At 42.2% G+C, this 133,500-nt stretch overlaps 4 protein-coding genes across 5 annotated transcripts; 3 read left to right on the forward strand and 1 right to left on the reverse strand.

The window, feature by feature from the left end:
* Positions 1–9,498: 9,498 nt before the first annotated feature.
* LOC139369708 (cytochrome c oxidase subunit 6C-1-like) lies at positions 9,499–11,917 on the forward strand. The gene is made up of 4 exons (XM_071108968.1): positions 9,499–9,710; positions 10,624–10,738; positions 10,969–11,100; positions 11,527–11,917. The coding sequence occupies exons 2-3, from the start codon at positions 10,634–10,636 to the stop codon at positions 11,092–11,094; spliced, it is 231 nt and encodes a 76-aa protein (XP_070965069.1). The 5' UTR covers positions 9,499–9,710; positions 10,624–10,633; the 3' UTR covers positions 11,095–11,100; positions 11,527–11,917.
* A 24,588-nt stretch (positions 11,918–36,505) lies between these two features.
* Positions 36,506–62,452, reverse strand: LOC139369385 (recombination signal binding protein for immunoglobulin kappa J region-like). The gene is made up of 12 exons (XM_071108665.1): positions 62,404–62,452; positions 60,713–60,830; positions 56,584–56,718; positions 56,171–56,241; positions 55,947–56,062; positions 49,330–49,504; positions 48,720–48,857; positions 48,233–48,345; positions 47,283–47,423; positions 46,725–46,880; positions 46,260–46,363; positions 36,506–37,242 (listed from the first exon to the last, which is right to left on the reverse strand). The coding sequence occupies exons 1-12, from the start codon at positions 62,450–62,452 to the stop codon at positions 36,969–36,971; spliced, it is 1,590 nt and encodes a 529-aa protein (XP_070964766.1). The 3' UTR covers positions 36,506–36,968.
* LOC139370700 (matrilin-4-like) lies at positions 60,535–109,211 on the forward strand. 2 transcript variants are annotated; one of them, XM_071110338.1, is made up of 13 exons: positions 60,535–60,762; positions 69,921–70,052; positions 70,298–70,473; positions 70,719–71,109; positions 74,460–74,582; positions 75,329–75,451; positions 93,903–94,025; positions 94,128–94,250; positions 95,179–95,295; positions 105,740–106,144; positions 106,480–106,632; positions 106,794–106,898; positions 108,693–109,211. In XM_071110338.1, the coding sequence occupies exons 2-13, from the start codon at positions 69,980–69,982 to the stop codon at positions 108,749–108,751; spliced, it is 1,971 nt and encodes a 656-aa protein (XP_070966439.1). In that variant the 5' UTR covers positions 60,535–60,762; positions 69,921–69,979; the 3' UTR covers positions 108,752–109,211. The 2 variants fall into 2 exon arrangements, with proteins under 2 accessions (XP_070966439.1, XP_070966440.1); XM_071110339.1 differs by lacking the exon at positions 74,460–74,582.
* A 3,559-nt stretch (positions 109,212–112,770) lies between these two features.
* Positions 112,771–113,766, forward strand: LOC139369709 (odorant receptor 131-2-like). The gene has a single exon (XM_071108969.1). It carries the CDS (start codon positions 112,771–112,773, stop codon positions 113,764–113,766), a length of 996 nt encoding a protein of 331 aa, XP_070965070.1.
* Positions 113,767–133,500: the final 19,734 nt, after the last annotated feature.

Below are 133,500 nucleotides of genomic sequence, written 5' to 3' on the forward strand. Positions count from 1 at the left end.
GTCTGTTAGAATAAACTAAAATGAACTGCGTGAACTGCGAACTGAGTTTAAAAAAACATGGCATGCTAGATCCATCCTGGTGGCGCAGTGGACAACATTTAATGGATAGAGAACAGAAGATCAGGTCGAATCTCACTGATGCTGTGCCACAATAAAAAAATAAATGTGTTTTCTTGATTAATGCCTCAGCGAATGAATTTCCATGTGTCCTATCTGTGCTTCGAGTTTAAAACAGTTAACCCAAACAGTGTTATGTGGTAAACTGTGGGGTGTTGGGTTGAGCGTGCACAGATGAACACAGAGAGGTTCTAGTCAGAAAACACAACTTTACTAGGGAACAAAAGAAACATAACAAAATAACTTAAGTTTGGCTCAGCCCTTCACAGATTCGGCTCTGTGAGCTTTGTTCCCTTCCGTAGGCTCACTCCTTGCCTCTCTCTCTGGCCTCCTTGTGGGTGCCATGGTGCTCCCTTTATGTGGCATGCACGGCTGGTTGACCCTCTCCCCTCTACTTGGGGCCATCAGCGTCGGGGTGCCCAGCCCGTGTACTCCCAGCAGAGGGAGCCAACGTCGCTGCACCGCTATCGCCAACCCCAGGGGTAGACCTCCCGGGCGGGATACTATGGAACCCCGTTTGGGTCTTTGTGTGTCAAAAAGATACACGTCAAATAACACAATTTGTCACGTCAAATAAGCTTATTTACCAATCAGGACCTGAATATGACTCCACGTCACATAATTTAACACGTTAATTCATTTTGTCCGTAGTTATTACACATTGATTACACTCTCACTCGTATTTCATATGTCACAACGATGCAACGATATGTATGCTATGAGTCATAGATTTTGTCTCTGATGATAACATTTGCATAAAGGTCGTTTGGACTCCACCCAATTCTCAGGTACTGATGAAAGACGTTCACTCAACTTCTGTTCTTCCGAGATAAAATTAGCTAGCAATGGCTGCCCAATTTCTTACAAATTGTAAATCTACCACCTCTGATTGCACCAGATTGCTGCTCACGGACAGAAGAGATGGACTTCAACCACCAATAGCCAGGTAACATTAACTTAATGTTAGCTAGCTATCTAACGTAGGTGTTGAGAGTGAGTGGTGTAACAGCTGCAAAAAAAAGCTAGATTGTAGCTAAAGTATGTTAGTTAAACCTACATCGCCTGTCAATGCACGGTTGTCTTCATAGGTTGGAGGCTCAGTTGGCACAGTTTAGACAAGAGAACACTTTAGGGGTTGTTAACTACATACAGATAAAATGTCACTGGACCCATTGGGTCTGCGGTCTATTTTTCAGGCTAGAGACCATGTTGCGGAGCCTTCGGTGGGCAAGCGGTCATTTGATTGATGAAGAGATGGCCAGCAATCTAATTGCTGTTGCAGGGGAGTTCCTACAAGAGGCAAATGACATCCAACAACGGGAACCTTAACAAGATGGCAAGTTGTTACATTTGTATAATTTTGTACAGCATTTTTGTACGGCATGAGTGGCAAAGGCTGAGATTGTATAATTTTACTTGTCCTGTGTTGTCTCCTGTGTCAAGTCAATCAATGAAAAAACATTAATTACAGCAGACTTGTTGTGTTTCGGGTGGTGAAAACAACCGTATCTGTGCCTTCATGGAGCAGTTCAGGGGTGGTGAGAGGGGAAGTGCCCTCAGAGGAAGGAGCACTCACAACCAGAGGATGGAGCGGCTGTGGGGGGACGTCTGGCATGGAGTCTCCAACGTTTACCATGACCTGTTCACCTTCTTGGAGACAGAGCAGATCATCGACATCAACAATGAGGTGCACCTGTGGGCACTGCACTTTGTGTTCCTGCCACGGGTGAACAGAGATCTTGCTGTGTTTGCCAGTCAGTGGAACCACCATGGGCTGAGGACTGAACAACGACAGTCACCTCTGCAGTTGTTCGTCTCGGGTTCCCTGGCAATGCAGAGGGCCAATCTGACCGCCGTAAGGGATTTGTTCACCCCAAATTCAACCACAATCAGCTCTCAAGCCACCACCTCAGCTCCTCCAACCACCACCTCAGCTCCTCCAACCACCACCTCAGCTCCCCCAACCACCACCTCAGCTCCCCCAACCACCACCTCAGCTCCCCCAACCACCACCTCAGCTCCCCCAACCACCACCTCAGCTCCTCCAACCACCACCTCAGCTCCCCCAACCACCACCTCAGCTCCTCCAACCACCACCTCAGCTCCTCCAACCACCACCTCAGCTCCTCCAACCACCACCTCAGCTCCTCCAACCACCACCTCAGCTCCTCCAACCACCACCTCAGCTCCCCCAACCACTACCTCAGCTCCCCCAACCACCACCTCAGCTCCTCCAACCACCACCTCAGCTCCCCCAACCACTGGCGCCGCAGCTCTTTATTGGTCGGAATGGGGGATTGTGCCACAAATCCAGTTCACCATCAGCAACACACAGATGTAAATGTTGTGGACAATCATTCCATTAGAAGGACCCAGAGGCAGCCTGGGAGTTGACAGTCTACAGAGGCAGTTATATCTTCAGCGCCACTCGTTCCTACTCCAACCTGACTTACTACATACACCCCTGATACTCCCCTACTGGGATGAGGGATTGGACGCTATTTCTTCAGTGCCACTCGTTCATTTGAATCAGTTCATTTTTATATTATACATTTTATAATACTAACATTCCCCCTCTTTCACACACTGTATGATTTGGTCTCTAGAAAGGTAAGATAGACATCTTCAACTCTAAACGGGTGGGGACCAGAGTTTAGACACAGGTGGCCTTAACAAAAGTTAAGTACTTCCCCATTCCAGTATGATTCTGTCTGGTCATATTTGGAGAGAGTCAGGTACTGTTAAGATATACGGCCATATAATATATAATATGGTTATTGTATTTTGCTCCATGGTGCTTTAGCACAGCTTTCCATCTGCTGACACAATATTTGTCTTCCACTCAGTACAACACGACCCAGAAGAGGCCTACTGCAAGCACTGGATTGGAGCCTTCAGAACGTGCCTGCTGTGGGAAGACAACAGAACATTCTGAATGGACGTTACTAAAACAGAACTTTTTTTTTTTTTTTTTTGTAATGCCCAATCTGGATTTTTATAAATTGTTAAAATAAATAATTGTGTGGAACGCCCTATGGTTAAAAAAATAAACTATGAAGATAGTGGTTAGCCCCCGTTACATTTGATATAATTGTGATTAACAGAAACTTATTACAGTTAGTAACATAATATTGTTGACACAATGTGACAGCTCAAATGACGTGGTTGAAGATGGACTAGTGCAGGGCTCCTAACCTTGTTCCTGGAGAGCTACTGTCTTGTAGGTTCACTTCGACCCTAATCTAGTGCACCTTATTACCTGCTTAATAAGTTAGAGGTTAGTTACAACTGAGGTTGGATTGAAAACCTACAGGAGGGTACCTCTCCAGGAACAGGGTTGAGGTGAAAACCTACAGGAGGTTAGCTCTCCAGGAACAGGGTTGGATTTAAAACCTACAGGAGGGTAGCTCTCCAGGAACAGGGTTGGATTGAAAACCTACAGGAGGGTAGCTCTCCAGGAAAAGGGTTGGATAGAAAACCTGCAGGAGGGTAGCTCTCCTTGGACTAATGGATCTAGTTCTTAGATCAATGCATTTGAAAGTCACTACGGAGGTGCAGTTCCCAGAAGTGGAGCTGTCACTTAATGCAGTGGATGGGAAGCCTTATTTCATGTATTTCTAATTAAATGATAATGGCTTAAGTTAATTTGTTCTTAATGTAGGACATCAAATGATCAGATTTGGATGAGTTGGCTGCTGTAATGGTTTTCTTCATCTGAACGAGAGGCGGACCAAAGCGCCTGGTTATTCATGTTTTAATAAATCACTTCACATGAACAAACTAACAAAAACAAGAAATGTGAAAACGCAAAACAGTCCTATCTGGTGCAAACACAGAGACAGGAACAATCACCCACAAACACACAGTGACACCCAGGCTACCTAAGTATGATTCTCAATCAGAGACAACTAATGACACCTGCCTCTGATTGAGAACCATACTAGGCCGAAACATAGAAATACCCAAATCATAGAAAAACAAACAGACTGCCCACCCAACTCACGCCCTGACCATACTAACTACATACAAAACAAAGGAAATAGAGGTCAGAATGTGACAGCTGCAGTTTGGCAGCAGAACTTCAGTCAATATCAGCAACAGATATTGGTTATTATCACGTTCGTCATAATGATGAGACCAAGGCGCAGCGTGTGTAGAGTTCCACATATTTTAATAAACTGAAACTCACTAAACAAAGCACAACCGAAACGTGCCGCTATACAAAATAGTGCTGACAGGCAACTACACATAGATCCCACACCAGAAAGTGGGGAAAAAAGGCTACCTAAATATGATCCCCAATCAGAGACAACGATAAACAGCTGTCTCTGATTGGGAACCATATCAGGCCAACATACAAAAAAAGCTAGACATACAAAAACCTAGAGTACCCACCCTAGTGTATATAAACAGAGATATCTAAGGTCAGGGCGTGACAGTTATTAGTGAAGTGTCAGTAAAGTGTTTCTAAAAAAACTAAACCTTAACACCAAGACAAGCAATATAGATTGTATAATTTAATTTTAATGATCATTAAGTGAACAATAACAGCCAATATGGAAATACAGTGAATTTGGAAAGTATTCAGACTCCTTGACTTTTTCCACATTTTGTTACATTAGAGCCTTATTCTAAAATGTATTAAATAAATAAAAATGTAGCGTCATTACCCAAAAAGGCTCTATGGTGTAATCGCTGCCAAAGGTGCTTCAGCAAAGTACTGAGTAAAGGGTCATAAATGTAATATTTCATTTTTCTTTATACATTTGCAAAAATGTCAACCTGTTTTTGCTTTGTCATTATGGGGTATTGTGTGTAGATTGATGAGGGGAAAAAATTATTGTGTCCATTTTTCAATAAGGCTGTAACGTAATAAAATGTGGAAAAAGTCAAGGGGACTGAATACGTTCCGAATGCACTGTACAAACAATACAGATGTAAGTAGATATTGCTTAAATGTTAATGTGCAGTTACATTTTCAAACACTCAATTGCTACATTGCTAAATGTGGGGAATTCACAATACCGAATTCCCTAAAGGCATTGTAGGTGCTATGAAGAGGGAGCCTTAGTGTGACAGTACACGTGTTTGCCTCTGGGTACTTTTTCTTCTGCTGCCCAGCGAGATGCCCTCGAGCCGTGTGAAGGAATTCGATGGTCGTGGTGTCCTCAAACCCAAAGGGTGTCACCACCGTTGCCCCAGTAGCAAACTCCAACACCATCGCCACTGTTAGAGGAGGACATTCTCCATCTGAGGAGTACACAGCAAAACATTTCAAATACACATTTAAATCACAAAATGGAATAATATGGAGTTACCGATAAACTTGAACAATTTACTATTTGACCTTGCACCTCAGCCAGCCAGTCGAACCAGTGGCAGATGGTGTCGTTCTCCAAACACCGCCAGTTGCTGCCAGGTATGGAATGGGTTACTTTAAACAGGTCCCGCAGGTCCCTGGCAGTGGGAGGCTCTATGGAGTCCACAAAAAGCGCTCGGAAGCTGTCCGGGTGGTTCCCCAATGCTTCGATATTTGAACCTGTTATGGTTTAGAGACAGTATGTATATTTAAAATAAGTGTTAAGGACAAATATAGTGATGTGTATTGATTTAAGGGGGTGGACTGATTAAAAATACTTATGTTAGAGGAGGTAATGACTTCACAGATTTATGACAGAGTTGATTTACTGCTCCAAGGCCACCTGCATGCTCCCTTGGACAAATTGTTGAGCCACCAATTCAACCACACCATCTCTGTCCTCCATTGTCTTGACAACAATCTTTTTTTTGTAGGGGAACAAGCCTCCTGTCTGTCTTAAAGGCCTCTACCTTTGGATTTATCTGGGGGAATGTTTCCCCCAAAACCTTCAAGAAGCTGCTCTCCTCCTGACCATAGGACACTTTGATCTGCCTCACAGGATACTCTAAAGATACTGAGATATGGAAACATTATTTTAATCTTATAAAAAGTATTCTAATATAAAACAGGGAAATAGTCCATGATCTTTAAATCAGTAAAATAACCTACAATAAGTCTATGTTTAATCACAAGATACAGTCACACCTAGCTTACTTACAAAGCAAGCACTGTGCATCGCACTCTGCCTCATGTACTACATGGATATAGGGAAAATGTACCTATCCTGCTCAGCTGCCGGATGGTAGGGTTAGCGATCAGGCAAACCCTCATAGTTATCAACCTGCTTCTCCCGGTTTTCCGCCTTTGGACTCCAGCATTATTCCGTCTCCTGAACGATTGAAATCTGACTATGCAAACGTTATAAAAATGACAATAATGACACTCAGCATAATCGACGCCGCCCATACTCGCAAGCTAACGTTACTAGGTAGTTGTGCCAGTTAATGTTGATTTTTTGCCAGGTATTACCTAACCTACCAGAATTAATCCTACCTTTGAACCACATGATCCTCCTGGGGTGGTTGTAAAGGTGGTTGCACTTAGCTGGCAAAACTTAAAAAGCAGTCTCTCATGTTTTCAAGATTCGACATGACTTAGTCGTTTGTTGTTGATGATGAATGAGAAGTTTTTCATATAGTGATTGGCCACCATTTGCATATAGTTTACATATTATTTGACACGTCAAATAGTGTTATTTGATGCGTCAAATAGTGTTATTTGATGCGTCAAATAGTGTTATTTGACACACAAAGACCCAAACGGCGTTCCATAGGATACCACAGTTATTAAAAGTCTAATTGAAACATTCAGTGAAAGTTATTAAAAAACCTCCAAAATAGCCTTTAAATGTCATTGAAAACACTCATAACATTTGTAGGATGTCCTCTGAACATTATTTAATTACCTTCAAATAACCTATAATTTTAATTCTCAGAACGTTAATAAAACCTTCATGGACAACTTTCAGGGAACCATAGTGAAATGTTATCAGAACCTCTCTGCAATCTAAAAATGTATGTTCCCAGAACAGGCTAAATTTTCACTTCTGTTCTCAGAATATTTTAAAAATGTTCAGTTTTACCGGTCAGGAAACATATGGCTTTGTTCCCAGAACCAATTGAAAACCAAAAACATAAATTCCCATAATCTCAAAGGAACCAAATGCGCTAGCTAATTGGCCTACAAATGCATAGGCCTACATCATATGCATTGTGACAGCACTGTTAAGCCAATTGGGATTTTGTGTCCGAGAATTTCGATGGAGCCAATACTTTGTCAATAGGAGTCATGCATGCTGGATGAATGACAACAGATGATGTCCGACAAAAAACTGACAACACTTGAAGATTCTAAAGTCGGATGACTTTTCAGCAAGGTAGCATGCCCAGTAAAGTCATGACAGGGGTCCAGCTGCAGTCAGAACAGCAGCATGGGATCAGCAGCATGACCAGGTGGACTGGGGACAGGAACAGCCAGGAATTATCAGGCCAGTTCGTTCTCAGGTTGGGTTGATTGAAATGCGGGGTAGAACTCGCACAAAAAGCCAGGCCGTATAGAGTACCACAGTATGAGTCTTAATACCCATAAAACCTAGCGGTCTAGCAGGGAAATGGTTCCAATCGTTTTTCCACCATTTATTTTTCCACAAGGGATTTTAGAAACACTTTAAAAAAAAGGGCTGTGTTTCGTGTAGGTTTACCCTGGCATGACCTTTTGATACAAGTCTCTAGGACAAGGTGAGTTTTATCAATATATTTGCCTGTATTTACCCTCCCAAAAAATGAAATGCTAATTAGCTGCTAATGTGGCTATCATAAAGAACTATAAATGTCATAATGATCTAGACAAGACTGATGAATCAAGGCAAAGGTTAGAATCTCTGGATTAACTATCTAATCTTAGCTAAAGGTAGTAATTAATAAATTGGCAACATTTATTTAAATGGACAATTTTGTAAACTGTCCTGTGCAAGTTTTAAATTGACACAATCCCTGTTAACAAAGAGATTATGTGCAGGAGCTTGCAGGGTTTTGTTGTTTTGTTATACTGAAGTACTGAAATTCCCACAAAAGAACATTGTTTCTTAACATTCTCTGAACAATGAGAACATTACTTTAAATAGAACCACGAAGAAACCTGTAGGAAACTTGATGCTGAAGTACATATGGTTCTCAGTATGTGCTAGCTGGGTATCCTGCACCATTCCCAGAACATTGTGGGAAGGTTATATGCAAAATAACTATAGGATAACCACGCTCTCACCAAGCTCAGAATGTTATGTGCTAGCTGGGTACCTTCGCTGCCACCAGTGTAGTGTCTGAATTAATCTATGAAATGTAATTTAAGGATGGAACTTCACGTTGAAGATTTACAGTACTTGACTCAGTCTACAAAAATAATCACCACTCATTGTTCAACTAGTCTCCACTATCTATACCATAGGCATCAGTGGAGGCTACTGAGGGGAGGACGGCTCATAATAATTGCTGGAATGGAGTTAATGAAATGGTATCTGACATATCAAACATGTGATTTCCATGTGGTTGATGCCATTCCATTTACTCCATCTCAGCCATAATTATATGCTGTCCTCACCTCAACAGCCTCCTCTGATAGACATTAAAACCAGTAGTTAAAACCATAGCACTGATGGCGCATGATGCTGGAAGTATTTGAATTTGAAACGTGCCATATTGCTGAATGGGGTTGAATGGCACCAAAAACATCGCTAAGGATCATGGTGAAAGTGGCCGTAACTAGCAAAGGATCATGGTCGATGTAGTTATTTCCACCCTGCCTGAGCGACACATGCAAAAAGCGTGCATGAGGGCGCAAGCCCGTGGTCCTGTGTGACATTTATTTTTATTTTTTCCCGTGTGGATCAGAATGGATCACTATTTTAAAAAATATCTCTATTTGTAGCGAACTTTTAAATTATTCACTGTGTGGATCGAACTTGATCATATTTTTTTTTTATTGCCCAAAATGCGTGTAATTTTGGGGGGGTTGGCCATTCTGACGATAGTAATTTACATATATTTTCTAGGGCAGAACGGGGCTTTTAGCACCGCTAGCAGCAAGAGCTCATGATTTCACTCTCCAGACCAGACACTGGGGGCCTGGTCTATACCAAGGGGCCAGGTTTCCAGTCTAGAAGCACGGTTTAGACTGCACTAGACCAATTCCTTCCATCACCCGTACCTTTTCCCTTTCCCTTTTGTGCCACAACGTCAAAGATTTTCATAACTAAACCAAGATAGCCTGTCGTTTCCAATGGGAACAGATTAGTCATAGTGGGCAGAACAAGCAAGGAGGTGGGCAGAGCCAAGCACGAGTTAGCCTATTGGCCCGTTCTAGCATACATCTGCATATGTCTGTTTTGGGAACAGATCAAACGTTTCATCAATGAGAACATTTGCAGAATGTAGGCCAAAATCCATCTTCCGGTTCTATCTTCTCCCACTGCCCGTGGGCTTCCTCTCACTACCATGAATATGAATAGGGAAACCGACCGACCTCCAGTACAGTAAGTGGCGGTGTATGCGCCTTTCAGTTGGTTGCGATCCGGCAATACAAATTTAAAGAAGAATAAATATTCCATCCGCATAAATCCGAAAGATCAACGCATCAGAGGTGCACTAACACATTTTGGTGAAGGTCGTGAGTGCTTCTTGTAAGTATTTAGTAAATGTGAAACCAAATGCTTTCTATGAAACATGTACAGACAATATATACTTAGTTGTTTAAATGTTATGATTCTCTCCATTACATGGTCAATTTGTAATTGACGACATTACCCGTTAGCAACAAACTAAGTTTGCTAACCTATCTGTTCAATGTTGTGGGTGTAGTAGTTTTACTGTCAGAATACACGTGTGTATATATACCTAGCCAATTGCAGCTAATTAGTTAATTATGTTGACTTTCTTTTCTTTACAAAGATTAGCGGCCGACAGCGCTCCATCTACCCAATGGCCAGGGTAGAAGGACCTACGTTAGCTAGCTAAGCTAAGGAGTTTGTTAGCATTACATTTTACTTTTGAGTCATGACATTGATAGTTTTAATGGTTCTCTGAAATTGTGACACTAAGTTAGGTAGGTAGGTCAACTATTGACATAACTAGCTGCCAGTAGTTAACGAAGGTAGCACTTGATTCTGTACCAGCACACACATTGGCTAGACTGATATAGCCCATTAGAAAAAGTATGGCTAGCTATTTCTAAATAGAGGCATTTTACATGCAATATATATATGGATCACATTGGCCAATGTCAATAGCATCACCAGCTTCAGATGGAGATATTCAACCATGTTTTTCTGAATTGCCAATCCGATTGGTGTCCTTTCTTTTGAAGGGGAATCTGCTAGCTACCACTTGGGATTGATCCAAATGTGACTTGGATGTTGGTCACGCAGCTAAATGCCTGATTTTAATTTTCACCTCACAGCAAATTCATTACAGTCAACTTAAGTGTGACCTGAAGTACAACCAATATATTTCTTGATATAAGGACATTTCTGAAAGCAGCATTGTTGTACTTGAACCCAAGTAAATTATGTGCCATTTCTCTTCTGAACATTCCAGGAGTTCCACAATGTCTCTGGCTAAGCCTGCAATGCGAGGACTCCTTGGGAAGCGTCTGCGGTTCCATTTGCCCATTGCCTTCGCTCTGTCATTGGTGGCTGCAGCAGCTTTCAAGGTCAGCTGACAATCATGTTTTTGTTTAAGGTGGCCCGGGATTTCAGCAAGGTGGCCACCTTAACATTTTCTATGTAGGAAAAGCCCTGGGGAGAGACGTTTGAAATGGAATGGTTAAAGTCCATCATGGAATTTGTCACATTGAATGGATATCGTCAACAACAGGCATGTTTTTGTATTCATAAGTAAATACTTCCTTCTGATGAGGTAATATTGTCTTTGTCTTCTCAGTATGGTGTAACAGAGCCCAGGAAACAGGCCTATGCTGATTTCTACAAACAATATGACACCACAAAGGAGTTCAACAACATGAGGGACGCTGGCATTTTTGAAAGTGTCAGGACAACTGGCGAATAAACCCCTGTGAGTATTTTGCAAACAATGAGGCATCCTTTCATATATCTATTAGGCCAGTGTTCTTCACTCCTTGTCCTGGAGGGCTGCAGTGGGTGCAGGCTTTTGTCCCAGCCAGCCCCACATTGGCACACCTTGGTTGTGTTCTGTAGGCACAAATCAGAACATTTGTCAAAATGTTCAACTTGTCCTGTAAGTGTGCAAATGTTTCTAAAATGTTTCAGAACATTGTTGCCTACTGAATAAGCCCTTGAATTTGATAAACAAGGTCTCAACGATTTGTTGAGCCAAGTGTTTTTGGTGCTAACCTTAACAAGGAGGATAAAAGAGTGCTGCAGTGCTCTTGGACCATGAGTGGATGGTTTTATAATAATGTGTCAATGTTATAGCTGCAATACTGCGTTGTGTTATGATCTGTCCCTTTCTGTATTACAGCCGGTGTCCCATTGTGCATTCCTTGTCTGATGTTCCAGCTCTGTGATTTACTCATCGAACACTGCGGTTATGTTCTCGTGAATAAATTATTCTCTATTGGTGCCAGTGCCTCATTATGATTCATCTGTGTTATTGTGATAAACTGTTTTGAAACATTTTTGATTAATAAGAATGCAACAATGCTTTCATTCCCAAAGAATACCGGGAGTGTGTTCATTACGTCTTGCAACGGAAACCATTTACGAACCAAACCGAAGCAATCAGAAAGATTTAGCAAAAAAAAATGTTTAGCAACAGAATCGGCATTAAAAAAATTACATTTCAGTTGAAGTCATGCGAGTAAAGTTGTACCATAATAAAACAATCATGACAGCTGTGATGGAAACTAGAACTTTAAATGGTAACAGAATTTGATTGTTTGACATGGTGGGATGTTTTTGTGTTGGGTAAAAACAATTATGTGAGAAATGCTGGTGGAAACGCCTTTATGCACAAACATTGAGAACCATGATATCGAAGTTAAACTTGTAGTCATGCGATAATGTGTGTGTGTGGTCCTCACACTAAGACTCAGGGAAACCATGCTGTTTATTATTAAGCTACAGATTAAATATGAATACCTTCCCAGGGTGGTGAGCCTGATGCACCTTTTCAATAAATATCGAGGGTCTTATTGTGGAGACATTATCGATTCTTGACTGCAGTTTTCAAAAGTAGTCTGCTCTTATCTATGATAATCTCATGTAGGCTAGCCTACCCACAATGTGCTCTAGCCAACCGTTTACAGATACAAGTGCCAAGATCAGAGTAGGCCTATTTGCTATTTAATGCAACAGTTTTTGTGACGACAACCAGAGGTAGAGTTGAAAATGCGATGGGAACACATTGAACATTTAAAAATTTCGTACATGAAAACGTAAGTGAAAGTACATGTGTGCAATTCGTCATCACGCACTGCTTTTTATCCACAAGTCTGTTTGGTGGGAAAATGCACATTTTCTTTACATTGGTTTTATAATATTCACATGAAAGTCTGTCGCCAATTGGATGGAAACCAGTTGTGTGATAGGGGATTTCTATAGGTCGTTATCATTAAAATGTCACAAGGTGCTGAGCGTTAGATTTGCCTGGTGTGTGTGAGGGGACACCCAGCTCCAATATTGACATTGACTGCATGCCATTTAAAGGGGAAAACACGTCCTTTAATTTACAGTGTCAAATAACCCGTGAGAATCTTTTTTTTGTGAACAAATGTTTAATTTTGGCTGTAAGGTTGGTAGCAACATGGAAAATCGTTGTGGAAATCAGTTGCAACTCAAATCGACAATGCAAAGCTCTCTCCGTGGGCTGGCTTGCTAGCTAGCAAGCAAGCGTTGCCACACACAACACCAAAGACAATATCAGCATGTAACGTAGATAGTTGGCTCTAAAATAGCTTAAACAAACTGCACTATCAATGTAGGGGTCTACAATCTCACCATGTTCAACCTGCAGATCAATGTCACTCGAGTTGCACTCTAACATTCGCAACTGCAGATATACTTTTGAGGAGATCGGAAACGTTTCCCATTCTACGTTAATGAAACGTGCTCTCCAAGTTCCGAATGGGAGTCTTTTGGGCGCTAGATCAAAAAACCAACATTAGCCCGAATTTCGTCAAGAAGTACAACATTATAAATATTTTCCGGGATGTGGGATAATTAACTTGTTATCTGTAGTACTGTATAGCTCTGGAATCGTGACATTTACATACGTTCGAGGAAAAATGGGGACGTTTCGCGACATATACACTGACTTTGAGATGGGATTGCGTGACGATTAATTTAGCAACTGCATGACAACGTGAACGCGATTAGGTTGACAGTCTGTATTCCTTTCTATAATATCGCTGGCAACGGCACTGTAGTGTCTTAACACTTAGTACTTATTTATGTAATAAGAAAGACTCTGAATACAAGCAATTGAACTGGAGCTTCACATTTACTCATACTAGTTAGTACCAGAATAACATAGAACAACACTGCGCATGACCAAGGGTGCTCCCGCCTTAAAGGGGACATCAGTAATTAACAGAACATAACATTCCTTCTCTTATACAATCAGAGTTACTTTTACCAAACCACAACTGAAACATTTCCCAGAACTTGTTGTAGTTATTTTGCATCTTTTAATTTGAACTTGAACAGTTAGTTTTTGTTTGTTTGTTTATAAGTCTAGTCTGTCTGGTGGACGGTGCCTTCGTTCTGGGTAGCGCCTCGGATTGTCTGGAGGCTCCTGAACATCCTCAGTGTGTGCTTGTTCCATTATAGCTTCTGCTATAGCAGAACCTTCATCAACACGTTCCCTTCTTTCAGCCTGGGGTCTCTTTACTGCCCCACTGTCCTCTACAGTTCCCTGTGTGTCACTCTCAGGATCTCTCTGTGCCTGTTCTCTCTCGATTGTTGTGCTGTTTTCCGAGGAATGCATTTGGTTAATGTGACGCTGCCACATTATGTCTGGGCTCACTTGAACCTGGTAAGTTCTGGGTCCCGTTTGTGTGTGTACGGTCCCTCTTGTCCATTTCCCTCCTCTTCTGTAGTCTCGCACCATCACTTCCTGTCCTGTTTGGAGATGGCGCTCCCGGCCACCGGAGAGCATCTTGCTTGTTTGTTCAACACTTCATTACGCCTGTTTGGCTTCATGATGTCCAGCTGTGTGCGGAGAGGCCTCCCGAACATCAGTGCGGCTGGGCTTTCATTTGTCGTGGCATGTGGGGTGTTTCGGTAGGAGGCCAGGAACTTGGCCAGTTTTGTTTGCAAAGTCCCTTCGTCTCGTTTTGCTGCCCGGATTCCTTGCTTTAGGGTTTGCCCAAAGCGTTCTGCCAACCCATTGGTGGCAGGGTGGTACGGAGCTGAGGTTGAGTGTTTGATTCCATTTACTGACATGAATCTTGTAAACTCGTCACTTACAAAAGCTTGCACGTTGTCACTTACCAGCTGCAGTGGCAAACCGAAGCGTGCAAACGTTGTTCTGAGACACTCTATCGTCTCAGCCGAGGTGGAGGAGTCAGTGCAAAACACCTCTGGCCATTTGGAATGGGCATCAACTATAACCAGAAACATGTGCTTTTCAAAGGGACCAGCGTAGTCCACATGAATTCTCTGCCATGGCTCTGCGGGCCATTCCCATGGGTGGACTGGGACAGGGGCAGGCATGTGAAGGGTTTCCAAACATCCGCTACAGTTCTTCGCCATGTTTTCTATCTGTTGATCCAGACCTGGCCACCAGAAGTGGCTCCTTGCGAGCAGCTTCATTTTGACAATTCCAACATGACCTTCATGTAATTGCTGCAAAACTAGATGTTGGCATTTCTGAGGTATCATGACTCTCATTCCCCACATCAAACATCCTTGGTACGTGGGAATTTCGTTTCTCCGCTGGAAATACGGAGTCAGCTCCTTTCTGCCAGTAGCTGGCCATCCTGACATGGTGTAGGTGTACACTTTTGACAAGGTCACATCTTTCCTTGTCTCCTGTTTGATAACTGTGCTTGTGACTGGTAGGGCCTCGAGCTGAGCGGTATGGAACATGTCCACTGCATCCACCCTCCATTGTCTTTCTCTTGTACACGGCAGTCTGGATAATCCATCTGCATTTGTGTGGAGGGATGACGGCTTAAACTCAATGTCATACATATGACTGGCAAGGAACAGGGCATATCGCTGTAACCTGGCTGCTGTCATTGCCGGAATGCCTTTCTTTGGACTGAAAATGGAAAGCAACGGCTGGTGATCTGTAACCAGTGTGAAACGCTTGCCATATAGGTATGGGTGGAATTTCTTGACGCCCCACACTAGTGCCAGTGCTTCTTTGTCGATTTGTGAGTAGTTTTTCTCTGCATCATTCAATGTTCGTGACGCGAATGCAACTGGCCTCTCTGACCCATCTTTCAGTGTGTGTGAAAGGACGGCACCTAAGCCATAAGGGGACGCATCACAAGCCAACTTCACTGGCATTTCAGGGTCGTAATGCATCAGGACCTGTTCAGATGTTATGAGCCGTTTTGCCTCCAAAAATGCATTTTCACACTGTCCTGTCCACCGCCATGTCCTATTCTTTTCCAGGAGCTGACTTAGAGGCTGGAGTACTGCTGAAAGGTTTGGGAGGAATCTTCTGTAGAAATTGATCAGTCCCGTGAAAGATCTCACTTCTGTGATATTTTGTGGTCGTGGTGCCTCAATTTTGTCCTGTGTTTTGTGCAATCCATTGCAGTCAATCTCATGTCCACAGAAGACAATCTTGTCTTTGAAGAACTCACACTTCTTTAAGTTTTCCTGTAGACCATACTCTTTCAGTCTTTTCAGGACCTCTTCCAGGTTAGCCAGGTGCTCTTTGTCGGTGCGTCCTGTTATGATAATGTCATCCAGGATACACTGGGTTCCTGGGATTCCTTGCAAAATCTGGTCAATAGTTCGTTGCCAAATGGCTGGGGCTGATGCAATGCCAAAAACCAGGCGGTTATACCTGTATAGACCTTTGTGTGTGTTTATTGTCAGGTACTGTTTGGAACTCTCTTCAACCGGTAGCTGCAGGTAAGCCTGTTTCAGATCGATTTTACTGAAGTGTTTCCCCCCAGCTAGTGCAGCAAAGATGTCATCCAGGCGTGGTAGGGGGTATTGGTCCACATGCAGCATTGAATTCACAGTTACCTTGAAGTCCCCACACATTCTAACAGATCTGTCTTTCTTCACAATAGGAACTATGGGTGTGGCCCCTTCGCTTCTGTCCACTTTCGTCAGGATCACTGAATCCTGCAAGCGATCGATTTCCGCTTCCACCTTTGGTCTCAGGGAGTATGGAACAGATCTGGCTTTACAGAATTTGGGGGTTGCATCATCTCTTAGTACAAGTTTTGCTGTGAAGCCTTTTACTGTTCCCATCTGATCACTGAAAACTGTGTTGTTTTTCTTCCGCAAGTGTTCCAGTGTTTGGTCTGTGCCTTTCTCTTTGGACTGGAACGTGTGGAGCATTTTCAAGTCACACCAATTCAGCTTTATTTTTGAAAGCCATTCCCTGCCAAATAATGGGGGGGCAGTTCCAGGTACCACATACAGCTGTAACTGCTGTGTTTGCCCCCCATAATGCACTCTGACCTGCAACGCCCCCATTGGGCTCAATCTCTCTCCTGAGTATGTCTTCAGCAACACATTTGTGTTCTTCAGCTTGATAGCCTTAAAGTGCTCATTGTAGACGGTAGTGGAAATTATAGACACTGCAGATCCTGTGTCCAGCTCCATTTTGAGGGGTTTGCCTTCGATATCTGGTGTCACCCATATTATGCTACTGCTGGGAGAAGTCACTGTGTTTAACTCCATTGTACCAATTAATCGTTCATCTGAATCACTGCCACTGTTCTCTGCTAGTGCATTCACAGACCCTTTAATTGTATCAGTTTTCCTGTTGTGACTGAATTTTGCTTTGCATGCTCTTTGAATGTGCCCCCTTCTACTGCATTTGTAACAAATTTCGTCTTTGAAACGGCAGTCCTCTGCTCTGTGACCATCTCTGTCACACCTGTTGCATTTTTCGGCCACACGGGGGCGCTGTCCACTGCGTGAAAACTTGTGCAGGGAACTTTGTGACAGGTCAGTACTTCTTTTACTTTGCAACTCAAATGCATCTTTAGTCGCGATTTCCATAGCCACAGCAATTTCAACAGCCTTTGCAAACGTGAGCTCTGATTTTGTGAGCAAACGTTTTTGAATGTGTTCATGTTTCAGTCCACAAACAAATCTATCCCTTTAATGTTGTAACAGTTTCTTCAACACTGCTACATATGTACTAACACCCTCCCCCTCATTCTGATCTCTTTTGTAGAAACGAAAACGTTCCGCGATGAGGAGTGGTTTAGGTGATAGGTGATTTTGCAATTTCTCCACAATCTCGACATATACACTGACTTTGAGATGGGATTGCGTGACGATTAATTTAGCAACTGCATGACAACGTGAACGCGATTAGGTTGACAGTCTGGATCCCTTTCTATAATATCGCTGGCAACGGCACCATGCAATGCACCTTGGCCTAAAGAGGCAGGCAAATAGGAAACGTGCTAGACACACTGTTAAATTAGAAATTCCTCGAGGTAGGAATGTCGCAAAAATATGATCAACGATTTATGACATGGCTATTATTGAATTCTGACATGTATGATAATGCGTTTTAGGATCTAAAAGCCGCATTCCTATGAACTTCCAGGGTAGTGAGAGCGACTTTATCACGCCGCTGCTTCATAACGGCCGGATGTCTGCCTGCTTGAAAGCCAATACTTCAGATATACATGAAAACATGCAATGACCCAGCGATTCGATAGAACATCACTCGGAGATGCACAACAACAGTATAACATTCAAAACGGATGAACCATTCCTTTAAGGGATTGTTAAAGCTGCAATATGTAACCTTTTGGGGGACACCACCATATTCACATATTTATAAATAAGTTATAGATCTGTCACTTATTGAAAGCAAGTCTAAGGAGAGGTAGTTCTGATCTATATGCGATATTTCTATTCTTTCCGTTGTTAAATTTCGTTTTTGGCTCTTTTGCTTTCTGTTTTGTGCACCAGTTTAAAACAGCTGAAAAAAACTATATTTTTGGTTATGGAAAGTATATTTCACAGCGTTTAGGTGGTATGATTATCTGCTGATTTGGTCACAAACTGAAAGTAGGCGAACTATTAGAATTTTAGCAACCAGGAAATTGAGCGATTTCTATATAGTGCATCTTTAAATAAATGTGAATTATTTGGTTGTAATATCATCACATCTAGAAGAGCATTGTCAGAACTACACATTTCCGATTATTCCATGGAAAACAATAACACACATTTAGCTCAGTTAGAGTTATACAGCAAGTAACTGCATGCTTTTCATGATCAGTAAACATCAATTGATCATGTAATTTCAGATATGTGAGGGTTGCCTCACAATATCTCTCAATATTGGCCACCGTTAATTTGATACTTCAGTGATATAAACACAACATGCAACAATTTCATTGTTTTTACTGAGTTGCAGTTCATATGAGTCATTTGAAATAAATATATTAGGCCCTAATCTATGGATTTCACATGACTGGGTATACAGTTAATTAAAAAAATGGACCTCACAATGGGCCCCAGGATCTCACCACAGTATTTTTGTGCATTCAACCTGCCATCGATAAAATGAAATTGTGTTTGTTGTCTGTAGCTTATGCCTGCTAATACTATATCCCCACTACCATCATGGGGCACATCAGCAAACTGCTCGCCCACACGACACCATACATGTGGTTTGTGGTTGTGAGGCTGGTTGAACCTACAAAAAAATTCTCTAAAATGACATTGAAGGTGGCTTATGGTAGAGAAATTAACATTTAATTCTCTGGCAACAGACATTCCTGCAGTCAGCATGCCAATTGCACGCTCCCTCAAAACTTGAGACATCTGTGGCATTGTATTGAGTGACAACTACACATAGAGTGGCCCTTTATTGTCCCCAGCACAAGGTGCACCTGTGTAATTACCATGCTGTTTCGTCAGCTTCTTGATATTCCACACCTGTTAAATGGATGGAATATCTTGGCATAGGAGAAATGCTCACTAATAGGGATGTAAAACAATATGTGCCCAGAATTTCAGAGAAATTATGTTTTTGTGCGTATGGAACATTTCTGGGATCTTTTATTTCAGCTCATAAAAGATGGGACCAACACTTTATATTTTTGTTCAGTGTACAGTGCCTTGCGAAAGTATTCGGCCCCCTTGAACTTTGCGACCTTTTGCCACATTTCAGGCTTCAAACATAAAGATATAAAACTGTCTTTTTTTGTGAAGAATCAACAACAAGTGGGACACAATCATGAAGTGGAACGACAATTTATTGGATATTTCAAACTTTTTTAACAAATCAAAAACTGAAAATTTGGGCGTGCTAAATTATTCAGCCCCTTTACTTTCAGTGCAGCAAACTCTCTCCAGAAGTTCAGTGAGGATCTCTGAATGATCCAATGTTGACCTAAATGACTAATGATAATAAATACAATCCACCTGTGTGTAATCAAGTCTCCGTATGAATGCACCTGCACTGTGATAGTCTCAGAGGTCCGTTAAAAGCGCAGAGAGCATCATGAAGAACAAGGAACACACCAGGCAGGTCCGAGATACTGTTGTGAAGAAGTTTAAAGCCGGATTTGGATACAAAAAGATTTCCCAAGCTTTAAACATCCCAAGAAGCACTGTGCAAGCGATAATATTGAAATGGAAGGAGTATCAGACCACTGCAAATCTACCAAGACCTGGCCGTCCCTCTAAACTTTCAGCTCATACAAGGAGAAGACTGATCAGAGATGCAGCCAAGAGGCCCATGATCACTCTGGATGAACTGCAGAGATCTACAGCTGAGGTGGGAGACTCTGTCCATAGGACAACAATCAGTCGTATATTGCACAAATCTGGCCTTTATGGAAGAGTGGCAAGAAGAAAGCAATTTCTTAAAGATATCCATAAAAAGTGTTGTTTAAAGTTTGCCACAAGCCACCTGAGAGACACACCAAACATGTGGAAGAAGGTGCTCTGGTCAGATGAAACCAAAATAGAACTTTTTGGCAACAATGCAAAACGTTATGTTTGGAGTAAAAGCAACACAGCTCATCACCCTGAACACACCATCCCCACTGTCAAACATGGTGGTGGCAGCATCATGGTTTGGGCCTGCTTTTCTTCAGGAGGGACAGGGAAGATGGTTAAAATTGATGGGAAGATGGATGGAGCCAAATACAGGACCATTCTGGAAGAAAACCTGATGGAGTCTGCAAAAGACCTGAGACTGGGACGGAGATTTGTCTTCCAACAAGACAATGATCCAAAACATAAAGCAAAATCTACAATGGAATGGTTCAAAAATAAACATATCCAGGTGTTAGAATGGCCAAGTCAAAGTCCAGACCTGAATCCAATCGAGAATCTGTGGAAAGAACTGAAAACTGCTGTTCACAAATGCTCTCCGTCCAACCTCACTGAGCTCAAGCTGTTTTGCAAGGAGGAATGGGAAAAAATGTCAGTCTCTCGATGTGCAAAACTGATAGAGACATACCCCAAGTGACTTACAGCTGTAATCGCAGCAAAAGGTGGCGCTACAAAGTATTAACTTAAGGGGGCTGAATAATTTTGCACGCCCAATTTTTCAGTTTTTGATTTGTTAAAAAAGTTTGAAATATCCAATAAATGTCGTTCCACTTCATGATTGTGTCCCACTTGTTGTTGATTCTTCACAAAAAAATACAGTTTTATATCTTTATGTTTGAAGCCTGAAATGTGGCAAAAGGTCGCAAAGTTCAAGGGGGCCGAATACTTTCGCAAGGCACTGTATATGTGCCTGACAGGTTTGAGCGGTTTAGGTTAATTTCACGTTCTTTGTGGGCTCTGCCTGTCAAGCAGAAGGGCGCATTTGCCGATGTACTGTCAGCTGATGTTAACTTTGCAAGCTACCGGTAGAAACTTTGTACAGTTGTCCAAACATAGTGGTAAGAAGACCGAATATTCAACCAACATAAGCCTACCTAGTGACGTTAGCTAACCTTATCCCCTTTTTAACATTGTTTTTAAGATTGTTTAATTACGATGGCTGCTGACAGACATGATAAACTACATTGATTGATGAATAACAGATTTGCTAGCTAATAACAGCTAATAACAGATTTGGTATTTTATTAGGATCCCCGTTAGGTGTTGCAAAAGCAGCAGCTACTCTTCCTGAGGTCCACACAAAATATGAAACATGACATAATACAGAACATTAGTAGACAAGAACAGCTCAAGGTCAGAACTATATACATTTCTTTAAAGGCACACGTAGCCGATATATCAATGCATACACACAAACCATCTAGGTCAAATAGGGGAGAAGCGTTGAGTCGAGGTGTTGCTTTATTTGTTTTTTTGAAACCAGGTTTGCTGTTTATTTGAGCAATGTGAGGATGGAAGGAAGTTTCATGCAATAAGGGCTCTATATAATACTGTATGCTTTCTTGAATTTGTTTTGGATTTGGGCACTGTGAAAAGACACCTGGTGGCATGTCTGGTGGGGTAAGTGTGTGTGTCAGAGCTGTGTGTAAGTTGACTATGCAAACAATGTGGGATTTCCAACACATTAATGTTTCTTATAAAAAGAAGAAGGGATGCAGTCAGTCTCTCCTCAACTCTTAGCCAAGAGAGACTGGCATGCATAGTATTTGTATCAACCCTCTGATTTACAATGAAGAGCAAAACGTGCCACTCTGTTCTGGGCCAGCTGCAGCTGAACTAGGTCTTTCTTGCAGCATGGACCACAAGACTGGACAACAATCAAGATTAGACAAAACTAGAGCCTGCAGATCTTGGTTTTTGGAGTGTGGTGTCAAAAAAGCAGAGCATCTCTTTATTACGGACAGACCTCTCCCCATCTTTACAACCATTGAATCTACAGTTGAAGTTGGAAGTTTACATACATCTTAGCCAAATAAGAAAAAGGGAGAGAAAAAAGAAGCCATATCTCAGACTGGCCAATAAAAATAAAATATTAAGATGGGCAAAATAACACAGACACTGGACAGAGATATAGCTTTTTCTTTTCAACTTTGCAAGCTTAAAAGGGTGTGAACAATGCTGAATGGGTATAGACAAAGAAAAGCTCTCCAGTAGACGCTGCACACGTCCTCAACTGACAGCTTCATTAAATGGTACCTGCAAAACACCAGTCTCAACATCAACAGTGAAGAGGCGACTCTGGGATGCTGGCCTTCTAGGCAGAGTTCCTCTCTCCAGTATCTGGACAACTTAATATTTTCTTTTATTGGTGAGATATAGCCATATCTCAGACTCACCAATAAAATAAAATGCAAAAGGGTTTTCTAATGATCAATTAGCCTTTTAAAATGATTAACTTGGATTATCTAACACAACGTGCCATTGGAACACAGGAGTGATGGTTGCTGATAACGGGCCGCTGTACTCCTATGTAGATATTCCATAAAAAAATCAGCCGTTTCTAGCTACAATAGTCATTTACAACATTAGCAATGTCTACACTGTCTGATCAATTTGATGTTATTTTAATGGACAAAAATGTTGCTTTTCTTTCAAAAACAAGGACATTTTCCAAGTGACCCCATACTTTTGAACGGTAGTGTAAGTTTTTTCATCAGCAAACTATGATCGATAATGTCAAAAGCCGCACAAACGTCTAACAAAACAGTCAATCATAAGTAATTTGTGTAAGTGCCGTGCTTGTTGAATGTCTTTCCCTATGTAACAGTATAACTTTAGTCCGTCCCCTCGCCCATACCCGGGCTCGAACCAGGGACCCTCTGCACACATCAACAACATTCACCCACGAAGCATCGCTACCCATCGCTCCACAAAAGCCACGGCCCTTGCAGAGCAAGGGGAACCACTACTTCAAGGTCTCAGAGCAAGTGACGTCACCGATTGAAACACTATTTAGCGAGCACCACCGCTAACTAGCTAGCCGTTTCACATCCGTTACACTTTAAGCATGCTAAAAGCCTGTTGTTAATTTGTTTACAGTAAAATAACATTGTATCTGGTCAAACAAAAAAATTTTTAAAAAGTTTACTAAGGGTTGGTGACAGGCTGATTGGTGTCTGAGAAATTCTATAGGAAGAGAGAGACTGCAGATTATTTCAAACAACTATTTTATAAGATTAGCAAAAATGAAGCAATCAACCATAACCAAGAAGGGCTTAACAGCTTAACAAACATAGCCTCTGCTTTAATAGTGAAAATACAACCCCTTTCTGTGTACATGGCAGTCAGCAGATAGTGTGTAAAAGGTATTAGTTGTCTGTGCAGACTTTAAGATAGCACAAGGTTGATAGCCCGAGGGCTCAACCGTCTAACTGCATCCACAACATCAAACACTATATTGTACCCCTTTCTGCAAGGTTCCATACTTGTGACTTTCTGTAGATAGTAATCCCACGGGATGTCACATGCTACGGTTTCACCCAAACGGCTTTTAGCTGTAAGCCCAGTCTTATGACTAAGTCACACCAAGACAAGTTTGATTCAGGTTAGAAAAAACACTAGCGTATAACGCAAAATAGTATTCTTTAAGCAGTACAACACAGGAGAGCATGACTAATTCTGTAATTTTCCATTGCATAACCTCCCTTTTGATACTAAGTCTCAACCTAATAGAAAATGACTTAGTTTCAAAACTTTTACATAATGCAATTCATTCTCAGAAGGGGGAAAGGAACATATGAATTTAAACGTCAGTGCATACTTTATCACCACACACAAGGCAATTGTTTCATTGAGACTGTTCATATTGTCTGTTGTCCATTTGTGTACAGTAAAATAGCATTGTATCTGGTCAAACATTTTTTTCTCTAAAAGTTTACTAAGGGTTGGTGACAGGCTGATTAGTCGGCTACGTGAGCCAGTAAATGTGGCTTTACTATTCTTAGGTAGCGGAATGACTTTTGATTCCCTCCAGGCCTGAGGGCACACACTTTCTAGTAGGCTTAGATTGAAGATATGGCAAATAGGAGTGGCAATATCATCCGCTATTATCCTCAGTAATCTTTCATCCAAGTTGTCAGACTCCGGTGGCTTGTCATTGTAGATAGACCAATAAAAATTCACCTCTTCCAAACTCACTTTACGGAATTCAAAATTACACTTATCTTTCATAATTTGATCAGTTATACATTGATTTGTTGTGCCAGCATTTTCTGCTGGCATGTCATGCCTTAGTTTGCTAATCTAAAATTATTAAAGTAATATGCGATTTCAGTGAGTTTTGGGATGAATGAGCCACCTAATTCAATTAATTTTGGATCTGAGTTTTCCTTTTTGCCCAACATTTTAAGGTGCTCCAAAGCTTTTTTACTATCAATCTTTATAAAATGTCTCTTTGTTTCATAGTATAGTTTATTATTTCTATTCCGTTTAGTCACATAATTTCTCAATTTGCAGTATGCTTGCCAATCTGTTGTGCAGTCAGACTTATTTACCATTCCTTTTGCCGCTCAACCATACAATTTTTAAATTCCTCATCCATTCACAGGGATTAAACCGTTTTTACAGTAATTTTCTTAATGGGTGCATGCTTATTAGTAACTGGAATAAGCAATGTCTTAAATATGTCAAGTGCAGCATCTGGTTGCTCATCAATACACACCACAGAACAACAAATATTCTTTACATCAACAACATAGAAGTCACTACAAAACTTTGTATTACCTCTTGTACACTACATTAGGCCCAGCCTTTGGAACTTCGGTTTTCCTAGATATGCCTGCTATATTGTGATCACTACGTCCTATGGATTTGGATACTGTTTTAAAGCAAATTTCTGCAGCATTAGTAAAGATGTGATCAATACATGTCGATGATTTCATTCCTGTGCTGTTTGTAACTACCCTGGTAGTTACTACGCAGACACTAGTTGCCGTTTGCAGCTCACACAATTTGTGGAACCTTTCACGGGCCCACAAGAAGCAGGATAGCGTACGCCCGCAGCTCCCAGCGATAGGTCCAGTCCTCCCACAGCAGGCAGAGCCCCGTCAGACCCAGAGAGAGGGAAAGGAGCCAAACTCAAAGACAAAGTCGCTGTTAGAGTCAGCACAGCTGTCGCAGACACAGGCAGTCCAAGTAAAGAAGGCACTGGTAGATTAGGCACCAGGGCAGCAAAGTTATTCTTCATGTCGATTTGCTCCAGACCTCTCTGACACTCTACTCCATTTAGCAGGATGCCACTGCCTTCCGTTTCCACGACTTGTGACATGGGACCAGCACTGATTGGAACAATCCTCTTACTGTTCTCCGTCTACTCCACTAGAAGATGGAGGAGGAGAAGCAGATGGAGCCGACTTCCTTGGCAGACAAGTTCCAGGTAGCACAGGCCACCCGGATAGGGACAGATGACAAGAAGGGGATACATCCATCAAGCTCAAGCAACGTCCAGCCACAGGAGTTGAGAACGTTCCAGTTTGCGTTTTCCCCATAAGTTCACGCAGAATTGACTTTTGCTTGCTAAGGATAGCATCCTCACTCCTGTAATCCTCCGCAAGCAAACAATTGGCGCATTGGAACACAATATTGTCCCGGACAAGAGTGTAAATTTAGATTTTGTATTTAACCCAGTAAATTGACTGAGAACACATTCTTAATTACAGTAACAACCTCATAGTTAAAGGGGAACTGAGCCAATTGTAAGCTGGGGATGATTACAATTGGCTCATTCATTCAGGTGATGGTATGAGGGCCAGATTGAGAATTTAGCCAGGACACCGGGGTTAACACCCCTACTCTTACAATAAGTGTCATGGGATCTTTAGTGACCACAGAGAGTGATGACACCCATTTAACGTCCCATCCGAATGCCGGCACCATACACAGGGCAATGTCCCCGATCACTGCCCTGGGGAATTGGGATATATATTTAGACCAGAGGAAGGGTGTCTCCTACTGGCCCTCCAACACCACTTCCAGCAGCATCTAGTCTCCCGTCCATGGACTGACCGGGACCAACCTTGCTAAGGTTCAGAAGCAAGCCAGCAGTGGGATGCAGGGTGGTATGCTGCTGGCAATAAACATAGCTTCCACAGCACTGTGTAGTTCATTAGTTGTGGTCAGTAGTTTTGTGTTCGTGGTCAGTAGTTGTGTTCAGTGGCGGTCAGTAGTTGTGGTCAATAGATTTGTGGTTGTGGTAAGTAGTCGTGGTTTAGTAATTGTATTAATTTGTTGTTTGGTTTAGTTCATTAGCTGTGGTCGGTAGTTGTGGTCAGCAGTTGTATGGTTGTGGTCATTAGTTGTGTGGTTCAATAGTTGTGTGGTCAGTAGTTTTGTGGTCCGTAGTTGTGTGGTTGTGGTCAGTAGTTGTGGTCAGTAATTGTGTGTTTGTGATCGGAGTTGTGGTCAGTAGTTGTAGTAAGTATTTGTGGTTTAGTAGTTGTGTTCAGTAACTGTGGTTATGGTCAGTAGCTGTAGTCAGTAGTTGTGGTTAGTAGTTGTTGGCAGTAGTTTTGTGGTTGTGGTCAGTAGTTGTGGGGTTGTGGTCATCAGTTCTGTGGTTGCGGTCATTAGTTGTGTGCATCAGTAGTTGTGTGGTCAGTAGTTGTGTGGTTGTGGTTAGTAGTTCTGGTGAGTAGTAGTTGACGTAAATAGTTGTGGTTGTGGTCATTAGTTGTGTAGTTCAGCTGTTGTGTGATCAGTAGTTGTGTAGTTGTGGTCAGTACTCATCAGTAGTGTTGGTAAGTAGGTGTGTGGTCAGTAGGTAAGGTCAATAGTTGTGAATATATGCAGATTAACCTGTAACTCCACCGATACAAAAACATATGAAAACATGAGCATATTACCTTGATGCTTTCACTGCTAAATCTAACAAGCCCCTACAACAGATGATCAACCGCAATTCACTATGGATATTAGATCCAACGTGGATCCAGGCACAACTGTCCTCTCTGGTGTAACGAATGAGACACCAAAATATTCTGGACATTCGTCACAACACCTTTGTTCCAGCACCATGGGCTGTTGATGCATTACATGCGGTATCACAACAGCTGTTTGTCACTTGACTGTCATTCGGAAAATTCCTTCCTGGATCAGATGAGGATGTGTGGAAATCACGGAGTAACTAATCAGCTGGACACCAAATGCGCATCCATTAGTATTATACATAATTATTGAAGAACCACGTTTAATGGCTGTAACGGGTTTCGTCTTCATACGAAGGAGAGTCGGACCAAAATGCAGCGTGTGGTTTACGATCCATGTTTATTAATAATACGAAACACGAATCTCCAATACAATACTACAAAACAAAAACGTAACGAAAACCTAAACAGCCTATCTGGTGAAAACACATAGACAGGAACAATCACCCACAAACACACAGTGAAACCCAGGCTACCTAAATATGGTTCCCAATCAGAGACCATGACGAACACCTGCCTCTGACTGAGAACCATATCAGGCTGAACATAGAAATAGACAAACAAGACATGAAACATAGAATGCCCACTCAGATCACACCCTGACCAATCAAAACATAGAAAATACAAAGTAAACTATGGTCAGGGCGTGACAGTACCCCCCCCCCAAGGTGCGGACTCCGGCCGCAAAACCTGAACCTATAGGGGAGGGTCTGGGTGGGCATCTGTCCGCGGTGGCGGCTCTGGCGCTGGACGTGGACCCCACTCCATGACAGTTTTAATCCCCCTCCTAAACGTCCCTAAATAGGTTACCCACCACAATGATAACATGGGACAGAGGGACAGCTCGGGACAGAGGTAACTCGGGACAGATGGGTAGCTCAGCACTGAGAGGAAGCTCAGCACTGAGAAGAAGCTCAGCACTGAGAGGAAGCCCAGGCAGGTAGTAGAAACTACCAGAACCTGGCTGGCTGGCGGTTTCAGCAGATCCTGGTCGACTAGCAGATCTGGAAGAATCTGGTCGACTGGCGGATCTGGGAGAATCTGGTCGACTGGCGGATCTGGGAGAGTCTGGTCGACTGGCAGATCTGGAAGAGTCTGGTCGACTGGCAGATCTGGAAGAGTCTGGTCGACTGGCAGATCTGGAAGAGTCTGGTCGACTGGCAGATCTGGAAGAGTCTGGTCGACTGGCAGATCTGGAAGAGTCTGGTCGACTGGCAGATCTGGAAGAGTCTGGACGACTGGCAGATCTGGAAGAGTCTGGACGACTGGCAGATCTGGAAGAGTCTGGTCGACTGGCAGATCTGGAAGAGTCTGGTCGACTGGCAGATCTGGAAGAGTCTGGTTGACTGACAGCTCTGGCTGCTCCGTGCTGACTGGCTGCTCCATGCTGACTGGCTGCTCCATGCTGACTGGCAGCTCTGGCTGCTCCATGCTGACTGGCTGCTCCATGCTGACTGGCTGCTCCATGCTGACTGGCTGCTCCATGCTGACTGGCGGCCCTGGCTGCTCCATGCTGACTGGCGGCCCTGGCTGCTCCATGCTGACTGGCGGCCCTGGCTGCTCCATGCTGACTGGCGGCCCTGGCTGCTCCATGCTAACTGGCAGCTCTGGCGGCTCCTTGCAGACTGGCAGCTCTGGCGGCTCCTTGCAGACTGGCAGCTTTGGCGGCATCCTGCAGACAGGCAGCTCTGGCGGCTCCTTGCAGACTGGCAGCTCCATGCAGACTGGCAGCTCTATGCAGACTGGCAGCTCCATGCAGACTGGCAGCTCCTTGCTAACTGGCAGCTCTAAGCTAACTGGCAGCTCTATGCTAACTGGCAGCTCTATGCTAACTGGCAGCTCTATGCTAACTGGCAGTTCTGAACAGGCGGGAGACTCCGGCAGCGCTGTAGAGGCGGAAAGCTCTGACAGCGCTAAACAGGCGGGAGACTCCGACAGCGCTGGAGAGGAGGAGGGCTCCGACAGCGCTGGACAGGCGAGGCGCACTGTAGGCCTGATGCGTGGTACTGGCACTGGTGGTACTGGGCCGAGGACACGCACAGGAAGCCTGGTGCGGGGAGCTGCTACCGGAGGGCTGGGGTGTGGAGGTGGTACTGGAAAAACCGGACCGTGCAGGCGCACTGGAGCTCTTGAGCACCGAGCCTGCCCAACCTTACCTGGTTGAATGCTCACGGTCGCCCTGCCAGTGCGGCGAGGTGGAATAGCCCGCACTGGGCTATGCAGGCGAACCGGAGACACCGAGCGCAAGGCTGGTGCCATGTAAGCCGGCCCAAGGAGACGCACTGGGGACCAGCTGCGTAGAGCCGGCTTCATGGCATTAGGCTCGACGCTCAATCTAGCCCGGCAGACACGCGGAGCTGGAATATACCGCACCGGGCTATGCACCCGCACTGGAGACACCGTGCGCACCACTGCATAACACGGTGCCTGTCCGGTCTCTCTAGCCCCCCGGTAAGCACAGGGAGTCTGCCCAGGTCTCCTACCTGGCGTAGCCATACTCCCTGTTAGCCCCCCCCCAAGAAATTTTTGGGGCTGCCTCTCGGGCTTCCTTGCCAGCCGTGTTCCCTCATATCGCCGGCTCCTCTCTCCGGCTGCCTCAGCTCTCCTAAGTGCCTCCACCTGTTCCCATGGGAGGCGATCTCTTCCAGCCAGTATCTCCTCCCAAGTGTAACAGCCCTTGCCATCCAAAACGTCCTCCCATGTCCATTCCTCCTTACGCTGCTGTTGCTGCCTGTTGACACGCTGCTTGGTCCGTTGGTGGTAGGTGATTCTGTAACGGGTTTCGTCTTCATATGAAGGAGAGTCGGACCAAAATGCAGCGTGTGGTTTACGATCCATGTTTATTAATAATACGAAACACGAATCTCCAATACAATACTACAAAACAAAAACGTAACGAAAACCTAAACAGCCTATCTGGTGAAAACACATAGACAGGAACAATCACCCACAAACACACAGTGAAACCCAGGCTACCTAAATATGGTTCCCAATCAGAGACCATGACGAACACCTGCCTCTGACTGAGAACCATATCAGGCTGAACATAGAAATAGACAAACAAGACATGAAACATAGAATGCCCACTCAGATCACACCCTGACCAATCAAAACATAGAAAATACAAAGTAAACTATGGTCAGGGCGTGACAATGGCAGTATTGATTTAGGTTTTAACCATCAAGGTAAGGTGACTCTTTTGGTTAGAAGCAATCCATTTTGCCATCACATTTATTATTTTGGATTTATGTGCCCATGAAAACTGTTTTCACCGCATAACATAAGGAGACATGAATATTATAGTTACACTATATTATACACTGCTCAAAAAAAAATAGAGGGAACACTTAAACAACACAATGTAACTCCAAGTCAATCACACTTCTGTGAAATCAAACTGTCCACTTAGGAAGCAACAGTGATTGACAATACATTTCACATGCTGTTGTGCAAATGGAATAGACAACAGGTGGAAATTATAGGCAATTAGCAAGACACCCCCAATAAAGGAGTGGTTCTGCAGGTAGTGACCACAGACCACTTCTCAGTTCCTATGCTTCCTGGCTGATGTTTTGGTCACTTTTGAATGCTGGCGGTGCTTTCACTCTAGTGGTAGCATGAGACGGAGTCTACAACCCACACAAGTGGCTCAGGTAGTGCAGCTCATCCAGGATGGCATATCAATGCGAGCTGTGGCAAGAAGGTTAGCTGTGTCTGTCAGCGTAGTGTCCAGAGCACGGAGGCGCAACCAGGAGACAGGCCAGTACATCAGGAGATGTGGAGGAGGCCCTAGGAGGGCAACAACCCAGCAGCAGGACCGCTACCTCCGCCTTTGTGCAAGGAGGAGCAGGAGGAGCACTGCCAGAGCCCTGCAAAATTACCTCCAGCAGGCCACAAATCTGCATGTGTCTCCATGAGGATGGTATGAGGGCCCGACGTCCACAGGTGGGGGCTGTGCTTACAGCCCAACACCGTGCAGGACGTTTGGCATTTGCCAGAGAACACCAAGATTGGCAAATTCGCCACTGGCGCCCTGTGCTCTTCACAGATGAAAGCAGGTTCACACTGAGCACATGTGACAGACGTGACGTTCTGCTGCCTGCAACATCCTCCAGTATGACCGGTTTGGCGGTGGGTCAGTCATGGTGTGGGGTGGCATTTCAGCCCTCCATGTGCTCGCCAGAGGTAGCCTGACTGCCATTAGGTACCGAGATGAGATCCTCAGACCCCTTGTGAGACCATATGCTGGTGCGGTTGGCCCTGGGTTCCTTCTAATGCAAGACAATGCTAGACCTCATGTGGCTGGAGTGTGTCAGCAGGTCCTGCAAGAGGAAGGCATTGATGCTATGGACTGGCCCGCCCGTTCCCCAGACCTGAATCCAATTGAGCACATCTGGGACATCATGTCTCGCTCCATCCACCAACGTTGCACCACAGTTGCACCACAGACTGTCCAGGAGTTGGCGGATGCTTTAATCCAGGTCTGGGAGGAGATCCCTCAGGAGACCGTTTTAGGGAGGTCATACAGGCACATGGAGGCCACACACACTACTGAGCCTCATTTTGACTTGTTTTAAGGACATTACAAGTTGGATCAGCCTGTAGTGTGGTTTTCCACATTAATTTTGAGTGTGAAATCCAGACCTCAATGGGTTGATAAATTTGATTTCCATTGACAATTTTGATTGATTTTGTTGTCAGCACATTAAACTATGTAAAGAAAAAAGTATTTAATAAGAATATTTCATTCATTCAGATCTAGGATGTGTTTTTTTAGTGTTCCCTTTATTTTTTTGAGCAGTGTAGTTATATTTTCTGAGATCGCAATAGAAAAAACTTTCAGACAGCTAGATCCAGGATTCTTACAGGGTTCAAGTTCAATGTCTAATTTAACTGATTAATGCTTAATATATGATATAACAACAACTTACACTGCCATAAATGCAAGGACAGAAAAGTACTGTTTTATGTCACACAATTTAAAGGGTTAAACATAGGTTTTAAATACATTTTTATTGAAAATAGCTATGATTCCCCCTTACATCCTAATGGAACGACATGAAAAAAATGGTCTGATTCTTATTAATGACTTATCAACAGTTGTAACAAGTTGTCCAGTGTAGGAAATCCTCACGTGTACCCTAGTTTATAGAAAGACCCAAGTGCAAGAAGGGCCTTTTCATGTTGCGGGTTTGAGGAGTTCTTAATTCTTCAACACATGAAACAGTTTAGGGGGACCACAGCCAGTTGGCCTCCTCTCACGCATGTTTGTCTTGCTAATGACAAAAGGAAGAAAGGCACGTCTCTATTCCCTCCAGACAATCAGTTCCTCCAGACAATCTAGTTCCTAGAGAGCCTACACCGGTAGCACTTTCTAATAACTCCACGTAATAAACCATTCATAATGGATTTGTACATTGTTTTTTTTTTAGCATTTGTTAATCATTACTCCATTCATACAATGTTTAATATTGGTCCTTATAAACAATTTATTAAATAATTAGTTAAGTCTTTGTCACAACTTATGCCGAAGTCGGTCCCTCTCCTTTCGGCGTTCGGGGGTCGACATCACCGGTCTTCTAGCCATCGCAGCTCCACTTTTCATTTTCCATTATTTTGTCTTGTTTTTCTGCGCACCTGGTTTACATCTCATCATCATTACTATGCGTATTTAGCCCTCTGTTCCCTCCATGTCTGTGTGGGGTATTGTTTATTGTCGAGGTTGGCACGCTTCCGGCTGGTTAGCGCCAGGCTTTATGTGTACCTGTGTGTTGTGGCAGCCTGTACTTTGTACTTTGTTTGTGGTACTTTGTGCTACCTTACTTGTTTTGGGCATTTGGTTTTGGTGACTCTGTTGCGTTCTGGTCTTACTATTTGCCTCAGTAAAGTGCTTCGTGTTCACTCAACTCTGCTCTCCTGCGACCTGACTTCCATGCACCAGCTACACCCACCATTGACAGTCTTGCGTGGCCTAATCGAGTGTGGGCTATTTATACTTTACAAATACTTTAGAAAATGTTTTGCATTTTGTAATTTCTCACAAAAAGATGGGCATGCCATTGGTAGACATTGTCTCCTAGAACACATCAATAAGCATGCAATACAAAGGATGTTTAAATATATTAAACATTTTATTCCAAAACAGTCAAACTGTTGGAATAGTGTGATGTGTAACTTCAGACAAACTCTAGGCTGAGTAAAATACCGTTTTTCACCCAAACATTAGTGTTTCTTGGCAGTGACATCTCTGTCAAAACCAAAGTGTGGATTGCAGTCACTAATTAGACAAATTTACAGACTGCTTATGAGGTAAGGAAACAAATATCTGAGCACATCATTTCGCTGAACTATCCCATTACATTTAAAGAGTTACTACCTTTAAAGGTTCAGTAAAAGTGCAGCTTAATAAAGCCACGTGTGAAAAATGTCTGAAGCACTGGAATCATTTAAAGGTTATAATTTACATCTAATATTTCTACCTCAATCACTTATCAGTAGTAATGAAGGAATAAAAATCCACTAGAGGAAAACTTTCCGGCCCAGCCAGCTATTGTGTGTAGGCTACATTTCCCTGTTTTATAATTTGTTTGCATTCACAAGGTTAGCAAAACCTTCACATTTAAACTCTTCCGCAGGTCCTTGCAACAGTGGTTTTACAGTTTTTGTGAATACAAACTACCAAAAAAGTTCTGGTAGTATCAATATCACTGAACACATCACATTATAGATGATTTGCACAGAGTGACACACACTGCCTGGTTAGTGTGTGACACAAGGCTGTATTGTTCTCGTTCTCAGGCCTCCCTGGTTTTCCTAGGTTAAGTGATACAAATCAGCCTTTAGCTCTCAGGGCAGCTGCACTACAGCAGCAAAAAGACAACTAGCCAATGAGGACCTATAATGTAGTCTGAAATCTCAGAGCCTCGTAATTGGCCCACTGACTGAGTGTTGTCGCTGCCATCCACTACTTTGAATAAATGGAGCGATAAATGATTCATGTTGAGATTAACAAATATGCTAGGCATCCTCTGGATTATAGATTAACACACCATGGCCTCATCATGGCATGTTATTAAAAAACACTTTGGGAATCATACTTGCCAAAAAAGGAATGTTGCCAAAAAATTTGTTTCTCTCCGAGCTTAACTGAGACATGCATGCTTATGTACAAATTCATTATCTACAGTTGAAGTCAGAGGTTTACATACACTTAGGTTGGAGTCATTAAAACTAGTTTTTCAACAACTCCACAAATGTCTTGTTAACAAACTATAGTTTTGGCAAGTCGGTTAGGACATCTACTTTGTGCATGACACAAGTCATTTTTCCAACAATTGTTTGCAGGCAGATTATTACACTTATAATTCACTGTATCACAATTCCAGTGGGTCAAAAGTTTACATACACTAAGTTGACTGTGCCTTTAAATAGCTTGGAAAATTCCAGAAAATGATGTCATGGCTTTAGAAGCTTCTGATAGGATAATTGACATAATTTGAGTCAATTAGAGATGTACCTGTGGATGTATTTCAAGGCCTACCTTCAAACTCAGTACCTCAGAAAAAAAAATTGTAGACCTCCACAAGTCTGGTTCATCCTTGGGAGCAATTTCCAAACGCCTGAAGGTACCACATTCATCTGTACAAACAATAGTACGCAAGTATAAACACCATGGGACCACGCAGCCGTCATACCGCTCAGGAAGGACACGCGTTCCGTCTTATAGAGGTGAATGGACTTTGGTGTGAAAAGTGAAAATCAAACAGGTACAAAAGTATCTATATCCACAGTAGAACGAGTCCTATATCAACATAATCTGAAAGGCCGCTCAGGAAGGAAGAAGCCACTGCTCCAAAACGGCCATAAAAAAGCCAGACTACGGTTTGCAACTGCACATGGGGACAAAGATTGTACTTTTTGGAGAAATGTCCTCTGGACTGATGAAACAAAAATAGAACTGTTCGCCATAATGACCATCGTTATGTTTGGAGGAAAAAGGGGGAGGCTTGCAAGCTGAAGAACACCGTCCCAACCGTGAAGCACAGGGGTGGCAGCATCATGTTGTGGGGGTGCTTTGATGCAAAAGGGACATGTGCACTTCACAAAATAGATGACATCATGAGGCAGGAAAATTGTGTGGATATATTGAAGCAACATCTCAAGACATCAGTCAGGAAGTTAAAGCTTGGTCGCAAATGGGTCTTCCAAATGGACAATGATCCCAAGCATACTTCCAAAGTTGTGGCAAAATGGCTTAAGGACAACAAAGTTAATGTATTGGAGTGGCCCTGACCTAAATCCTTTAGAACATTTGTGGGCAGAACCGAAAAAGTGTGTGCGAGCAAGGAGGCCTACAAACCTGACTCAGTTACACCAGCTCTGTCAGGAGGAATGGGCCAATATTCACCCAACTTATTGTGGGAAGCTTGTGGAAGGCTACCTGAAACGTTTGACCCAAGTGAATCAATTTAAAGGCAATGCTACCAAATACTAATTGAGTGTATGTAAACTTCTGACCCACTGGGAATGTGATGAAAGAAATAAAAGCTTAAATAAATAATTCTCTCTACTATTATTCTGACATTTCACATTTCACATTTAAAATAAAGTTGTGATCCCAACTGACCTAAGACAGGGAATACATTTTTACTAGGATTAATTATCAGGAATTGTGAAAAACTGAGTTTAAATGTATTTGGCTAGGTTGTCTGTAAACTTCCAACCTCAACTGTACATATTGTAGGCAACATGTCACAGTTGTTTGAACACAGGCCTCTCCTATCCTTACCGAAGATGTGAAGAGAATACCATTGTAATGAAGATGCAGTAAGTACTGCTGTGTCATTTCACAAATAGAGTGCCTTTTGGGTAGTGTAATTTGTCAAAAATAACTATTTATTTCACCTAATTTTAACACTGTCGTAAAGAGCACTGTCATGCACAAAGTAGATGTTCTATTATGTCATAATAAACATGCTTTCCTTGTCAAAAGATTACATTTAAAGAAAGATTGCTATAAAATGTCTATTACAGCTACAGGGTTGACCGTAAAAGGGTTGTGGATTTAATCTTAAATCAGCAATATCTCCCCTTGTGACAGGGGGAATGGGAGCTTTTTGTGTGCAGGGGGGTGCAATTTTTTGCAACCTTAACAAAAAACATTACTTTTTAATACATTTCTATCTATGGGTAACAGAGTTGACGTGTACCAGAAAATGTCCAAAAAGAGTAGAACCATCTCACCTGAGGGGCACATGTATATTAATTACTAACCACATTATACAAGTAAAAAATCTTTTGAAATTTCTTTCCCAAAGCAACAAAATAACTAGGGCTTCAAAATGATAGAGAAAACTTGGTGAAATCTTGGGGTTAAGTGGGTTAAATTCTTCCTAGAAGTTGGACGTACATGACTTGGGACATGCCAAAATGGGGGTTTACAGAGAAAACAAATAACTTTAGTAACTTTACTGCATAGATGTATTTATTTATCCTTAACTAGGCAAGTCAGTTAAGAACAAATTCTTATTTACAATGACAGCCTACCCCAGCTAAACCCTAACCCAGATGACGCTGGGCACATTGTGCACCGCCCTATGGGACTCCCAATCACAGCCGGTTGTGATACAGCCTGGAATTGAACAAGGGTCTGTAGTGACACCTCTAACACTGAGATGCAGTGCCTTAGACAGCCGCGCCACTCGGGAGCCTCGGGAGCACTATGTATGTATGTATGTGATCCAACTGTTCAATTGAGTGTTTAGCAACATGTACATACATCATTCCTGAGGGACATAAAAAGCACTCTAAAAAAAGAAGAAGAAAAAGGAATGAGCTGCTGTCAGGAATATGGTGGAAACTTGCCCCAGCCATGTTTGCTCTGATCCAATGCTTTTAAATGCAGGAGGGGGAGTGAATGAGTGCACACCTCAGGAGAAGGGTAAATAATCCTAATGCAGCCCAGCCCTACTAGCTAGTTCTGCATGAACAAGTGGAAGTTGGTGCGTGTGAACTCTTGGTGGATGAAGTCTATGAGAGTGTCAGACTCTGGGGCATTTTGCAGTGCCCCTCTGGCCTGCGGGGGGGTGTTGTGTTCAGGGGTGTAGGTGAAGCTGAAGGTGCTCCTGTAGATCAAACCATCCAGACGGATGAGGGACAGAGGTACGGTGATGGGGTGCCGCAGCCATCTCCACTCCCCACTGAACACGGACACGTCTGGAACCACACACAGCATGGACTTTGGTGACCTGCAGTGACACAATAGAGAGGTGAGTCGGGCAGCTCTTGCTGTAGATTCCAGGCCTGATCGCTTATTGCTAAATAAGTTGTGGTTTAAGTTAGAATTAAAGCAGAGTTGTTTAGAAGAAAATCTGAATGTTTTTTGGATTCAACTTGTTAATCAAAACGTGCTTCTTTTGAAGGATTAGACTGCTTATGGTCTCACCAATACTAGATTAGACAGGGTTTTAGGCCAGGATTCAAAGACAGAGAAACAATGGACTGCAGCGATTTCAGCTCGAGCTGACATCCACAGGACCCACAGGGAACGCGCACATTGTTGCAATTGAAATTGTCTTTAAAAGTTTAGCGCTGTATTCAAGTCGTTAATTGGATTGAATCCCGGCCTTAATCGCCATGGGTTCTCCAGGAAGCTTGGGCAAACATTTTCAGTTTTGAGACAAATAATAGCAGAGATCTCCTTCGGATCTCGAGTCAAGTCCCAAGTAACAATGGGCAAGTCTCAAGTCAAGTCCCAAGTAACAATGGGCAAGTCTCAAGTCAAGTTCCAAGTCCCAGAGCTCAAGTCAAGCCACATCCCCAATTTTGGGTTTTGAGTCCTCAAGTCAATGGTTAAGTGTTTTATACCAATATCCATACAATTTTTAAATTCATATTATATTTTCTGTTTCCCTTGCACTCGGCCAACTAGTACACTACATAATAAACTTCATAGATCATGAGATAAATGGTTGTTGAATCAACATTACCAATAGAAAGGCCATTACCAATAGAAAGGCCATCCAAATTATGATTTACAGATAGTGTTGATACTACAGCTACAGTTTGACTGATATTGTGACATTTCCAATTAGAATCAAGTGTTGTTGCTTTCCCCACGCCCACTATATGCGCGTTGGCTGAGAATAAACATTCACAGAAACTCTTGCTCAAGAGTGCATATTTTCAAGTGACAAGCGTTGAAAATATAGGACAGCAGCGGTGCTAGGCAGATCAGAACAGAATTTAACAGTCATTCCCCATATAACCCATTAAGATTCTCCGCTTTGCGTAACGTCATTGCCACAAATGTATGTTCACGGTGTAATAACATAATTTAACAGGAGAGGAAGGTGGTGCTGCTCTTTTTAGAGGGGGAAATCCAAGTCTCTCGAGTCTCTTGAGTCATACAGCTCAAGTCCAAGTTAAGTCCCGAGTCATACAGCTCAAGTCCAAGTTAAGTCCCGAGTCATAGATGCTCAAATCCAAGTTAAGTGTTTTTTCCAAGTCATGTTTCAAGTCGCAAAATCTCTCACTAATAGTGTTTGATTTTAAGCTCTTCATTTAAAAATGATGAATCCAGCTTCATTTACATGGCAGTGGAAGATTATGTTTCTCTCACACATTTCCTGCAGCCTTGGTACGAAGAGCATACTGTGGATTACAATGTTATACAAACACTGATCTTGTGGTGGTGAGGATACTTGCAGAACCTTTTGGCAAGACCCTAGCAAATGATATATCAGTGTTTTGGGTGAGGTTTAAGGGTGGTGATTACATCAGAACAAATGCTTGGATTTGGTTAAATTACCTAAAACCTCAGAGACACCTGATGCTGCAGTGGAACATTCCGCACACCATTACAACAGGCTGAAGAGTTGGACAGCTGAGCCAAGCAATTCCAATGGTATTCAAGCCACTTGAACTCCATTGTGCAACCATGGGCCTATCCATTGGATTAATTAAAGAACATATTTTGTGGAGGACAAAAATGAATCTTCATCTGAAATACTGTACCTCCTTTTTACATGAGAATGTTTGCCATGTTTTTATTTTCACTTTAGGTCTAATAAATTACTGTGTGTGTTACATTTTTGAATATAAATCCCAAATATATTTTTTGAATTTGTTTCCCTGAACCTTCTTGGGCCACTGAAGTGCTCAGTCCAACTGTGTGGACGTGGGGCTACAAATGTTAATACATTTACATACAGCCCTGATTGGCTGATAGAATCATCTAGAGCGCACCCCCTTACCCCTTCAAAAAACAACAACAAAGGCACATGGTATTCAACCTGTCAGTTGGAGCTGGACCCTGAAAGCAATGAACTTCCACAGGTGTGTAGGCTACTTTGCCATGTCATCCAAACAAAAGGCATACCTAGTACAACAATGATATAACAAATGAAGATGCATTGTCTTCAATAGGTCACCGGAAGATGCAGTAGGTCACCAGAAGATGCAGGCCCAGAACAGCCTATTTGCATGGGGGACCATCCTGGCCTACAGTATACCCTGTCTGCTGCCTACTCATTGCAGAATGCCATGATTATCTACGGGGCAAAGTTTATTTCATGGAAACAGGAGACAAAGGACTGTGAGACAGGTTTAATCCTAGACACATGAAAAGTGTGATTAATATGGAGGGTACGGGGCAACAGAAGATGAAAAGCAGAGGGGCTAATGATCTTGGAGACGGGAAAAGGCTGATAAAGCAAGGGGAAAGTTTGCGGGACTGCGGAGGGGCAGGTCATGGGTGGACAGCCATACCCTCTGCCCGAGATGATACCAGGGACCCGGGGTCCGGTGGCGGTCCGCTTGTCATCGATACAGCGGCGGACAAACATCTGGGCCGAGGGTATGCCGACCTCTTCCTCAGAGAAGAGCAGGAGCTGATACCCCAGGGAACACTCGAAAAGCAAGATCCTAGTAGCAGAGCAGGGGAGGGCGTAGCGGGGGTATTCAACCCACACAAGTTTCTGGCTCCAGGTGGTGGGGTTGGTGGAGACAAGGCAGCGAAGAGTCGTTTCCAGGTCTTGATTGGCTCGTTCCAACTGCCCGTTGGACTGCGGGTGGAACCCGGAGGACAGGCTGGCCGACGACCCAATGAGCGTGCAGAATGCCTTCCAGAACCGGATGAGAACTGAGGGCCCCGGTTGAAGACCATGTCCACCAGGAGTCCATGGATCTGGAAGACGTGCTGCAACATGAGCTGGGCCGTCTCTTTGGCAGAGGGTAGCTTTGGGAGAGGAATGAAGTGGGCAGCTTTGGGAAACCGGTCCACTACAGTCAGGATGGCGGGGGAAGACCCATGACAAAGTCCAGGGATATGTGAAACCAGGGACAGTGTGGGACATGCAGTGGTTGAAGAAGACCAGCCAGAGCTTGCCGAGGAGTATTGTTCTGAGCACAGACCGTGTAGGCAGCGACGAACGCAGAGATATCCAGGACCATGGTAGGCCACCAAAAGCGTTGTCGCACAATAACCAGGGTCCGACGGTAACCCAGGTGGCAGGCAAGCCTGGAGGAGTGGGTCCACTCCAGGACAGAGGAGCGGACAGCATTAGGCACCCCCCCCCCCCCCGAAGTTCGGCTGGGAACGCTGCACCTCACAGACCTGCATCCCTATTCCCCAGAAGAGTGACGTCGCCAGACACGAGGTGGAAAGGATGGGCTCGAGGTCCAAAAAGCGCTGTGACAGCGCATCTGGCTTGATGTTCTTGGATCCTGGTCGGTAGAAGGTGAAGTTAAACCGGGTGAAAATCAGGGCCCACCTAGCTTGATATTCCAGGTTCTTGTGGTCCGTCCACACAATAACAGATGTTCCGCCCCCTCCAACGCCATCTTCACAGCGAGAAGCTCACGATTCCCCACATTGTAGTTCCTCTCCGTTGCGTTAAGGTGATGGGAGTAGAAGGCGCAGGGATGTAACTTGAGGTCAAGGGCAGAATGCTGGGACAGGACAGCCCCCACTCCAACATCCGAAGCATCGGCCTCCACCACGCACTGACAGGACGGGTCAGGATGAACCAATATGGGAGCAGTGGTGAAGCAGTGCTTGAGGACCCAGAATTCTCGGTCAGCAGCTGGGGACCATGTGAACGGTACCTTGGGAGAGGTGAGTGCAGACAGGAGAAGCCAGGGTGCTGTGACCCCGGATAAAGCTGCGATAGAAGTTGACAAATCCCAGGAAACACTCTGGACGTAGGCTAGGGCCAATCTATCATGCTCTCGCCTTCCCTGGATCCATCTGTACATTCCATGCAGCAATGATGTAACCAAGGGAAAAAAATCCACAAATGTACTTTTAACAAGGCACACCTGTTAATTGAAATGTATTCCAAGTGACTACCTCATGAAGCTGGATGAGAAAATGCCAAGAGTGTGCAAAGCTACTTTGAAGAATGTCAAATAAAAAAATTATTTTGATTTTTTAAAACTGTTTTTTTAGTTACTACATGATTTCACATGTGTTATTTCATAATTTTGAAGTCTTCACTATTATTCTACAATGTAGATAATAATAAAAATAAAGAAAAACCCTTGAATGAATAGGTGTCCAAACATTTGACTGGTACTGTATATAACTTTTGTCCGCATAGCAGAACAATCACGGGGCTATATATGACTATTTTTAGTACATGCAGTGGCTAAACCATGCCCTTCGACAGACTTAGTAGAAATTGTCAATGGAAAGGGGCTACTCATCTATCTGTGATGGGCTGTATGACCAATAGAAGACATTGGTAGATATTACAGGTATGTGGCATATAGGAGCTTTGTCAGTTGGTGCTGGGGCTGGGGGTATCTGGGCCATAGGAAAGGAGTGGTGCTGCAGCCTGTGTAGTCCTTTGTATCCACCAGGAGTTCCAAGATTCTAAGGGAACCCATCCTGGATGGGTTTGGGAGCTTGTCTGCAGAACTAAATGGACATTTACATTTGAGTCAATTAGCAGACACTCTTATCCAGAGCAATTTACAGTAGTGTGGGCATACATTGTCATACTTTTTCATACTGGTCCCCTGTAGGAATCATACCCACAAGTCTAGCGTTGTAAGCACCTTGCTCTACAAGCTGAGCCACACAGGACCAGGGGGACAGACAAACAAACTATGAGCTGCAATACATCTGACCCACTTTCATATCCATACCATCATTTTGCTCAATTGAAACTGAATATTCACTGCCTTCTTACACCTTACCTTTGATTATACAATGAACAAAAATATAAATGCAACATACAATAATATCCTCGGCATATACATCACTGACAATCTGAAATGGTCCCCCACACAGACAGTGTGGTGAAGAATATGCAACAGTGCCTCTTCAACCTCAGGAGGCTGAATTCATTTGGCTTGACCCCTAAGACTAAGGTGGTTGAGGTGATTGCGGCGCATGAATGGCACGACAATTGGCCTCAAGATCTCATCACGGTATCTCTGTGCATTCAAATTGCCATCGACAAAATACAATTGTGTTCATTGTCCGTAGCTTATGCCTGCCCATACCATAACCCAACCACCACCATGGGGCACTCTGTTCGCAACGTTGACATCAGCAAACTGCTCGACCACATGACGCCAAACACACTGTCTGCCATCTGCCCGGTACAGTTGAAACCGGGATTCATCCGTGAAGAGCACACTTCTCCAGCGTGCCAGTAGCCATCGAAGGTCAGCATTTGCCCACTGATGTCAGTTATGATGCAGAACTGCAATCAGGTCAAGACCCTGGTGAGGACTGGCATGTAGACGAGCTTCCCTGAAATGGTTTCTGACAGTTTGTGCAGAAATTATTTGGTTGTGCAAAGCCAGTTTCATCAGCTGTCCAGGTGGCTCTCAGATGATCCTGCAGGTGAAGAAGCCGGATGTGGAGGTCCTGGGCTGGCGTGTTTACACTTGGTCTGCGGTTGTGAGGCTGGTTGGACGTACTGCCAAATTCTCTAAAACAAAGTTGGAGGTGGCTTATGGTAGAGTAATTAACATTCAATTCTCTGGCAACAGCTCTGGTGGACATTCCTGCAGTCAGCAAATGCATGCTCCCTCAACTTGAGACATCTGCAGCAATGTGCTGTGACAAAACTGCACATTTTAGAGTTGCCTTGTGTTTTCCCCAGCACAAGGTACACCTGTGTAATTATCATGCTGTTTAATTAATCATCTTCTTGATATGCCACACCAGTCAGGTGGATGGACTATCTTGGCAACGGAGAAATGCTCACTAACAAGGATGTAAACACATTTGTGCACAACATTTGAGAGAAATAAGCTTTTGTGGGATATTTTGTTTCAGCTCATGAACCAATGGACCAACACTTTACATGTTGCGTTGATATTTTTTGTCAGTATAGAATGTGGTGACATAAAAATAGTTATTGCTAAGTAGTTACCCCATCAATTGCCAAAGTTAAAAAAGTTATTTAGCTCTATGATGGCCTGTTATTACAAATCAGTCTGAAAGTACTTTGACAGTATTTCAATCTAAAGGAAGTATGGTTTGAAGTGACTGAAATTATTCAGAAAGATATTGGAAAATGATAAGAAAATCACCTGGCAATAATTGTGTATGATGTTCTGTGTAGAAAATTATTGCGGTGCTTTTTTCCCCCAGTCTGATTATGCCTGGTCCTGTCCACTCTCTTCTCTAACAATTCCTACACAGCTTGTGTTCCTAAGAATCTTAGGTTTCACAGGAATGGGGTCATAATAAGCTTATAGCTCCAACCATTAATAAATTAGAGCCACATTTGCAGGACAAAAACAGAAAGGCCTCTGCTTATCACAACCACATTCTATTAACGGTTGTATTAAATTAGGGACACATTTTTATTTTATAAATGTTCAAATCTGGCGAAGCGTTTGGGAATGGCGGCAATGACAGTCAGGTTGCCACCCACAATGTAAACTGTAACATTTCCAGCCTACACTTTCTATAGGGATCCAGTTAGCAAGGTAGGATGGACGTAGCTTCGACCATAGGATATTGACATGACGTTCATTTACTTAGGTACCTGTTCATAATGAAGCAATGTCAGAATCGCTAATATAGCTAAATGTCTCGTCAGTATCCTAGTATTATAGTATAACAATAGCTAACACACTTTTGTACATCGTGCTGTTCCGTACATTTGACCTTATTTTAGCGCCCAAAAACAATACTTCCAGGTCAGCTTTAATATGAATACCATTGTAAAGCACAATTTCCCCCCTTGCCAGCAAAATCAATGACGACACCTTCATGCTGCCCATCTCTGCATGATTGAAGGCAATGGAGCTCCGCCGGGTCTTTTTAAAATGGTGGGTGGGGAAGCGAAAGCTACTGCGTAATAGTGAAAGGGGGAGATATGTCGTGTGGGAAAACTGCTTTTTTCACCCGATTTGTCCAACTTATCACCTCTAAAATGTATATAAAACACTATATAATGTCTCATTACATACCTATTTGAAGGTTTGTGTCGAATTTGAATAGGGTTTTTAGGGCAGCGCTAAATTTATCTTCACAATTAAACTGCTGCTGACAGGGTTTAGAGTCATGACGGCTCGCAATGATTACACAAAAAATAACAATTGATTGATTGATGAACTCACAAGTCATTAACTTTACAATCACCATTACACTCACCATTGATAATTTCTTGTTTTTAGTTTGCGAAAAGGGCTACACCTGGTGGAAAGAGGCTGTATGGCACAGAATGAGTTTTGTGACAATTTATTACATTGTGACACATCACAATTTAACATACAGCGTCAGAGGGGTCAGTTTTTTCAACTTTACTCTAATATTATTGGTCCATTACCATGTCAATCAACGCTTGAATAGAAACATAATTCACACCGCATTTTGATGCCAATGCAGTCGCTACATTAGTTTTCATTGCAGCCTCGTTTAAATGCAGCGGTTGCGCAAATGTGTACGAATCGGTGTTAATCACGTTACCTAACTGACTATCTTCCTACAAGCTAACGTTAGCTAGCTGAGTCCCAGAAATAGGGGAAAAGTGTAGCTGGCTATGTGGGAACATTGTTTACATTGTGGGAGGCAATGTTTCCCCTTTACGATTCTGACATTACTTTTTATGTAGCTAGCTACAGGTACCTATGTCAGTAGCTACTTAGCTATCCTAGTTGCGGTCAAGGCTAGTAGCTAGAACCACAATATCATGTTCTTTACTTTTAATAGTAATAATAATAAGTAGGTAGAAGAATAACTATTTAGAAACTTACTTCTTGCAAGGTTACTCCCGGATGCTAGATGTATGGGACAGAACCTTGATGGACGATGACAGCTGCAAAGTCACTGGCTGGTGTAAGTGTAGTTAGCTAGCTAACTTGTTGAAGTTTGCTGTGCATATGCCAAACCAGACAAAGTGATTGTTCTGATGGAAGACAAACAAGTGGAAGTGCAAACAAACAATTGCTGCCTTGTAGCCAACAACTACCGTACAATCTCTAAATGCTTTTGGCCATGCATAACTACCTACCTCTCTCCTGTGCATGTCAACATGAGGAGTACCAATTTGATCGTGCGGGACCGGAAGTGGGAGAAATGCAAATCAAAGATGAACTAAAGTTCCTGGCCTTTTTTCCCCAAACAGCTCTAAAGCAAAAAAAGGCACGTTCACAATTTCAGAGTGTAATTTTAACCTCATAGTGTGGAAATGGGGAAAAAATGTTTTAACCGCACTGCCCCTTTAAATACCCTTCTGTTCACCTGAATACCTATGTACATCACAAAATGGCTACTTTCATATTTGGGTCAAGCTTCTGGGGCTGCATTGTAATCCTACGGCCAAGCCCGATGGGAAAATGTCCTCCAAATGTACATTTCAGAAATGTTTTATTACAAACCAAGTTCTAACGGCCTTGTTTAAATGTAACTCAAAGTCCTGTATACCTGTGCTGTTCCATGTACCACCTGGAGTTCATGTGGTAAAATGAATGAGAGCGGAAGTTTTAAATATGACTGGGGCCTCTCCAAGTGTTCTTTGGCGTGCTTGTAATCCTCAGGAACAGTCTACGTTCACCTGGAAGTGGCCATAAAAAGCAACTAAGCAAGACAAACTAAAGTAGGCCAGAGGGCCATTAAGCCTATAACCCTGATAACTACAACAAGTACATAGATATTAGTAAATTGAAACAACAAGTTTGCACTGTGCATTTTATATGTGTCCTCCTTTGTAAGGACACCACACTGGTCTGGTTGAGGCATTGCATTTACTTGATTATAGAACAAGAACAGTTACTTGTGAGATTTAAAATGTACCTGAACATAGTTTCTGCCTCCACATTTCCAAACCAAACTTTTAGATGGGGGCCAAAGTTTTCTCCATTTACTTCTAGCATGGCTACGTGTCCTCCACCATTCACCTAAAAGGACACATTCAACATTAATTCAATCAAACCATCATATCAACATTAAACTGATTTTACTACCCTCACACACACACTTCTTATTCTGTAAACTGGAATGATATACCTACAAGGGGAGTCTACCAATAGTAGTAGTTTTAGTACTGTATTATTTAGGTACTGTATTGTACAGTACTCTTACAGTACAAATTTTCCCCCATCCACATCTCTTAAATGTTACTGTGTGCAATTTACATTAAAAAAAACAACACAATTTGTCGTACTGACAGGAACAGAAAACAAGGCTGATTTGAATCACTGCAGTTCCTTGTTCCTCAATGGATTTTTTTTGTCAGCTTCAGTAGTGTTAAGACCGCACCTCCAGTCCTGTGATGACAGGTATTGGGCTGATGGCGCCCTGAACGCAGGCCAGGCCCTCACAGAACGTATACTCCACTGCCTCTGTACCGATGATGGTCCAACATGATCCATCGTTCAGCACCTCTCTGCTCTGCTCCCTCAGACTGGATGAGACCTAGGAAGACCCAAGTTAAAAAAGTTAACTCCTCCATGCCCATTGACCCCCCCCCCCCCCCATTCCACAACTGTCTCACTGCTCGTGAACCCAGGGCCAGAGGAATAGGTTCAGTGACACTATCCCTTAGCTACTAATTTAGGTATGTGACCTAATTCTGGGCTAAATAATGATTGCGAGTGCTAGCGAGTGTTATAGCATGGACATGTATCATCATGTCCCACAAGTGACATTTTACCTCTCATGAGGGCTTCTTACACTACTGAGTCAAACCGAGCAAAGCCAATACCCAATACCACCCACTATTGCAGGGACCGTGTTAAAAAGCATAATGAGAAGAGAAAATATCAGAGCAAGCGCAGGTTTGGGTCGGCACAATCGTGTGAATAGGGTCATATTAACCTGGTACTGTATGATTCTCTCATTAGACAGACAGAGGTACATCTGGCTGTTGTCCTTGAACTGAAAGGCACACTTGTGAAGCTGGGAGACGGGCTCGTCCACATCTAGGATGGCGTGCTGCTTGTTCACCTTGCGGATCACCTGGAGGGAATCCAAAAACAACAAGGATCTAACTGAATCCATCATCCTTTTGACACATCGTTGGCCTCCTCTCTATAAAAAAAAATAAACATCGACAATAAGAAATACATGTACTAGTATGATAGGAATATAATGGAATCTATATTCCAATATGACACATCATTGGCTTAATCTCTTTTTAAAATCAACTGGACCACTATTAAATCTATGTGCGACATGATAGCTTTGTTAATAACATGGCTTAGATGATGTTATGTCTGGAGGAGGCCCCTGAATAAGATTGTGTCTTCCTGTCAGGGAAAGCCAATGTATCATCTTCCCATTATAGATAACTCCTGGCTGGTCCTGAGCTACACGCTTAGACAAAAAATAACCTAAATAGGTTCTTCGGCTGTCCACATCAGAAAATATACAAGCCTCTGCAACAAAAAAAAAAATGTCAGCAAATTGCCTCAACTTAAATAACATGTATATGTGTACAATGTAGGTGAATGTTACTCTAAACCATCAGCTGTATTATTCAAAAGCCAATTTGGGGGTACGTGAAAGGGGTCTGATCAGCGAATTGCCATGAAGGGTTGAAAATAATCCCATCCTATGAATATGAGTAAGACAACAATAACAATAGAATTATGCTGTACAGCAAACCATATAACATCTGGAAAAACTATAACACGTTATTATATACCCCAATTATGGAATACAGTGGAATTAAGGTGGTCAGACTTCAGCCTACTGCAGCTATCAAGGTCTCCAGCATAATGGTACTATTGAGGTGATATCCGATTATATTGCATGTGTGTGTTTACCATGGGGGGCAGGGCCACCCCGGAGTCAGTGCAGACCAGCTGAACCACACAGCCGTAGCAGATGAATCCCTCACACACCGTGAACTCCTCCGAGTCAGCATGCTGGTCCTCCACTGCGCACACAGACACACAGACACACAGACAGACACACAGACAAGTTAAAACAATGTAAGTGAATGAATAGCAGTAGGATAAAACATGAAAAACAGATGAGCCTATGGAGTCTACTTCTGGGGTGAGCTTGATCTTAGTTTTTGGGATCTGATTCCAATCAGAGAAAGGTTGAAAATCCATCTTGGAATGTATTAGCAGATGTTTTTTTATTTCATGATGGAAAACAAATATTGTCCCAGCATTACAACCAGCTAGAAGATTTACTTCTTCCTTTCATAAGGGCTCTGACAAGTCATTCTGCCCACAGCAGTAAAGAGAGAGAGAGTGTGTAGATGGAGGACTGAGAGACAGTGGTTCAGACAACCGTTCATACCTAGAGTGACTGTAAATGCAGTCCACTGTCTGGCACTGGCTACAAAGGCCCCTCGTTCTACGGCCAGGTAACGTGTGCTGACCGTTTGGGACCGCAAGCGGTTGAATAGAGCCACCCTCGACCCCGTGGAAATACACACTGCAAATGTACACACACGAATGCGCACACAAACACACACATACGCACGCACACACACACATAGCCGTGGTATGCAGCATGACAAATATATTTCATTTTCACATGTTGTGCACATGACATATTTCCCTACCTTATATACATAAATACACACCACAAATAAGCCCATAAATAAGCATATACCATTCTCATTAATGACTGATGCAGCATGACAATTGCAGGTATTTCCTTTCGTACACAGTGCACACTATGTCACCCCACTTTTGATCTCAGCTGTCAAACCTCTCTAGCGCCTTTCCTTTGGATCTCGCAAGGGGTAGGAGACCACTATGTCAACACAACTGGACTCGTAGTGTGTGCTCCTGGATCATAAGCACACATGTCTGGCCTAATTAGGGAGTGGCAACCTGCACCTCCACTCTAGTCCCACCGTGACCCAGGGGATTGTGGCACCTTAGGATCATCTTTCACTCACAGTCAGCGTTCTTCATAGACTGCCTCTTCTGGGACGGTTTGGAGATAACTTTGATCAGCTTACTGAGGAAGGAGCCAATCTCCTGCCCGTTACCAAGGAAGAGCTTGAGGACCAGGCGAAAGTGCTTCCTTTTGTCTGTGTCAGAGATGTACAGGGACTTGGCGCAGGCAAACATCTGTTATAAAAAAGAAAGCAAAAATTCAGAAGTGCCTCATACTTTTGTTTGTTCTGTCAATAGTCTCTTGTAATAAAGTGTTAATGAAACCTTGTCTGGGTCAATATAGCGGCAGGGTAGGTTACTTACTTCAACTGTTGTAGCCCATCAGAACCCAAAATAGAACACAAGCTTATTTTACTCCAATGTTTGTAAACAAAATAAATGTAATGAAACACTATATAACCAAAACATGGTTAAAACTATAATTACTATATTATGGATAGTCAGTCCTTGTATCCATAGCTCTGTCTGTGATTTTGAGAGTGGTTAAAGCTGCATTATGTAACTTTTTGGGCGACCCAATCAAATTCAAATAGAAATGTGTCTTATAGATCTGTCATGGAAACCAAGTCTAAGAAGCTGACTTTGAAAAGGCTTTTGATAAAGTACGACTGGAATGTATATATAAATGCCTTGAATACAATGGGTTAAAGTTATATAAGTAACCCTAGGTGAAAAATAGGAAATAATGGCTACTTCTCGGAAAGTATTGTCAAGAGGAGTAAAACAAGGTTGTCCACTATCGGCATATGATATTATGGCCATTGAAATGTTAGCTATTAAAATCAGATCCAAAAATAATATCAAGGGGCTAGAAATCCAGGGCTTAAATAGAAAAGGTGTCATTGTACGCTGATGATTCATGTTTTCTTTTAAATCCACAATGTGGATCCCTCCACAGCCTCATAGAGGATCTAGATAATTGTTCTAACCTCTCTGGATTACAATAAAATTATAATAAGTGTACTATATTACGCATTGGATCACAAAAAAATAGAGCTTTCACATTATCGTGTAGTTTACCAATTAAATGGTCTGATGGTGAAGTGGACATACTCTGTATTCATATCCCAGAAGAAAGAAATATAAAGTTAGCAAAAATAAATTATTTCTTACATGATCTTTCTACCATGTAAGGGAAATAGCTCTCTATTTGTAGAAAAAAAATCACCCTGATTAACTCATATCCTAGTTTAGCTCTTTGTTTATGGCCCTCCCTACACCTAAAAACATTTTTTAATTTTTTATTATATGAGCAAAAAATATTCAATTTTATTTGGAACGGCAAGCTAGACAAAATTAAACAGAGCTATTTATATAATGAATATGAATTCAGAGGGCAGAAATGATTAAATATTAAAGCATTAGACCTCTCACTAAAGGCTTCAGTAATACAAAATCTATACTTAAATGCAAAATGGTTCTCTAGTAGATTAGTAAGAATGGCTCCCCCTGTGCTCATGAATTGACTTTTTCCCTTTATTCAGATTTCAATCTCTCACTTTGAAATAATTTCCAAAATATCGCTATATTTAAAACAAGCCACAGAAAGTTGGTTGCAATTTTAGTTGAATCAACCAGAAAAGATGGAACAAATATTGAAAAAAATATTATGGTTAAACTCAAATATAATAATTGATAAAACATATTTTTGGAATAAATGTTTAAAAACGGTATAATATTTGTAAATTATATCATAAATAGGACTGGTGGAGTTATGTCACACAAAGCTAACAAAAATCTATGGAAATGTCTGCTCTATCCAAAACTAATTGCAGCATTACTGCAAAAATGGAAGAGGAAAGTGGAAGGGGAAGAAGTAAGGAACTTGTCTGTCATCCCTGCATTAAAGACCAAAATTGGTTAAAGAAAATTGTGATAAATAAAAAAGTATAACAGTTTCATTTAAGGACCAAAAAATAACATTGCAAAATAGTTGGGAAGATATTTACATGGCACATAGTTTATAAACTGATACACAAAACGACGCCAGATTCAAAACTTAGAGTTTTACAATTTAAATGATTATACAACATTCCTGCAACCAATAGAATGTTATATATATATATGGGAGATACAACCATCCTAGCTCTGCTGATTTTTCTGTGAAGAGACAGAGTCATTTGTTTTGGTACTGTCCATATGTGACTAGTTTCAGTAAACTAGGCATATACCGTGTGTCACTACTTCACAGGAGTGCCATTTGAATGTAAACTTTAAAAAAAAATCAAAATGCCGAAATGCCTTCTGGAACATGTGAACTTTCATGTGCCTTAATAACAAATGTGTATGCCATCTGTAAATATGAATATATTTAATAAATTATGAGCCTAATTAGTTTAGTCATGGAAAAAGACAGCAACCTCCCACTAGCCATGATTGACTGAGGTAATGAGTGGGCTGGACATGCCGAGAGATGAGTTCGGATTGGTCTGCCATGTAGCCTGCTTCTGTCTATAATATGAGCTGGTCAGTATGTGTAGGTAATTATTTCTAACGCATCTTTTTTGAAAGATATCACATAGTAGAACTGCATAAGAGATGCTCTCCACTTTCTGGAGGACCAAGTTGAAATCAGTGGAATGCCTGGTGGAATTAGAGTATGATACCTAAGGATATGGAGAAAATTCTGGTGTTTGATTGCAAATATGCAGATTGTTTCGAAAAGAGAACACACAGACGGATGTTGTATAAAACACCTATCTCTAGATTACATCTTCTAACTAAGGGCACCCATGGCATCCATGACAGAGAAGGAGAAGCGTCCATCTATGTAGGGTAAGAGAGTCTAGCTATTACACGTTTTTAATTTAGTCAGAAAGTACTTTTCTTTTGAAGTTAAAGTGTACTGTTAGCTAGCTACCTAACATTAGCTGGCTGGCGTGTATGGTCTGTGTCCGTAATTTGTGTATGGTCTGTGTCAGTGTATAGTCTGTGTCATTAATAGTATTTGTATCACAGAGCCATTTGCATTGCAAGATATAGCCTAATGGTAGCTAGCTAACATTGAACCTGGTTGGTTAGCTACCTGCAGATTCATGCAGGATAGTAACGTTATGAGTTGGGATTATGGTTCATTGTTTAGCTAGCTAGCTACATGTCTAAACAAGACTCCACTATGCAAGTACCTATTTCAATATAATGTTTATGATGTCACTGTGACAACTGTCGATAGACGTAGCTGGTAAATTCGCTCTGGCTATCTATTCTGATTTCAAAGCACTCTTGTCTGAGTGTGCAAAAGCACAGAATAACTGACGAATTTACGAACGCTCAATACCCATTAAATATGGCCAGTGTCAGTAAACATTGGCAAAAAAAGTGTAATTAAATTGTTGCCAGCAGCACAGTTGCAGTCTCTAACGCTCTGGATAACATAAAAACAGCCTAACCAGCTTTGCTAAGGCAAATAAAATGGTCAGAGTGAGCTGTTCTCTCATTTGTGTCTGGAACTAGCGAGCCAACATCAGCCAGTTAGCTTGGGTGCTTGACTGCTATTGTTGGGTCAGAACGCTTGGATCAACCCTACATTTCAGCCTGTGTCCAGTATGCGCTCTGAATTTACGAACAGCCAATCTGACAACGCTCTGAATTTACGAATGCCCAGGGCACACTCTGGCACTCCAGATTAAAATTCACGAACACCCCTAGAATAAACCAGCCTTTAGTCTTGACATTTTTGGTTGCATGTGAATCATTAAAGAGATGGGTGTAAGCAAAAGCTGAAAAGGGTGTGAACGATGCTGAAGGGGTGTAGACAAAGAAAAGCTCTCCAGTAGACGGCGCACAAGTCCTCAACTGGCAGCTTCATTAAATGGTACCCACAAAACACCAGTCTCAACGTCAACAGTGAATAGGCGACTCCGGGATGCTGGCCTTGTAGGCAGAGTTACAAAGAAAAAGCCATATCTCAGACTCGCAATAAAATAAAATATTAAGATGTCCAGACACTGGACAGAGGAACTCTGCATCCTGGAGTCGCCTCTTCACTGTTGACGTTGAGATTGGTGTTCTGCGGGTACTATTTAATGAAGCTGCCAGTTGAGGACTTGTGAGGTGTCTGTTTCTCAAACTAGACACTCTAATGTACTTGTCCTTTTGCTCTGATGTGCACCAGGGCCTCCCTCTCCTCTTTCTATTCTGGTTAGAGACAGTTTGCGCTGTTCTGTGAAGGGAGTAGTACACAGCGTTGTACGAGATCTTCAGTTTCTTGACAATTTCTCGCATGGAATAGCCATCATTTCTCAGAACAAGAATAGACTGACGAGTTTCAGAAGAAAGTTATTTGTTTCTGGCCATTTTGAGCCTGTAATCGAACCCACAAATGCTGATGCTCCAGATACTCAAGTTGTATTGCTTCTTTAAATCAACAGTTTCAGTTGTGTTAACATAATTGCAAAAGGGGTTTCTAATGATTAGCCTAATTATCCTTTTAAAATGATGAACTTGGATTAGCTAACACAACGTGCCATTGGAACACAGGAGTGATGGTTGCTGAAAACGGGCCTCTGTACGCCAATGTAGATATTCCATAAAAACCAGCCGTTTCCAGCTACAATAGTCTTTTACACCATTAACAACGTCTACACCCTATTTCTGATCAATTTTATGTTATATAAATATATATATATATATATATACATATATATATACACACACAGTTGAAGTCGGAAGTTTACATAAACTGAGTTTAAATGCATTTGGTTGAGGTGTTTCACAATTCCTGACATTTAATCCTAGTAAAAAATCCCTGTTTTAGGTCAGTTAGGATCACCACTTTATTTTAAGAATGTGAAATGTCAGAATAATAGTAGTGATTTATTTCAGCTTTTATTTCTTTAATCTCATTCCCAGTGGGTCAGAAGTTTACATACACTCAATTAGTATTTGTCAGCATTACCTTTAAATGGTTTAACTTGGGTCAAAGGTTTCAAGTAGCCTTCCACAAACTTCCAACAATAAGTTGGGTGAATTTTGGCCCATTCCTCCTGACAGAGCTGGTGCAACTGAGTCAGGTTTGTAGGCCTCCGTGCTCGCACACGCTTTTTCAGTTCTGCCCACAAATGTTCTATAGGATTTAGGTCAGGGCCACTCCAATACCTTGCCTTTGTTGTCCTTAAACCATTTTGCCACAACTTTGGAAGTATTCTTGGGGTCATGGTCCATTTGGAAGACCCATTTGCAACCAAGCTTTAACTTCCTGACTGATGTCTTGAGATGTTGCTTCAATATATCCATATAATTTTCCATCCTCATGATCCCATCTATTTTGTGAAATGCACCAGTCCCTCCTGCAGCAAATCACCCCCACAACATGATGCTGCCACCCCCGTGCTTCACAGTTGTGTTGTTGTTCTTCGGGTTGCAAGCCTCCCCCTTTTCCCTCCAAACATAACGATGGTCATTATGGACAAACAGTTCTATTTTTATTTCATCAGACCAGAGGACATTTCTCCAAAAAGTAGATCTTTGTCCCCATGTGCAGTTGCAAACGGTAGTCTGGCTTTTTTATGGCGGTTTTGGAGCAGTGACTTCTTCCTTCCTGAGTTTTCTAGGGAGTTTTTCCTAGCCAGCGTGCTTCTACACCTGCATTGCTTGCTGTTTGGGGTTTTAGACTGGGTTTCTGTACAGCACTTTGAGATATCAGCTGATGTATGAAGGGCTATATAAATAAATTTTATTTGATTTGGCCTTTCAGTTTGTGTTGATATAGGACTCATTTTACTGTGGAAAAATATACTTTTGTACCTGTTTCCTCCAGCATCTTCACAAGGTCCTTTGCTGTTGTTCTGGGATTGATTTGCACTTTTCGCACCAAAGTACGTTCATCTCTAGGAGACAGAACGCGTCTCCTTCCTGAGCGGTATGACGGCTGCGTGGTCCCATGGTGTTTATACTTGTGCACTATTGTTTGTACAGATTAATGTGGTACCTTCAGGCGTTTGGAAATTGCTCCCAAGGATGAACCAGACTTGTGGAGATCTACACATTTTTTTCTGAGGTCTTGGCTGATTTTTGATTTTCCCATTATCGTTTTCAGGAATTTTCCAAGCTGTTTAAAGTGCACAGTCAACTTAGTGTATGTAAACTTCTGACCCACTGGGATTGTGATACAGTGAATTATAAGTGAAATAATCTGTCTGTAAACAATTGCTGGAAAAACGTGTGTTACTTGTGTCATTCACAAAGTAGATGTCCTAACCAACTTGCCAAAAGTATAGTTTGAAATTTGTGGAGTGGTTGAAGTGTATGTAAACTTCAGACTTCAACTGTATATACACACCAGTACCAGTCAAAAGTTTGGACACACCTACTCCTTTAGGTTTTTTATTTATTTATACTATTTTCTACATTGTAGAATAATAGTGAAGACTTCAAAACGATGAAATAACACATATGGAATCATGTAGTAACCAAACATTTTTTAAACAAATCAAATTATATACCGATTGCAGTTACAGGTTTTTTGTAATCAGATTACATGTAATCAGTTACTCCCCAAGCCCTGTATAGCGGTCAGTCTTGAGGTTGGGCTGGAAACACAGGAGGCCATGTGTTTGTCATAAAACGGGAGACCCCTTTCACCTTGATATATTTTGATTTCGATTCCCCCTCTCACCCTGGCATCAGGCTGGTCCTCGAAGGCTAGTTTGTAGGTGTCTGCCTGGGTCACACAGGAGCTATCCAGGCCCATATAACCATAGAGTCTGTAGCAGGAGTCCCCTGCACCAGTGGCTGGGTAGGATTACAGAGCTTAAATCAGATCATGTAGTACAGTACTTTAATTGCTTACTGGATAAATAAATGCCAAATGTGTGGGGGAACATGTATCCTCGGGCTCACCATTCAAAATGTCTTGTTTCAGTTTCCATCCTGAGCCACTGATGTAAACACAAGGAGGAGGGCAGAAGAACCTATTGTATGTAGACACACAATGTTCCTTCATACCATACAAAAACCAACTGCAATCTGGCTAAGGCTAGTTTGCCGACAATCTAACCCAATAAACTCCCTGCATGTATCACCGACATCAGTGTGCTAGCTTAGCATATAGCGCTCCCTGAACATTCCTCTGACTGAGCTTGAACAAGGGTCCTCTACCTCGTAGAGGTAGAGGTGACCACCCGCTTTTCAACGTGCGAATTGGTGACATTTCAAGCTAGCTGAGGAGTGAGGTTACGTTACGTTCTTAACTCCATTACACATGTGTCATGATGACATGACCATGTTAAGTCTATTGGGCCTTGTCGACTTACCGTTTCTCGTTGCCGTATGATTTCTGGGCGACCTTTGCATGGAGTATTCGCACAGATTGGTCAGGGGGAAACTGCAGATACTGTCTCACTGACTCCCTGGTCACTCTGGGCAGTGGAGAGAAACTTTGGTCCAATCTGTAGAATGAATAGAAAATCAATTAAAAAGAGACAAACTCTCCATTGTTGTTCCTCTTTTAGAAGAGTGACATTACGAAAATTTCTTAAAATGTAGAGTACTACTCAGAATTCAAGATTTTGCCATAATTTCACGATCATTTCAACAGCTATACAATCCCATAATTGATTTAGGTGAACATATTAAAGTAAAAGAACAAATTAGCCTACCATTATAAAAAACTATTATTGCTTTCTTGATTGCCATTGACGGGAAGTGTGGGTTTAAAGGAATAGTGCGACATTTTGGCAATTATTCCCCGTTTCTACTCACCCAGCATCAGATGAACTCATGGGTACCATTTTTATGTACCTGTATGCAGTTTGAAGGAAGTTGAAGGTAGTTTCGCAAGTCATTGCTAACTAGCATTAGTGCAATGACTGGAAGTCTACCAGAACAGATAGCATGCTGACTCTGGGTAATAGAAAAAATACTTAATAGGCGAAATGTTGCACTATCCCTTTAATTGACATGCCTTCACTCCGATATATTCTGAACCCACTATGATATTAAACATATTCCCAAAGGAGTAATACAGGTACCTGGCAAAGGAAGAAGGTTACAATGTATACAACAAAATGCTGAAGATAGTTTCCACTATGATGTTAGGTGTGCATACGGGTAGAAGAGAGAAAGTGGAAGTTTTAATTCCTGAACAATGCAGTGGCACGAAACCTCTTCTCTACTAGACTACGGGATACAGTAAAAGCTCTCACTTTCTCTTACTCTCTCTCTTACACGCGCATACACACACACACACACACACACACACACGCACACGCACACGCACACGCACACGCACACACACACACACACACACACACACACACACACACACACACACATTTGATCCTCTTGCTAACAGACATAATTGCATTCCTTTCACTACACAGTCCATGGAGTGATCAAATCAAATAACATTTTATTTGTCACATGCGCCGAATACAACAGTGAAATGCTTACTTTACAAGCCCTTAACCAAAAATGCAGTTAAGAAAAAATACAAAATAACAGTAACAAATAATTAAAGTGCAGCAGTAAAATTACAATAGCAAGGATATATACAGGGGGTACCGGTACAGAGTCAATGTGCGGGTGGCATCGGTTAGTCGAGGTAATTGAGGTAATATGTACAGTACCGTTCAAAAGTTTGGGATCACTTAGAAATGTCCTTGTTTTTGAAAGAAAAGCCTTTTTTTTGTCCATTAAAATAACATCAAGTTGATCAGAAATACAGTGTAGACATTGTTAATGTCGTAAATAACTATTGTAGCTGGAAACGGCTGATTTTTACTGGAATATCTACATAGGCGTACAGAGGTCTATTATCAGCAACCATCACTCCTGTGTTCCAATGGCACGTTGTGTTAGCTAATAGATTTTGTCATTTTAAAAGGCTAATTGATCATTAGAAAACCCTTTTGCAATTATGTTAGCACAACTGAAAACTGTTGTCCTGCTTAAAGAAGCAATAAAACTGTCCTTCTTTAGACTAGTTGAGTGTCTGGAGCGTCAGCATTTGTGGGTTTGATTACAGGCTCAAAATGTCCAGAAACAAAGTATTTTTTGTGAAACTCATCAGTCTATTCTTGTTCTGAGAAATGAAGGCTATTCCATGCGAGAAATTGCCAAGAAACTGAAGAGCTCGTGCAACGCTGTGTACTACTCCATTCACAGAACAGAGCAAACTGTCTCTAACCAGAATATAAATCATCTGCAATATATTCTGTTCTTATGAAAGACACATTAAATCTTCCTTCACCCACAAGGTGACGAGATAGAAAACACTTGTTTTTACAAAATTTCCAAAATGTTGCCATGCTGCCATCAGAACAAAGACTAACTAAATAGCACTGCACAGCTCTCTGAACAAAGATTTGAGAATTCTCTTTCCAATAATCATCGCCAGCTTCCAATTGGCTCATTTATTCCCCCTCCTCTCTTCTGTAACTATTCCCCAGGTCGTTGCTGTGAATATGTGTTCTCAGTTAATTTACCTGGTAAAATAAGGGTTAAATAAACAATAAAATAAATATAAATATTCTGAGAGAGAGAGAGAGAGAGAGAGAGAGAGAGGGAGAGAGAGGGTTAGAGATGTTCTTATTAACCACAGGGCTAGGGCCATAGAGTGTGCCCTTATAATTTGGTGTGTTGAAAAGGTTATGTGATACGAGTGGTAGGGTGGACATAGAGACGGATAAGAGGGAAAATAAACCAAGGATACCGGTTGTGAAGATGGAGGACCCAAAATTGGTACTGACACACTCTTGCTGAGGCTATTGTGCAGACGACCTAAGTGAAAGAGTTCCTCGTAAATTCCCAGAGGTCAAACTAGACATTCAAAGACACTGTGAGAAAATCCAAGATGAGTGCTTAGATAGCAGATCAGTATAATACAATTGGGACATGAACACACTGGATAACAACTGTCAATCACTGGCAAACCCATAAGCCAAACACATCACAACAATACAATTAAAAACACCCAAGTCTTCCCACTGACTTTATGTACCAGTGGAATATGTTCAGTTTAATATGCTCGCCTCAGTTTCTATAGACATAGCTATTGATGTTAAAATGTCTCATAGAATTGACACACTATAACTTCACTGTCATTTCCCCCTTCGTATAGACTTTAAAACGGCCAATCTGCTGTTGCGATATCCATTTTTGGACATTCATTAATCATTTGTACCCATTGATTCTATAAATATAACCTATAAAACCTATACATAACTGTCATTCGGTAATCAAAATCCAAAATAAAAGTAAATGTAAACACTGTATAGCCTCAAAACATGGTGAAAATGATACTTTTGATATCATGGATGGTCAGTTTTGGCATCCATATATGAATTTGAGTGGTTACTTTTCTCCAGCCTCATCCCTCAGCTTTTTACCGAAACAATGTTTTTTTATTGTTTCAACAGCAGATAACCCCTATAAGAGGTGACTGGGGCTCTTATTTGACCCTGGTTTCACTGTGTCAGGGGTTTAAAATGACACATTCTCCACAGTGTCAGGAGCACAGACGTACTGGTATTTCCCAACATGCTCACATAAGGACTTAATACACCCCAGCAGTTACACAAACTAAGCCAAATCTATGCAAAAGTACTTTTATTGTTGTTATTGTTAAGTTGTTGATTTGAAAAACCACAGTGGGTAGCCGATTATTACAACTTTCGAAATGCCATAAATGCTACACATTTTATTAATGCTAAATGCAGTGGTGTAAAGTACTTAAGTAAAAATACTTTCAAGTACTACTTAAGAAGTTTTGTTTGGTATCTGTACTTTACTTTACACATTTTTTTTTGACTACTTTTACTTCACTACATTCATAAATAAAATAATGTACTTTTTACTCCATACTTTTTCCCTGACACCTAAAAGTACTTATTTATACTTTTACTTTTGTTACTTCAGTACATTTTATCAATTACATTTACTTTTGATACTTAAGTATATTTTAAATCAAATAAAATCAAAAGTAGTATTTTACTGGGTTAAATTCACTTTTACTTGGGTAATTTTCTATTAACGTATCTTTATGTCAATTTGGTACTTTTTCCAACACTGGCTAAATGTACCCGAATTTTATTTACTAACGTAATAAGCTCGAATTTATTGTAGCCTATTCTACACTGTACAAAATACACAAGAGCATCCCAGTCCTGGCATGCGTCCCCAGCTGTTCCTATTTCAAAGGTGGGTGGGGTCTACACTTCAACTCTCATTCCCTGGTTTTTAATACCTGCACGAGCCTCCGCTCCTTCATTCCATGACAAAATAATTGTTGAGACCAGGCTTAACAACTGCACAACATAAAAGGATCTCATTGTTCCCTGCTTGGTGACTTTGGAGAGGCTTGGATACCACTGCTTTTGCACAGACATTTTGTGAGTCACAGCGGGAGTTTTGTGTGTGTGGAAGTCGCATTTACCGCAGTACCTGTTCCATTCCGACGGCCGAGGTTCGGTCCTACCCAGCACCGTCGCCAGGTGAGTTAGTGAATCCCAGGGTTGGTACGTGTGGGCGGTGTCCAAGGAATCTGTTATCTGCAATGATGCTGAAAATGTAATGGAGAGAGTGCGTTTGTGTCATTTGTCAGTATTCACTGAGTCTGACTCCGTCTCTATAGGTCAGTGTATATTTAAAATAAGAAAACAAACATGTGTTTTGTTTTGCTACTCGTCTATGGCTAATAAATAGTTTGGTTAACCAGGCAACATGACCCAGTGAGGAAATGCCTGTCTGATCCTTCATTAGTGCCGCTGTGTGATTTTTTTTTTAGGTGTTCTAATGTCGTTTCTGATTTTGCCACCATAGGGTAGTAAGAAGAGTTGCCAAAATGCAGTCTAGACCTGAGGTGTAGCTCATTTATACAGAGCCATACACTCTTAGAAAAAAAGGTGCTATATAGAACCTAAGGTGGTTCTTTGGCTGTCCCCCACACCTTTGTTCCAGGTAGAACCCTTTCCACAGAGGGTTCTACTTGGAACCCAAAAGGGTTCTCCTATGGAGACAGCCGAAGAACCCCTTTGGAACCCTTTTTTCTAAGAGTGTATTATGAAAGTCAAACTTAATTGATATGACATGTTTTATAGTAGTAGAAATAGTAGCAGTAGTTGCTGGTAGACTATATCTGTTTATGCTGGACTAGATGGTTGTCTTTTGGAGAGTTCCTGGGGATGTTGAGGAATTAGAAAAATCTGTATTTGCCAATCTGATTTGATGAAATGCTATTATTAAATTGAAACATATACCTTAAACAACACTTGGCTTACACTATATTATTTAGTAGGAATGCAATATTTCAAAACGACCATCAAACAGGATAATATACAACAACCCAACATCTCAAAATGCCTTCTTTACCATCTGGTAACCAACTCAACATTGTGTACTGTAGAGTGAGACTATGTGGAGGGTGCTGACTGGCTGTATTTGCTTGGTGCACAGTGGCTGCCTGGAGGTGAGGAGGTTAGGAGGCAGGAGAAACTGCTAACAGTAGCAAAGTCCACATCTGTTTCCAATTGAGAAAGAACAAGAAGCTGCTGTGTCTTAATCTGAATATGGGCTCAAGCTGTCACTCAACTCCCTATCAGCCACATAACTGCTCTCTTCACTCATTCCCGAAGGTGTCGCTCACTTTCCCGGTCTCTCCCTCCCTCTCTCCCCATTCCTCTCCCACCTCTCTCTCCCCTCTACCTTGTCACTTCCTCCTTTGCTTTCTATCAGCCTCCCCCTTGTGCCTGAGCTCCCTGTCAAACTCAAACTGTGAAGAATGTTTTAACTGTCAGGACTTAATCTCTTGGACATCCTTCGGTTAAGCAGATTTTTCTATGTAGAGCATAAACAGATATCCCATAGAGAAATGTGGGCCTACAGCTAACTCGCAGCATGCCCACTCTTTCCCTCCATATCCCCCTCCTTATTTCCCCCCTCTCATCTCCCCTAGCCCCAGGTAGACGTTGCTCTTAGGCACAGATCTAGGGATAGCTCAGTCCTCACAAATCCTGATCTTGATGATTACAGGGAAAACGTAAACAATGACCTTCATTTGTTTTATTTTTTGGGCAACCCATCTGGCTTATCCATTCCTCCTTCTATGTGGCTTATTCTGGAGCTGGTTCACTTACCATCTCGCCTCTCTTCCCCAGTTTCTGCCTCCCCGACGAGGCTCTGCATGGTCTGGTAGCAGTGCTAAACCTGAAAAGAGGAAGTCCTTTCGTAGCTACACCATGCATGTCCCAACAACAGGGGTTCTGCTGCTACTGTGCTTTACTTCCTCGGAGAAGCCACTCCGCTCCATTCAATACAGCTCTGCCTGTGAATTCACTGTGACTCACTAATATGGATACTGTGTGTTAGCGCTAATGGTAGTGTATTACTGTTACCCCCACCCCTTTCTCCGTTCCGGATCTCTTATTCAGTGTGTCTGTGTCTCCGTTTGTTTGTATTGCGAGATAGTCACCTGTTTCTCAGGTACAGGGTTCTCACACCCCTCTTGCTTCCGCAAACACTGCAGGAGATAGCAAGAGGTTGCCCAAAGACAAGAGTGACGTCCAACCAGACATCGAGTGCTTGTCTAACAGCTATGCAGTAGCTTTTAAAATTGCATTAAGAGTTGAGTGGTGTGTCTCTGAAAATAAATGGCAGAGAATAAGACACCTGTGTTTTCTATCAAGTAGGAAACCAGAATAAAAGTAATGTGCACTTCCAGGGAGCCTCAACCCACACAGTAGAACTGATAGTTCACTGTGAACTCAGGGCATATGGGGGCCGGTGTAAGGGAAGTATGGAAGTTGCATTAGTGGCATTGCTCCCCAAGGGTGAGCACTGACATCTAAGCCTGTTATTTTGGGCTCGTTATTTTGAAAGGTTTCACAGAAGAGCTATAGAAAGCTGCAGAAAGAATGTACAGTTGATGTCAGAAGTTTACCTACACTTAGATTGGAGTCATTCAAACTCGCTTTACAATCACTGCACATGTCTTGTTAACAAACTGTAGTTTTGGCAAGTCGGTTAGGACATCTACTTTGTGCATGACACAAGCCATTTTCCCAACAATTGTTTACAGACAGATTATTTAACTTATAATTCACTGTATCACAATCCCAGTGGGTCAGAAGTTTACATACACTAAGTTGACTGTGCCTTTAAACAGCTTGGAAAAGACCAGAAAATGATGTCATGGCCTTCAGAAGCTTCTGATAGGTTAATAGACATAATTTGAGTCAATTGGAGGTGTACCTGTGGATGTATTTCAAGGCTTACCTTCAAACTCGGTGCCTCTTTGCTTGGCATCATGGAAAAATCAAAAGAAATCAGCCAAGACCTCAGAAAAAATCTGGTTCATCCTTGGAAACAATTTCCAAACGCCAGAAGGTTTTTGGAGAAATGTCCTCTGGTTTGATGAAACAAAAATAGAACTGTTTGGCCAAAATGACCATCGTTATGTTAGGAGGAAATCCTGTAGAAAATTTGTGGGCAGAACTGAAAAAGTGCCTGCGAGCAAGGAGGCCTACAAAACCTGACTCAGTTACATCAGCTCTGTCAGGAGGAATGTGTCAATATTCACCCAACTTACAGTGGGAAGCTTGTGGAAGACTACCTGAAACATTTGACCCAAGTTTCATTTCACATTTCACATTCTTAAAATAAAGTGGTGATCCTAACTGACCTAAGACAGGGAATTTTTACTAGAATTAAATGTGAGGAATTATGAAAAACTGAGTTTAAATGTATTTGGCTGAGGTGTATGTAAACTTCCAACTTCAATTGTACATATCTTCTTCCATGCTACTTTAGCTACTCCCATGTGATGAAGAATCGTATGCAAAGTTCAATCTGTTCATTTTCATACCTACACTGAACAAAAATACAAACACAACATTTTCTATACGCACAAGTGTATTTCTCTCAAATGTTGTGCACAAATATGTTTACATACCTGTTAGTAAAAGGACAATCTCAAATCTGCAGTTTTGTCACATAACACAATGCCACGAATGTCTCAAATTGAGGGAGCTTGCAATTTGCATGCTGACTGCAGGAATGTCCACCAGAGCTGTTGCCAGATAATTTAATGTTCATTTCTCTGCCATAAACCGCCTCCAACGTCATTGTAGAGAGTTTGGCAGTACATCCAACCGGCCTCACACCTGCAGACCATGTGCATGGCGTCGTGTCGGCGAGTGGTTTTCTGATGTCAACGTTGTGAACCAGAGTGCCCAATAGTGGTGGTGGGGTTATGGTACAGATAGGCATAAGCTACAGACAACACACACAATTGCATTTTTTCGATAGCAATTTGAACGTACAAAAATACCGTAATGAAAGCCCATTATGAGGTACATTTTTTTTAAACAGATGCATATCTGTATTCCCAGTCATATGAAATCCATAGATCCGGGCCTAATTAATTCATTTCAATTGATTGATTTCTTCATATGAACTGTAACTCAGTAAAATCTTTGAAATTGTTGCATGTTGTGTTTATATTTTCATTCAGTATAGTAGGCTAGGTCTTCCTTTTCTTTTGTCAATTGTGCTATAATTGCTTGATTACTGCTCCAGTATTTAGCATCCACAACTTATACCATTATATAATATAGAATTATCAGTCCATTCAGTGCAGTGGATTAACAGGGGAATAGTAAAGTGCACTGAATGTTTTTCTTAATGCATAATTAAGAAAGAGACTGCTGTATTTGTTGTGGTGTGACCTGTGAGAATAGGGGGCCTGGTAGTATGGGCACTGCTGTGTTAGTTAGGCAGTAGTGGGGCACACTTCGGCATCTTTGTACCTGCACACATGTACTTACAGAAGGAGGCTACTGAAACACACTTCTAGAGTTCTGCACTGGATCAAGATCACAATGCATGAGGGTCTCTCTCAGCTGGATGTGGGCTCTTAGCGAGGTCCTGATCTCTCCATCTTCGTGTCTGTCTTAATAAACCTCTGTCTGTCTACCCCTTAATTTGCTCAAACTAAATCAAATCAAATTTTATTTGTCACATGCGCCGAATACAGGTGTAGACCATACAGTGAAATGCTTACTAAACCAATAATGCAGTCAAGTAAAAATTTGAAAAATAACAAATAATTAAAGAGCATCAGAAATAACAGAAGAGAGGCTATTTACAGGGGGTTAGTCAAGATAATATGTACACTACTGTTCAAAAGTTTGGGGTCACTTAGAAATATCCTTGTTTTTGAAAGAAAAACAAATGTTTTGATTTGATTAGCTGTTCAGGAGTCTTATGGCTTGGGGGTAGAAGCTGTTAAGAAGCCTTTTGGACCTAGACTTGGCGCTCCGGTACCGCTTGCACATTTATTCACATTTATTTATATAGCCTTTCGTACATCAGCTGATATCTCAAAATGCTGTACAGAAACCCAGCCTAAAACCCCAAACAGAAAGCAATGCAGGTGTAGAAGCACGGTGGCTAGGAAAAACTCCCTAGAAAGGCCAAAACCTAGGAAGAAACCTAGAGAGGAACCAGGCTATGTGGGGTGGCCAGTCCTCGTCTGGCTGTGCCGGGTGGAGATTATAACAGAACAGGGACAAGATGTTCAAATGTTCACAAATGACCAGCATGGTCAAATAATAATAATCACAGGCAGAACAGTTGAAACTGGAGCAGCAGCACGGCCAGGTGGACTTGGGACAGCAAGGAGTCATCATGTCAGGTAGTCCTGAGGCATGGTCCTAGGGCTCAGGTCCTCCGAGAGAGAGAAAGAAAGAAAGAGAGAAAGAAAGAATTAGAGAGAGCATACTTAAATTTACACAGGACACTGGATAGGACAGGAGAAGTACTCCAGATATAACAAACTGACCCTAGCACCCCGACACAAACTACTGCAGCATAAATACTGGAGGCTGAGACAGGAGGGGTCAGGAGACACTGTGGCCCCATCCGATGACACCCCTGGACAGGGCCAAACAGGAAGGATATAACCCTACCCACTTTGCCAAAGCACAGCCCACACACCACTAGAGGGTATCTTCAACCACCAACTTACCATCCTGAGAAAAGGCTGAGTACAGCCCACAAATATCTCCGCCACGGCACAACCCAAGGGGGGGGCGCCAACCCAGACAGGAAGATCACATCAGTGACTCAACCCACTCAAGTGACGCACCCCTCCTAGGGACGGTATAAAAGAGCCATAGTAAGCCAGTGACTCAGCCCCTGTAATAGGGTTAGAGGCAGAGAATCCCAGTGGAAATAGGGGAACCGGCCAGGCAGAGACAGCAAGGGCGGTTCGTTGCTCCAGAGCCTTTCCGTTCACCTTCACACTCCTGGGCCAGACTACACTCAATCATATGACCCACTGAAGAGATGAGTCTTCAGTAAAGACTTAAAGGTTGAGACCGAGTTTGCGTCTCTCACATGGGTAGGCAGACCATTCCATAAAAATGGAGCTCTATAAGAGAAAGCCCTGCCTCCAGCTGTTTGCTTAGAAATTCTAGGTACAATTAGGAGGCCTGCGTCTTGTGACCGTAGCGTACGTGTAGGTATGTACAGCAGGACCAAATCAGAGAGATAGGTAGGAGCAAGCCCATGTAATGCTTTGTAGGTTAGCAATAAAACCTTGAAATCAGCCCTTGCCTTGACAGGAAGCCAGTGTAGGGAGGCTAGCACTGGAGTAATATGATCACATTTTTTGGTTCTAGTCAGGATTCTAAGCAGCCGTATTTAGCACTAACTGAAGTTTATTTAGTGCTTTATCCGGGTAGCCGGAAAGTAGAGCATTGCAGTAGTCTAACCTAGAAGTGACAAAAGCATGGATACATTTTTCTGCATAATTTTTGGACAGAAAGTTTCTGATTTTTGCAATGTTACGTAGATGGAAAAAAGCTGTCCTTGAAACAGTCTTGATATGTTCTTCAAAAGAGAGCTCAGGGTCCAGAGTAACGCAGAGTAACTTCACAGTTTTATTTGAGACGACTGTAAAACCATTAAGATTGATTGTCAGATTCAACAGAAGATCTCTTTGTTTCTTGGGACCTAGAACAAGCATCTCTGTTTTGTCCGAGTTTAAAAGTAGAAAGTTTGCAGCCATCCACTTCCTTATATCTGAAACACATGCTTCTAGCGAGGGCAATTTTGGGGCTTCACCATGTTTCATTGAAATGTACTGCTGTGTACATCCGCATAGCAGTGAAAGTTAACATTATGTTTTCGAATGACATCCCCAAGAGGTAAAATATATAGTGAAAACAATAGTGGTCCTAAAACAGAACTTTGAGGAACACCGAAATTTACAGTTGATTTGTCAGAGGACAAACCATTCACAGAGACAAACTGATATCTTTCCGACAGATAAGATCTAAACCAGGCCAGATCTTGTCCGTGTAGACCAATTTGGGTTTCCAATCTCTCCAAAAGAATGTGGTGATCGATGGTATCAAAAGCAGCACTAAGGTCTAGGAGCATGAGGACAGATGCAGAGCCTCGGTCTGATGTGATTAAAAGGTAATTTACCACCTTCACAAGTGCAGTCTCAGTGCTATGATGGGATCTAAAACCAGACTGAAGCATTTTGTATACATTGTTTGTCTTCAGGCTGTGCAACTGCCTTTTCAATTTTTTTTTGAGAGGAATGGAAGATTCGATATAGGCCGATAGTTTAAAAAAATATTTTCTGGGTCAAGGTTTGGCTTTTTCAAGAGAGGCTTTATTACTGCCACTTTTAGTGAGTTTGGTACACATCCAGTGGATAGAGAGCCGTTTATTATGTTCAACATAGGAGGGCCAAGCACAGGAAGCAGCTCTTTCAGTGGTTTAGTTGGAATAGGGTCCAATATGCAGCTTGAAGGTTTAGAGGCCATGATTATTTTCATCATTCTGTCAAGAGATATAGTACTAAAACACTTGAGTGTCTCTCTTGATCCTAGGTCCTGGCAGAGTTGTGCAGACTCAGGACAACTGAGCTTTGAAGGAATACGCAGATTTAAAGAGGAGTCCGTAATTTGCTTTCTAATAATCATGATCTTTTCCTCAAAGAAGTTCATGAATTTATTACTGCTGAAGTGAAAGCCATCCTCTCTTGGGGAATGCTGCTTTTTAGTTAGCTTTCAACAGTATCAAAAGGGAATTTAGGATTGTTCTTATTTTCCTCAATTAAGTTGGAAAAATAGGATGATCGAGCAGCAGTAAGGGCTCTTCGATACTGCACGGTACTGTCTTTCCAAGCTAGTCGGAAGACTTCCAGTTTGGTGTGGCGCCATTTCCTTTCCAATTTTCTGGAAGCTTGCTTCAGAGCTCGGGTATTTTCTGTATACCAGGGAGCTAGTTTCTTATGAGAAATGTTTTTAGTTTTTAGGGGTGCAACTACATCTATGGTATTGCGCAAGGTTAAATTGAGTTCCTCAGTTAGGTGGTTAACTGATTTTTGTCCTCTGGCGTCCTTGGGTAGACAGAGGGAGTCTGGAAGGACATCAAGGAAGCTTTGTGTTGTCTGTGAATTTATAGGACGACTTTTGGTTGGGGATTATTTGTTGCAATTGCAAACGTAATAAAATGGTGGTCCGATAGTCCAGGATTATGAAGAAAAACATTAAGATCCACAACATTTATTCCATGGGACAAAACTAGGTCCAGAGTATGACTGTGACAGTGAGTAGGTCCAGAGACATGTTGGACAAAACCCACTGAGTCGATGATGGCTCCGAAAGCCTTTTGGAGTGGGCCTGTGGACTACCCTCTGTAGAGCCTTGTGGTCGGAGGCCGAGCAGTTGCCATACCAGGCAGTGATGCAACCATGCTCTCGATTGTGCAGCTGTAGAACTTTTTGAGGATCTGAGGTCCCATGACAAATCATTTCAGTCTCCTGTGGGGGAATAGGCTTTGTCGTACTCTGTCGGGTCCTCTTCACGACTGTCAATTGGTGACAGATTTTCGTGGAAACATTCTACATTTCGTGCAAATATTCAGCACCTCATCTGTAGCCAAATAAACTGCATGCTTTCTCGACAAGTCGTAGTGGGAGGACCACACAACATATCATCAAGTTTAATCGATATGATGGTTAAATCAATATTTGTGCATAAAAGCATTTCCACCAACATTTCTCGCATAATTAATTTTACCGACACAAAAAGTGTCACAAAAAACCTATTTTCTTTATATCAATCTCTTGCTATCTATGAACTTAGTATGTTGGCTTTGACATCCATTTTCATATCAGAGAGCTTGCCGGCTCATGTCAATTGGCATTGGTTTAATGTTTCCTTCACTCAAACTTCACTGCCAAGTAGGAAAAGCACATGGCACAGTTGTCTTTGATGTGATGTCTGTCTACGCTCTCTGAGGAAGTTGTTCCCATTAGGCATTCACAAATTGACCAAAATGAGGCCAATGAATGACTACTATTCAAGGTACAATTATCTGAGCGATAACAATAAATTTCACCTGGACACCTCTCTCAGGACTGAAGAAGAGAAGTTTATTTTATAATGCTTGTTTTGAATTGACAGCATGCCTTTCGCACATTAGTCCTGTGTGCAGCCGTCTATTAGGATAGGAATTACTCCTCTGTACCTCCGCCATCTGATTGGTGTCAAGGTTTTTGTCGCAGGAATGTGCTGGTGGTAAAGTACTCTCGATGACCTGTTTTGTTCTGTGTTCTCTCGTTGCGGTGCAGTGTGAAGCCTGCCTAAACTCAGCCCCGAGAGGTCCGGCTCCCAGACCAGCACCCTGAACATGAGACAGCTGTGTGTCTGTGTGTCTGTCCTGCTAGCCTTGGCCACCATGGCTGTGGCTAGGCCTAAAGAAGGTTAGCCGAGTCCAACTGTGAAGTAATAAAAAGGCCATGAATGGATTGCAGTTCAGCCCACATTCAATTGCTTCTTGCATTTTTATATTTTATTCCAAGAATACATCGAAATGAGAACTGGCGTTGCAAGGAAGTTAATGAAATTAATACAAAACTACTGTTTAATTGTCTGCTTATGCCGTAGCTAATGTGATATTCATGATTTCCCACTCTGGCTTCACACATTCTCACTTCGCCTAAACCAGGACCGGAGCAGAAGTGCAAGTCTGGCCCAGTGGACCTCATGTTCATTATTGACAGCTCTCGAAGTGTGCGGCCCCACGAGTTTGAGTCCATGCGCAAGTTCATGATTGACATCATCCACACGCTGGACATGGAGGCGAATGCCACCCGAGTGGGCGTGGTGCAGTACTCCAGCCAGGTCCACAACCTCTTATCAACTTCACAATTTATCCTTTTGTTTATCCACATTAGTGAAGAACTATGCTTGGAAAGGGAAGATCATTCTTGATGAATTCTTAGCTTGGCTTCCCTTTCCAGTTGTAGTTCTTGTAAAGGCTAAATACCACTGGTGAAGACTCAGTTGCACCTAAATAGAGATAGCTTGACATGCAAACCCTGCATATGAAGAGGTGACTGATGCTTTGCATATTTCTATGACTCTAGGTCCAGAACGAATTCTCTCTCAAGACCCATGGCAAGCTGCAGGGCATGGTGAAAGGCATCAATGAGATTGTCCCCCTGGCGCAGGGCACCATGACGGGCCTGGCCATCAAGTACGTCATGAACCATGCCTTCACGGCAGCCGAGGGCGACCGACCCAAGGTGCCCAATGTGGCCGTCATCGTAACGGACGGGCGGCCCCAGGACCGCGTGGCGGAGGTAGCAGCCGAGGCTCGAGACAAGGGAATCGAGATCTATGCGGTGGGCGTTGCTCGGGCGGATATGACCTCGCTGCGTGCTATGGCGTCGCCGCCCATCGAGGACCATGTCTTCCTGGTGGAGTCTTTTGACCTGATCTACCAGTTTGGCCTGCAGTTCCAGGACAAGCTCTGCGGTGGGTTGGGTCGATAAGTGATATTATCAAATTATTGTCAAAAGTTTGGACACACCTACTCATTCAAGGGTTTTTCTTTATTTTTTACTATTTTCTACATTGTAGAAAAATTGCGAAAAAATCAAAACCATGAAATAAATCAAAATATATTTTTGATTTTAGATTCTTCAAAGCAGCCACCCTTTAGCTTGATGACAGCTTTGCACACTCTTGGCATTCTCTCAACCAGCTTCATGAGGAATGCTTTTCCAACAGTCTTGAAGGCTCTCCCACATGCTGGGCATTTGTTGGCTGCGTTTCCTTCACTCAACAGTCAAACTCATCCCAAACCATCTAAATTGGGTTGAGCTCGGGTGATTGTGGAGGCCAGGTCATCTGATGCAGCACTCCATCACTCTCCTTCTTGGTCAAATAGCACTTACACAGCCTGGAGGGGTGTTGGATCATTGTCCTGTTGAAAAACAAATGATAGTGGGACTAAGTCCAAACCAGACGGAATGGCGTATCGCTGCAGAATGCTGTAATAGCCATGCTGGTTAAGTGTGCCTTGCATTCTAAATAAATCACAGACAGTGTCACCAGCAAAGCACCCCCACGCCATCACACCTTCTCCGCCATGCTTCACGGTGGGAACCACATATGCGGAGATCATCCGTTCATCTACTCTGCATCTCACAAAGACACGGTGGTTGGAATCAAAAATCTCAAATTTGGACTCATTAGATCAAAGGACAAATTTTCCATTGCTCGTGTTTCTTGGCCCAAACAAGTATCTTCTTCTTCTTGGTGTTCCTTAGTATTGGTTTTATTGCAGCAATTCGACCATGAAGGCCTGATTCACGCGATCTCCTCTGATCAGTTGATGTTGAGATGTGTCTGTTACTTGAACTCTGAAGAATTAATTTGGGCTGCAATATGAGGTGAGCTGTTCTTGCAATAATATAGACTTAGCCCTATTTGGTAAAAGACCATCTTCTGTATACCACCCCTACCTTGTCACAACACATCTGATTGGCTCAAACACATTAAGATGGAAAGAAATTCCACAAGGCACACCTGTTAATTTAAATGCATTCCAGGTGACTACCTCCTGAAGCTGGTTGAGAAAATGCCAATAGTGTGCAATGCTGTCGCAAAGGGTGGCTACTTTGAAGAATCTGAAATATAAAATATATTTTGATTAGTTTAAAAAAAATTATATTACGGCATGATTCCATGTGTTGTTTTGATGTCTTCACTATTATTCTATAATGTAGAAAATAGTAAAAAATAAAATAAACCTTGAATGAGTAGGTGTGACCAAACTTTTGACTGGTACTGTGTATGTTCAGCGATAAGTGCAATATAAGAAATTATCAACATTACTCAGTTTCCATGATAAATCAAAGTTATTGTTCCAACCATAGTATCCAACTTTACAAATCCCACTTTATGGTTGCTGAAGTGTGTCAAGATCGCCAGTGTCCACAAAGGTTTGTATTCGTACTTGAGTCTTTCAAAGCTTGTAAAATGTTCCCGAGTGGCGCAGCAGTCTAAGGCATTGCATCTCAGTGCTAGAGGCGTCACTACAGACCCTGGTTTGAATCCAGGCTGTATCACAACTGGCCGTGATTGGGAGTCTCATAGGGCGGTGCACAATTGACCCGGGTTTGTATGGGGTAGGCCATCATTGTAAATAAGATGTTGTTCTTTATTTAACTAGGTAAGTCAGTTATGGTTAAATAAAAAATATACTCAAGTCAGAATAAAGCTCTGTGGGATTTTTAGCTCTTGCTATTAGTTGCATCCTTGGCAGCACAATATCAAGCATCTAATTCTCACAAGAGCATCACTAGCTTTTGGGAACTTTCCTTATACAGTGGGGCAAAAAAGTATTTAATCAGCCACCAATTGTGCAAGTTCTCCCACTTAAAAAGATGAGAGTCCTGTAATTTTCATCACATTGGATTTTTAATGAATTCATTTGCAAATTATGGTGGAAAATAAGTATTTGGTCAATAACAAAGGTTTATCTCAATACTTTGTCATTGCCAACAAAGGGTATATAACAGAGGTTAAATGTTTTCTGTAAGTCTTCACAAGGTTTTCACACACTGTTGCTGGTATTTTGGCCCATTCCTCTATGCAGATCTCCTCTAGAGCAGTGATGTTTTGGGGCTGTTGCTGGGCAACACGGACTTTCAACTCCAAACTCCAAAGATTTTCTATGGGGTTGAGATCTGGAGACTGGCTAGGCCAGGACCTTCATTCACTAAATCTCACGATACATGGCCCCATTCATTCTTTCCTTTACACTGATCAGTGGTCCTGGCCCCTTTGTAGAAAAACAGCCCCAAAGCATGATGTTTCCACCCCCATGTTTCACAGTAGGTATGGTGTTCTTTGGATGCAACTCAGCATTCTTTGTCCTCCAAACACGACGAGTTGAGTTTTTACCAAAAAGTTATATTTTGGTTTCATCTGACCATATGACATTCTCCCAATCTTCTTTTGGATCATCCAAATGCTCTCTAGCAAACTTCAGACGGGCCTGGACATATACTGGCTTAAGCAAGGGGACACGTCTGGCACTGCAGGATTTGAGTCCCTGGCGGCGTAGTGTGTTACTGATGGTAGGCGTTGTTGCTTTGGTCCCAGCTCTCTGCAGGTCATTCACTAGGTCCCCCCGTGTGGTTCTGGGATTTTTGCTCACCGTTCTTGTGATCATTTTGACCCCAAGGGGTGAGATCTTGCGTGGAGCCCCAGATTGAGGGAGATTATCAGTGGTCTTGTATGTCTTCCATTTCCTAATAATTCTTCCCACAGTTGATTTCTTCAAACCAAGCTGCTTACCTATTGCAGATTCAGTCTTCCCAGCCTGGTGCAGGTCTACAATTTTGTTTCTGGTGTCCTTTGGCAGCTCTTTGGTCTTGGCCATAGTGGAGTTTGGAGTGTGACTGTTTGAGGTTGTGGACAGGTGTCTTTTATAATGATAACAAGTTCGAACAGGTGCCATTAATACAGGTAACGAGTGGAGGACAGAGGAGCCTCTTAAATAAGAAGTTACAGGTCTGTGAGAGCCAGAGATCTTGCTTGTTTGTAGGTGACCAAATACTTATTTTCCACCATAATTTGCAAATAAATTCATTAAAAATCCTACAATGTGATTTTCTGGAATTTTTTTCTCTCATTTTGTCTGTCATAGTTGAGGTGTACCTATGATGAAAATTACAGGACTCTCATCTTTTTAAGAGCGAGAACTTGCACAATTGGTGGCTGACTAAATACTTTTTTGCCCCACTGTATTTCCTAATGCCAATATGATGAGAGTGATTAAATGTTGAATTGTTGCTTGTCTGCTGGGGTTCCAGGGATGGATCTGTGCCTGGAGTCTGACCATGGCTGTGAGCACCTCTGTGAGAGCTCCCCTCGTTCTTTCCACTGCCTGTGTCTGCCAGGGTACACTCTCAACGAGGATGGCAAGACCTGTAAAGGTATAGGCTGCCAATGGGGCTAGAAATGAGCCAACTTAATCATTTTGTATTATTATTAATTAACTATACACTGAATATACCTAATATTGAGTTGCACTCCTCCCACAAACACACACTTTTGCCCTCAGAACAGCCTACATTTTGGGAGGCATAGACTCTACAAGGTGTCAAGTGTTCCACAGGGATTCTGGCCTATGTTGACTCCAATGCTTCTCACAGTTGAGTCAAGTTGGCTGGATATCCTTTGGGTGGTGGACCATTCTTCATACACGCAGGAAACTGTTGAGCAACCCAGCAGCATTGCAGTTCTTGACACAAACCAGTGCGCCTGGCACCTCCCTGTTCAATTGCACTTAAATATTTTGTCTTGCCCATTCACCCTTTGAATGGCACACATACTCAATCCATGTCTCAATTGTCTCAAGACTTAAAAATCCTTCTTTAACCTGTCTCCTCCCCTTCAGCTTCAATGTTTGAAGTGGATTTAACAAGTGACATCAATAAGGTATCAGACTGACCAGGTGAAAGCTATGTCATGGAAAGAGCAGGTGTTCTTAATATTTTGTATACTCAGTATATATGTCAGTCAAGTGCATGTAACTGGGTAAGCTGTAACTGGGTCTGGTTCTTGTATATATCAATGGGAAATGAATCAGAAATTGTGAGCATGTAGGATAGGTCAAGTTAAGTTTCAGCAGTTACTAACTTAACAGCAACCGTGATTTTTGTCTCTTTGTATGATACAGCCATAGACCCGTGTGCTGGGGGGAAGCATGACTGTGAGCAGATCTGTATCCCCTCCCCTGGAGCTTTCACCTGCGGCTGCAACACCGGCTACACCCTCAACGACGACAAGAAGACCTGCACAAGTTAGCGACGCCATCGGCAGGCCAAACAATACAATGCACTAAAAGCAACATCCTGATGGAGACATATAGACCAAAATATACATACATGCATTCACACTCAGGCTGGCCCCCGCCCACACACACACACCCATGCACACACTCTCTCTCTCTCTCTCTCTCTCACTCTCTCACTCTCACTCTCACTCTCACTCACACACACACACACACACACACACACACACACACACACACACACACACACACACACACACTTAAAACACTCAGAGAAGATATTACAGACATTTCATCAGCTTTCACTAGGTACTGTAGGATGCAAGTTATGTGTTTACAACCGAGTGAGGACTGAAAGTTAGGAGGTGTCTTGTTTCAGCTCAGGCTCTAGAGAACCATAAGTCAATGTTCCTGGCTACAGCTTTTCTGTGTTGCAATGCAAAAGATGCACCTTGCTGAGAAAGAAAGCTGTGAGCTTAGATTTAATAGGATGTTATAGACCTCCATCTGCAAAAGAAGAATCTCTGGATTCTCTGGCTAAACTACAGCGTGGTTGTGGGGGGGGAAATGAAATGGTTCTCATGGGCGATTTTAAACTGGGACTGGTTATCTCCAAACTCCGAGACCACAAGAGGACTGTGCAAAACATTGCATTTTACTTAATTGATAAATGCAGTCACAAGACCCAATCCAAAATACATCTCCAAGTCAATACTTATTGATGTTATTCTAAATAACAATCCACATAAGTACTTGGCCGTTGGTATTTTCCCTAATGATTTAAGAGATTATTGTGCAGTTGCTTGCATTAGAGACCCTAAAATCCCTAAAGTGCCCCCTCGGTACATGGTCAAACAACATTTTAAGGAGTTCTGTAAGCAGGCATTCCTGCATGAACTTTACGCATGCAACTGGGATAGGATTGCTGTTTTTGCCAGACAGAGGAGGCATTCTCCTATTTTCATTCCATGTTTTCTAGTATCTGTGATAAACATGCCCCTCTCAAAAAGTACTGGGTAAGAGGTAGAGACAATCCCTTGTTTACAGAGGAATTATCTGATTTGATCCAAAAACAAAATACACAAATGGGCTAAAGCCAAAAAGGCTGAATGGCAGTTATTCAGGGCACTGAGAAACAAGTGCACCTTGTTAATACGGAAATGCAAATCTAACTTCTATTACGAATCTACCAAGGCAAACCTCAATAACCCGACAAACATTATGGAAAACCATTAAGTGACAGACAAGAATCAACTGCTTGATATTTTTTATGAGCATGTTGCTAAGCCTGGGCATTCATTTGATAATGAACTCCATCCTAACATCTCAAATGAGGCTGTGAATGAAACTGCCGCCTGCCGGCCTACGGTTCATCCATTTCATTATACCGAGATTGAGTTTTCAAAAGTTGTAAAGGCACTCAAATCTATTGATAGCTGGAATTTGATCGTTATTTAAAAAACATTTGCTGCCCCTCTCACTCATTAACATCTTTCATTGGTGAATAATACGATTCCAAAAGTCTGGAACGCACTTTTACATAAGGTTGGAGATCCGTCCCAGTTGGATAACTATCGTCCCATATCAAAGCTGTCTGCACTGGAAAAGGTTTTTGACAACCTGGTGAACTGACAGTTGAAAGACTTTCTTTATAAGTTCTCAATATCAGTCGGTTTTAGAGCCAAGCATAGTACCATTACTGCGGTAAATGTGATATTCTAGATGCTCAGGACAAGAAACATCACTGTTTCACTTTTTATTGAATTATCAAAGGCTTTCGACACTGTTGACCTCGCCCTGCTGTTTAGACAAAAAATTGGTTTAAGTGTTGAAGAATTGGATTGGTTCTAACACTACTTTTGTGGCAGAAAAGGGTTTAGCACAGCAGGGAATGAAATCGACATTTCGAAGGTTTACGAAAGGAGTTCCCCAGGGCTCAATTTTAGGTCTGATCTTTTTTAACACTGTATATAACTTATATATGGAAGACTGTTGACTTTGTGGCGAAATCTGCACGGAGCCTTCACCGTGCACTGCCACTTTAAGAGCGCATGAGCAGTAAGGAAGGAGAAAATAAAGAGAGCTCGTTCAGCTCTTTGGGGAGGGGCTCTTTGGTGGCGCGACAGTTTGATTGTGTGTGCTGTGCTGCAGAAGTTTTGTTTGTTTCAGCGTGTGTAGTTTATAGAGTGTTTAACTCAATCATCGGTGTAATCGCTCTAGGTCGTGGTTGTTTTCGTTTGGGACCGCGCCCGTTATGGATCGCAAGGATTAGTAGCAACATTGTTGCGAAGCTTTAACATACAAACCATCGGACAGTCAGACAGTACACCTGCACGCCTGAAGACCACAGCTAAGATCTCTCTTTTTCTCTTTTTCTCTTCCCTCTATCGTTCCAGTGCTTTACCCTGCAACAGACTCTCTATTTTTCCAATGCACTTCCTATTGAAGTTCATTAGAGCTGGACTATTATTGCCCTGCCAGAAGTATTTGGACATTTTAGTTAAAAAGGAGGTTGCTTGCAAGTTGTGTATTATGTGAACTGTATTGAGGTGTACTAATGACATGTGGCCGAGAAGACTGTGGACATTTTTAAGGCCTTTGTTGTGTCGATGAACACCCCCCACATTCATACCCTCTGCACTCATCCACTAGAAAATAATACAGATTATTGCAAATCCTATGTTGATGACTGGGTTCATTCTTGCATGCAGTTGCTGTTGAATTACTCTGCCATTATTAGTATTATTGTATGAGGTATTCTTGTTGGGGTTTCCCCTGTGCTGTGATGTGGGTTTTATATGGTGTGTATTCTTTTTTCTCTCCACTGGCTATCTGGTAAACAGGCTACACTCTAGGCAGTCTCTTCTGCTGATGTGTGTGGGTCTGGTAGTGGTTCTCTCTATTCTACTCTTTTCCTTTCGGCATGGTTAATACCTGCCTGGCGCCCGAACAAAATCTTTCTTTACCCCTCTCTAATAAATATCGCTACAGAATTGGCGCCCGAACAGGGACTTGAAGAGAAACACCCATGACACCATCCACACAAGGTTGAATCATGTCTTTTGTTGGAACCCCATACTGTGTCAATGTGGACACACCTGATGGTAATCATGTTCGGGATTCTTTCATTCAGGAAGGACTCGATGAACTAATGGAGTTGGATAGCACTGCCCCTAATCCCCAGGCTTCTGGCTCACCTATAACATCTCCACCATTACCCTCCCCTCAAACCCTTCCGGTTACCCTGTCCAGAGAGACTGGGAGAGGTGTCTCTGTGATCCCTGGACAACTGGAACATCAATGGACACACACCAATCATAGTTTGACAATGCAGGAGAATGCCATTCGCAAACTCAGTGAATGTGTGGAGGCTCATCAGACAGATGTGCAGAGGAGGTTGGATTACCTTCCCTGTCAAATGGAGGAAAACCAACAACAAATTGTTCAGAGACAGAAATATTTACAAGATTCTCTGAAGCAGGATATTCAAGGAAAACTGCACCGGTTCAAAACACAAATGGAAACTAACCATCATCAAGTCATACTCTTTCTTGAGGACGAACAAAAACAGAGAGCAGAGGAGTCAGCCTCTGTTGTGAAGGGAGTGTGTTCTTATCTGAAGGAAGTTATGGAGGACATGAAGAACTCTCTCACAGGGGAACTACGATTTTTGATTGAACAGACTCAAAAGGACACCGTTAATGAGATGGAAAAAGCACAGAAGGCCACAGACCTTCAACTGGAAGGGCTGCACCAGGAGGTAATGCAGTGCTTTTCCCTTCTGGACAAATCTTCTGCACCTCCCTCAGGTTTTACCTCTGCCACTGGCTTGGCCAGTAAGGTAATAGGAACAGGTAGTACTACAAAAACCCCACTGAATATACTGTTAAACAACAGAACTCCCGCTGCCACTGTCATGCCTCCTCTAGAGCGCTCCCTCCCTATCAAACTACTTTTCCCCACTTTTGGCAGCCCAGAAGATGATGTTGATCCACTGTTTTTCTTATCTAAGTGTAATGATTTTCTTTCTATCCGGCCCCTTACTGACTTGGAGGTTCTTGCCACCCTCCGCAGTGTTCTCCATGGTACAGCAAGAGACTGGTGGGAGATAGCCAGTGAACATGTGTCAACCTGGGAGGAGTTTCAAAAAATATTCCTCTTAGCCTTCCTCTCAGAGGACTATGGGGATGAACTGGCGGAACGTGTTCGTAACAGAGTCCAGGATGAAGCAGAGCCAATACGGGACTTTGCCTTCTCCTATCGAGTTCTATGTAGGAGATGGAAGGCTGACATTACTGAGCAGGAGATGGTCAAACTCCTTCTTAAGAACATGGTTCCCCGCCTTGCTAGTCAACTTCGAGAACGTGTGCAAAATGTGGATGATCTGGTGCGTCTTGGGACTCAGTTTGAGAAGGACTGGAAGCGCCACCTCCAAACTAAAAACCCGGTTCCCTCATCCCAGTATACCAATAACTCTCCTGGGGCTAAACCGTCTCAGATATTTGTACCCAAGATCCAGGACAAATGTCCAGTTATGTGTTGGAGGTGTAAAGTTCAACATCCTCCAGATTCTTGCCCGCTCTATGTCCAGCGTCAGGATTCAGGAAAAGGTCAGAAAGGACCGAAGACTGAAAGACTAGACAGGCGTGGTGGCTTGCATACAATTGGGTCAGCCATAATGCCCACCATGAAGCCTTTAGACAGCACAGCTAGCGGTCTTATTCCTATTCCGCAACAACTATTGGTTCCTCTGACTGTTAGGAACTGGAGAGGGAAGGCCATAATCGACACAGGGGCATCTTACACCCTGATGCAAGAGGCCCTGTGGCAGAACATGGCATTACCTCATAAGGAGCTACGAACCTGGGAGGAGGGACCATTGTACTTGGCCAATGGAGAACCTACCACTCCCTTGGGCTGGATTAGTATAATAATAAAACTGCATGGTGAGACTATTAACCTTCCTGTGGCTATTCTTGCAGATTCAAGCCTTGCATTTGCTGTAGTCCTTGGCCTAGACTTCCTGTTCTTCAGTGGACTGACCATCTCGATGTCCGAACCCTCCTATCGGCTGCACTCTGACTATTCTCAGCCTCATCCCTTTCAACCTGGTAATGCACTGATTTCAGGTTGGAGCCTGCTACATTATGCAGAGTCCGGACAAGGTCAAGTCAGAGACCGAGAAAATATAAAGAGACAAAGACAAAAACATGTTCCACCAGTGAAGTCTGAGAACCCAACTATCACCCTGATTACCGCCGTACCCCCCCTTCTATCCGAGAGCAAAAGCATACCTGATGCTGATTTCTACATCAAACAAGCGGTGCAACAGGCATGTCTGTCGGATGATGAAAGGTGGCAGCTGTCCCAGATGTTGGCCGTGAACAGTGAGGTCTGTACTCTTACACTCGGCCGTACAACCGTCTTCAAACACACAATCTATACCCGGCATGAGGTCCCCATTAAGCAGCGTCCCTACAGGCTGTCCCCCGCCAAACTGGCAATTCTCAATGAACAGCTCAAAAGCATGTTGGAGAATGGAATTGTGGAACCTTCTTTTTCCGGATGGGCTTCTCCGGTTGTTCTGATTCCTAAGAAAGATGGTGGATATCGATTCTGTGTGGACTACAGGAAGCCGAATGCCATAACAGAAAGCGATGCCTACCCTCTACCAAACATAAATGACATACTGGAATCTCTGGCAGGAGCATCCATCTTTAGTAATCTGGATCTGAACAGTGGCTATTGGCAGGTGTCAATGGATCCTGCTAGTTAGGACAAGACTGCCTTTGTTACCCCTGCTGGTTTGTACTCCTTCAAAGTCATGCCTTTTGGTTTGAAGAATGCTCCAGCAACCTTCCAAAGGTTGATGGAGACTGTCCTGGGAGATCTGAGGAGTAGAAATTGTCTTGTTTATCTGGATGACATCATAATCTACTCCTCCTCTGTTGCGGATCATCTGCAAGACATTCAGTCCGTCATCGACAGACTAAAGGCTGCAGGTTTGACCTTGAACTTGAAGAAGTGTCGTTTCTGTCTGCCAGAACTCAAGTTCCTTGGTCATGTGGTTAATGCTGAAGGTATCCATGCAGATCCAGCCAAAGTTGCAGCCGTGCAGGAATTCCCAATTCCCACATCCCTCAAGGCTGTTCAGCGGTTTCTGGGTATGGCTGGATGGTACCACAGGTTTGTGCCTGACTTTTCAAAGGTAGCCGAACCCCTCAATCACCTTAAGAAGAAAGGTGTGAAATTCCAATGGACCCCTGCATGCCAAGGTGCATTTGAAGCACTCAAAAACAGTCAAATTACTCCTCCAGTGCTTGGACATCCTAACCTGAATGCTCATTTCATTGTGTACACGGATGCAAGTCAAACAGGACTTGGAGCAGTCTTGGCTCAACAAACAGGACTTGGAACAGAAGAAGTTCTTGCCTATGCAAGTCGCACCCTTAATTCAGCCGAGAGGAATTATTCAACGACTGAAAGGGAGTGCCTCGCTGTGGTCTGGGCTTTGGAGAAATGGAGCTACTACTTGGAGGCAAAGATCTTCACCGTTGTCACAGACCATGCTGCTCTGCAGTGGGTTCTGGCATCAGGCAAGACCAACAGCCGTCTTATTCACTGGTCTATCAGACTGCAGAAGTTTGACTTCATCATTGAGTATCGCAAAGGAAAACTGAACGTTGTACCAGATGCCCTTTCTCGGATTACAGAGACTGCCAATGTTTGTCCTCCCTTGTGCAGTACTTATACTACCGCTAAATGTCTGGATGATTCCTTTCCTCTGGATGATGAGAGTGTATGGAGAGCACAGCAGAAGGATGCTGCCATCATGGCGATCCACAAGAGTCTGTCTGAAGAAGACTCCAAGAGTCGCTTCAATGATAAGTATAGCATAATTCAGGATAAAGTGTATCGAAAAACTCCAAGAGGGGATGGAATACACAGCACCCATTATCGCGTCTTCATTCCCTCTATATTGTGTGACCAGATAATCCAAGCTTATCATGCCAATCCCATGAGTGGCCATCTTGGAGTTTTTAAAACTTATCGAAGACTACAAGAGGTGGTTTACTGGCCAGGCATGTGGGTTGATACCCGGAAGTTTGTACAGCAGTGTGAAGTCTGCCAGAAATACAAACCAGACATTGGCAGACCTGCCGGGAAAATGCAGCAGACCGTGGTGAACCATCCAAATGAAATGTTGGGAATTGACCTCATGGGACCTTTTCCTCCCAGCCGGGGGACACGGAATGAATTTTTATTGGTGGTAGTGGACTACTACACACACTGGGTGGAGTTGTTTCCCCTCCGCAAAGCCACTGCATCAGCCATTGCTCTAATTCTGCGAAGGGAGGTTTTTACCAGATTCGTAATTCCGGACCAAATCCTCTCTGACCGAGGTCCGCAGTTCATATCAGGAATATACAAAGAGCTCTGTACCTACTGGGGTGTAATTGCCAAGCTGACCACAGCCTACCATCCTCAGACCAACCTGACCGAGAGGGTAAACCGAACCCTGAAGGGGATGATTGCTTCATTCGTGGGGGATCAGCACACAAGGTGGGATCAGCATCTTCCAGAATTTTGCTTTGCACTGAACTCTGCCGTGCAGGAGACTTCTGGGGTCACTCCCGCCGAACTCCACCTGGGAAGACCACTAAAAGGTCCGATGGACAGGGTCTTGCAAAGTTTGAATGTTTCACCTGACTGCCCAGCGTTTGATGCCGTACAACACCACCACACCTTGCTAGCCAGAGTGGAGGCCAGCAAAACCAAAGCCAAACAACGACAGCTGAGAAACTATGACAAACATAGACGAGACGTGTGTTTTCCACCCCAGTCTCGTGTCTGGGTACGTTCACATCATCTGTCAAAGGCATCTAAGAAGTTCACTGCCAAGCTAGCTTCGAGATGGAAAGGTCCATACCGTGTAGTGCAGCAGTTGGGACCAGTGAACTACTTGGTCTGTTTGGAGGACACTGGGGAAGATGTCAGGACAGTGCATGTTGTTGACCTAAAGCCCTGCTACCCTACGGCAGAAGAGCTGGATCGCAGGCAAAAGCAACACCTGCAGGACCTCTTTGTGGAGGACTCTGATGAGGAGGACTTCCCTGGTTTTGTGTAGCAGGAACATGAACCTGTCAAAGCCTGCATCCTCTCTGTTTCTACAGGCATTGTTTTTTCATGGGGGGAGGAGTGTGGCGAAATCTGCACGGAGCCTTCACCGTGCACTGCCACTTTAAGAGCGCATGAGCAGTAAGGAAGGAGAAAATAAAGAGAGCTCGTTCAGCTCTTTGGGGAGGGGCTCTTTGGTGGCGCGACAGTTTGATTGTGTGTGCTGTGCTGCAGAAGTTTTGTTTGTTTCAGCGTGTGTAGTTTATAGAGTGTTTAACTCAATCATCGGTGTAATCGCTCTAGGTCGTGGTTGTTTTCGTTTGGGACCGCGCCCGTTATGGATCGCATGGATTAGTAGCAACATTGTTGCGAAGCTTTAACATACAAACCATCGGACAGTCAGACAGTACACCTGCACGCCTGAAGACCACAGCTAAGATCTCTCTTTTTCTCTTTTTCTCTTCCCTCTATCGTTCCAGTGCTTTACCCTGCAACAGACTCTCTATTTTTCCAATGCACTTCCTATTGAAGTTCATTAGAGCTGGACTATTATTGCCCTGCCAGAAGTATTTGGACATTTTAGTTAAAAAGGAGGTTGCTTGCAAGTTGTGTATTATGTGAACTGTATTGAGGTGTACTAATGACATGTGGCCGAGAAGACTGTGGACATTTTTAAGGCCTTTGTTGTGTCGATGAACACCCCCCACATTCATACCCTCTGCACTCATCCACTAGAAAATAATACAGATTATTGCAAATCCTATGTTGATGACTGGGTTCATTCTTGCATGCAGTTGCTGTTGAATTACTCTGCCATTATTAGTATTATTGTATGAGGTATTCTTGTTGGGGTTTCCCCTGTGCTGTGATGTGGGTTTTATATGGTGTGTATTCTTTTTTCTCTCCACTGGCTATCTGGTAAACAGGCTACACTCTAGGCAGTCTCTTCTGCTGATGTGTGTGGGTCTGGTAGTGGTTCTCTCTATTCTACTCTTTTCCTTTCGGCATGGTTAATACCTGCCTGGCGCCCGAACAAAATCTTTCTTTACCCCTCTCTAATAAATATCGCTACAACTTTGCAAATCTCCATCTGTATGCTGATGACACTATTTATTCTAGCACATGTAATATTGAGAAGGCTTTTCAGGATAGTTGGCTTTTGATGCTGTTCAAAAGCAACTTTCCGAATTGAAACTGGTGCTTAATGCATTGCAAACTAAACATATGATTTTCTCTTCTCTGAAAGTAGATAGGAGTCACTTGAAGAGTTTAACTCTAAAAGGCCAGCAAATTAATAGGGTCACCTCCTATACATTTCTTGGGATTTGGTTAGATGAAAGCTGAATTTTAAACAGCACATTCATATGCTGAAGAAACTGTGTTTCACATTCTTAAAAAATGTGTTTTTTATTTTAGGAACAAGTCTTATTTTTCAATGTCAGTCAGAAAGGATCTTGTTCAAAGCACTTTTAAATCAGTGGTGGATTATGGTGATGTTGTCTATCTGCAGGTCTCAGCAAGTACCTTAAACCAGTTAAATGTAATTAAAGATGGGTTGCACCAACAGTGTTAATCTAGGTTTTGTAAATCTAGGTTTATAATTAATCAGAGCTGTGTTGCACCACTTAATTTTAAATCGGGATCAGTAAATCTATGAATAACGGTTTTAAACTATGATTAGTGACATGTTACACCAATATGAGGTATTTTGTGAGTTGAAACGAAGTAGCTAGCCTACTTGACAAATGAGGCCACAAAGTTGCTGTTTCTTGATAAAACAATAACAATGTAATGTTAGAACTACTGCAACTCCATCGTGAAAGGTTCTCAATGGTTGGCTTATTTGCCAGTACTAGACAGAACGAATTTGTTAGCTAACTTTAGCTCGCTAGTTTATAAATTAAAAGCGGAAGCCAAAAAGGATGCGGCAGAGGAGAGGGGGGGGCTATTTCAAACTGGAGCCGGAGGGGGGCTTACGTCCAAGGGTATTGATCCTATCACCCAGAAGACATGCGAGATGATTCCCAAGCTACTAATGAGTGAATTATCATAACACTACAGGATTCAACCTGTTTCTAATTATTCTCTGAGGAACTCGTTGGTCTCTCCACAGTAGATATGCTGCCATTTGATCAGTTAAACCCCTCAAGTGGCAGTTTAGAATTAATCGGCAATCTAAATTTATATATTTTTTTTTAATTAATTGAGCAACAGGCTTAAAATTAATCTAGGTGTAAACTTAGATTAGAGGAAGGATTTAATTTAACTACAATTCATTTCAAACTAGGTTTAAAAATTGGTGCAACAAGAAATAGATAAACCTTGATTTAACCCAGTTTAAAAGTTAATCCATGTTGGTTCAATACACCCTAAATGTAATTGAAAATGTAATCTACTGGAATGACTCAATAGGCGTGGCTGGTAGGTGACTGGTAGGAAGGCAATGAGGAAGAACAATGACAGGGACACAGCTTAACCTAGGCTAGCATATTTATTCAAAATAAAAGGTTCACAAATCTGGTTCTCAAACATTAACAAAAAACAAAACTCTCCCACTCCACTTAACTGAACCTAGTGATAGCCTTAACTTTAAAGAAAACTTGCCGGGCTGCTACCCAGTTTACCAGCTTCACTTGTAGACCGGTCACTTCTTCCTGTGGAGAACACAATGTCCAGGGCTTCAAACAAATGTCCGTAGAGCTCAGCCTCTGGCGTCCAGCCCCTGTGCTAAACTAAAGCAGCCACTTAAATTTCCCCAGGTGCATTGCAGCCTAACAAGGCCGAGTGACCTCAGGAGTGCTTGCTGCCGCCAACATTGCGGGTTGTGGGACGTGGCTGACACTCAAAACAGTGGCTTTCCCCGGCCACATAACTGGGACGCCACACTAAGTAATCCCCAAAAGTAATTGTTTATCATGAAAGGGCCATAAAGGATAACTAGCAGTGGTGTAAAGTACTTAAGTAGCACTTTAAAGTAATTTTTCTTATGTAGTTTGGGGTCTCCATACATTTTCCCTGACACCCAAAAGTACTCATAATTTGACAGGAAAATGGTCCAATTCATACACTGGTCCTCCCTACTGCCACTGATCTGGCGGACTCACTAAACACATGCTTGGTTTGTAAATGGTGTCTGAGTTATGGAGTGCGCCCCTGGCAATCCGTATATAAATAAATAACAAGAAAACTGTGTCGTCAGGTTTGCTTAATATAAGGAATTTGAAATGATTTATACTTATACTTTTACTTTTCATACTTAAAACCAAATACTTTTAGACATTTACCCAAGTACTATTTGTAGTCATTTCCTATTAAGGTATCTTTACTTTCCCTCAAGTATGACAATTTAGTATTTTTTCCACCACTGATAACTAGTAATGCTGCATACTCCAAGAAAGGTTAAAATCTCACCTTTCTGGTAAAAAAAGTAATAAATTGCTGAGGTATAGTCACGTTTGAGGACACAAGCTCAAGTACACAGTACAAATATGATTTTTTTTTTAAATATGAAATATTTTATGATGTATTTCCTATTCAACAAAACAGTATGAATAAGCATGGAATGACTAATCTTTCTAAATGTACAGTTGAAGTCGAAGATAACATACACTTAGTCATTTTGGCAAGTCAATTAGAATATCTACTTTGTGCATGACACAATACATTTTTCCAACAATTGTTTACAGACAGATTATTTCACTTATAATTCACTGTATCACAATTCCAGTGGGTCAGAAGTGTACATACACTAAGTTGACTGTGCCTTTAAACAGATTGGAAAATTCCAGAAAATTATGTCATGGCTTTAGAAGCTTCTGATAGGCTAATTGACATCATTTGAGTCAATTGGAAGTGTACCTGTGGATGTATTTCAATGCCTACCTTCAAACTCAGTGCCTCTTTGATTGACATCATGGGAAAATCAAAAGAAATCAGCCAATACCTCCGAAAAAAATGGTAGACCTCCACAGTCTGGTTCATTCAACTGTATGTGTATATATATGTCATAAGGATAATTAATAATATAAAATTGTATTTGTCACATGCGCCTACTACAACAGGTGTAGTAGACCTTACAGTGAAATATTTACTTACACTTATTTTTCTAAACTGCATTGTTGGTTAAGTTAAAAATAAAAAATAAAGTAACAAGTAATTAAAGAGCAGCAGTAGTATAACAATAGCGAGGCAATATACAGGGGTACCAGTACAGAGTCAATGTGCGGTTGCACCGGTTAGTTGTAGTAATACTGTATGCACATGTAGAGTTATAATGACTATGCATTGATGATAAACAGAGAGTAGCAGGGGGGTCAATGCAAATAGTCAGGTTGGTGTTTGATTAGCTGTTCAGGAGTTTTATGGCTTGGGGGTAGAAGCTGTTAAGAAGTCTTTTGGACCTAGACTTGTCGCTCAGGTACCGATTGCCGTGCAGTAGCAGAGAGAAGTCTATGACTATGGGGGTGGTTTTTGACAATTCGGTTTTTGACAATTTAGGGCCTTCCTCTGACACCGCCTGGTATAGAGATCCTGGATGGCAGGAAGCTTGGCCCCAGTGATGTACTGGGCCGTACGCACTACCCTCTGTAGTGCCTTGCAGTCAGAGGCTGAGCAGTTGCCATACCAGGCAGTGATGCAACCAGTTCACCATGCTATCGATGGTGCAGCTGTAGAGGATCTGAGGACCAATGCCAAATATTTTCAGTCTCCTGAGGGGGAATGAGGTGTTGAAAGAGTTCCACAGGGATGCTGGCCCATGTTGACTCCAATGCTTCCCACAGTTGTGTCAAGTTGGCTGGATGTCCTTTGGTGATGGAACATTCTTGATATACACGGAAACTGTTGAGCATGAAAAACCCAGCAGCATTGCAGTTCTTGACACAAACCGGTGCCCCCTGGCACCTACTACCATACCCCGTTCAAAGGCAGTTTTATATTTTGTCTTGCCCATTCACCCTTTGAATGGCACACATACACAATTCATGTCTCAAGACTGAAAAATCCTTCTTTAATCGTTCTTCATCTACCTAAAAAAAAATCAGCTTTGACTGCATTTACACTTTAGTTCCAATATCTCTGGCCCAAAATGTCAGATCCTCACAAGGTAAAGTGCTTGTTGTTCAGACGTGTCTTTCTGAGTAGTTTGAGGGGATCTACAACGTCAGTAATTAGAGGGGAGAAAGGTTTTTGGTAGCTTATGTCCATGTTTTACCAACAATATGGAAATATGCTTTTTCTGTGTTTTTGCATAACTTAAAGGATAATTATGACAAAAGTACCTATAAATATGTTTATTCCATACTCTACGTATGTTTGTATGATTAAATAGTCTGTTTATATCTTCAGTAATATGTTCAGAATCTGTGGCTTGATAAATGTACAACTTTGCTCTTTTTTTTATCTGAGAAATGTATTTTGAATGTAAACCAATCCGCATAGCACTATTATAGCAACCACTTTTTTTGATCTTGTCAATGATTTAAAATGTGTTTGTGGACCTGTCAAAATCTGTTGATACTGTCCATCATGCTATTTTATTGAAACAAGTTGTCCTCAATAGGCGTGAGCTCTGTTCATGATTGAATGACTATGTTAGTGACAGAACTCAGGCCATCGTGATTGACAGTCCACATTTCTTAAGATACATAAGCTGTTGCGCAGGGGTCGATACTAGGACCTGTTCTTTTCACTGTTCATATAAATGCTATTGGTCGATCTGTAAAAAAAATACAGATGATACTATTATGTACACAATTGCCCCAGCTGCTTACCTGGCTGTGACAAGGCTACAGTCCAATTTTGCAGATGTGCAGGAAGCCCTTACTGATATAAAACTAAATACATGTTGTTTTCAAGTTGTCTCCGATGGATTACATCTTTACTCATGGGATGGTTCTATAATGTAACGATACCGTGGTATATCCAATCCAGTTGTTTGTGTCGTACGTTTCGGGAAAGTACCTGCATAATTGCGCACCCAACTCACTCAGGTGCTTCGCTATATCACATTTGACATTGTCCATAAGCTTGAGTTAATTTGCACACAAAAAAAATCATACAATGGTGGAAAGACCTGTGTTGTCCTTGTTAATGCAGACAGAAAAGAGCTCCAACTTCTTAATCATAGCCTCAAATTTTGTCCCGCACATTGAATATAGTTGCGGAGAGTCCCTGTAATCCTAAATTCAAATCCTTCTGGCGAGAAAAAACATCACCCAAAATAGTCCAGTTGTGTGAGAAACTCGTCATCATGCAAGCGGTCAGACAAGTGAAAATTATGGGCAGTAAAGAAAACTAAGCTCGTCTCTCGATTAAAAAAAATGTGACAATATGCTCCTACCTGTATTTGACATTGTGTTGTTATTCGCTGAACACAAGATGGTTTAATTTTACTTTTGGAAGTGAAACGAGGCTACTCAGGCGAGAAAAAAAACTCACCCAAATGTATATCCCCGTTGGAAAACATAAATGTACTGTTTGAAAATGTAAAGATTTTTTTTCTTTTTATGGATCACATTTTAATTTGCCATACCCTCAACGGCATTACGCGGTACCCCAGTTTGGGAATACCTGCTCTAGGGCATTTCAAATTGTTGTTGGAGGACCTTTTTACTGACTCCCAGCATTGAATCCCTGTCCTAATAAAGATTCAATAAGAAATTACAGTTTCAATATCTCTGGCCCAGAAAGTCAGATTCTTGTGAGGAAAAATTATCCTGGTTTAGTGGGGTCTCCCACAGTTTTCTCAGAGACTCTACATCATCTGAGAAGGGTCCTTGGTGGTGTTACAGACCACAACTGTAGCTGAAAACATCTGAATTGATCCTTTCTGTATATCTGCATGCCTTAAATATAACTTCAAGAAAAGTAACTATTAATGCATCCATTCCATAGTCTAAGCTGGGAGTACAAGAGCCGTTACAGGAGTTGGTGCAGGTTTCCCCATACAGTAGGGAGTAGAGAACTACGGCTTTGGTAAATGAGGACTTTAGTTTAGATATCACAATCATCAAAGACAAATTTCCCATGTCTGTCAAAGGCTCCACTGACACATTTTAGGAGGTGGTGTATTTTCGCGTCTATGTCAGCTTTGGAGGAGAGAAAGTTGGCAAGGTATCGAAAGTGATCCACATTTACACGGGTGGTATTGTCAACATATATTGTTGGGACCGGTGTTGTATTGTCTGGTGGGGCTTAGTGGATGATTTGTGTCTTTTTTGTTGTTGTTCAGGGCCAGACCCAGGAGTGTGTACGTCTTTGCAAAGTCTTCTTCTAAAGTGGGCAGGCATTGCTTTGTCATGTGCATACTGGAGACATATGCGGCTCTGAGGAGGGTGCGCGTCTTCCCGGTTCCTGCTCGACTTTGCTTTTTTTATGGCTTTAAAAAAAATATATATACTTTGTTTGCTCCTTTGTTCACCGCACAGCGGACTTACATGTTGCTGTTAAACAAGATGACCAAAGGCAACACCGGGGATGAAGAAGAGGAAGGAAAGGGGTCTCCAAGCTAGTCGGATGGGCTACACAGCCTCCTTTTCCAAGTATCCTGATGGCCAATGTCCAATCACTGGAAAATACTTTGAACTCAGAGCAAGGCTTCAATCACAGAAGGATGTGTTTTTAGAGACCTGGCTTACAGACGATACACTCGACTGCTATTCAACCAGATGGCTTTTCCCTTTTCATTATCGTTTGAACTGCAGCTACTGGTAAGAGTAGGGGGAGAGGTCTGTTTCTTCATCAACAATTCCTGGTAAAACAAAGTTGAAAATATCTCTATATAGTTCTCCGAACCTGGAGTTCCTGATGCTAAAATGCCGACCCCACTAAATGCAGAGGGAATTCACGTGTTATCACACCTGTGTACATACCGCCACAAGCAAACACCAAGGCGAACTGTACAAGATCATTAGCCAACAAAAATCCTCTTGCACAGAAGCAGTCTTTATTGCTGGATCATGTACAAACAGACCCACTCCAATTTGCCTACCTCTCCAACAGATCCAGAAAAGATGCCATTTCCATCGCTATTCACACGGCCATAACACCTATGTGAGAATGCTTTTCATTGACCACAGTTCATCATTCACCACTATTGTTCCCTCCAAGCTCAACACCAAGCTCAGAGCCCTGGGTCTGGACACCACCCTCTGGAACTGGATCATTGACTTCCAGACGGGCAGACCCCAGGCTGACACCAACTCCATCATCAAGTTGGCTGATGACACCACGGTTGTAGGCCTGATAACCAATGACAAGTGAGCCTATAAAGAGGAGGTAATTGAACTCTCATTGTGGTGCCAGGACAACAACCTCTCCCTCAATGTCAGCAAAACAAATGATGCCGCAATCCACATCAACGGGACTGCAGTACAGAGTTAGCAGTTTTAAGTTAATCTGTGTCCACCACTCTTGTAAGAGGGCGCATGAGCATCTCTACTTCCTAAGGTGGCTGAAGAAATTCAGCATGCCAACACCGTGTCCTCTCCAAATTCTACCGCTGCACATTGAGAGCATCCTGACCGGTTACGTCACAGCCTTGTGGCCGTGGACGGAGCAATTCCCGTACAAGGCCCTCCAGCGGGTGGTGAAGACAGCCCGGTATATCACTAGAACCATGTTCCCACCCATCCAGGACATCTACTTGAAACTGTGCCTGAGGAAGGCCCCCCCCCCCCCCCTCCCCATCATCAAGGACCACACACCCCAGCAATGAGCTGTTAACTCTCTTATTGCCGTGCAGACGGTATCGGAGCATGAGGTCTGATACCAACAGGCTCAGAGACAGTTTATCTACAAGCAATGCTGCACAATTAAAAAAATTCCCTCTAATCCCAATTGTGTCTTCCGTTTTATGCAAAAAATAATATTCTACTGAGCCGTTTACTTTGTTCGTATTCTTATATGTTATTTCTTAATTTTGTTGTATTGTCAAGAAGTAAGCATTTCAGTGGACGACTAATAACACTTAACTTGAGCTCCATAATAGAAGTGAATTTGCTGTTTGCCTTGACTTTAATTAGGTTGAAGAATCTGCTGTATGTTTTTACAGGATTGGGACTTCCTGAGACAGATTTTACATGTGCAGTGAAGGATGGCAGCAATGAAGATTGCAAAAAGGGTGGGGCAGTGATGCAGCCGTTTCATCCCAGTTTTCATCTTGAAGGGTTCCATTTTAGCACCACTGTAAAGGATCAGTGTTGACGACATGCAGAAGTTGTCATGCAGAAGTCACAGTACCTGGTGAGCTTTTCAGGGCAGCTGATATTTTATATAGTCAAATCCTTTTGTAAGATCTATAAAAAAGTAAAGTAAAGTGTTTGCTTTTTCTCTTGCAGTTATTGTGTTGTGGAAATCATGTCCGTTGTGCCTCTGGATGGGAAAAAGCCTCGTTGTGATTCTGGGAGGGGTAGGAGTCAGTTGGCCAGTATGTGATTTAAGTATTTTCCCAGTGGTGGACAGTAGGAAGATACTGCATAGATTCCTATGTAGTTCCCACAAATATTCCTGTCCCCCTTTTTAAAGATGGTAACAATCTGAGTTCTGTGGGAATTCTCTACTTGTGCCAGATCTTCAGAAGCAGGGCATGTATGTGGTGTAAGAAAGAGCACTTAGGCTCAGGTATGTGGCCTTGCTATTTCTTACCTGGCATTTTGTACCTGCTCCTTCCTAAGTGGTTTTCCTAGGTCTTCCTTTATGATTCGCTGAATGGTTTGGTTGAGGATCTCCGTCTCAACGGTTGTACTTCGGTTTGAAGAGTTCCTTGCCTCAGACAATGACATGGTCAATGATATGCCAGAGTGGGGATAAATCCAGGATATTTGTTTTTTTCTGATGGAAGAATGTGTTAGTGATAAGATCATGTTCTACACATTTGGTTAGGGGAATAACTCCATTTGAGTTGGTTTGCTGACACCTTCTTTCCCAATCATTCCTCTCCAAATGTTGTGGTCCTGGCCGATTGGCAATAAAATCCCCAAGATGAATGATCGTGTCTTCCTTAGGAATACTTGAGAGCCCAAGTTGGTATAGAAGGTCTCAAACAATAGAACTCTGGGCATTAACCACAACCTTCACTTCAAGCAGTAATCAGTGTTTCTGTTTTTTATAATACAGTGATAGACATGTGTGCTGAGGGGAAGCATGACTGTGAGCAGATCTGTATCACCTCTCTGGGCACATTCACCTGCAACTGCAATACTGGCTACACCCTCAACGATGACAAGATTACCTGCACAAGTTAGTGAAGCCATCATCAGGCCAAACCATTGAGGAAGCCCAGATATGAAACTACAACCTTCCCTTCAAGCAATAATCAGTGTCTCTGTTTTTTATAATACAGTGATAGACATGTGTGCTGAGGGGAAGCATGACTGTGAGCAGATCTGTATCACCTCTCTGGGCACATTCACCTGCAACTGCAATACTGGCTACACCCTCAACGATGACAAGATTACCTGCACAAGTTAGTGAAGCCATCATCAGGCCAAACCATTGAGGAAGCCCAGATATGAAACTACAACCTTCCCTTCAAGCAATAATCAGTGTCTCTGTTTGTATGACCCAGTGATAGACCCGTGTGCTGAGGAGAAGCATGACTGTGAGCAGATCTGTATCCCCTCCCCTGGAGCCTTCACCTGTGACTGCAGCGCTGGCTTTAAGCTCCACGATGACAAGAAGACCTGCACAAGTTAGTGAGGCCATCATCAGGCCCAACAGTAGAATGTATTTACAGTAGCTGGCTTTAAGCTCAACAATGACAAGATTACCTGCACAAGTTAGTGAGGCCATCATCAGGCCCAACAGTAGAATGTATTTACTGTAGCTAGGGGCAGAATATTTGAGGCAGCTGCTGGGTGAGATTTGCGGTGAACATTGCAAGCGCAATAAACCTAAAGTATGTACTATTCCGTGTTTATCAAGCTTGAGACCCAGCATTAACATACACTTGAAAATAGGTTTTGAAGATTTAAAGGTCTTATTTTTGGTCCTTATTACTTGCACACAACAGGACTTTGTTCATATTTCTGATCTGAGTTCAAATAGTAGGTTTTTTCTTTGAGCATGATTGGAATGCCAGGTGGGCGACATTTGCACTTTTGGGACTATGTCAGTTTAAGTGCTCCAAGTCAGCTCAATCGAAAGCAGCTAAAGTATTCAAAGCAATACAAATACTATTTGAACGAAGGTCTGTTTATTATAGAAACACCTATGCTGTTGGTCACAATCAAATAACATTATCTTGCTTTATGCTATCTAGTTACTTTTTAACTGCATTGGTAACCAGAATGCAATTACTGGCTATCTATGCTTTCAGCTTTTACAAATGGAATTCGCATTTAGCAAACATTTTTCTACACCCGAAAAGGACAATATCTAAATATTACGCTGCAAAAACAGCCAAATATATCCAAATTGGATTTTAGTAACCACATTAGACATTGTATAAAATGTGCACGTTGTTAGCATCAGCTTTTTAGAATGGTACCAATAACGGCATCCTTGTGCTGTCCCTCACGGCATTCCATCGATCCTGGACCGGACCTATGACACCACACACTTCTCGTTCACTGTCCCCCAGTTTGTCAGAGTGTCCGTGTGTGTTTGTCCCTCCACAGACCTGTGTAACACAGTGGAGCATGGCTGTGAGCACCAGTGTATCAGTACACCAGACTCCTACTACTGCATCTGCCCTGAGGGACAGCTACTGGCGGAGGATGGCAAGGGCTGCCGAAGTAAGTATACTTCACACACCCACTAAATACAATAATGTTAACATCTTCACTTCCAAAATGGTTATTTCTCCTCATCTGAAGAACCCTTTTTGGAAGACAAGGGTTATTTTTAAGGCAAAGGGTTCTACCTAGAACTTTTTTTTTTCACCCCCTTTTACTCCCTAATTTTGTGGTATCCAATTGGTAGTGGTTACAGTCTTGTCTGATCGCTGCAACTCCCATACGGACTCGGGAGAGATGAAGGTTGTTCTCCGAAACACAACCCAACCAAGCCGCACTGCTTCTTAACACAATGCCCATCCAACCCGGAAGTCAGCCGCACCATTGTGTGGGCGTGCACTGCGCCCGGTGCGCGATGACACAAGAATGTCCCTGCCGGCCAAACCCTCCCCTAACCCAGACGACGCTGGGCCAATTATGCGTCGCCCCATGGGCCTCTGGGTGTTCAAAAGTTTAAACGGTAGTGTACATTGGTTGGTTGATTTAATCATATGCTACACAAAGATAAATAACATACATTTTTCTAAACTAATCCAACCTGTTAGGAGTTTGATGTATTGCACCCATTACTTAGATGGTTTAGATGCTTTAGATAGTCTTTCCTACCCTGGCAGTCATTCTGAATGCATGTTGTGGGTGATTGAAAGTTCCAATTATTGGATATCCTGACTCTGGCTGGATTCCAATAAGAATTACTCATCACTTTACATGCCAGCGTAATGTGATTTGTAAACCAGGAGTTGTAAACCAGGAGTTTGACCACTGTTAGGGTATAACAAGGCCCTCAAATAAATACCTTATGATATATGTAAGGTATTGTCATAAAGAGTATTGATGGACATTCAAAATATTTTCCATAAGCCGGATCTTTTGGCTCTGCTCACCTAAATGAGGCATTCATTTGGCTCCCAAACGGCTCGTCATTCAGTAGTGCTTAAAAATGTATTAAAACCCTTGAAAAATAACTCATTTGTAGTGTAAAGCCTAAAAGGTTGCCTATCATTGTCAGATCATGAAATCTGTGTTCAAATACATTTTACCTGATGAAATTAGATAGCTTGCAAAAATGTTGCATGGACCATAATAAGGCTCTCTTCTCACTGCCTATTGATTCTGCAGTGAGGAATTACAATCTTCACAGAACTTATCTACAGAAAGTCGTTGTCTGGAGCTCAAAAAGCAGTAGTAGCAGTATGCAAATCAGTGAACCAAATGAACAGCTCTTTCACAGATGCGAGTCGGTTCCCGACATTCACCAAAAAGATCTGTTCAAAAACAGTGTTCATTCGCGAATGACTCATCACTAAGAGAGTTGAATGTTAAAGGCTAATAAGACTGGTGGAACTGTTCATAGAGGGTTCTAGGAAGAACCCTTCAAAGATAAAAGAGTTCTTGGTAGAACTCTCTGCAAAGGGTTCTACTTAGCACCTTTTTTTCCTAAGAGTGTACATCTCATGTGGTTCACCAGAGGTTTAATCATTAGTTCAAACAGTTGTGTACTAAAACAAGAGTTTCTATTGGACAAATTCAGCTAGTTCCGGTTTCGTTCCATTTGCTTCCATTTAAGAGATGTATTGCAACCAAATCGGCATAATGAATACACCCCTGGATGCAATATCTCTATACAACTACTTCTATTCAGTTGACTCTCTGTAGTATCTTGGATACAGTATCTAACGTGCTCCAGAAATGGAATTAGCGAAGGTCGTCAAAATTGATAAAAGGCCAAAAATAAAGTTCTGTAAATGTAACAGCTGCATAATGGAGTAAAATACTCAACTCGTTTTGAATTTTAAATAATCCTTCAAATTTTGACTGTATTATAGCACATTAACAATAGTATAATGAGAGTAAATCTATGGAATCGATATATTTCAGTGGGATTTCAGACATTCAGTTGAATGTCAAATGTAATTGTTTCTTCTTTGAAATGATACAAATGTTTTTAAACCACATATGGCCTTTTAACAGTACCAGTCAAAAGTTTGGACACCTACTCATTCAAGGCTTTTTCTTTATTTTTACTGTTTTCTACATTGTAGAATAATAGTGAAGACATCAAACTAAGAAATAACACACATAGAATCATGTAGTAACCAAAAAAGTGTTAAACAAATCAAAATGTTTTATATTTGACATTCTTAAAAGTAGCCACCCTTAGCCTTGATGACAGCTTTGCCCACTCTTGGCATTCTCTCAACCAGCTTCATGAGGGAGTCACCTGGAATGCATTTCAATTAACTTCTTGGTGACAGGGGGCAGTATTTTCACGTCCAGATGAAATGCATGCCCAAATTCAACTGCCTGATACTCATCCCTAGAAGATAAGATATGCATATTATTAGTAGACAAAACACTCTGAAGTTTCTAAAACTGTTTGAACCATGTCTGTGAGTAGAACAGAACTTATTTAGCAGGCGAAACCCCGAGGACAAACCATTCAGATTTTGTTTTGTTTTGGGGTCACTCTCTTTTCAATGGGTTTTCATTGGGAATCCAGATTTGCTTGCAGTTCTTGCAGTTCCTATCGCTTCCACTGGATGTCAACAGTCTTTAGAAATTGGTTGAGGTTATTCCTTTGTGTAATGAAGAAGTACGGCCATCCTTGAACGAGGGTCACTTGAAGTGTACTGTTAGATGGAGGAGCGTGACCAGAAAGCTTGCTACAGTTTGTTTTCTTCCTGTATTGAACACAGATCATCCCGTCTTCAATTTTATTGATAATTTACGTTAAAAAAATACCTAAAATTGTATTACAAAAGTAGTTTGAAATGTTTTGGCAAAGTACAGGTAACTTTTGAGATATTTTGTAGTCACGTTGCGCAAGTCGGAACTGGTGTTTTTCTCTATCAAACGCGCCAAATAAATGGACATTTTGGATATATATATCGACGGAATTATGCAAACAAAAGGACCATTTGTGATGTTTATGGGTCATATTGGAGTGCCAACAAAAGAAGCTCGTCAAAGGTAAGGCATTAATTATATTTCTATTTCTGCGTTTTGTGTCGCGCCTGCAAGGATGAAATATGGTTTCTTTCTTTGTTTACGGAGGTGCTATCCTCAGATAATAGCATCGTTTGCTTTCGCCGAAAAGCCTTTTTGAAATCTGACATGTTGGCTGGATTCACAACAAGTGTAGCTTTAATTTGCTATCTTGCATGTGTGATTTAATGAAAGTTTGATTAATTGATTAATTTCAGTAATTTATTTGAATTTGGCGCTCTGCATTTAGCTAGCGTCCCACATATCCCAGAGAGGTTCAGGTGTGCCCTGTTAAAGTTAATTTGTGGAATTTCTTTCTTTCTTAATGCGTTTGAGCCAATCAGTTGTGGTAAAAAACCAAGTCCATATTATGGCAAGAACAACTCAAATAAGCAAAGAGAAACGAATGAAGGTCAGTCAATCTGGAACATTTCAAGAACTTTGAGTGCAGTCACAAAAAAACATCAAGCGCTATGATGAAACTGGCTCTCTTGAGGACCGCCACAGGAAAGGAAGACCCTGTAAGAGGTGCTTAACTGGCTGCTGGGAAGTCAGGCGCGGGAGAGCAGAACTGGGTAATAACCGGAGCAGTTTAATGAGGCAAAACCGACTGCACCCAGAAAAACAAAATATAGGTTGAAATAACCCGTCGCAAACCAGTCTATAATACACATACACTTTACAACAAACAATTCCACACAGACATGGGGGGAACAGAGGGTTATATACACGTCATGTAATGAGGGAATGTAAAACCAGGTGTGTGGGAAAACAAAACAAATGGAAAATGAAAGGTGGATCAGCGATGGCAGAAGACCAGCGACGTCGACCGCTGAACGCCGCCCGAACAAGGAGGGGAACCGACTTTGGCGGAAGTCGTGACAGACCCAGAGTTACCTCTGCTGCAGAGGACAAGTTCACTAGAGTTAACTGTACCTCCGATTGCAGCCCAAATAAATGCTTCACAGAGTTCAAGTAACAACATCAACTGTTCAGACAGCATGAATCAGGCCTTCATGGTCGATTTTGCTGCAAAAAAAACACTACTAATGGACACCAAAAAGAAGAAGAGACTTGCTTGGGCCAAGAAACACAATCAATGGACATTAGACTGCTGGAAAGCTGTACTTTGGTCGGATAAGTACAAATGAGAGATTTCTGATTCCAACCGCCGTGTCATTGTGAGACGCAGAGTCAGTGAACGGAGGATCTCCGCATGTGTGGTTCCCACTGTGATGCATGGAGGAGGAGTGTGATGGTGTGGGGGTGTTTTGCTGTTGACACTCAGTGATTTATTTAGAATCCAAGGCACACAACCAGCATGACTACCACAGCATTCTGCAGCGATACGCCATCTCATCTGGTTTGTGCTTAGTTGGACTATCATTTATTTTTCAACAGGACAATGACCCAAAACACACCTGAGGTTTGGGATGAGTTGTACCGCAGAGTGAAGGATAATCAGACAAGTGCTCAGCATATGTGGGAACTCCTTCAAGACTGTTGGAAAAGCATTCCTCATAAAGCTGGTTGAGAGAATGCCAAGAGTGTGCAAAGCTGTCATCAAGACAAAGGATGACTACAGTGGTTCGTCCTTTAAAAGTTGCAGCGTACTGCAGCAAAGCTTGCGTGGTGCCGCATAATTCTATGGCACGTTATTTAAGTGCCACCCACTGGTAACATGAATGCTAGTTAGTGCTAGTTTGACCAACAGAGGGCATCTTTGAGAAGCATTTGACAGCCTTCATTCGTGGCTGTACAAGAGAATTGAAAACCTTTTTGTAAAAACATAGTATATGGGACTGATTAAGAAATTTTGCTCTGGGTTTCCGTTAGGATGGAACAGAAAATATGGCGCTGTACAACGTGATGGTCGGGAGTAGGCTACAATTCTGGGCTATTTAGCTAAAGAACTGAAAAAAGTGTGTGAGCAATGAGGCCTACAAACCTGACCTGAGTTACACCAGCTCTGTCCGGAGGAATGGGCCAAAATTCACCCAACTTAAGTTAAACAATTTAAAAGAAATGCTGCCAAATAGGAATTGAGTGTATGTAAACTTCTGACCCACTTGGAATGTGATGAAATTGTAAGGGTTTTCCTGTGGTGAAGCGGACCAAAATGCAGCGTGGTGGTTATTCATGTTCTTTAATAAAGGAACTAGACATGAAATAACTAACAAAACAATAAATGTGCGAAAACCTAAACAGTCATATCTGGTGCAAACACAGAGACAGGAATAATCACCCACACACAGTGAAACCCAGGCTACCTAAGTATGATTGAGAATCAGAGACATCTAATGACACCTGCCTCTGATTGAGAACCATACTAGGCCGAAACATAGAAATACCCAAATCATAGAAAAACAGACTGCCCACCCAACTCACGCCCTGACCATACTAAATAATGACAAAACAAGGGAAATAAAGGTCAGAACGTGACAGTACCACCCCCCCCAAAGGTGCGGACTCCGGCCGCAAAACCTTAACCTATAGGGGAGGGTCTGGGTGGGCGTCTGTCCGCGGTGGTTGGCTCTGGCGCGGGACCCCACTTCACCAATGTCTTAGTCCGCCTTATTGTCCGCCTCCGTGGCTCTCTAACCATGGCAACCCTTCTCAATGACCCCACTGGACAGAGGGGCGGCGGCTCTGGACAGAGGGGCTGAGGGGCGCCTCTGGGCTGAGGGGCGCCTCTGGGCTGAGGGGCGCCTCTGGGCTGAGGGGCGCCTCTGGGCTGAGGGGCGCCGGCGGCCCATGGCTGACCGGCGGCACTGGCGGCCCCTGGCTGACCGGCGGCTCCTGGCAGACAGGCTCCGGCAACGCTGGAGAGGAAGGCTCTGGCAGCGCTGGACTGGAGGGAGGCGCCGGAGAGGCGAGGTGCACTGTAGGCCTGATGCGTGGTGCTGGCACTGGTGGTACTAGGCCGAGGACACGCACAGGAAGCCTGGTGCGGGGAGCTGCCACCGGAGGGCTGGTGTGTGGAGGTGGCACAGGATGGACCGGACCGTGAAGGCATACTGGAGATCTTGAGAGCAGTGCTGGCACCAACCGCCCTGGCTGGATCTTCAGTCTAGCCCGGCAGATGTGATGAGCTGAGATGTAGCATACTGGGGACACCGTGCGTTCCACCGCATAGCACGGTGCCTGACCAGTACCACGCCCGCCACGGTTAGCACTGCTAGGCGCACTGTAGCGCTGAGCTGGCACAGGATGTGCAAGGCTAGGGAGGTGCACAGGAGGCCTGGTGCGTGAGGCTGGCACCATCTTCACCAGCCGACTAGCACACACCTCAGGACGAGAATGAAGAGCTGACCCAGGTGTCATCAAATCCTCGACACGCTCCGTCGACACGCACCAACACAGCAACTCCCTCATATCTCTCTCCTCCAATCTCCCCATTAACTCCTTCACCGTCTCTGCTTCGCTCACCTCCAACACCGGCTCTGGTTTCCTCCTTGGCTCCTTATGATAAACAGGGGGAGTTGGCTCAGGTCTGACTCCTGACTCTGCCACACTCTCCCTGTGCCTCCCCCCCCCCCCCCCCCCCCCCAAGAAATGTTTGGGGCTGACTCTCGGGCTTCCGTCCGCGCCACCGTGCTTGTCTCGCCAACCTCATTCTCCTGTAACCTTCCGCGCACTGCTCCATCGAATCCCAGGCGGGCTCCGGCACTCTCCCTGGGTTGACCGCCCACCTGTCTATTTCCTCCCAAGTCGTATACTCCAGACTTCTTAGCTCCTGCTGCCTTTGCTGCTGCTGCTGTTGCTCCTGCTGCAACTGTCGCTTCTCCTGCTGCTGCTGTTGCTGCAGCTGCTGTTTACCACGCCTCTTGGTCCTGTTGTGGTGGGTGATTCTGTAAGGGTTTTCCTGTGGTGAAGGAGAAGTGGACCAAAATGCAGCGTGGTGGTTATTCATGTTCTTTAATAAAGGAACTAGACATTAAATAACTAACAAAACAAGAAATGTGCGAAAACCTAAACAGTCCTATTTGGTGCAAACACAGAGACAGGAATAATCACCCACAAACACACAGTGAAACCCAGGCTACCTAAGTATGATTCTCAATCAGAGACAACTAATGACACCTGCCTCTGATTGAGAACCATACTAGGCCGAAACATAGAAATACCCAAATCATAGAAAAACAAACAGACTGCCCACCCAACTCACACCCTGACCATTCTAAATAATGACAAAACAAAGGAAATAAAGGTCAGAACGTGACAGAAATAAATTAAAGTTGAAATAAATCATTCTCTACTATTATTCTGACATTTCACATTCTTAAAATAAAGTGGTGATCCTAATTGACTTAAATCAGGGAATATTGACTAGGATTAAATGTCAGGAATGATGAAAAACTGAGTTTAAATATATTTGGCTAAGGTGTATGTAAACTTGTTTAGCACTTTTTTTAATTACTACATGATTCCATATGTGTTATTTCATAGTTTTGTTGTCTTCACTATTATTCTACAATGTAGAAAATAGTCAAAATAAAGAAAAACCCTTTGAATGAGTAGGTGTGTCCAAACCTTAGACTGTTACTGTATGTTTATTATTATATTGACAGAATAATTAAGTTTTAAATAACTAATTTCACCTATTGGTGAAAATGAAAAAAAGCAGACATGGAATATCCCTTTGAGCATGGTGAAGTTATTAATTACACTTTGGATATGGGATCAATACACCCATTAACTACAAAGTTACAGGAGTCTTCCTAACTCAGTTGCCGGAGAGGAAGGAAAACTGCTCAGGGATTTCATCATGAGGCCAATGGGGATTTTTAAACAGTTACAGATTGTATGGCTGTGATGGGAGAGAACTGAACATGGATCAACAACATTGTAGTTACTCCACAATACTTACGTAATTGACAGAGTGAAAAGAAGGAAGCCTGTACAGAACAAAAATATTCCAAAACGTGCATCCTGTTTGCTACAAGGCACTAAAATAATACTGAAAAGAATGTGGTAAAGTAAGCAACTTTAAATATGAAGAGTGGTACTCAGTAATGTGTTGTATTGGATTTGCCCCAAACATAACACTTTGTATTCAGGACATAAAGTTCAGGATGCATGTTTTGGAATATTTTTATTCAATGTTGATTCAACCAGTGGGAAGGTTCTATCTCACACAACATTAGTAATGTTCAGTTTAAGAAAACGGTAGTTATTTGAATACATAAATGATAGAATAACACTATTTTAACAAGATATTCAAAACACATCATCAAATACATTAAGAAATGGATTATGACCTTCAGATGGATTACTGTCATCACTGAACAACGATGTGACAACATCATTTACTTTAAGATTTCTGACAGTGTTGTTTTTTTGCCTGAATGCCTTTATTGCTGGCTAGACTAGCCGCCCACCATACTTCAAGGGATATGGCAAAGTATATTAAGTGGAAAAAAATGAAAAACTAGAAAGTTCAATCAGCATAAACCCTTTTGAACGGGGCGAGTCCTCTTAATTTATAGCATTTCCGTCACTGAGTCAACAAAACATTAGCAAAAGTTACCCAATTAGCGGGAGGGATTGGGCAACATCTTGTTAGCGCACTGTAATTATGTTCAGAATGGCTTCCATTCAAAACCCATAGAGCGCTGTGAAGCGCATAGCCTGAGGTCTGACGTTATGTATAGCATGTTACTGTACAGCCACTGCGTTCCAAATTAGGCGTTCATCAGTGCCAAATGCTATTTTAAACCTGTATATGTGTACATGTCTAACAATTGCTTGTTTTACATTTTGTTTGATTAAAAAGCAATGCTAACCTACTATAACGAAAGCTGGTTCAATAGCAATGCGTCTGGTGTCTTTTTTAAATCCTGGACATGCATTAGCCAAGTAGCCTATCCATAAAAGGTTTCTAAAATGGTTTACTCTTGAGGCTTTTGCATTATTCACATTTCACATAGGCATACCTGCAGTGCATAGGCTACTCCAGTCGGCTTGTATCCATCCCCATTTCCAAAGAGCGGCTCTTGACCGGTTACCAAATACACGCCAAACATATTCAATCATATAAAACCATGTTTTTCACTGTTGCTATTACTGGTTATTGTAATAATTAATATAGCTATTTTTTAAAACCATGTTTTTCACTGTTGCTATTACTGGTTATTGTAATAATTAATATAGCTATTTTTTACCAACTGAGGTACTCAAAGCACTTTGCATAGTAGAGGGAAACCAATGTACCAATGTATAGCACCCACCTGGGGGATGCACAGCAACCTATTTTTGTGCCAGAACACTCATCACACATCAGTTTAGAAGTGACATATGCCGATTTGGAATGAGGGGGATGATTAGGTGGCCATGATGGAATGGGACCAGGTTGGGAATTTAGACATGACACCAGGGTTAACACCACTAATCTTACAATAAGTGCCATGGGATTTTTAAATGATCACAAAGAGTCAAGGACACCTGTTTAATGTCACATCTGAAAGACAGCACCCTACGCAGGGCAATGTCCCCTTCACTGCTCTTGGGAATTGGGATTTCCTTAGACCGGAGGGAAGAGTGCCCCGTACTAGTCCTCCAACACCAGATCCAGCAGCATCTGATCTCCAATCCAGGGACTGGCCCAGATCCACCCTGCTTAGCTTCAGAGGCAAGCCAGCAGTGGGATGCAGGGTGGTATGCTGCTATTTATTAAACTATATCAATCCACAATGGACTACGAAGAGACTATTCCGTGCCCCCGGCCGAATTAAGACAACACAAAGACCGTCAGTAACCTACAGAACTTGAGACAACGGCATGCCGTATTAAGCTTTGAACAGCATTGATTGGCCTGTGAGTTTTAAGCCCTCTTCACACCTATAATGAGTTAAACCCAACCCTTTCCCACCACTGCCAGCTATTGCACTCAATTCCCTGTGATAATAGCTCAAATATTTTTGATACACCCCCGGACCTTTAGCCACACCGCCAGCGCTAAGATTTATCATTGCGCTAGCTTTGTAAAAATAGAACCCCCATGTCTACGATTTCTGACAATACCCCCATTCTTTTGAGACATAGTTACACACTTCTCCACGATAGTAAAGCCCAAGATAAAATGTGGTTTGCACAGGTAATCGTATGAATATTGTCAGATCAATCGGTGACGTGACAATTACTTGACAAATCGATAATCCACTTCTCAAACAAAATCAAATGAAAGCTGACCTGCGCTGTATTGTCAGGTGGCGTGGCTTGAGCCTTGCAACTGAAATTACATAACCTACAAATAAATCCAGCTCTTGCAAAATAAAAATATTTAGCTAGGTAAGTCTTTGAGAACAAATTCTCTTTTACAATGCCGATCTTGTAAAATGCATAATAATAACTGCACATCCCACAGTGCTTTATGGAAGACCTACAATCCATGCATGGTAAATGAAAGGGGCATGTTACTGTATGAAAAGGGCCCTGATTACCCCAATGTCCTACCCAGCCTGCAGATCGGCCAACATTGACCTGGTCCTCCTCATCGATGGCTCCAAGAGCATGCGTCCCCAGAACTTTGAGCTGGTCAAGCAGTTTGTCAACCAGGTGGTGGACTCCCTGGATGTGTCCGCCCATGGGACTCGAGTGGGCCTAGTGCAGTACTCCAGCCACGTGCGCACAGAGTTCGCCCTCAAAATGTACGAGAAGGCAGATGACATCATGAAGGCGGTGATGAACGTGGAGTACATGGAGAAGGGCACCATGACGGGCCTGGCCCTCAAGCACATGATGGAGAACAGCTTCTCGGAGGCCGAGGGTGCCCGCAAGAACATCCCTCGCGTGGGCCTGGTCTTCACTGACGGCCGCTCTCAGGACGACATCACTGAGTGGGCCAAGAAGGCCAAAGAAGAAGGTCAGTGACATAAACTTGTAAAGCTTCTGCAGTAATGTTTACATGAAGCCAAGGGAATGACAAAGATTGCATTAAAATGAGAATATCTTGCTTTGATAAGAGCTCATATAACATGATTAGGAAATATGGAATCAATTGGTTCATACATGAAAACAGTTTAACTTTTTCTTTAAAGCGTAATACGTACTACTTACAGACAATAAATGTGTCCAAATCGGCTGCCATTCGCTACTTTGGTGTGTTACTGGCTGTTTCAACAAAACAGTTCTTGCAATTAAATACAATTTAGGACTTCATCCAACATTTTTGTGACAGTGTGTTGTCCTCCTTGTCAGGAATCACCATGTATGCTGTTGGTGTTGGGAAGGCCGTGGAGGATGAGCTGCGTGAGATTGCCTCAGAGCCACTAGACAAGCACTTCTTCTATACCACTGACTTCACTTTCATCAACCAGATAGCCGAGAACCTCAAGCTCAATGTCTGTGCAGGTACTGTATTCTATGATCAAAGCTAATCACAAATCACAACACATTAGAACATGTTATTTTAGAACACAATCGTCTGTCTGTCTCTGTCTGTCTCTGTCTGTCTCTGTCTGTCTGTCTGTCTGTCTGTAAAGACAGTAAAACAAATCGCGTGTGTGTTTCAGAGGAGAGCCAGGGAGAGCTTGAGGTGAAAGACCCATGTGCCTGTGAGAGTCTGGTTGAGTTCCAGCAAGCAACAATGTCCACTCTGGAGCAGCTGAAAACAAAACATATCCTTCTATATACTGCACTTGTTCATTAAAGGTGCACTTTGTAGCTTGTCTTTTCCCTGTTGTAGCATGACCAATTACTGTATATGCGACTCGTTTCAGGAAAATAGGCATTTCGCACGTCATTACTTCACAGGATAACTATTTTAACTAAAACATTTATTTTTGATCAAAATGCGTTTTTGGCAGAAATGCCTTCCGGAAAATGTGAACTTTCATGTGCCTTAATAACAAACTTGTATGCCATCTGTAAATACGAATACAATTGTTAAATCACTAACCTAGTTGGTTTAGCCCCGGAAAAAGGGGAACCTTCCCGCTAGCCATAATTGGCTGAGATAATGGATCGGCTGGACATACCGAGAGATGAGTTTGGATTCGTCTGCCATGTAGCATGTGCAGGTAATCCTTTCTACCGTGGCTTTTTGTGAAAGATATTGTGAAAAAGTGCTAAAGTGTTGCTAATGCCCTCCACTTTCTGGAGGACAATCGTGCCATGCGGACTCTCTCTGACTGAAAATGAATCAGAACATGAGAAAATACCTGATTTACGTAAAAACATTTTCAATGAACCAGAACCATTGTAGAGTCTTCTGAAATGGAGATCAACAGTGTTGTTGTCACGAAAGAAGTTAACCGAGTTTTGAAATCAGTGGAATACCCGGTGGAAGCAAAGTATGATAGCTAAAATTCTGGCATTTGATTGCAAAAATGTGGAGGAAGTCAAAAAGAGAACACACAGAAGGCTGTTTGATAAAACACCTGTCTCTGGATTCCATCTTCAAACTAAGGGCAACCATGGCATCCGTGACAGAGAGGGAGAAGCATTCATCTATGCATACGGGTAAGAGAATCTAGCTAGCAACATTCAGGTATAAGTTTATGATTTTGTCAGAAAGTTGTTTTTATTGCGAATTAAAGTGTACGGTTAGCTAGCTAGCTAACACTGAGCCTTGTTGGTTAACTTTAGCTAACTGCAGATTCATGCATGGTGGATAGCTATGACAATCAGTATGGGTTGGGATTATTGCTACGTTCAAAACAATTGGGAACTCTGGAGGAAAAAAAATAGCTCCGACTGGGAAAAATCAATTTGAACGGTCATTGAACTCGGAATTCCAACTCAGGAACTCGGGCCTGTTTCTAGAGCCCCGACTTTCTGAACTGAAGATCACTGACATCATAATTTGACCTTGTATTTTTCCCAAGTTCTCGTATTTTTCCAAGTTTCCAGTTCCCAAGAGTGTGCTAAGCCGTCATCAAGGCAGCCTTGAAGAATCTCAAATATAAAATATATTTTTATTCATTGAACACTTTTTTGGTTACTACATGATTCCATATGTGTTATTTCATATTTTTTTAAGTCTTCACTATTATTCTACAATGTAGGAAATAGTAAATATCAAGAAAAACCCTTGAATGAGTAAGTGTGCAAACTTTTGACTGGTACTGTATATATATTTTTTATCATTACCTTAGATACTTTATAAATATGCATATAAGTGATATACTGTAGGCCCAAATCCTAATGCCTGTGTGTGTGTGTGCGTGTGTGTGTGTTTGTAACTCAAGTTGTTGCAGAGATCTTCCATTGACATCAATGCATCATTTATACCAAAGTCCAAATCTTGTGCACACTTTTCAAGTTAGGATTCAGCCCAACATCAATCCGATAATGCCATCCCATTCTACTACTACCCACCACAATATCATTCAACTCAGCCCAACTTTTTTCAGACAGGCTATTTGACAATAAAATTGAACGATGTGTTTATTTCCTTAACCCATTTATACTGGCGGGTATGACTGCACAATTGGAGGACATGGAGAACCAGCTGCTGTCACGAAAATGAGGGATGTCATTCAAGTAACCCAACAAGAATAAGGAGATGCTTTGAGCATAGAATCATTTTCCTGTCAAGAATGTAAAAGTAAAAACACAAGTCCTATCAATGTCGACTTTCCATGATGTAAATGACCCAAAACAATATTTTATGTAGAATATCTTATTTCAGTGCATGAATGTGGACATGCAATGGACTTAAGTCATGTCAAGCACATCCATACTTAATGTAGACATAAACACAGGCAACTAGAAAGTACAGCCATTGCTTATAACTTAAAGCTCCAATATGCAACTTTTTGGGCACCCAACCAAATTCACATAGAAATATGAGTTATAGATCTGTCATTGAAAGTCTAAGAAGCTGGTAGATCTATGCTTCCCGTTTTAAAGTTTTGTTTGTGTCTTTTTACTTTCATTTTTGTACATCTTCAAACAGCTGAAAATAAAATATTATTGTTTATGGAAAATATATTTCACAAGGATTTACATGGTACAATGATGCTCTACACTATAATGTCACTATGAACTTAAATTAGGCAAACTATTAGAATTTTAGCAACCAGGAAATGCAGGGGTCGATGTCTCCATAGTGCGTCTTAAATACACAGTATTTTTCTATTCTCACACCAGACGGTTTTTATTTGTGCTCCATTTATCCTTAATATGTTTTATATGGTTTGTTAATGTAATGTGTTTATGGCAAGTTTGATACCAGCAGTAAATAACTGGGGCAAAAAATAATTAATAAGTATTATTACCACTTCAAATTCGGACGCATTTTCTCATAGAAAGTAATATAATCCAATATTTTTAGAGGAATAAATGATAGGAGAGTCGTAAAGAATACAAAATTAGGGTTCCTGGATTCACAAAAGTGAAACCAAGCGTCACAAAATTACCTAGATCACAGCAAAACATTACTGTCAAGAGGATGAGAAAGTTCTGTATGAATTTGAGCTCCAAAAAGACATCCTAAATGAGTAATTAAGATCACATTGATTGTCTTACTTTGTAACTATTTATGAAGTTGAATGAGGTCTTGAATATACTGGTATATTATGTGAAATCAAAAAACCACCACAAAGGAAGGGAAGTTTACGCCCAACTTTTGCTGTGGTTTACTTAAGCAATAAGCCCCGAGGAGGTGTTTGTATATGTTCTTATGCATGACACAACGCGGGGTGCCTGGACACAGCCCTTAGCCGTGGTATATTGGCCATATATCACAAACCCACGAGGTGCCTTACTGCTATTATGAACTGGTTGCCAATGTAATTAGAGAAGTAAAACTACATGTTTTGTCATACCCGTGGTAAATGGTATGATATACCACAGCTGTCAGCCAATCAGCGTTCAGGGCTCGAACCACCCTGTTTATAATTTATTTTAAATGGAGTGAGCTTCTTTGAAGCATTTTACTGCATTTTCTTGAGACCGAGAGAATATCACTGAGCGATGTAAATGAACAAGAGGGCCTTTTAGTTTCTTTATTTAGTCTTGTATTAAACGACCATGTGATGGGAAAGATTTATACTCCTATATTTGGTTACCTGTATTTTTTGTATTTTTTCTAATAACCTTTTTCTGTAATGGTTGAAGACTCTATTCTGGCACAGATGGTAATAAAGACTGAACTGGCTCGTAGAATCATTGCAACCAGAGAGCAGTCACCCTGTAATTGGGCTGAGAAGTGTTGTTGCGTGTACCCCTGAGGGACTAAATTGACAAGTAATGTGTAGTGGGATCTTGCTTCATTATTGTTTGCAAACAGAGACATACTTTATGGTGATGAACTTCAGTTCTTATCTCCATAGATGTTCTAATCAGTCCCTGGGATGCCATGTTGTCGTTCCACAGGTGTCCCACCCTGGATGACCTTTGTCAGTAGCTTCTAATTAAGGCTAATGGGACGGAGCTCCCCTTTCCATTGCCGTGTTTGCCGACTCCCAGCCAAGACTGGAGAATGTGAAATGTCAGATGGTCCCCCAAGCCTTGGTAAAAGACATGTTAATTGTCCCAATAGGTAATCTGGCCTTCAACTCTCACAAGGAGCTGTGGAAAAACATATGCAACTGCTTTTCAACAACAATCGGCCTTTAAAAAGTTCTCAGTCTGGTGTAACATTGCCAAGTGAACGGAAGAAGCAGAGGAGCTCAGACAAGGAAGTGTTGGCACATACCATATAGCTGTCTATACACCGAGGTATCGCTCCCCCTTATAATTTGGGATCAAATATGCTCTGAAAGCAAACACGTTGACATGAGTACCCTGATATCGGGGAATTTGCTATATTACCATATAGCTGTCTAAAAGTAAAACCACTCCTGTATTGATTCAGCTGCTCTTCATACCATGCTTTATGTGTTGGTTTACTGGGTTTGATTACAGAAATTTGAGCTGAAGAGCACAATGTTCAGCCAATAAAATCATTTATTTTGGCCTCAATGGCCATGATGGCACAAGCCCAGGTACATATCAGCCTACATATGACCCTCCTGTGGGTCCTGAAGTGGGGCCCACTACACCTTCAATGCTAAACAGTGTAACAGTGTACATTCACCGGGTGTTAAGTGCATCATGGTTGAGTTTGTTTTGGTTAATTTTGGATGAAAAATAAATGTTTTAATAATCATATCAAGTGATAAATCATAGATGAGTGGACAGAATATATTCCACTCTTTAAAATGAAATAGGAAAAGAGAACCCATAGGCAAACATGCATGTTGCAATTAAGCACTCGGTAAACAATGCCAGCAATGTATGGAAAGACAGTTCAACAAAACAATAGCAGTTGTACATAGGTGAATATTGTGTAACCTTTATAAAAGCAGTGCATGGTCTACAGTATCAAAATGTCTTTAAGTTAGTAAACAGACTTGCACAGTGTTATTTGGAGTCTAAAGCACTGATGATATACAACTTTGGCGATTTTATTACAGCAGTTCATATTTGAGTCACCACCCTTTAGCAACTAACACATTAACAGTGATGTTTCCCCATTCAGGAACCACAAGAAACTGGTGAAATAAATGTAACAAAATGTTCAACATATGTAAATTGTGATTTTGATGAACTTTGGTGGTAACAGGGATGACACCTGTTTAAACCATAGTGTTAAAGTGGCATTTGGAGTCAACTTAAACCCACTTCGACTTCTTCAGAGGTCAATAAGTACATAATGTACATCTAATGTACTCATAGGCTGTGAGCCAGAAATCTGAGCGAGAGAGGCATAGGCTCTCCACAGATCCAACTGTGGAGATTGGAGATTGAATATATACAGTGTATTTGTTTAGGCTATGTCAATAAGCATGAATATATGAAAATGTATTTGGGCGTGGGCTTTGTAGCCTTCCCTTGATTATGCACAAGCTGTGAATGATCTATTCTAATGTGTCCATTGGGGATCCGATTATTTTCAAAGGGATGCTGATTTGAAATTAAATGTGAGGACAAATATTAAATCAAACCATTTATCAAATCCCAAGCAGCAGAAAACAAAACAATTAAAGGAATGTATTTAGCTAGAAAATATCAAAATAATCTGTCTTGGGCAATCGATGACAGCCAAAGTAAGTGGGAAAAAGGTGTTACATTAGATTATGAGTTAAACATCACTTAAACCATATCATGTAATCATGTTTTTTTCCAACACCCTCATGTGGCAAAGCTGTATGTGTGAGCAATATGGCCCGTGTTAAGGGAATGACCCTCCTTGTCAGAAGTTAGTCCCAGGACTCAAATTATACTATATAAACTCATGCCAGAGATGAAGAACATATTATGTCAGGTTGATCTTGAGATTAGAGGACATCTAGAAAGGTGAGTAGATGGTACATTACTGTACCTAACCAAGTCATTATTACAGCAAGATTTAGAAATAGAAGCAGTATGATAAAACTCATGGATGATGAGGTAAATATCTGAACTTTTGAGGATGTAAATGACAAAGCGCTCTCTGATTTACCTTATATTTCAGCCCAAATATTGCTAATCTACTGCATTACAGGTTGCAACTATTGAGCGATGAATTTCTCAGTCGATGGCAACGTCACATACGTCTCTCTCAACGTCAGAGACACGTTTGTCACGGCTTTGACAAAGAACATTATTGTGGTGGCACTGTGGATCTCCATCAACTACATCAATGGCACATTTGTCCACACCTTCTTGAAACACGAGACCTTCAATGTCAACCCTCGCTACATCCTCTTCATCCACCTGGTGATCAATGACATGATCCAATTGACCATTGCTGTCTTCCTGCATGTCATAAGCTACATCCTGTTCACAATCAATGTGTCTTTTTGCTGCTTTCTTTTGATGATCGCCATTTTTACCACTTTGAATACTCCTGTGAACCTGGCTACCATGGCCTTAGAGCGCTATATAGCTATATGTATACCGCTGCGCCATTCTCAGATATGTACAGTGCGCAGGACCTACATTCTCATTGGCATCATTTGGATCATGGCCGCCATTCCAATTTTGCCTGACCTTTTCATTCTCTTGGCCACAGAACCACTTCAGTTCTTCCACTCCAAAATATTCTGTAGCCGAGACTCACTTTTCCGCAACCCGTACCTGATAGAGAAGAAATATATTTCCCACGCTGTGTATCTGACTGTTGTTTGGTTCATTCTTTTCTATACGTATTTCAGGATCATGTTCACTGCCAAGGCGGCTCATGCAGATGCCAGGAAGGCTCGCAACACCATCTTGCTTCATGCTGTACAGTTGTTAATGTGCATGTTCACCTACATAGGCCCTTTGATTGACAGCCTGATGCTATATATATTTTCCACACATGCGCTGGAGATCCGGTTTACTAGCTATGTAATTGTTCATATTTTGCCCAGGCTTATTAGTCCAATAGTTTATGGGCTTAGAGATCAGACCTTTTGTAAGTATCTGAAGAGGTACCTGATGTGTCGGGTGAATGAGCATTTATCCTCAAAATGTGTCCCTTTCAAACACCACCAGCCAAGGGAAAAGGTCTTTATAGATCACATAGCAGGATAATTCTTCTCCATGTGTATATACTCTATATTTTCAGTGGTTTATTTTGAAAGGTGTGTAACTAAATTCATTTTCTCATGATATAGATATGTGTGTATATATGTATATATATATATATATATATATATATATATATATATATATATATATATATATATATATATAGAGATAACGGGTTTTATTGTTCTTCACCAAATAATTATGGCAGCAAGCTGAATTGTAATGAAAATGTGGAAGAAAAAATGTGTAATTCAATATCTATCTATCCACTGAGTGTAAAAAAAAACATTAAGGACACCTGCTCTTTCCATGAGACTGACCAGGTGAATCCAGATGAAAGCTATGATCCCTTATTGATGTCACTTGTTAAATCCCCTTCATTGTAGATAAAGGGAGGAAACAGGTTAAAGAAGAATTTGTAAGCTTTGAGACAATTGAGACATGGATTGTCTGTGTGCCATTCAGAGGGTGAATGGGCAAGACAAAATATTTAAGTACCTTTGAACGGGGTTTGGTAGTAAGTGCCAGGCACACTGGTTTGTGTCAAGAACTGCAATGCTGCTAGGTTCTTAATGCTTAACAGTTCCCTGTGTGTATTAAGAATGGTCCACCACCCAAATGACATCCAGCCAACTTGACAACTGTGGGAAGCATTGGAGTCAACATTGGCAGGCATCCCTGTAGAATGCTTTTGACACCTTATAGAGTCTATGCCATGACGAATTGAGACTGTTCTGAGGGCAAAAGGGGGGCTGCAACTCAACATTAGGAAGGTGTCCTTAATGTTTTGTACACTCAGCATGTATGCATGTATACACACCAGTGCCTTCAGAAAGTGCACACCACTTGACTTTTTCTTCCACATTTTGTTGTGTTATTCTGAATTTAAAATGGCTTTTAAAAAAAAATGATTGTGTCACTGATAAAAAATAAAAATGTAAAAAATAAAAAGCTGAAATGTATTGAGTCAATAAGTATTCTTATGTTACGGCAAGCCTAAATAAGTTCAGGAGTAAAAAAATTCTTAACAAGTCACATAAAAAGCATGGACATGGAATAATAGTGTTTAATAGGATTGTTGAATGACTACACCATCTTTGTACCCATCACATACAATTATCTGTAAGGTTCCACAGTCAAGCAGTGAATTTCAAGCACAGGTTCAACCACAAAGACCAAAGAGCTTTTCCAATGCCTCGCCAAGGCACCTATTGGTAGATGGGTAAAAATTATACTAAGCTAAAATATGGTATTGTTTTAAGGTGGCCATACCATGGATCATTTAGCTATTTGATTTGGAATTTTAGGACCCCTTTGGGTGTACAAAAATATGTAAATATGTAAAAGTTATTTGATAAAATCTTTTATTTGGCCTTTACTACTACAGCCCATAGAAATGTACTGAATAACACATTCATACATGTACAAAATAAATCATAATGTTGTCTAGGAGATATAAGAAAGCTCAGGAAAATTTCACTGCTCAAAAAATAAAGGGAACACTTAAACAACACAATGTAACTCCAAGTCAATCACACTTCTGTGAAATCAAACTGTCCACTTAGGAAGCAACACTGATTGACAATAAATTTCACATGCTGTTGTGCAAATGGAATAGACAACAGGTGGAAATTATAGGCATTTAGCAAGACACCCCCAATAAAGGAGTGGTTCTGCAGGTGGTGACCAGACCACTTCTCAGTTCCTATGCTTCCTGGCTGATGTTTTGGTCACTTTTGAATGCTGGCGGTGCTTTCACTCTAGTGGTAGAATGAGACGGAGTCTACAACCCCACAAGTGGCTCAGGTAGTGCAGCTCATCCAGGATGGGACGTCAATGCGAGCTGTGGCAAGAAGGTTTGCTGTGTCTGTCAGCGTAGTGTCCAGAGCATGGAGGTGCTACCAGGAGACAGGCCAGTACATCAGGAGACGTGGAGGAGGCCGTAGGAGGGCAACAACCCAGCAGCAGGACCGCTACCTCCGCCTTTGTGCAAGGAAGAGCAGGAGGAGCACTGCCAGAGCCCTGCAAAATTACCTCCAGCAGGCCACAAATGTGCATGTGTCTGCTCAAACGGTCAGAAACAGACTCCATGAGGGTGGTATGAAGGCCCGACGTCCACAGGTGGGGGTTGTGCTTACAGCCCAACACCGTGCAGGACGTTTGGCATTTGCCAGAGAACACCAAGATTGGCAAATTCGCCACTGGCGCCCTGTGCTCTTCACAGATGAAAGCAGGTTCACACTGAGCACATGTGACAGACGTGACAGTCTGGAGACGCCGTGGAGAACGTTCTGCTGCCTGCAACATCCTCCAGCATGACCAGTTTGGCGGTGGGTCAGTCATGGTGTGGGGTGGCATTTTTTGGGGGGCCGCACAGCCCTCTATGTGCTCGCCAGAGGTAGCCTGACTGCCATTAGGTACCGAGATGAGATCCTCAAACCCCTTGTGAGACCATATGCTGGTGCGGTTGGCCCTGGGTTCCTCCTAATGCAAGACAATGCTAGACCTCATGTGCCTGTAGTGTGTCAGCAGGTCCTGCAAGAGGAAGGCATTGATGCTATGGACTGGCCCGCCCGTTCCCCAGACCTGAATCCAATTGAGCACATCTGGGACATCATGTCTCGCTCCATCCACCAACGCCACGTTGCACCACAGACTGTCCAGGAGTTGGCGGATGCTTTAGTCCAGGTCTGGGAGGAGATTCCTTTAGGAGACCACCCGCCACCTCATCAGGATCATGCCCAGGCGTTGTAGGGAGGTCATACAGGCACGTGGAGGCCACACACACTACTGAGCCTCATTTTGACTTGTTTTAAGGACATTACATCAAAGTTGGATCAGCCTGTAGTGTGGTTTTCCACTTTAATTTTGAGTGTGACTCCAAATCCAAATTTGATTTCCATTGATAATTTTTGTGTGATTTTGTTGTCAGCACATTCAACTATGTAAAGAAAAAAGTATTTAATAAGTATATTTCATTCATTCAGATCTAGGATGTGTTATTTTAGTGTTCCCTTTATTTTTTTGAGCAGTGTATATATTTTTGTTGGCACAAAACTACCTCCATGCTTCCATTCATTTGTGTGGTTTAAATTCAGAGAGTCCAGTGGCACTGTTTGGTGTCGTAGACCAACCATTATCATGTTTGTGAGAGTCTTCCCTTTCCAACGTGGGGTCATATTAGTTTGTAGCACAAAGGATTCGAACGCTACAGACGTTTTCGTAAGACGGCAGATTTTCAGGATATCTCATGGTCTGACAAAACACCACTGTCGCTTGGCGACCTTCCAAGACAGATGCGGACAGCCGTTAATTGACAGGTTTTTGATGGGGATTGTTTTTTGTTACTTATAGCCTGTTATTAATGGCTGTGATAGGAGAAAGCTGAGGATGGATTAACAGTATTAGTTATTACACAATACTAACCTAATTGACAGAGTGAAAAGGAAGCCCGTACAGAATAAAAATATTCAAAAACATGCATCCTATTTGCAACAAGGTACTAAAGTAATACTGTCAAAACTTTGGCTAAGCAATTAACATTTTATCCTGAATACAAAGCACAATGTATGGAGCAAATCCAATAGAACACATTACTGAGTATCACTCTCCATATTTTCAAGCTTAGTGGTGGCTGTATTATGTTATGGGTAGGGCTGTTACGGTAACCGTATGACCACCACACCAGCGGTCACAAGTCATGATGGCAGTCAACTTCCGCGTGATCGTTTAGTCATGGTAATTAGGCTTCTCCAAGCGCTGATGCAGCGGATGGTCATTAGTAGCCTACCAAACTTGCTAACTGCCTGGTACTCAGCACTCCATTGTCCCTCTAATCACTGATATCAATGCAAATGTTTCGGAAATCTAAATCAAACATTTCATGAGAGCCCATGTTGCGCAAAATTTCTATAGGATATGGCACAGCGGTCTAAGGCACTGCATCTCAGTCACTACAGACCTAGTTCGATTCCAGGCTGTTTCACAACCGGCCGTGATTGGGAGTCCCATAGGGCAGCGCACAATTGGCCCAGAGTCATCTGGGTTAGGGCTTGGCCAGGGTAGGCCATCATTGTAAATAAGAATTTGTTCTTAACTGACTTGACTAGTTAAATAAAGCTTAAATAAAAGATCCCATCGGCTTTCTATATGCTAGGCCTATTATATTTATTTATCAACTTTCCTAATATTAAGTACAATGCATCTCTTTACAACAGGAGGGCAATGCAAATTAAGTAAAGGAATAGCTTCCTCCAGTCGCTACTTAAGTGCATAGATGACATGTTTTTCCCGTGCCTGGAGACAGGGGCATGATAATGGTCCATTTTAAATCCAAACTAATTTCACACATACAGTGCATTCGGAAAGTATTCAGACCCCTTCACTCTTTCCACATTTTGTTACGTTACAGCCTTATTCTAAAATTATTAAATAAATACAAATTCTCATCAATCTACACACAATACCCAATAATGACAAAGCAAAAACAGGTTTTTAGAATTTGTGAATTTATTACAAATAAAAAACAGAAATGCCTTAGCCGAGACTCGAATTTGAGCTCAGGTGAATCCTGTTTACATTGATCATCCTTGAGATGTTTCTACACCCTGATTGGAGTCCAGCTGTGGAAAATTCAACTGATTGGACATGATTTGGAAAGGCACACACACCTTTCTATACGGTCCCACAGTTGACAGAGCATGTCAGAGCAAAAACAAAGCCATGAAACAAGATTCTCTGATCGGATGAAACCAAGATTGAAATCTTTTGCCTGAATAGCAAGTGTCATGTCTGGAGGAAACTTGCCACCATGCCTACGGTGAAACATGGTGGTGGCAGCATTATGCTTTGGGAATGTTTTTCAGCGGCAGGGACTGGGAGACTAGTCAGGATTGAAGGAAAGATGAACGGAGAAAAGTACAGCGATCCTTGATGATAACCTGCTCCAGAGCACTCAGGACAGACTGGAGAGATAGTTCACCTTCCAACAGGACAACAACCCTAAGCACACAGCCAATACAACGCAGGAGTGGCTCTGAATGTCCTTGAGTGGCCCAGCCAGAGCCTGGACATGAACCTTTTCTAACATCTCTGGAGAAACCTGGAAATAGCTGTGCAGCAAAGCTCTCCATCCAACCTGACAGAGCTTGAGATGATCTGCAAGAGAAGAATGGGAGAAACTGCCCAAATACAGTTGTGCCAAGGTTGTAGTGTCATACCCAATAAGACTTGTGGCTGAAATCGCTTCCAAAGGTGCTTCAACAAAGTACTGAGTAAAGGGTCTGAATATTTCTAAAAAAACTTTTTTTGCTTTGTCATTATGGGGTATTGTATGTAGATAAATGTTTTTAAAGCTTTAATACATTTTAGAATAAGACTGTAATGTAATGTTTTGGGGTAACAGTAAGGCTGTCTGAATACTTTCCGAATGCACTGTACATTATTTAGTATATGTAAAGACGAGATTAAATCAAAAATAGTCTGATGGTGACAATATTAGCCTATGACTTGTGAATGATGTATTTGCCGCTGGGAAATTCAAGTGCTTGTCAAATTGCGACTCGTTTCAGGAAACTAGGCATAGTCACGACTTCACAGGAGAGGCATTTGAACATTTATTATTATTTATTAAAAAAAAAACATTTTTGGCAGAATTGCCTTCTGGAACATGTGAACTTTCATGTGCTTACATAACAAACTTGTATGCCATCTTTAAATACGAATAAAGTCGTTAAATTCCTAGCCTGGTTGGTTTAGCCACAGAAAAAGTCAGGAACCTTCCTGCTAGCCATGATTGGCTGAGATAATGAATGGGCTGGACATTCCGAGAGATGAGTTTCGGATTGGTCTGCTGTGTAGCATCTGTCTATAAAATGGAGCTGCTCGTTATGTGTAGATAATCCTTTCTACTGCAATATTTTCTAATGATATAATGTTAGCCATGGAGAACTGCAAATGCGTTGCTACTGCTCTCAACCAGAGTGACTTTGACACAGTGGGCCAAGCAAGCGAAACAATAAAAATGGAATGACACAGGACTAATAAAAGGGGTTGCAGTCTGCCGGGAAGCATTCATCCATGTACAGTGCCTTGCAAAAGTATTCATCCCCCTTGGCGTTTTTCCTATTTTTTTGCATTACAACCTGTAATTTAAATGGATTTATATTTGGATTTCATGCCAGGGACATACACAAAATAGTCGAAATGGTGAAGTGAAGAAAAAAAAACTTTCAAAAAATGCTAAAAATAAAATACATTTTTTTGCATATGTATTCACCCCCTTTACTATGAGGCTCCTAAATAGGATCTGGTGCAACCAATTACCTTCAGAAGTCACATAATTAGTTAAATAAAGTCCACCTGTATGCAATCTAAGTATAACATGATCTGTCACATGATCTCAGTATACAGTAGGGAGAACAAGTATTTGATACACTGCTGATTTTGCAGGTTTTCCTACTTACAAAGCATGTAGAGGTCAGTCATTTTAATCATAGGTACACTTCAACTTTGAGAGACGTAATCTAAAACAAAAATACAGAAAATCACATTGTATGATTTTTAAGTAATTCATTTGCATTTTATTGTATGACATAAGTATTTGATCACCTACCAACCAGTAAAATTCCAGCTCTCACAGACCTGTTAGTTTTAAGAAGCCCCCCTGTTCTCCACTCATTACCTGTATTAACTGCACCTGTTTGAACTCGTTACCTGTATAAAAGACACCTGTCCACACAGTCAATCAAACAGACTCCAACCTCTCCACAATGGCCAAGACCAGAAAGCTGTGTAAGGACATCAGGGATAAAATTGTAGACCTGCACAAGGCTGGGATGGGCTACAGGACAATAGGCAAGCAGCTTGGTGAGAAGGCAACAACTGTTGGCACAATTATTAGAAAATGGAAGAAGTTCAAGATGACGGTCAATCACCCTCGGTCTGGGGCTCCATGCAAGATCTTACCTCGTGGGGCATCAATGATCATGAGGAAGGTGAGGAATCAGCCCAGAACTACACTGCAGGACCCGGTCAATGATCTGAAGAGATTTGTGCCCACAGTCTCAAAGAAAACCATTAGTAACACACTACGCCGTCATGGATTCAAATCCTGCAGTGCACGCAAGGTCCCCCTGCTCAAGCCAGCGCATGTCCAGGCCCGTCTGAATTTTGCCAATGACCATCTGGATGATCCAGAGGAGAAATGGGAGAAGGTCATGTGGTCTGATGAGACAAAAATAGAGCTTTTTGGTCTAAACTCCACTCGCCGTGTTTGGAGGAAGAAGAAGGATGAGTACAACCCCAAGAACACCATCCCAACCGTGAAGCATGGAGGTGGAAACATCATTCTTTGGGGATGCTTTTCTGCAAAGGGGACAGGACGATTGCACCGTATTGAAGGGAGGATGGATGGGGTCATGTATCGCGACATCTTGGCCAACAACCTCCTTCCCTCAGTAAGAGCATTGAAGATGGGTCGTGGCTGGGTCTTCCAGCATGACAACGACCCGAAACACACAGCCAGGGCAACTAAGAAGTGGCTCCGTAAGAAGCATTTCAAGGTCCTGGAGTGGCCTAGCCAGTCTCCAGACCTGAACCCAATAGAAAATCTTTGGAGGGAGCTGAAAGTCCGTGTTGCACAGCGACAGCCCCGAAACCTGAAGGATCTGGAGAAGGTCTGTATGGAGGAGTGGGCCAAAATCCCTGCTGCAGTGTGTGCAAACCTGGTCAAGAACAACAGGAAAACGTATGATCTCTGTAATTGCAAACAAAGGTTTCTGTACCAAATATTAAGTTCTACTTTTCTGATGTATCAAATACTTATGTCATGCAATAAAATGCAAATTAATTACTTAAAAATCATACAATGTGATTTTCTGGATTTTTGTTTTAGATTCTGTCTTTCACAGTTGAAGTGTAACTATGATTTTTTTTAAAAATACAGCCCTCTACATGCTTTGTAAGTAGGAAAACCTGCAAATTTGGCAGTGTATCAAATACTTGTTCTCCCCACTGTATATACACCTGTTCTGAAAGGCCCCAGAGTATGCAACACCACCAAGCAAGCGGCATCATGAAGACCAAGGAGCTCTCCCGGAACAGGCAAGCAGGGCATCTCTGCTGTGCCACAGCAGAGATTGGAGTATCTGTCTTTAGGACTACTTTAAGCCGTACACTCCACAGAGCTGGGCTTTACGGAAGAGTGGCCAGAAGAAAAGCCATTGCTTAAAGAAGAAAATGAGCAAACACATTTGGTGTTCACCAAAAGGCATGTGGGAAGTCTCCCCAAACATATGGAAGGAGGGTCTCTGGTCAGATGAGACTCAAATGTAGGTTTTTGGCCATCAAGAAAAACGCTATGTCTGGCGCAAACCCAACACCTCCCATCACCCCGAGAACATCATTGGCAGGGACTGAGAAACTGGTCAGAATGGAAGGAATGATGGATGGCGCTAAATACAGGCAAATTCTTGAGGGAAAGCTGTTTCAGTGTTCCAGAGATTTGAGACTGGGACGGAGGTTCACCTTCCAGCAGGATAATGACCCTAAACATACTGCTAAAGCAACACTCAAGTGGTTTAAGGGGAAACATTTAAATGTCTTGGAATGGCCTAGTCAAAGCCCAGACCTCAATCCAATTGAGAACCTGTGGTATGACTTAAAGGTTGCTGTACACCCGCAGAACCCATCCAACTTGAAGAAGCTGGAGCGGTTTTGCCTTGAAGAATGGGCAAAAAATCCCAGTGGCTAGATGTGCCAAGCTTTTAGAGACATACCCCAAGAGATTTGCAGCTGTAATTACTGCAGAAGGTGGCTCTACAAATTATTGACTTTGGGGTGGTGAATAGTTATGCACGCTCAAGTTCAGTTTTCTTATTTCTTGTTTTCTTCACAAGAAAAAATATTCTCGATCTTCAAAGTGTTGTCTAAATCAAATGATACAAACCCACAAAAGTATATTTTAATTCCAGGTAAGGAAACAAAATAGGAAAAATGCCAAGGGGGTGAATACCTTCGCAAGCCACTGTATACGGGTAAGAGTCTAGCTATAGTTTCAGATATTATAAGTTTCTAAATTTGTCAGAAAGTTGTTTTCATTGCAAGTTATAGCTAGTTAGCTAGCTATCATTGAACCTATTTGGTTAACTTTAGCTAGCTATGACAAAATCGGTTTATTGCTAGTATGCCATGGCTTGGGATTATGGTTTATTGTTTAGCGAGCTTGCTAGCTAGCTATGTCTAAACAATACTCCACTTCGCCAGATGACTACATGACCCATCAAGTCAGCTAGGTGTGTCTGACAGTTATTACGGCTATAATAATGCATCTGGAATTTGTCTTTCAGCAACAGTAGAACAAGCCTGACTCTCCTCCACCAGTCAGCTTTGATTTTGTTCAACCCATAAGAAACATTTCCTCCTTTATACTGATTAAGAAATATATGGGAAGCAGGCAAATGGCTTTCACTGATCTGTATAAAGACAGACTGACAGGGGTGAGACAAATTAAAATGAATTGTCTTAATGTTGTTTGCAGGTGCACTGTCCTTCTATGCAGCCAGGTCCCATCTACTTTTTAACTTCTCGCAAGTGTGGCGTGTTTGTGTCTGCTGTGAAGGGATACCACAACAAGTCAACTACTTGATTGATGAAGTCATGTCATCCAACAAAGGCAGCAGCGCATTCATCAAGTACACACACCATTTCTTCACCAACTATGGAGTTGGGGAAACATGTGGACCTGAATTGTGATAACTGTAGTGGCCAAACAAGAACAAGTTTGTGCTCTGGTATCGTACCTGGCGGACCATGCACAAGCTCCACCAGTCTGGACCTTCACTTTCTGATCACAGGCCACACAAGTTTGCAAGTTTGCCCTGACTGGTGCGTCGGCCTCATCAAGCAGCAGTAACAGCACTTCAGGTGAATATAATTTATTGCATTGTATGGGGTTAATCTTATTATCTAAACTTTGGAGGTGAATTGATGTTATGCAAGGTTGTAATGTCTTCAACTATTGTTATTTCCTCTTTTACAGCTTCAATGCTCTGGAGCCTGGTGTTGTCACCAAGGAGCGTTCAGACTTAGTCGGGACCAGGTTTCAGCTGCTGAGCAACACTTACATCCTTCCTCCCATAGATGGTCTGCCTGTACAAGCACAACCTGGACAGGACACAGCTAGACAAAGGTATATTTTTTTAAAGACCAGGGAGCTTTGCGACAGAGGCTATTGACATCAGATGCCCTGCACCAAAGTCAAGTGCATGACAGAAACAGACTCTGTGAAGTTTGGCTGGTACTGTATAAGCACGGATTAGCATTCCAAGTGAAGCTGGCTGAGAGAATGCCAAGTGTCCAAAGCTGTCATCAAGGCAAACAAAGGCTGGCTACTTTGAAGAATCTCAAATATATTTTGATTTGTTAAACTTTTTTGGTTACTACGTGATTCCATATGTGTTATTTCATAGATTTGATGTCTTCACTATTTATTCTACAATGTATAAAATAGTGAAAAGAAAAACCCTTGAATGAGTTGGTGTCCAAACTTTTGACTGGTACAGTAGATTCCTTTGTTCATGCGTGGTTCAGACGGAGCAGTTCACTCTCTCCTAACAAACGCACCATACGTTGCTGCTACTATTTTATTTATTTTGTATCCTGCTGCTCAGCCACTTTACCTCTGATTGTATGCATATACCTACAGTTGAAGTCTGAAGTTTACATACACTTTAGCCAAATATATTTAAACAGTTTTTCACAATTCCTCACATTTAATCCTAGTAAAAATGCCATGTCTTAGGTCAGTTAGGATCACCACTTTATTTTAAGAATGTGAAATGTCAGAATAATAGAGAATTATTTTTCAGTTTTTATTTCTTTCATCACATTCCCAGTGGGTCAGAAGTTTACGTACACACAATTACTATTTGGCACCATTGCCTTTAAAATGTTTAATTTGGGTCAAACGTTTTGGGTAGCCTTCCACAAGCTCGCAATAAGTTGGGTGAATTTTGGCCCATTCCTCCTGACAGAGGATATTTGGCTAAGGTGTATGTACGATTCTGACTTCAGCTGTGTGTATATATATATATATATATATATATATATATGTGTGTGTGCCTTTCCAAATCATGTCCAATCAATTGAATTTACCACAGGTGGACTCAAATCAAGTTGTAGAAACATCAAGGATTATCAATGGAAACCAGATGCACCTGAGCTGAAAAGGGTCTGAATACTTATGTAAATAAGGTTTATGTATTTTTATTTATTTTCAGAAATGTCTAAGAACCCGTTTTTTCACTTTGTCATTATGGTGTATTGTGTGTAGATTGAGGATTCAATTATTATTTATTTTTTTAGAATAAGGCTGTAACGTAACAAAATGTGGAAAAGGGGAAGGGGTCAAAATACTTTCCGAATGCACTGTATATATTTCTTTATTTACCAGCCCACCCCAATAATATATGGTCTGGACCTTCTGGCATTTACCCATGTCTTTACTGATTCTGTATCCTCACAACAAAATCTGCAGAGCTTCGATGATTTTATGCCCCAAATATTCAACATTTTGTTGGTGGCAAGAATTCTATATAATTTTAGCTGTAAAGCACAGTCTTGAATTTTACGTTGTTTATATATCAACTCATACACCCTGTACCATGGAATCAGTACAACAAAAATCTCTTCCCAACTATTTTGCAATCTGTATGGCACAGTTGTCAACATCCTGGTTGTTACGGATACAGGTATTCTGTGTGTGTATCCTGTGTGTGTGTGTATTTCTTTTCTCTCCTTCTCCCCTCACAGTTGGCAATCATCATTCCCCAATCAGTCAACATGCAGTCATCAATCAAGACACACCTCATCCTTTTCCCTTACCCTATCACATTTCCTTTCCCTTGGTTTAAAAACCCAATCAGTTGTTCTCTCAGGAGCTCAATCTCTCTGTCAATATCTGTCATACAATCGTAGTTCTCTTGTTTGTTTTAGCACCTCCAGATCACTTTGTCCCCACCTGTGAGTATTGTTTGTGTTATGGTGTTTGATGTTGGGAAAAGGGGGAACCAAAACAAGTTGCCCATGGGCATACACTACCCGTAGGACTACTTTGTCTAAGAACACTAGGTAGAACTGGGCGGACCACCCACTGTATTTTTAGTTAGTTAGCTGTATAGTTAGTTAGTAGTAGGCTCATCTAGCTTAGGGATGTTTTTGGATATTTGTTTCTTGTCTTGGGTCCAGCTCAGCCCATTTTCCTGCGATGGATTTTTGTTCGCACTTTTACTTTGTCACTATTATAATTTGCATGCGTTATATTACGGGTCTCGTTACCCCCCCTAGACTGCCGGGCCAACTTTGGTCCTCAAATAAAACTGGTGTATATATTTTTTTTTATTCCTCTGCCAGTTTTTTTAAATTCATTTTTAAATGTTACCCCGTTTTCTCCCCAATTTCATGGTATCCAATTGTTTAGTAGCTACTATCTTGTCTCATCGCAACAACTCCTGTACGGGCTCGGGAGAGACGACGGTTGAAAAGCCGCACTGCTTCTTAACACAGCGCCATCCAACCTGGAAGCCAGCTCCACCAATGTGTCGGAGGAAAAACCGTGCACCTGGCAACCTCGGTTAGCGCGCACTGCGCCCGACCCGCCACAGGAATTGCTGGTGCACGATGAGACAAGGATTTCCCTACTGGCCAAACCCTCCCTAACCCGGACAATGCTAGGCAAATTGTGCGTCGCCCCACGGACCCCCCGGTCGCGACCGGTTACGAACCTAGAGTCTCTGGTGGCACAGCTGGCGCTGCAGTAAAGCGCCCTTAACCACTGCTTGGATCTATCAACTGTTCCTCAATCTTCTTCTGATGACTACAAGCATAGAATATGAACCTTCAAAACCTACACTATAGGATGGATGTGTTTAGGAATGGGGGATGAAAGGCACACCTGTCTAGAGAGCAAAAACCAAGCCAAATCAAATGTTATTTGTCACATGTGCCAAATACAACAGCTGTGGACCTTACCGTGAAGTGCTTACTTACAAGCCCTTAACCAACAATGTAGGTCAAGAAATAGGAATTATTTTCTGAACTCTAAGTCAACTAGTCAAAAAATGTATTAAAATCCATAAGTAACACAAGAAACTTACATAACAATAACAAGGCTATATACATGGGGTACCGGTACAGAGTCAATGTGCAGGGATACAGGTTAGTTGAGGTAATTTGTAAAGTGACTTTGCACTTATAATAAACAGTGAGTAGCAGTAGTGTAAAAACACTGGGGGGGTGTCTTTGACAATTTTGTTGGCTCTTCCTGTGACAACGCTTAGTATATAGGTCCTTGATGTCAGGAAGCTTTGCCCCTGTAATGTACTGGGCCGTACTCACTAACCTCTATAGCGCCTTATGGTCAGATGCCCAGCAGTTGCCATACAACCTCTCAGGATGCTCTCGATGGTGCAGTTGTAGAACTTTTTGAGGATCTAGGGACCCATGCTAAATATTGTCAGTCTCCTGAGGGGGAAAGGTTTTGTCGTGCTCTCTTCACAACTGTGATGGTGTGTTTCGACTATAATAGTTTGTTGGTGATGTGGACACCAAGGAACTTGGAACTCTCGACTTGCTCCACCTCAGCCCCGTCGATGTTCATCGCTGTTCATCGACTACAGCTCAGCATTTAACACCATAGTACCCTCCAAACTCGTCATCAAGCTCGAGACCCTGGGTCTCGACCCCGCCCTATGCAACTGGGTACTGGACTTCCTGACGGGCCACCCCCAGGTGGTGAGGGTAGGTAACAACATCTCCACCCCGCTGATCCTCAACACTGGGACCCCACAAGGGTGCGTTCTGAGCCCTCTCCTGTACTCCCTGTTCACCCACGACTGCGTGGCCACGCACGCCTTCAACTCAATCTTCAAGTTTGCGGACGACACAACAGTGGTAGGCTTGATTACCAACAACGACGAGACGGCCTACAGGGAGGAGGTGAGGGCCCTCGGAGTGTGGTGTCAGGAAAATAACCTCACACTCAACGTCAACAAAACTAAGGAGATGATTGTGGACTTCAGGAAACAGCAGAGGGAACACCCCCCTATCCACATCGATGGAACAGTAGTGGAGAGGGTAGTAAGTTTTAAGTTCCTCGGCGTACACATCACAGACAAACTGAATTGGTCCACCCACACAGACAGCATCGTGAAGAAGGCGCAGCAGCGCCTCTTCAACCTCAGGAGGCTGAAGAAATTCGGCTTGTCACCAAAAGCACTCACAAACTTCTACAGATGCACAATCGAGAGCATCCTGGCGGGCTGTATCACCGCCTGGTACGGCAACTGCTCCGCCCACAACCGTAAGGCTCTCCAGAGGGTAGTGAGGTCTGCACAACGCATCACCGGGGACAAACTACCTGCCCTCCAGGACACCTACACCACCCGATGTCACAGGAAGGCCATAAAGATCATCAAGGACAACAACCACCCAAGCCACTGCCTGTTCACCCCGCTATCGTCCAGAAGGCGAGGTCAGTACAGGTGCATCAAAGCTGGGACCAAGAGACTGAAAAACAGCTTCTAGCTCAAGGCCATCAGACTGTTAAACAGCCACCACTAACATTGAGTGGCTGCTGCCAACACACTGACTCAACTCCAGCCACTTTAATAATGGGAATTGATGTAAAATATATCACTAGCCACTTTAAACAATGCTACTTAATATAATGTTTACATACCGTACATTATTTATCTCATATGTATACGTATATACTGTACTCTATATCATCTACTGCATCTTTATGTAATACATGTATCACTAGCCACTTTAAACTATGCCTCTTTGTTTACATACTCATCTCATATGTATATACTGTACTCGATACCATCTACTGCATCTTGCCTATGCCGCTCTATACCATCACTCATTCATATATCTTTATGTACATATTCTTTATCCCTTTACACTTGTGTGTATAAGGTAGTAGTTTTGGAATTGTTAGCTAGATTACTCGTTGGTTATTACTGCATTGTCGGAACTAGAAGCACAAGCATTTCGCTACACTCGCATTAACATCTGCTAACCATGTGTATGTGACAAATACAATTTGATTGATTTGATTGATTGATTGATTTGTTAATGGGGGCCTGTTCGGCCCTCCTTTTCCTATTGTCCACGATCAGCCCCTTTGTCTAGCTCACATTGAAGGAGAGGTTATAATAATAATCTTACATAATCACAAAAACAACACATTTCTCAATTTTTGTGGAAGTTGGCCATTAGCTAACCACAATTTTCCTGTCAAAGACGTTCATGAACTACGGAAACTATAACTTCACGATCTGACAGTGTGGGGTAGAGAAATTCCAACTAACGGGTGAAAAATTAACCAGGTTTTTTCTATGTATATGCAGAACAGTTTACAAATACACTAATAATGCATTCAGTCTCTGGTTATTGGTGATACTTTCCATTCTGCCCTATTGTCACCTTTGACCCCTTGCAAAGGGCCTTAAATTCCACGTTCTGGATGATATCCTGCCAAACTTTGTTGGTATTTTACTGTTTGATCTAGCGTGTGACTATTTTTCCCCCAGCACTTGCCCCATGTTGGCTGACCTACTGTGCAGTTAAATGGAAAGGTGCTACTTGATGTAGACATGACATGTGATTTGGGATGAGGGGAAATGTCAATCAATGACAATTGAAATTGCTAATTTATTCTGCACATCGCTATATTTGTTTATGTAGACATACTTTGAATATGTTTAATATGTGGGTGAAGCATTTCATTGGTTGTCTTTCTTAATTTATCCTTTTGAAATACAGTGCCTTGCGAAAGTATTCGGCCCCCTTGAACTTTGCGACCTTTTGCCACATTTCAGGCTTCAAACATAAAGATATAAAACTGTATTTTTTTTGTGAAGAATCAACAACAAGTGGGACACAATCATGAAGTGGAACGACATTTATTGGATATTTCTAACTTTTTTAACAAATCAAAAACTGAAAAATTGGGCGTGCAAAATTATTCAGCCCCTTTACTTTCAGTGCAGCAAACTCTCTCCAGAAGTTCAGTGAGGATCTCTGAATGATCCAATGTTGACCTAAATGACTAATGATGATAAATACAATCCACCTGTGTGTAATCAAGTCTCCGTATAAATGCACCTGCACTGTGATAGTCTCAGAGGTCCGTTAAAAGCGCAGAGAGCATCATGAAGAACAAGGAACACACCAGGCAGGTCCGAGATACTGTTGTGAAGAAGTTTAAAGCCGGATTTGGATACAAAAAGATTTCCCAAGCTTTAAACATCCCAAGGAGCACTGTGCAAGCGATAATATTGAAATGGAAGGAGTATCAGACCACTGCAAATCTACCAAGACCTGGCCGACCCTCTAAACTTTCAGCTCATACAAGGAGAAGACTGATCAGAGATGCAGCCAAGAGGCCCATGATCACTCTGGATGAACTGCAGAGATCTACAGCTGAGGTGGGAGACAATCAGTCGTATATTGCACAAATCTGGCCTTTATGGAAGAGTGGCAAGAAGAAAGAAATTTCTTAAAGATATCCATAAAAAGTGTTGTTTAAAGTTTGCCACAAGCCACCTGGGAGACACACCAAACATGTGGAAGAAGGTGCTCTGGTCAGATGAAACCAAAATTGAACTTTTTGGCAACAATGCAAGACGTTATGTTTGGCGTAAAAGCAACACAGCTCATCACCCTGAACACACCATCCCCACTGTCAAACATGGTGGTGGCAGCATCATGGTTTGGGCCTGCTTTTCTTCAGCAGGGACAGGGAAGATGGTTAAAATTGATGGGAAGATGGATGGAGCCAAATACAGGACCATTCTGGAAGAAAACCTGATGGAGTCTGCAAAAGACCTGAGACTGGGACGGAGATTTGTCTTCCAACAAGACAATGATCCAAAACATAAAGCAAAATCTAGAAAGGAATGGTTGAAAAATAAACATATCCAGGTGTTAGAATGGCCAAGTCAAAGTCCAGACCTGAATCCAATCGAGAATCTGTGGAAAGAACTGAAAACTGCTGTTCACAAATGCTCTCCATCCAACCTCACTGAGCTCGAGCTGTTTTGCAAGGAGGAATGGGGGAAAAATTCAGTCTCTCGATGTGCAAAACTGATAGAGACATACCCCAAGCGACTTACAGCTGTAATCGCAGCAAAAGGTGGCGCTACAAAGTATTAACTTAAGGGGGCTGAATAATTTTGCACGCCCAATTTTTCAGTTTTTGATTTGTTAAAAAAGTTTGAAATATCCAATAAATGTCGTTCCACTTCATGATTGTGTCCCACTTGTTGTTAATTCTTCACAAAAAAATACAGTTTTATATCTTTATGTTTGAAGCCTGAAATGTGGCAAAAGGTCGCAAAGTTCAAGGGGGCCGAATACTTTCGCAAGGCACTGTATATTTGACAATTTGGTGGGATGTCTGTAAGAAATCACTTATGATGATCATTATTTCAATTTAGTGTAATGACATCAAACACTCCCTTCTCCAGAAGGGCGTACATAATATGATTCCCTATTCACCATAAATGTAAGAGCATTAGATTGGCATATGCATGGCCCAAAAGGAGTTTCCACCATATTTCCTGTTCATGTAGAAAATTGAAAGGGGGCACTTTGGGAGAACTGAGATGTTTGGTACTGTAATGGAGTGCGTAACTGGCAACAGGGAAGTCAGCCGCAGGAGAGCAGAAATGGGTAGCAAACGGAGCCCTTTATTGAGGCGAACAAAAACATGGTACTAAGAAAAATAAACACACACGGGTTACATTAACCCGGCACAAACCAGCCTAGAGTACACATACATTTGCATATAACAATTCCACACACAGACATGGGGGGAAACAGCGGGTTATATGCAAGACGAGTAATGAGGGAATGGTTTGGGGGCTCCCCACCTCGCTGGCAAAACGTTGTGGTGCCCCCCGCTTGACGGCAGATAGAAATTGACAGTGCATCGGACAGTGCCCAGGGGTGTGTCCACCGACTGGCAGCTGTACTGGCCATTGGCAGAAGTGTGGACAGTCCTATGCCAATAAAGCTAAGGACAAGGCATCTGGGCGCAAAACGCTATGGCCATAAGTGTGCCACCAAGGAGCATTTGCAGACAACTGCCAAACGCCAGGAAGAACAATCAACCGTTGATCACCAGATTTAATCTTATTTGGGTATGTCCCAAAAATTTTGACAATTTTACTAAGCCATGTGATCCTCGTGGGTTTTATGTATATGCAGGCCTGTCCCAAACTGTCACCATTATTCAATAGGGTGACCAATTCCAACAGTCTCTGTCTGAGAAACACCCCAGCAGGGACGACGAATTAGAGAATAGAGTAAGTGGAATGTGACTGTTTTGGTTACATTCTGCATGTTTTCCTACTGCATGTTGATCACATCTGTAGAGTCAGGCAGTTTGGACACCATTTTTATTACCATAACCTGTATAGGTGAAGAAACTGTGGGCAATGTCGTTGGATAGCGTGGACAGGGCAACCGCAAGGATTTTGTTGGAGGGATCCGTTGCCATCCTGCACCTCCATGACTTCCTTACGTTGAAGCCACGTGAGTGGCTAAGTGGGGAGGTATGTTCAGGTCGTCTACATGTTTTGGTTGAATTGTGTGACATTTCCATGGGTGCAGTTGGTAAAAAGTACATTTAGACTGTATTGCCTGAATCAGGTCAACTTTGACCAACCATACGCCATTCTGCTTAAGGTAATTGACTTCTACCTCTATCTGAAGAGGGTTGACCTTCAAGTGGAGAGGGATATTTTTATTGTGGATCACCTTCTGGCAGGGAGTATCCTGCATGGGGATACGGTAGTGATGCGCAAGAGCACCTTGTCAAAGGTAAATGCATGTCTGCAGTTGTTTTTGTGTCATGGTTCTAAATAAGAGGCTAGAGGGGTCAATGTGTGGACAGCTGCCACCTTCCTGACAAAAGATGGCCTGCAACACCATATAAATGTATCTTCCTTCCTCTTCCTGTAGACCAGTCTGGAGCAGCACAGTTGCTTGATTGGAGCTTGCAACGTGACAAACTACCACTGGATACTCTTGGTAAGCTGCACAAGATAGACCATTTAGTGAGAGATTGGACAGTACTATAATTGAATATGTATTTGTATTTTATTTTACATTTATTTAACTAGGCAAGTCAGTTAAGAACAAATTCTTATTTTCAATGACGGCCTAGGAACTGTGGGTTAACTGCCTGTTCAGGGGCAGAACGACAGATTTGTATGTTATGATTGAGGCCATTTTGATATACTGACTTGGTATTACCGCTTGTGTTTAGTATGTCAATCACAGGACCCACTCTGCCATTGTCCTGGACCCTACTGGTTCCCCTAATGCGGAGCTCCACATGAGCGAGAACCTAGTCAAGCACATCAGGTATGGTGAAGCCAGTTGTGTAAAAATACTTGAAAGTAGTTTTTGGGGGTATTTGTACTTGACTTTACTATTTATATTTTGGCAACTTTTAATTTTACTTTACTACATTCCTGAAGAAAATAATGTCGTTTTTACTCCATACATTTTCCTTGACACCCAAAAGTAGTGGTTCAATTTTGAACGCTTAGCAGGACAGAAATGTTAACATTCATGCACTTATCAAGAGGACATGCCTGGTCATCCCTACTGCCTCTGATCTGGGGGACTCACTACACACCAATGCTTTGTTTGTAAATACGT

The sequence above is a fragment of the Oncorhynchus clarkii genome, chromosome 17, assembly GCF_045791955.1.
Source record: "Oncorhynchus clarkii lewisi isolate Uvic-CL-2024 chromosome 17, UVic_Ocla_1.0, whole genome shotgun sequence".
Taxonomy (NCBI): Eukaryota; Metazoa; Chordata; class Actinopteri; order Salmoniformes; family Salmonidae; genus Oncorhynchus; species Oncorhynchus clarkii.

What these genes read in the sequence shown, in the direction of transcription:
- LOC139369708 (XM_071108968.1), top strand. Translation starts at nt 10,634, where the DNA reads ATGTCTCTGGCTAAGCCTGCAATGCGAGGACTCCTTGGGAAGCGTCTG. An exon ending in TGGCTGCAGCAGCTTTCAAG is followed by an intron (nt 10,739 to 10,968) that starts GTCAGCTGACAA and finishes TTGTCTTCTCAG; the next exon opens with TATGGTGTAACAGAGCCCAG.
- LOC139370700 (XM_071110338.1), top strand. Translation starts at nt 69,980, where the DNA reads ATGAGACAGCTGTGTGTCTGTGTGTCTGTCCTGCTAGCCTTGGCCACC. An exon ending in GGATGGCAAGACCTGTAAAG is followed by an intron (nt 74,583 to 75,328) that starts GTATAGGCTGCC and finishes TGTATGATACAG; the next exon opens with CCATAGACCCGTGTGCTGGG. An exon ending in CAAGAAGGCCAAAGAAGAAG is followed by an intron (nt 106,145 to 106,479) that starts GTCAGTGACATA and finishes CCTCCTTGTCAG; the next exon opens with GAATCACCATGTATGCTGTT.
- LOC139369385 (XM_071108665.1), bottom strand. Translation starts at nt 62,452, where the DNA reads ATGCAGAGCCTCGTCGGGGAGGCAGAAACTGGGGAAGAGAGGCGAGAT. An exon ending in GAAACAAGACATTTTGAATG is followed by an intron (nt 56,063 to 56,170) that starts GTGAGCCCGAGG and finishes AATCCTACCCAG; the next exon opens with CCACTGGTGCAGGGGACTCC. An exon ending in CTGTCATCACAGGACTGGAG is followed by an intron (nt 46,364 to 46,724) that starts GTGCGGTCTTAA and finishes GTGTCCTTTTAG; the next exon opens with GTGAATGGTGGAGGACACGT.
- LOC139369709 (XM_071108969.1), top strand. Translation starts at nt 112,771, where the DNA reads ATGAATTTCTCAGTCGATGGCAACGTCACATACGTCTCTCTCAACGTC.